The following is a 144179-nucleotide window of genomic DNA, read 5'->3' as shown; positions in this document are numbered from 1 at the left end:
TGTGTAACATAGGGGTCCAGTCCTGGAGGGGACGGGGCTGTCACTGTGTAACATAGGGGTCCAGTCCTGGAGGGGACGGGGCTGTCACTGTGTAACATAGGGGTCCAGTGCTGGAGGGGACGGGGCTGTCACTGTGTAACATAGGGTTCCCGTCCTGGAGGGGACGGGGCTGTCACTGTGTAACATAGGGGTCCAGTCCTGGAGGGGACGGGGCTGTCACTGTGTAACATAGGGGTCCAGTCCTGGAGGGGACGGGGCTGTCACTGTGTAACATAAGGGTCCAGTCCTGGAGGGGACGGGGCTGTCACTGTGTAACATAGGGGTCCAGTCCTGGAGGGGACGGGGCTGTCACTGTGTAACATAGGGGTCCAGTCCTGGAGGGGACGGGGCTGTCACTGTGTAACATAAGGGTCCAGTCCTGGAGGGGACGGGGCTGTCACTGTGTAACATAGGGGTCCAGTCCTGGAGGGGACGGGGCTGTCACTGTGTAACATAGGGGTCCAGTCCTGGAGGGGACGGGGCTGTCACTGTGTAACATAGGGTTCCCGTCCTGGAGGGGACTGGGCTGTCACTGTGTAACATAGGGGTCCAGTCCTGGAGGGGACATAGCTGTCACTGTGTAACATAGGGGTCCAGTCCTGGAGGGGACGGGGCTGTCACTGTGTAACATAGGGGTCCAGTCCTGGAGGGGACGGGGCTGTCACTGTGTAACATAGGGGTCCAGTCCTGGAGGGGACGGGGCTGTCACTGTGTATCATAGGGGTCCAGTCCTGGAGGGGACGGGGCTGTCACTGTGTAACATAGGGGTCCAGTCCTGGAGGGGACGGGGCTGTCACTGTGTAACATAGGGGTCCAGTCCTGGAGGGGACGGGGCTGTCACTGTGTAACATAAGGGTCCAGTCCTGGAGGGGACGGGGCTGTCACTGTGTAACATAAGGGTCCAGTGCTGGAGGGGACGGGGCTGTGACTGTGTAACATAGGGGTCCAGTCCTGGAGGGGACGGGGCTGTCACTGTGTAACATAAGGGTCCAGTCCTGGAGGGGACGGGGCTGTCACTGTGTAACATAGGGGTCCAGTCCTGGAGGGGACGGGGCTGTCACTGTGTAACATAGGGGTCCAGTGCTGGAGCGGACGGGGCTGTCACTGTGTAACATAGGGTTCCCGTCCTGGAGGGGACGGGGCTGTCACTGTGTAACATAGGGGTCCAGTCCTGGAGGGGACGGGGCTGTCACTGTGTAACATAGGGATCCAGTCCTGGAGGGGACGGGGCTGTCACTGTGTAACATAAGGGTCCAGTGCTGGAGGGGACGGGGCTGTCACTGTGTAACATAGGGGTCCAGTCCTGGAGGGGACGGGGCTGTCACTGTGTAACATAGGGGTCCAGTCCTGGAGGGGACGGGACTGTCACTGTGTAACATAGTGGTCCAGTGCTGGAGGGGACGGGGCTGTCACTGTGTAACATAGGGTTCCCGTCCTGGAGGGGACGGGGCTGTCACTGTGTAACATAGGGGTCCAGTCCTGGAGGGGACTGGGCTGTCACTGTGTAACATAGGGGTCCAGTCCTGGAGGGGACGGGGCTGTCACTGTGTAACATAAGGGTCCAGTGCTGGAGGGGACGGGGCTGTCACTGTGTAACATAGGCTTCCCGTCCTGGAGGGGACGGGGCTGTCACTGTGTAACATAGGGGTCCAGTCCTGGAGGGGACGGGGCTGTCACTGTGTAACATAGGGGTCCAGTCCTGGAGGGGACGGGGCTGTCACTGTGTAACATAAGGGTCCAGTCCTGGAGGGGACGGGGCTGTCACTGTGTAACATAGGGGTCCAGTCCTGGAGGGGACGGGGCTGTCACTGTGTAACATAAGGGTCCAGTCCTGGAGGGGACGGGGCTGTCACTGTGTAACATAGGGGTCCAGTCCTGGAGGGGACGGGGCTGTCACTGTGTAACATAGGGGTCCAGTCCTGGAGGGGACGGGGCTGTCACTGTGTAACATAGGGGTCCAGTGCTGGAGGGGACGGGGCTGTCACTGTGTAACATAAGGGTCCAGTCCTGGAGGGGACGGGGCTGTCACTGTGTAACATAGGGGTCCAGTCCTGGAGGGGACGGGGCTGTCACTGTGTAACATAGGGGTCCAGTCCTGGAGGGGACGGGGCTGTCACTGTGTAACATAGGGGTCCAGTGCTGGAGGGGACGGGGCTGTCACTGTGTAACATAGGGTTCCCGTCCTGGAGGGGACGGGGCTGTCACTGTGTAACATAGGGGTCCAGTCCTGGAGGGGACGGGGCTGTCACTGTGTAACATAGGGGTCCAGTCCTGGAGGGGACGGGGCTGTCACTGTGTAACATAAGGGTCCAGTCCTGGAGGGGACGGGGCTGTCACTGTGTAACATAGGGGTCCAGTCCTGGAGGGGACGGGGCTGTCACTGTGTAACATAAGGGTCCAGTCCTGGAGGGGACGGGGCTGTCACTGTGTAACATAGGGGTCCAGTCCTGGAGGGGACGGGGCTGTCACTGTGTAACATAGGGGTCCAGTGCTGGAGGGGACGGGGCTGTCACTGTGTAACATAGGGTTCCCGTCCTGGAGGGGACTGGGCTGTCACTGTGTAACATAGGGGTCCAGTCCTGGAGGGGACATAGCTGTCACTGTGTAACATAGGGGTCCAGTCCTGGAGGGGACGGGGCTGTCACTGTGTAACATAGGGGTCCATTCCTGGAGGGGACGGGGCTGTCACTGTGTAACATAGGGGTCCAGTCCTGGAGGGGACGGGGCTGTCACTGTGTAACATAGGGGTCCAGTCCTGGAGGGGACGGGGCTGTCACTGTGTAACATAGGGGTCCAGTCCTGGAGGGGACGGGGCTGTCACTGTGTAACATAGGGGTCCAGTCCTGGAGGGGACGGGGCTGTCACTGTGTAACATAGGTGTCCAGTGCTGGAGGGGACGGGGCTGTCACTGTGTAACATAGGGTTCCCGTCCTGGAGGGGACTGGGCTGTCACTGTGTAACATAGGGGTCCAGTCCTGGAGGGGACATAGCTGTCACTGTGTAACATAGGGGTCCAGTCCTGGAGGGGACGGGGCTGTCACTGTGTAACATAAGGGTCCAGTGCTGGAGGGGACGAGGCTGTCACTGTGTAACATAGGCTTCCCGTCCTGGAGGGGACGGGGCTGTCACTGTGTAACATAGGGGTCCAGTCCTGGAGGGGACGGGGCTGTCACTGTGTAACATAGGGGTCCAGTCCTGGAGGGGACGGGGCTGTCACTGTGTAACATAAGGGTCCAGTCCTGGAAGGGACGGGGCTGTCACTGTGTAACATAGGGGTCCAGTCCTGGAGGGGACGGGGCTGTCACTGTGTAACATAAGGGTTCAGTCCTGGAGGGGACGGGGCTGTCACTGTGTAACATAGGGGTCCAGTCCTGGAGGGGACGGGGCTGTCACTGTGTAACATAGGGGTCCAGTCCTGGAGGGGACGGGGCTGTCACTGTGTAACATAGGGGTCCAGTCCTGGAGGGGATGGGGCTGTCACTGTGTAACATAAGGGTCCAGTCCTGGAGGGGTCGGGGCTGTCACTCTGTAACATAGGGGTCCAGTCCTGGAGGGGACGGGGCTGTCACTGTGTAACATAGGGGTCCAGTCCTGGAGGGGACGGGGCTGTCACTGTGTAACATTGGGGTCCAGTGCTGGAGGGGACGGGGCTGTCACTGTGTAACATAGGGTTCCCGTCCTGGAGGGGACGGGGCTGTCACTGTGTAACATAGGGGTCCAGTCCTGGAGGGGACGGGGCTGTCACTGTGTAACATAGGGGTCCAGTCCTGGAGGGGACGGGGCTGTCACTGTGTAACATAAGGGTCCAGTCCTGGAGGGGACTGGGCTGTCACTGTGTAACATAGGGGTCCAGTCCTGGAGGGGACGGGGCTGTCACTGTGTAACATAGGGGTCCAGTCCTGGAGGGGACGGGGCTGTCTCTGTGTAACATAAGGGTCCAGTCCTGGAGGGGACGGGGCTGTCACTGTGTAACATAGGGGTCCAGTCCTGGAGGGGACGGGGCTGTCACTGTGTAACATAGGGGTCCAGTGCTGGAGGGGACGGGGCTGTCACTGTGTAACATAGGGTTCCCGTCCTGGAGGGGACTGGGCTGTCACTGTGTAACATAGGGGTCCAGTCCTGCAGGGGACATAGCTGTCACTGTAACATAGGGGTCCAGTCCTGGAGGGGACGGGTCTGTCACTGTGTAACATAGGGGTCCAGTCCTGGAGGGGACGGGGCTGTCACTGTGTAACATAGGGGTCCAGTCCTGGAGGGGACGGGGCTGTCACTGTGTAACATAGGGGTCCAGTCCTGGAGGGGACGAGGCTGTCACTGTTTAACATAAGGGTCCAGTGCTGGAGGGGACGGGGCTGTCACTGTGTAACATAGGCTTCCCGTCCTGGAGGGGACGGGGCTGTCACTGTGTAACATAAGGGTCCAGTCCTGGAGGGGACGGGGCTGTCACTGTGTAACATAGGGGTCCAGTCCTGGAGGGGACGGGGCTGTCACTGTGTAACATAGGGGTCCAGTCCTGGAGGGGACGGGGCTGTCACTGTGTAACATAGGGGTCCAGTCCTGGAGGGGACGGGGCTGTCACTGTGTAACATAGGGGTCCAGTCCTGGAGGGGACGGGCTGTCACTGTGTAACATAGGGGTCCAGTCCTGGAGGGGACGAGGCTGTCACTGTGTAACATAAGGGTCCAGTGCTGGAGGGGACGGGGCTGTCACTGTGTAACATAGGCTTCCCGTCCTGGAGGGGACGGGGCTGTCACTGTGTAACATAGGGGTCCAGTCCTGGAGGGGACGGGGCTGTCACTGTGTAACATAGGGGTCCAGTCCTGGAGGGGACGGGGCTGTCACTGTGTAACATACGGGTCCAGTCCTGGAGGGGACGGGGCTGTCACTGTGTAACATAGGGGTCCAGTCCTGGTGGGGACGGGGCTGTCACTGTGTAACATTGGGGTCCAGTCCTGGAGGGGACGGGGCTGTCACTATGTAACATAGGGGTCCAGTCCTGGAGGGGACGGGGCTGTCACTGTGTAACATAGGGGTCCAGTCCTGGTGGGGACGGGGCTGTCACTGTGTAACATTGGGGTCCAGTCCTGGAGGGGACGGGGCTGTCACTATGTAACATAGGGGTCCAGTCCTGGAGGGGACGGGGCTGTCACTGTGTAACATAGGGGTCCAGTCCTGGTGGGGACGGGGCTGTCACTGTGTAACATAGGGGTCCAGTCCTGGAGGGGACGAGGCTGTCACTGTGTAACATAAGGGTCCAGTGCTGGAGGGGACGGGGCTGTCACTGTGTAACATAGGCTTCCCGTCCTGGAGGGGACGGGGCTGTCACTGTGTAACATCGGGGTCCAGTCCTGGAGGGGACGGGGCTGTCACTGTGTAACATAGGGGTCCAGTCCTGGAGGGGACGGGGCTGTCACTGTGTAACATAAGGGTCCAGTCCTGGAGGGGACGGGGCTGTCACTGTGTAACATAGGGGTCCAGTCCTGGAGGGGACGGGGCTGTCACTGTGTAACATAAGGGTCCAGTCCTGGAGGGGACGGGGCTGTCACTGTGTAACATAGGGGTCCAGTCCTGGAGGGGACGGGGCTGTCACTGTGTAACATAGGGGTCCAGTCCTGGAGGGGACGGGGCTGTCACTGTGTAACATAGGGGTCCAGTCCTGGAGGGGACGGGGCTGTCACTGTGTAACATAAGGGTCCAGTCCTGGAGGGGACGGGGCTGTCACTGTGTAACATAGGGGTCCAGTCCTGGAGGGGACGGGGCTGTCACTGTGTAACATAGGGGTCCAGTCCTGGAGGGGACGGGGCTGTCACTGTGTAACATAGGGGTCCAGTGCTGGAGGGGACGGGGCTGTCACTGTGTAACATAGGGTTCCCGTCCTAGAGGGGACGGGGCTGTCACTGTGTAACATAGGGGTCCAGTCCTGGAGGGGACGGGGCTGTCACTGTGTAACATAGGGGTCCAGTCCTGGAGGGGACGGGGCTGTCACTGTGTAACATAAGGGTCCAGTCCTGGAGGGGACGGGGCTGTCACTGTGTAACATAGGGGTCCAGTCCTGGAGGGGACGGGGCTGTCACTGTGTAACATAGGGGTCCAGTCCTGGAGGGGACGTGGCTGTCACTGTGTAACATAAGGGTCCAGTCCTGGAGGGGACGGGGCTGTCACTGTGTAACATAGGGGTCCAGTGCTGGAGGGAACGGGGCTGTCACTGTGTAACATAGGGTTCCCGTCCTGGAGGGGACGGGGCTGTCACTGTGTAACATAGGGGTCCAGTCCTGGAGGGGACGGGGCTGTCACTGTGTAACATAGGGGTCCAGTGCTGGAGGGGACGGGGCTGTCACTGTGTAACATAGGGGTCCAGTGCTGGAGGGGACGGGGCTGTCACTGTGTAACATAAGGGTCCAGTCCTGGAGGGGACGGGGCTGTCACTGTGTAACATAGGGGTCCAGTCCTGGAGGGGACGGGGCTGTCACTGTGTAACATAAGGGTCCAGTCCTGGAGGGGACGGGGCTGTCACTGTGTAACATAGGGGTCCAGTCCTGGAGGGGACGGGGCTGTCACTGTGTAACATAGGGGTCCAGTGCTGGAGGGGACGGGGCTGTCACTGTGTAACATAGGGTTCCCGTCCTGGAGGCTACGGGGCTGTCACTGTGTAACATAGGGGTCCAGTCCTGGAGGGGACGGGGCTGTCACTGTGTAACATAGGGATGCAGTCCTGGAGGGGACGGGGCTGTCACTGTGTAACATAAGGGTCCAGTGCTGGAGGGGACGGGGCTGTCACTGTGTAATATAGGGGTCCAGTCCTGGAGGGGACGGGGCTGTCACTGTGTAACATAGGGGTCCAGTCCTGGAGGGGACGGGGCTGTCACTGTGTAACATAGGGGTCCAGTGCTGGAGGGGACGGGGCTGTCACTGTGTAACATAGGGTTCCCGTCCTGGAGGGGACGGGGCTGTCACTGTGTAACATACGGGTCCAGTCCTGGAGGGGACGGGGCTGTCATTGTGTAACATAGGGGTCCAGTCCTGGAGGGGATGGGTTGTCACTGTGTAACATAGGGGTCCATTACTGGAGGGGACGGGGCTGTCACTGTGTAACAGAGGGGTCCAGTCCTGGAGGGGATGTGGATGTCACTGTGTAACATAGGGGTCCAGTCCTGGAGAGGACGGGGCTGTCACTGTGAAACATAGCGGTCCAGTTCTGGAGGGGACGGGGCTGTCACTGTGTAACATAGGGGTCCAGTCCTGGAGGGGACGTGGCTGTCACTGTGTAACATAAGGGTCCAGTCCTGGAGGGGACGGGGCTGTCACTGTGTAACATAGGTGTCTAGTTCTGGAGGGGACGGGGCAGTCACTGTGTAACATAGGGGTCCAGTCCTGGAGGGGACGGGGCTGTCACTCTGTAACATAGGGGTACATTACTGGAGGGGACAGGGCTGTCACTGTGTAACACCGGGGGTCAGTACTGGAGGGGACGGGGCTGTCGCTGTGTAACATATGGGTCCAGTACTGGAGGCGATGGGGCTGTCACTCTGTAACATACCGGTACAGTCCTGGAGGGGATGGGGCTGTCACTTCGTAACATAGGTGTCCAGTACTGGAGGTGACGGGGCTGTCACTGTGTAACATAGGGGTCCAGTTTTGGAGGGGACGGTGCTGTCACTGTAACATAGGGGTACATTACTGGAGGGGACGGTTCTGTGTCTGTGTAACACCGGGGTGCAGTGCTGTTGGGGACAGGTCTGTGTCTGTTTTACACCAGGGTGCAGTCCTGGTGGGGACGAGGCTGTCGCTTTGTAACACCGGGGTAGATTCCTGGAGGGGACAGGGCTGTCGCTTTGTAACTCCGTGGTCGAGTCCTGGTGGGGACGGGGCTGTCACTTTGGAACACCGGTGTAGAGTCCTGGAGGGGACGGGGCTGTCACTTTGTCACACCGGGGTAGAGTCCTGGAGGGGACGGTGCTGTCACTTTGTAACACTGGGGTAGTGTCCTGTAGGGGACGGGACTGTCAGTCTGTAACTCCGGGTTACTGTCCTGGTGGGAAAGTGGCTGTCACTGTGTAACACCGGGGCTCTGTGCTGGTGGGAACGTGTCTGTCCCTGTTCAACCTGGTACAGTACTTGTCGGATGCCTTTGTCACAATGTAATATTGGGCATAGGAGTGGTGGGAACGGGCCTGACACTGTAATACTGGGATACACTATTGGTGGGGCAGGTCTTTTGCTGTGTAACACTGGGCCACAGTACTGGTTGGGATTGGTCTGTTGATGTGTTACACTGGTGTACGGTACCGGTGTGCACAGGTTTGTCACTTCAAAACACTAGTGTACGGTACTGGTTACGACGGGTCTGTCACTGTGTTACACTGCAGTTCGTTACTGGCAAGGACTGGTCTGTCCCTGTAACACATTACTTCACGTGTGATAAGTCTCTGTCCCTGTGTTATGCTTGGGCACAGCTGTTCTGTCACTTTCATGCTGTGGTAAGGACAGCCCTTTCTCTTTTTGTAGAACTCTAGTGATCAGGATGGACCTTTCACTGTGTAACTCCAGTATGACATTGATGGGAATAATAATTTAAATTTGGAAACCAAAATCACTGGAGATTTTTCTTTATTTAATGTTTTTCAGAATTGTGCTGGTCTTACACTCGTTTGTTCTTCGATTTCAGATTATTGAAGATCTACGTGTCATTGTAGAATTCTGTTTCTATTCTTGCTGAATAGAATTGGTCCATTGCTTTTGTACACTTGCTTCACCATTGCGAAGTTGTAAGTGAAACTCAGTGATCACACAAGCTATTTTTCTTCCATCTATAATTCCCACTGTCGCAGGAAAGCAGCCAACCTGTTCAATAACCCATCCCACCCTCGTCATTCTCTCAGACTTGGGTTTATTTTCATGAAGAAGGGTCATCAAATTTGTTGACTTGCAGTTAGATTGTCCAGAACAAGGTGCTAAATTACATTTCTGAAAATATAAGGATCATTGTAAAAAAAATGTGGAAAAGAGAGGAAAAATATCTCTAGGTTCATTGACTGTTCAGAAATCTGATGGCAGATTGAAGTTGTTTTTGTAACATTGGGTGTTCATCTTCAGGCTCCTGTACCACCGCCTTGATGGTTGCAGTGAGAAATAATCTTTCTTGAGCTACTGTCTCTTAGTCATCTTTATTGGAGAGAAGACTGATGCTCATGTTGGCGCTGGCCGAGTTTACAACCTTCTGCAACCTGTTCTGTGCATTGGCACCTCCCTCTTTCAGTCAGGCAGATGATGTACAAGTTTCAAAATATGGACGTTGGAGTTTAGAAAATCTGCAGATGCTGGGGTCAAGTGCAATGCACAAATGTGCTGGAGAAACAGGGCAGATCTCGCAGCATCCATCGGAAGTAAAGGGTAGCCAACGTTTCAGGCGTGGGCCATTTTTGAAGTTGGTGAAACACAATAGACTGCAGACGCTCTGATTGTAATAAACGCGCTGAAATGCTGTAGGGACTCAGCCGGTCCTTTCAGCATCTTTTGGAGACAAAGATATATTTTGGGCCTGAGCCCTTCTTCAAGAATTCAGACAATGCTGGCTGGGTTGTGGTCTCCTGCATTGGAGAGACTGGACGCAGACTGGGAGATTACTTTGTTGAGTACCTTGGCTCTGTCTACCGCGATAGCGTGGATCTCCCACTTCACTTCTCCATCGCATTCCCTTGGTGTCCATGCTGTCATACATTGCCAGACTGAGACCACTCACGTATTGGAGAAACAACACCTCACCTTCTGACTCGGCACCCTCCAACCAGAAGGAATTGATATCGACTTCTCTGGCTTTTGTTTAAACCTCACCCCCCCCCCCCCCACACTTCTTCCCCCATCGCCTTCCCATAGCTCTCCCTTCCGTCTCCTTTTGCATAAGCATGATAAATTCTTGCCTCGTCCTCCCTCATCGTATCCAATTAACTCCTTTTGTTGTTCTGAATTCCTCCCCCAGCCGGCACTGTCTGAATTCTGAGACTTTCTGCAATTTCCTGGTTCTGGCTCATTCTGCTTATTCCTTGAAGAAGGGCTCAGGCCCGAAATGTCAGCGATATAGCTTTACCTCCTATGGATGCCCAAAAGATTTGCTGAGCTCCTCCAGGTTTTGGTGTGTTTTTACAAGTGAGCTACAGTTCATCTCACTGCAGGTTTATCGCTGAAAACCTTGGGTTATTGTAGATTGATGAAGACTGAGGACCTCAGCTTCATCCATTGTTATGGGAGGTTAAATGTCAACATAAATTAAAAAAAAATTAATTAAGAAATGTAAAAAAAATTAGACATACAGCATGGAACAGGTCGTCCAATTTACACCCAATTAATCTACATTCCTGGTACATTTCAAATGTGGGAGGAAACCAGAACCCCCGGGGAAAGCCCACCAGATATGGGGAGAATGTACAAACTCCTTACACACAGCACAGGATTCAAACCCCTTTCCTGATCACTGACGCCGTAAAGCCATTGAACTAATTACTATGCCGCCCATTTGAGGAACCACACATCATATACCTGCTGGACAACCTGAAAACCTTCATGGGATGAACGTCAATTGTTCCAACTTTAGGGTCACATCTCCAGAATGGAGGACCATCACCTTCCCAAGATCGTGTTCTATGGCGAGCTCTCCACTGGCCACCGAGACAGAGGTGCACCAAAGAAGAGGTACAAGGACTGCTTCAAGAAATCTCTTGGTGCCTGCCCCATTGACCACCACCAGTGGGCTGATCTCGCCTCCAACCATGCACCTTGGCGCCTCACAGTTCGGCGGGCAGCAACCTCCTTTGAAGAAGACCGCAGAGCCCACCTCACTGACAAAAGACAAAGGAGGAAAACCCCAACACCCAACCCCAACCCACCAATTTTCCCTTGCAACCGCTGCAACCGTGCCTGCCTGTCCCGCGTCGGACTTGTCAGTCACCAACGAACCTGCAGCGGACGCGGACATACCCCTTCATAAATCTTCGTCCGCGAAGTCAAGACAAAGAAGAAGAAAGGTAATCCTGACAGCCATCTGGTTTCACTTTTTTCATCTCTTTACTTATACCCATACTTGTTTTTTTCTTCTCTAACTTTTCTTCTCCCTCCCCTTCAACCTTCCTCATGGTCTCTCCCTCTAGCAGTCTCTTTGCCTCTTATACTATCTTATACCTTATCACCTCTGGACTTGGTGCCAGGGTAAGAACCTTCCCTCAGTTTAGAGATACAGTGCAGTAAGAGCCCCTTAAGCTAGCACTGCCAAAATATACCCTTGTGACCGGCCAACCAACTAATCCTGCACATCTTTGGAATGTGGGAGGAAACCCATTTAGGTCACAGGGAGAATGTACAAAACATTCCTTCCATTGGAACCTGGGTCACTGGCCCTGCAATAGCGTTAAACTACTTGCTGCATCCAAACAAAAAGCAGCCAACATATTGTAGGCAGGTACCTGAAGAAAACCCACATATTTCTGTTCTCGGCACCTGCCTACATTCTGCTCATCCCTTGATGAAGGGGCTCAAGCCTGAAACATTGGTTCTGTCTCTTTATCTTTGCTACGTAAAGTCCACTGTTTGACCTGCTGAGTTTCTCCAGCATCGTGTTTTTACTTCAACCACAGTGTCTGCAGACTCTCGTGTTTTACTGCAACTAACATAATGAAAGACTCATCCCAGCCCAGTCACACTCCCTTAATTCTCCTCCCATCAGGAAGAAGATTCATGAGTGTGAGATCATGAACCCCCAGATTCAAGGACAGTTTATTTTTTGCTGTTTTCAGATACCTGAATGAATGAATGAATTAGTAGCACGTGGCATAGCGGTTAGTGCAGCGCTGATAGAGCGCCAGTGATTGGGACCAAGGTTCAAATCCTGCGCTGTCTTTAAGGAGTTTGTACGTTCTCCCTGTGTCTGCGTGGGTTTTCCCCGGGGGCTCCAGTTTCCTCTCACTGTTCAAAATATACTGTGTCATATGGGTGCAATTAGGTAGCATGGGCTCATGGGCTGTTAAAAATTTTAATTTGAACCTCAAAATTGCTTTTTCCTCTTTCTATAACTCTGCCCTTCTGCGTGGTGCCTCATTGACCTATGTATGTTTAATACAAATGATTTGGAGTCAGGAAATGATGGTTTTGTGTCTAAATTTCAGATGATACTAAAATAGGTGGAGGTGAAGTGGTGTTGATACCAAAAGGCTGCAGAGAGGCAGATAGATTTTGAGAATGGGCAAGGATGTAGCAGATGTAATACAGTGTTGGAAAGTATACATCCATACAATTTGGTAGAAGAAATAGACCAGCAGACTATTATTTAGATGAGGAGAAAATTCAAAATCCTTGTGCAGGGTATTCTCAAAGTTAATCTCTGGGTTGAGTTGGTGGTAAAGGCGAATGTAAGGTTGGTGTTCATTTCTAGAGGGATATCGTACAAGAGCAGGGATGTAATGTTGAGACTCCATAGGGCGCTGGTGAGACCTCACTTGGACACTGGGTAGTTTTGGGCGCCTTATTTGAGAAAAGATGTGCTGCCATTGGAGAGGGTTCAGAGAAAGTTTACTCAAATGATACCAGGAATGAAAGGGTTTGATTGTTGGCTCTTGGATGGTACTCGTTGAAGTCCAGAAGGAGGAGGGGAGACCTCATGGAGGCATTTGGTATGCAGTAAAACCTGGAGAGAGGCATGTGGCAAGGATGTTCCCCGTGGTAGGGGAGTCTTGGACAAGTGGGCACAAATTCAGGGTAAAAGGGTGTCAATTTAAAACAAAGATGTGAAAAAAATTCTTTAGTCAGAGGATTATGAGTCTGTGGAACTTGTTGCCACGGCCGGCTATGGAAGTGAGGTCGATGGGTATATTTAAGGTTTAGGTCAGAGACTGCCAAATATTTGTTTAGTCAGGTGTCCTGGGTAAACTTGTACCTCTCACTTAGTTCGTTTTAGATTGGTCACAGTGTTTGAGCTAACGAAAGAAAATAGACATCCACACCGAGAGCAGTTCAGTTTATACAAATGTTTATTACAAATTCAAAAGCTGATTTCAAACTACAATATGCAAGCCCTTCCCAATTATACTTATCAATGCCTGGACTGGTCCCAATTGTTGAAGCGAGGCAATGACCACACACTTGCAGTAGGTTGTCGGGGCGCCGGTAGCAGCTTCTCCACCTCCCCCGACCTGGACGTTAGCTGGACTCTAGAAGTTCTTCTTCTTGCTGAGAGACATTTCCACCCCTCAGAGAGTCTCCACTTCAGCAGTGGGACCTTGGCTTATATTACCCAAAAGTTGTTTACTCATAGCTTATCTCTTTGAATAAATGATTTAATTATCTTCAGGTCTCCTGACAGTCTGCGACCACCAAAAGACAACTGCATCTCTGGGCCTACTGGTGGAATTTAGATTTGTCTACTAATTCATATGCATCCCTGGGCCTCATGGTGTAAATTAGATTATGTCTTCCTATATTCAACTGCATCCCTGGGCCCCAAGGTAGAATTTAGATTATGTCTTCTGATGCAACTACATCCCTTCTTGCATAAGCTAGTCTAAATCCTCCATTACATTCCACCCCTTGATCGCAGCCTGTCACTTACGAGACCTTACAAGCATTTGAGTACTGAAGGAGCAAAAAAGAGAAACTAAAACTATAATATTCACAAAAATAAGCAATAATGCGAGCAACCAACGGAGAATATTGTGGCCCAATCCCCCAAATGTACCAGCTAACCATGAAAAAGGATTCAAATCAAGGCTCAAACTATCCTTGTAGGCCACAATACCCAGACGCTGAAGCTCACGAACAGATTTTGAAACATGCTGAACAATATCAGATATATTAGTGGATACAACGGGCCGTGTCCCCCGCGGGCAACTCCCTCGGAATGTCCTCGACATTACCATATAACCATATAACCATTTACGGAGCGGAAACAGGCCATGTTGGCCTTTCGAGTCCGCACCGGTTCACTGATTTTGTGCGTCCAATTGCTGGCATCAAAGCAGCGGTTAAGCCAGATCAGCAGGAGCGCAAGACGGAGGATCTGGAACAAAGAAGCCTGACATTTGTCACTCACGACGCCGTAAGCGTTCAGTATTTAAACAGACTAAATCATCCTGTCCCTCAATAGCTACCCACCGAGTGTTACCCTGGGCAGGTGTCCCTATTTCCCCTTTTACACGAGGGCCACTACCTGGTGGTGCCACCCATACCTTTTGTCCGACATTCTCCAGCTCAGGAATGGGGGGGGGCAATGACTGTTTTTCCTCTGGATTAGGCTGTAATTCAGGAGCGTGAAGAAGTCGGTGGAAAGGTCTACCTCCCTTTAAAGGGCGATGATTCAAATTGTCGACTGCCTGCTGCAGCACATGGCACCACCCCTTCAGGGTCCCCAGTGGTGTTTACAAACAAATTTGTTCCATCAGGTCACCTTTACCTGGAAGCGGGCGTCAGTATACCTTCACCCACCTCCCTAGTCAGGGCATCATGGGTTACAAGGAGTAAGTCGGGGAGTGGGGCTGAGTGGGAGGATGGATCAGCTCTTGATTAGAATGCTGGAGCAGACTCGATGGGCCAAATGGCCTACTTCTGCTCCTGTCTCTTGTAAAATAATTAGTTGGGTTGTTTGCAAAACCAACATTTTACGTGTATCTTGGTGAATGTGAAAATAAACTTGAACTTGAAAATCTGATCACAGATGCCCGTTTTAGTGGGGGGGGGGGGTCTAAATGAAACATTACACATCTGTGCTGTGACACAACTTGATCGAAATGGGCCGGTGTCTAATCATAAACTGCTCTGAGGTTGCTGGCTGAGTTGGCTGATTTTTTTCCAGTTGTTCCTGTTTTATGATCAATCACACCAATGTTTGTGAGAAGTGGCTGAACTGTACATGAGTGTGTGACTACATTTCCTGCATTACAACAGTGGCTTTGTCTCAAAGAAAAATCTTTTATGTCTATGAAGTGTTTTGGAACATCATGAGAGGAGCTTTATCAATGTCTTTGTTCGAGGAGGTTCGAGTTGCTCATCCTGGTTTTGCTTTATGTATTTTTATGCCAAGCAGAGAGAGCAGTTCATTGTACGAGACCTGACCATGCTATATACAGGCAGATACTGTGCAGATCTGTTACGTAAATTTCTGTTAAGTAGGTTGTACAAAGTAATTGGTAATCTTGGTCATACAAACACAAGGGAGTGTTCAGTCAATATGTGTATGAGCAACATAATTTGTACCTGAATGTGTTTTTTCTCTGGACTGGGTTCAAATAATGTGGATGTGTGAAACATTGCTTTCCTTTGACCTGTGATATTTGCTCAATAGTTTAGCCTTTCCTGTGTCACGGAGCAGTAGTTTTTTTAGTTATGTAGAGTCAGAGTGAGATACAGTGTGGAAATCGGCCCAAGTCTAAGAACATGAGAATAAATAGGAGCAGAAGTCGGCCCTTGGCCCGTTGAGCCTGCTCTGCTCCTCCATTGGTCCGTTGAGCCTGCTCTGCTCCTCCATTGGCCCGTTGAGCCTGCTCTGCTCCTCCATTGGCCCGTTGAGCCTGCTCTGCTCCTCCATTGGCCCGTTGAGCCTGCTCTGCTCCTCCATTGGCCCGTTGAGCCTGCTCTGCTCCTCCATTGGCCCGTTGAGCCTGCTCTGCTCCTCCATTCAGTGAGATCATGACTTATCTCCACCTACCTGCCTTTTCCCATATCCCTTAATTCCCTCACTATGTAAAAATCTATCCAATCTTGCCTTCAATATATTTACTGAGGTCGCCTCCACTGCTTCAATGGACAGTGAATTCCACAGATTCACCCCGCTCTGGGAAAAGCAGTTCCTCCTCATCTGCGTCCTAAATCTACTACCCTTATTCTTGAGGCCGTCCCATTTTCTGATCTCCCCTACCAATGGAAGCAATTCACCTACCTCAATCTTATCTATGCTTTTCATAATTGTTTATGTTTCTAGGAGATCCCCTCATTCTAAATTCCAAAACTTACAGGGGCTTGTAGGTCAGTTGGGTGTAATTAGGGCAGCATGGGCTTGTGGGCTGAAAGGACCTGTTATCCTTATGTATGTATAGCGAATACATTCCCAGATGATGCATATGCCAACCCCTATCAACCATCTACATGCAGTAATCCCTTTTATTTTGCATTCTCCCCACATTCTTATCAATTCCCCCCAGATTCTATAACACTAGGGGTTATTTACAGAGGCCAGATAACCTACAATGCCCACGTATTGGGATGTTGGAAGAAACCAGAGCTCCGGGGAAGCCCACTTGGCCACCGGGAGAACATGCAGACTTCATCACCGGTCAGGGTTCAACCTGAATTTCTAGCACTGCAAGGCACCAGCTCTACTCTAATAATGCCCTGTGAGGACATACATTAGATAGGAAGGACTTAAAAGGAGTAAAACACAAAAGTCTACAGACTCTGTGGTTGAAGTAAAAGCACATTGTTAGAGAAACTCAGTAGGTCAAACATTGTTCTTTATAAATGGTAAAGATAAAGATACATAGCCAATGTTTCTGGCTTGAGCCCTTCTTTGAGGTATGAGCAAAATGTAGTTAGTTGTCCAAACAGAATATTGGTGGTGGGGTGGGCGGGGGAAGAAGCACAGGCAGGAACTAATAGGTGGATAAGGGAGGGAGGGCACACCAGCAAACTGGGGAAGGAGAGATGGCTCGGCGAATGGAGAGTGAAGGGGGTGGAGAGCTTGAGGAAAGAAGACAAAGGGATGGGGAAGGGAGGAAGAATGTGGAGTAGGTTGGCAGAAACTGGAGAAGTCGACGTTAATGCCATCTGGTTAGGGAGTGTCCAGATGGAATGTTAGGTGTGACTCCTCCAATTTACGGGTGGTCTTGGTTTGACAATGCATGAGGCCGTAGAGAGACATGTCAGCAGGGGAGTGGGATGCAGAGTTGAAATGGTTGGCTGCTGGGATATCCCTGCCACTGATGCGGACAGAGTGAATATGTTCAGCGAAGCGATCTCCCAGTCTGCGTCCAGTCCATCCAATGTAGAGATATGGATATATATGGGCCAAATGCAGGCAAGTGGGTCCAGCCCAGAATACCAATTTGGTCAACATGGACGAGTCGGACTGAAGAGCCTGTTCTGTGCTATGTGATTCCCTCCCTGATTTTAAAACTAGGTTGTGGACCGACATGATTCTATATAATTCTTCCCTTGTCCCATCTAAGACATACTGCTGCCACACACCTTGAACTCCCCAGGTTCGATCCTGACTTGGATGCTATCTCTGCGAAGTTTGTATGTTCTTCCTGTGGCCACTCGGATATCCCCCAGATGGCCTGGCTTCCTCTCACCTCCTTGGGCTTGTTGGTTGGTGGGTAAATTGGCTGCTACTATTTGCATCCCCTCTGATTCTCTTGCCATCCACCAACATGGGAGATAATGTAATGGGTATGTCAGAAAGTGAAGTTACCAGTGAAACTGATGCGGTGACTCTAAGATCTGGTAGGAACTCAATGGACCAAATGGCAGCAGGCACTGGCATGAGAAAATACAAAATTGACAAAAAAAAATTATTATTGCTAAGGTTTGGATATTTAAACAATAAATTTTAAAGGAGGTAATGTTTAACTGCAATAGCTAAAATATTGACAATACTTATCTGTGCTATTAAAGCTTATCAGCATGAAAATATTTATTGGCAATAAGTTGCAATAGTTTTGTCAAAGTTCAAATTTATTCTCAGAGTCCATGTACAACATTATATTCAACCCTAAGATTCTTTTTCCTGTGGCCCAAGCAGAACGGTTCAAGATAGCTACCATCATCCCAGTACCCAAGAGGGCGATAATAACAGGCTCAATGACCACTGCCCTGTGGCCATTATGAAATGCTTCGAGCGTCTTGTGATGGAATGCATCAAAGCACATCTCCCAAAGACACTGGACCCATTTCAATTTGCCTATAAAAGAAACTGTTCCACAGATGATGCTATAAACCTTGTTGCTTCACTCCGTCCTGGTCCACCTGGAGAATGATGCCTCATACGCCAGGCTGTTGTTTATTGGCTTCAGCTCGGCGTTTAATACGATCATTCCCCAGAGCCTGGTGGAGAAACAGTCCTCGCTGGGACCCATCTCTATCATTTGATTCTGGACTTAAAGGAAAGATCACAGTCCATCTGGGTCGGTAGCAGAACGTAGAGCACTGTCACGCTGAGCATTGGCGCACCTCAGGGCTGTGTGCTCAGCCCATTCCTGTTGATGCTACTACCCAGGACTGCATCGCCAGATCCAGTTCCAACAGTGTCATCAAGCTTGCAGATGACCTAACAGTTGTCGGCCTTATTAGCAACAGAGAAGAGGTGGAAAATCTTGTGAAATGGTGCAAGAGTAACAACCTGAGTCTCAATGTGGACAAAGTGAAAGAAATAATCATGGACTTCAGGAGGACCAGGAATGGCCACCCTCCACTGCACATCAACAACTCTGTAATGGAGACAGTGGAGAGCACCGAGTTCCTTGGAGTTCACTTAACTAGTGGACACTCAACATCTCCTCACTTGTCAGGAAGGCGCAACAGCGACTGCACTTGCTGAGAAGAGTGATGTGGGCAAGGCTACCGGCCACCATGATGTCAATCTTCTATAGGAGTTCTACTTATCGGGCAAGGCCACTGGCCACCGTCACGTCAACCTTCTATAGGAGTTCTACTTATCGGTAGTGCAAACTGTACTTGAAATAAACTGCATGTTTAAAAAGAATGTAAACAAAGAAAGAAATGTAACCAGACTAACTGTGATAGAATCAGAGAATGCTACAGAACAGAAAAAAGGTCATTCGGCCCTTTTAGTCTGTGCCAACCACTATTTCGCGACTCCCACTCCATAACCCTCCAGACCTCTCCAATCCATGGATATATCCAATCTATTTTTAAAACTCAAGATCAAGCCCACATTCACCACATCAGATGGCTGCTCATTCCACATTCCAACCACTCTCTGAGTGAAGAACTTTCACCTAATATTCCCTCTAAACCTTTCCCCTTTCATCTTAAAACTATGACCTCTTGTATTTATATCCCCCCAATCTAAGTGGGAAAAGCCTACTCACAACCACTCTGTCTATACCTCTCATAATCTTGTAAACCTCTAACAAATCTCGCCTCATTCTTCTTCACTCCAAGGAATAAAATCTTAACCTGTTTAATCTTTCCCTCTAACTCAACTCCTGAAGACCCGGCAACATCCTAGTAAATCGTCTCTACACACTCTTAATCTTATTGATATTCTTTCTGAAGTTAGGCGCTCAGACTGCAAATTTGGCCTCATCGATGTCTTAGACAACTTCAACATAACATCCCAACTCCTATACTCTATACTTTGATTTATAAAGGGCAAGATGCCAAAAGCTTCCTTTACGATCCTGTCCACCTGTGATGCCACCTTCAGGGAACAATATATCTGTATACCCAGATCTCTTTGCTCTTTTGCACTCATCAGTGCCCGACCATTTACTCTGTATGTCCTACCTCGGTTTGCCCTTCCAAAATGCATCATCTCACACTTGTCTGCATCTTGTTGCGGCTTCTACGATAGAGCTACTAAAGAAATACAAACATGCCAGAGTAGTCAATGCAAGACTGGTTTAGAAGCTTTAGAAGCGGCTTTTATTCCCTGCCAGTCCTGAGCTCCATGGGACAAGGTGGGACCTTGTTAAGGGACGGCTGCTGGTCTATGGGACCTGCAGGTTTAAACTGAGACTTATTAACGTCCCGTGCCTTCTCCATCCTTGTGCTTGATCTCTGCCCACCTGACAATACAAGAATGAATAAAAAATATGAACAGAACGTAAAGTCAAGTACATTGTTAAATGTATTGCCATTTAACAAAATGTACAAAAATGAACCCCCCCCTCCCCCATCAAGCACAAGGATGCAGAATTTTTTTAACTGCTTGGTGGAGGTTTGTGAGACAAGGTGATGGAAATAAAGGTTGAGATAAAACTCATAAATTTTTATATAAAAGGCATTAATGGGTACATCAAATGAAAGAAAATATTAGGGCACATTAAAAAGATGGTTGTAGATAAAGCCTTTTTGCAGGAAACACATTTGACAGAAAAAGAGCATTTCCAATTGAAAAGAGATTGGCTTAGCCATGTTGTATCCTTTTCATTTAATTCAAAATCAAGGGTGGGGTTAACAATTTAATTTAATAATAAAAATCTTCCAATTGACATTCAACATGTCGAGACAAATCCAGCAGGTAAGTTTATTATGGTTGTAAAGGTTAAAACCTTGTGTTTTTTCAAACTTTTAGTTAATCTTGTGCCTGTCTCTTTGAAAGTCTCTTGTTTGTAGTGTTATCATGTAATATGTCATAATATCCACCCAGACTAACGATTTGCTCATTATTCTTCAGTTTGTGGAGAAGCGTGAGCACAAGAAATTTTTCTTTGAATTTTGTCTTTTTAAATATGTTTTATCTCTTTAAATATCATTATGTATCTCTTTAAAGTTTGCGCATCTTTATATACATTTTATATCTCTATCATACAGTAAATGCTTTGTTATTCATCATTATGAAGGTCTTAATGTGAAGTTATGCAAAATGTTTATCTGTTTTATCAATGAATTAAAACTACATAGAGCATCAACCACAGAGTTTGATTTGTTGGATTAAAGAGATTGAAATTTGGAAATTTATGCTTTTGGAAGATGATACTCTGAAATTAGGATCTATTATAATCAGGAAAGTGTTGTCTGCAATGGTTCATTGCCAAATTTACTTTGAATTATGAACTCTTTTTGAATATCTATGCACCCAATACAGATGATGAGGTTTATACAGGAAACCTTCCTAAACCTAGCGAATGCTCATGAGAATATAGTGGTAGGATGAGATTTAATTTCTGATGAGATCTGTTATTAGATAGATCTTCAAGAAGAACTAATAGAAGCAGAGCAGCAAAAGCAACAATGACCTCAATGAAAGATCTGACCTTAATCGATAGATGGCGAAGCCTACATCCAACTCAAATTTCATGATTCCTATTCCAGAATAGACTTCTGTTTTACTTTCAGCGCAGCTTCAAGGTAGAATATTCCAGGTAGATTATAAAGCACAACTTCTGTCTGACCATTCACCTTTATTGTTACAGATTGAAATGCCTGATAAGGAAAAACCAGTCTATAGATGGAGATTAAATAGCTTGCTTCTAAACAGGTTGGATTTTTGTGCCTTTGTATGTGAGCTAATTCGATGGTTTTGTGAGATGAATTTACATTCAGTAACTGACAAATTTGTGATTTTTGCGATGCACAGAAAGTATATTTGGGGGGACAAATTATAAATTTTAAGATAAAGAGACTATGTGAAGGAACTGGATAAACTTGAACAAGAGATAAGGGATATGGTAAAAAATTTGCATACTCATGTCAGGATAGAAGGTTTAACAAAAAACTTCAGTGTAACACTATGCAGACTTAAAGAACAGGAAAAGCAATAATGAGAACCAAGTAAAGATACTATGAACTTGGTGAACGAACACACAAAGTGTTAGCATGGCAATTGAAAATGGAACAAACTTCCAGAAAAATCCTACTTGTATTAGTTATAAACCACAAGAGATAAATGATTCTTTTCAGAACTTTTATTCAAAATTGTATAGCTCAGAATCTTTAAAAGATGACAATAAAATTGATGATTATTTATCCCAAATATATTTGCCTGCATTATCTTTGGAAGAACTGAATTCTCCCATTGATCATTTAGAAATTAAAGAAGCAATGAATACATTATAGGCCAATAAAGCACTGGGAGAAGATGGTTTTTCGATTTAATTTTATAAGGAATTTAAAGATATATTGCTTCCTTTGTTTATGCATATGATCCAACAAGCTTCAATGACCTAGACACTGTTTGAATTTTTCTTCATTGTGATAATTACAGTAATAACAAAAAAAGACAGAGATCCCTGAAAGGCTGCTTCATATAGACCGAGATCTTTATCTTTATTAAATGCAGATTATAAAATTGTTGCAAAAGTTTTGGCTAACAGGATGAACAGACTGCTACTGAAGTTGATTAATACCAACCAGATAGGTTTTGTTAAAAAGAGACTAGCTGCTGTTAATGTAGCGACATTATTGCGAATTACTCATTTAGTGATATCAAGAGGAGAGTTAAGTGCTCCTGTAGCTTTGGATGCAGAAAAGGCCTTCAATAGATTAGAATGGGATTTTTACTTTAAGGTATTGGACAAATTTGGTTTGGGACAATCTTTTAATAATTGGATTAAAGCATTGTATGTTAATCCAAAGGCAAAAGTGGTAACTAATGGGAGGTGGTCACATGAAGGAGTAGTGTCTGGTTAGGGAAAACCAGCTCTCCACAGAGAAAGCTGAAAAAAGAGGCAGAAATAAAGCTGGGAAGTAAAACATAAAAAATTTCCAAGATGAACAGTATCTGAAGATGGTTCCAAAAAAAAGAAAAGACTACAATGAAAAGTAAAAAAGAGGTGAAGAAATCACCAGGGGGGGAAAAAAGAGGAAGGCCTTACCGGAGTCTGTGAACAGAAAGCCCTCCCAAAGAGGATGGCCCGAACTGTGAAGCCGGCAAGTGGGCAGCTTGGTGGTGATGTTCCACGGGGCAGTCTAGAATGCTGGCTTGCGGAGCAGAAAAAGAAAAGCCAGTGTGCATGCGCAGGGAGTCATGCATGCGCGGTACACATACTAAAGAAACCGAAGGGAATAGACGCCATCAGCAAGGCGCTGATACTATAATGGGAGAAACAGTGGAGAAGGCAACGATAGAAGCAAGATTAACATCGAGCCAAGAAATGGAGCAAGCGAAAAAAGATCAAGAAGATAAAGACATACAAGAAAAAATACAAGGTAAAAAACAAACGCAGATAAGGAATATTTTGACAATCAAATAAAGATTTTAATGGAAAAAATAATAGCTGAGTTCAGAACCATTTGAAAAAAGCTATGTAAGATACAGATGTAAAAATACAAAGAATGGAGAATGCTATGGCAGAAATGAGAAAGCAAAGTGATGAAGTGGAAGACCGAGTAATGGCATGGAAATGAGGGTGAATGAATTAGGAGAAAAGTTGAAAGAGATCAGGAGATTAAGAAGACACATGACTTATTTGCCCAGAAAATTGACATTTTAGAGAATTTTAGCGGACGTCATAATATAAAAAATAGTGGGCCAGAAAGAAATGAAGAAGGGGAAGATATAAAAAGATTTATGAAAAGATGGATCCCACAGATCTTGGTAGTAGAAGAAATAGAAATTAAAAGCACCCATAGAGCATTGGTGCCAAAGCCACAGCCACAGCAGAAACCGCACTCCATACTAATAAAACTACTACGATATACAAGAGAGAAAATATTGGAACTGGCTATTAAAAGAGTGAAAGAAAGCGAGGAACCATTGGAGTACAATGGGGAAAAAAAATTACCCAGATATAAGCTTCGGACTTTTAAAGAAACATTAGGAGTTTAATTTAACAAAAACTGTACTATGGAAAAAAGTTTACAACTTTGTGTTACGGCATCCAGCACTGTTGAAGATAGTCATCCCTGGTGGACAAAATAGACTGTTTTCAGGTCAAGAATAAGCTCGTCACTTTGCAGATTAATTACCAAATAAGCAACAAAAAGAGGAGTAAAGAAAATACTAAAAGGACTGGAAAGATAATGTATTGAATGTTAATAGTTTGAATACAGACGTTTAAGAAAAAATAAAGGTAAAAAAGGCCTTGTTATATTTTTAAGAATAATATATAGTGATTTCTCTGGGGGAGGGCTGGGGAGGGGGGAGGATTTGCCCACTGCGAAATCTGTTGACATTTGCGGTAAACACCGTGACCCACGTAAATAAGGGACTTGTGGTTGTCTTGCGAGGTAGTAAGGACAACTCATTAAAGGGGGATTGAATGTGGTTTTCTTTAATATTATTCTTTAATCTTTTTATAGTTTTTGTTATTTTCCTACTAATTGTGTCATTGCATAATAGTAAAGAGTAAAAACAATCTAAAGAGTGATTTTAGAAGAAGGGGAATGGAGGGGCTGAAGAGGTGGAATATAGGTGAAAATGGATGGATAAGATGAATACATTGAACTATATGACTTAATATTAATGGAATTCACAATCAAATTAAGAGAAAAAAGTTACTGACACTACTTATAAAGGAGAAAATGAACATAGCATTTATACAAGAAACACACTTAACTGAGTTAGTACACTGCAAACTAAAAAGAGACTGTGTAGGTCATATAGTGGCATCATCATACAATTCAAAAGCCAGGGGAGTTGCTATATTAGTTAATAAGAATTTGCCAATTAAGATAAAGAAAGTAATAACAGACCCAGCGGATAGATATGTAATGATGATGTGCCAAACTTATTCAGAATCTTGGAACTTGTTGAACATTTATCCACCTAATGAAGATGACCAGGAATTTATGCAGGAGATTTTTTTTACAAGGGGGGGAGACTTTAATTTTAACCTGGACCCATCAATAGATAAAACTGGGAAAACTATTTCAAAAAATAAAGCAGCTACATTTACATTGAACTCAGTTCCTAATATGAAGATAATTGATATATGGAGAAAGCAACTTCCAAAAGAAAGAGATTATTCATATTATTCAAACAGACATAAAACCTATTCTAGGATTGACATGTTCTTGTTGTCAACACAGATTTGAGGGAGAGTTTGAAAGACCAAATACAAGGCAAGACTTTTATCAGACCACTCACCCTTGTTATTGACAATTGCTTTAGAGGATATTCTGCCGAAAACATATAGATGGAGGCTAAACCCCATATTGTTAAAAAGGCAAGACTTTCGGGAATACATAGAACAACAAATTAAAATATATTTAAGACAAATGCAAATTCTGTAACAGATCAATTTATATTATGGGACACAATGAAGGCCTTTATATGACCAAGATTTAAAAAGAATATGATCGGGAAATAGAGCAGTTGGAAAAAGAGATAGTAACTATGGAGAAAGATTTAATGAGAAGGGAAGATATAGAGAAAAAGAGAGAATTTACAGATAAAAAAAATTAAAATATACATTGCAAACATACAAAATGGAGAAAAATATGAAAACAAAGCAAAGATATTATGAATTAGGAGTGAAAACCCCCAAAATATTGGCTTGGCAACTAAAAACAGAACAAGCAACATGGAAGGAAGATAAACAGATCTCATATAACCCATTAGAGATTAATGGAACATTAAAAAAAATTTATAAGCAAACTGAAAACCCAGGGAGGAATGAAAAATAGATGTATTTTTGTCAAACATTGAATTACCTCAATTACAACTGGAAGATCAAAATAAATTACTAAAGCCCCTGACAATTACAGAAACACATGATACACGAATGACATTATCAAATAATAAAGTGCCAGGTGAAGATGAATTTCCCACAGAAATTTATAAGGTATTCAATAATATTAATTCCGCCCCTCTTAGAGCCAGTAAAACAGGTGGAAGAGACCCAGAATCTGCCTGACTCATGTAAAATGTCAATAATCACAGTAATTCCAAAAGCAGGAAAAGATCCGTTGTTGCAGGCTTCATATAGACCAATATCTACTAAAAACAGACTATAAGTTAATTGCAAAATAGATTAACAGATTGTGTACCAAAATTAGTGATGTTAGATCAGACAGGATTTGTTAAAAATAGAAGAGCAGCAGATAATGTCTGTAAACTTATTAATTTAATCCATACAGTACAAATAAACAAAACACCAACTGTAGCAATAGCTCTTTTTTTTTAAATTTTTTATTTTTCACACCATAAATCACAATAGCCATGATATACACTTTTTCTTTTCCACACATTTACAGTGACTTTTTCTCCCTCCCCCCTCCCTCCTCCCAAGCCACCCCCCCATCCCCCCCCTCTCATCCATTTTAGTTATACAATCTAGGTTGCATTAATTCAGTTAGACAATGTTGTCATTCAACAAAAATACACCAGAAATTCTACTGAGTCCATTCTTTTCTTTTCTTCTCCTTCCATCAACTTAGGTAATGTTTGTTCCCGGTAGGTTTTCGCTATTGTATTTACTGTAAGGCTCCCATACTTGTTCGAATATTTCAATATTATTTCTTAAACTATATGTTATTTTTTCTAATGGAATACATTTATTCATTTCTATATACCATTGTTGTATTTTCAAATTATCTTCCAATTTCCAGGTTGACATAATACATTTTTTTGCTACAGCTAGGGCTATCTTAACAAATCTTTTTTGTGCATCCTCCAAGTCAATTCCAAATTCTTTATTTTTTATGTTACTTAGGAGAAAGATCTCTGGATTCTTTGGTATATTGTTTTCTGTTATTTTATTTAATATCTGATTGAGATCATCCCAAAATTTTTCTACTCTCTCACATGTCCAGATTGCATGAATTGTTGTTCCCCTTTCTTTTTTACATCGAAAACATCTATCAGATACTGTTGGGTCCCATTTATTTAACTTTTGCGGTGTAATGTATAGTCTGTGTAACCAATTATATTGTATCATACGCAGCCTCGTATTTATTGTATTTCTCATCGTTCCAGAGCATAACTTCTCCCATGTTTCCTTTTTTATCTTTATATTTAAATCTTGTTCCCATTTTTGTTTAGTTTTACCATTTGTTTCCTCATTTTCCTTTTCTTGCAGTTTAATATACATATTTTTTATAAATCTTTTGATTAACATTGTATCTGTAATCACATATTCAAGGTTACTTCCCTCTGGTAAACTCAAGTTGCTTCCTAATTTATCTTTCAAGTAGGATCTCAGTTGGTAATATGCCAGCGCTGTATCTCCCGTTATATTGTACTTATCTCTCATTTGTTCAAAGGATAAGAATCTACTTCCTGAAAAACAATTTTCTATTCTTTTAATCCCTTTTTTTTCCCATTTTCTAAAGGCAAGGTTGTCTATTGTAAAAGGGAGTAGCTTATTTTGCGTCAATATTAGTTTTGGTATTTGGTAATTTATTTTATTTCTTTCTACATGAATCTTCTTCCATATATTGAGGAGATGGTGTAATACTGGAGAAGTTCTATGTTGTACCAATTTTTCGTCCCATTTATATAATATGTGTTCAGGTATCTTTTCCCCTATTTTATCTAATTCTAGTCTCGTCCAGTCTGGTTTTTCCCTTGTTTGATAAAAATCTGATAGGTACCTTAATTGTGCGGCTCTATAATAATTTTTGAAGTTTGGCAATTGTAAGCCTCCTTGTTTATACCATTCTGTTAATTTGTCTAGTGCTATCCTTGGTTTCCCCCCTCTCCATAAAAATCTCCTTATTATTTTCTTTAACTCTTTGAAGAATTTTTCTGTCAGTTGTATTGGCAATGCCTGAAATAAGTATAGTATCCTTGGAAAAATGTTCATTTTAATACAGTTTATCCTTCCTATCAGTGTTAGTGGTAGCTCTTTCCAATGCTCTAAATCGTCCTGTAATTTTTTCATTAGTGGATTGTAATTGAGTTTATATAATTGGCCTAGATTTTTGTTTATTTGCACACCTAGGTATCTTATTGCCTGCGTTTGCCATCTGAATGGGGATTCCTCCTTAAATTTTGAGAAATCCGCGTTATTCATAGGCATTGCTTCACTTTTATTTACGTTTATCTTGTATCCCGACACTTCTCCATATTCCTTCAATTTCTTATATAGTTCTTTTATTGATAGTTCTGGTTCTGTTAAGTACACTATCACATCATCCGCAAACAGACTGATTTTATATTCCCTGTCTTTTATTTTTATTCCTTTTATATTATTATCTCTTCTTATCGATTCTGCTAGTGGTTCTATAGCTAGCGCAAACAATAATGGTGATAGTGGGCATCCCTGCCGCGTTGACCTGCTTAAGTTAAATTGCTTTGATACATGTCCATTTACTGTCACTTTCGCTAACGGTCCCTTATATAATGCTTTAATCCAATTAATATACTTCTCCGGTAAACTGAATTTTTGCAATACTTTGAACAAGTAATTCCATTCTACTCTGTCGAAGGCCTTCTCTGCGTCTAAAGCAACTGCTACTGCCGGTGCTTTATTTCCTTCTACTGCATGAATTAAGTTAATAAATTTACAAATATTGTCTGTTGTGCGTCTTTTTTTGATAAATCCAGTTTGGTCTAAATTTACCATTTTCGGTACCTGTTCTGCTAATCTGTTCGCTAATAGTTTAGCTATTATCTTATAATCTGTGTTTAGCAGAGATATTGGTCTATATGACGCTGGTGAGAGTGGATCTTTCCCTTGTTTTAGTATCACTGTAATTATTGCTGTTTTACATGAATCTGGTAAGTTTTGTGTCTCATCAATCTGGTTGATTACATCCAGGAGGGGCGGTATTATTAGGTCTTTAAATGTTTTGTAGAATTCTATTGGGAGTCCATCCTCTCCTGGTGTCTTATTATTTGGTAAATTTTTTATTATCTCTTGTATTTCTACTGTTCCAAATGGTTCTGTTAATTTATTTTGTTCCTCTATTTGTAGTTTTGGTAGTTCAATTTTAGTCAAAAATTCATCTATTTTCCCTTCTTTCCCTTCTTTCCCTTCGTTTTCGGTTCGGTATAATTGTTCATAGAATTCTCTGAAGTTTTCCTTAATTTCTTTTGGATTATATGTAATTTGTTTGTCTTTTTTCCTTGTTGCCAATACCATTTTCTTAGTTTGCTCTGTCTTAAGCTGCCATGCTAGGATTTTGTGTGTTTTTTCCCCTAGTTCATAATATTTCTGTTTTGTCTTCATTATATTCTTCTCCACCTTATATGTTTGTAATGTTTCATATTTTATTTTTTTATCCGCCAATTCTCTTCTTTTGGTTGTATCTTCCTTTATTGCTAATTTTTTTTCTATGTTTATTATTTCCCTTTCCAACTGCTCTGTTTCCTGATTATAGTCCTTCTTCATCTTGGTTGCATAACTTATTATTTGCCCTCTTATGAATGCTTTCATTGCGTCCCATAGTATAAACTTATCTTCCACTGATTCCGTATTTACTTCAAAGTACATTTTTAATTGTTTTTCAATAAATTCTCTAAAATCCTGTCTTTTAAGTAGCATGGGGTTTAATCTCCATCTATACATTCTTGGAGGGATGTCTTCTAGCTCTATTGCCAATAACAGGGGTGAGTGGTCCGATAATAGTCTAGCTTTATATTCCGTTTTCCTAACTCTCCCTTGTATGTGGGCTGATAACAGGAATAGGTCTATCCTTGAGTATGTTTTATGTCTAGTCGAGTAGTATGAGTATTCCTTTTCTTTTGGGTTTTGTTTCCTCCATATGTCCACAAGTTTCATTTCTTGCATTGATTTAATTATAAATTTGGTTACTTTGTTCTTCCTGTTAATTTTTTTCCCCGTTTTATCCATATTTGGATCCAAATTCAGATTGAAATCCCCTCCTATTAGTATGTTCCCTTGCGTATTAGCTACCTTCAAAAAGATATCTTGCATAAACTTTTGATCTTCTTCGTTAGGTGAATATATATTAAGTAGATTCCAAAGCTCTGAATATATCTGACATTTTATCATAACATATCTCCCTGCTGGATCTATTATTTCCTCTTCTATTTTAAATGGCACATTTTTGCTAATTAATATAGCCACTCCTCTTGCTTTTGAATTATACGATGCTGCTGTTACATGTCCTACCCAATCTCTCTTTAATTTCTTGTGCTCCAATTCAGTTAAATGTGTTTCTTGGACAAATGCTATATCTATTTTTTCCTTTTTCAGTAAATTTAGTAGTTTCTTCCTTTTAATTTGGTTATGTATTCCATTAATATTTAGAGTCATATAGTTCAGCGTAGCCATTTTATATTTTGTTTATCTTCTCTTTCCGTTTTTCCATCATTACCTTTCCTCCTTTTCCATTTCTGTTTTCTTATTTTCAACTCTTTACCAGACAACATTCCTACAACATCCAACATTTTCCTTATTCTCCTATTTCTATCTTCTTTATCCCCAATCTCCCCTTCCCCTCCTGAGTTGCCCTTTATGTAGCAATAGCTCTTGATGCAGAGAAAGCTTTTGATAGGGTGGAATGGAGTTACCTGTTTAAAGTACTACAGAAATTCAAATTACTGGAAAAATTTATTAAATGGATTAGAGCACTGTATAATGGTTCTTTTGCAAAAGTGGTAACAAATGGATATGTTTCAGACCACTTTAAATTGAGTAGTCCAACAAGACAGTGATGCCCATTATCACCTTCCCTGTTTGCTTTGGCTATAGAACCATTGGCAGAGCTGATAAGAAAATAACCTATGATAAAGGGAATAAAAGTAAAAGAGGAAGAATTTAAAATTAGCTTATTTGCGGATGATATTATAGTATATTTAATGAACCCAGATAAATCAATAGAAAGGTTATATACAAAATTGAAAGATTATGGGGCGATATCAGGATAGAAGGTTAATATTGATAAAAGTGAAGTGATGCCAATGATCAAAGTCGATTATACAAAATGTAAAAGGGAATCCCCTTTTAAATGGAAATCACATACGTTATTAGGTATCAGGATAGATAATAATTTAAATCATTTATATAAATTAAATGACCAACTGTTAATAAAGAAAATACAGAAGACTTAAAGAAATGGAAAGATTTACCACTAACTCTAATAGGGAGAGTAAACTGAATCAAGATGAATGTATTTCCACGGCTACAATACCTGTTCCAAACGCTACCGATTCCCTTGACAGGGGAATTTTTAATGAAATCAAACATTACTTAGAAAGTTTCTATGGAAGGGTTTGGAAAAATTAACATGGGCATATTGCAGTTACCAAATTTCAAAAACTATTACAGGGCAGCATAGTTAAGATATTTACCAGATTTTTATAAAATAGGAGAAAAACTGGCTTGGCTCAAGATAGAATTATATAAACTAGGAGAAAAGTTCCCTGAACATTTACTCTATAAATGGGATGAGAAACTGGTGCAGCTCAACAATCTTCCAATACTACATCATCTACTAAAAATATGGAAGAAAATACAACTGGAACGAAAGATGATAAATATCAAAAATGTTCTTAATGCAAAACCCATTCATTCCTTTTACAATAGGCAATTTATTTTTTAAGGAATGGGCAAGAAAAGGAATTAAAAGAATAAAATTTGAACAGTTTAAAAAAAAAATGGAATGTCACATGGTACAATATTTGCATATTATCAGTTGAAAACTTATTTTAAAAAGTTGGGAACTAGTCTGAGAGTAGCTGCTATGAATACTGGGATAGAAAAAAAATTATCACAAACATATAGAGCAAATTGATACACAAGGAAAATGAGGAAGCAATATATAAACCCAATTATGGTTGGGAAAAAGATTTAAATATACGAATAAGGAATGAAACATGGAAGGAACTATGTGCAGGTACCCTGAGTAATACAGTAAATTCTCAGATTCATATGATACAATACAATTGGCTCCATAGACTACATGGAATCCAACAATATCGGACAATAGCTTATATTGTAAACTAGAAATTGGAACAACAATTTGGACATGTACAAAAGGGAAAACTTTTTGGGAGGATTTAAACCTAATATTAAATAGAATTACAAAAAAAATAGGGTATCGAAAGACCCAAAAATCTTCTTGTTAAACAACATAAAAGATGAAGAATTACGTCTAAAATTAGACAGGGTCCGAAAAAGATTTATTATGATTGTACTCGCAGCAGCAAAAAGGGGCACAATGAGAACTTGGGAAATGGAAGCAACCTTGGTTACATAGAAATGAATAATTGTATTCCATTAGAAAAAAATTACCTACAATCTAAAAGACAAATATGCTTTATTTGAACAAATTTGGGAACCGTACATAGAATTTATTAGAAACCGCCAATTTTAGACCTCCATTTCTTGATGTGATAAATTACAATTATGAAAATAATTAAATATGAAATATTGGATGACACATTGTCTTTTTCTCTTTTGTGTTCTATCGTTTATTTCTTCTTCCTTTTCTTGCTTTAAGTTATAGGGGGTGGGGAGGGTATGGGGAAGGAGGGGAAATGAATATTTGAATATATTGTTACTGACAGGGTTCACGGTGAAGTACTAAATAAAAAATTATATTTAAAATAAAAAGTGGTAACTAATGGACAAATTTCAACTTCATTCAAATTACAGAGATCTATTAGGCCAGGATACCCATTTCACAGCATTATTTGTACTGGCTATTAAACCTCTTGCACAGATGATTAGATGGGATATGCTTATTAAGGGATTCGGGGTCATTTGTGAGGAAAATTAAATTAGTCTATTTGCGGGTGATTTATTGATATAAGCAAATCTGAAGGCTTTATATCTTAATGCAAGAAGCATTCGGAACAAGGTAAATGAATTAGCTGCAGAAATTGAGATAAACGAATATGATTTGATTGGGATTACAGAAACATGGCTGCAGGGTGGGCAAGCCTGGGAACTTAACATCCCGGGGTATACGATATTTAGGAGGGATCGGCAAGAAAGAAAAGGGGGTGGGGTAGTATTGATGGTGAGAGAAGGGACCGACACGATTGACTGAAAGGATATCAACTCGGAAGATGCTGAATCTATATGGGTAGAACTGAGGAATAGCAAGGGGCGGAAAACGTTAGTGGGGGTGGTATATAGGCCTCCAAATAGTAGTGTAGAGGTGAGGGAAGGCATTAAAAGAGAAATTAGAAAAGCGTGCAATAAGGGAACAGCTGTCATCATGGGAAACTTTAATTTGCATATAGATTGGACTAGTCAAATTAGTAAAAATACTGAGGAGGAGGAATTCCTTGAATGTTTACGGGACGGTTATCTAGACCAATATGTCGAGGAACCAACTCGGGAGCAGGCCATTTTAGATTGGGTATTATGCAATGATAAGGGGCTAATCAACAATCTTGTTGTGCGAGGCCCTTTGGGTAGGAGCGATCACAATATGATCAAATTCTCACTCGACATGGAGAGTGATGAAATTAAAACCGAGACTAAGGTCCTGAATTTAAATAAAGGGAATTATGATGGTATGAGATGGGAGTTGAGTAAGATTGATTGGGTGGTGTTTATGGGGGAGTTCACTGTGGATAGACAATGGAAAGCATTCACAGATCTAATGGAGAAATTGCAAAAATCGTTTATACCGGTTTGGCATAAAAATAAACCAAAAAAGGTGACTCAACCGTGGATAACAAGGGAAATTAGAGACAGCATTGGGTCCAAAGAGAGAGCAAATCAATTGGCCAAAAAAAGTACCACAACCGAAGACTGGGAACAGTTCAAAATATGAATTGGAGGATTGGAATTGCCTAATTTTTACAATTATTATCGATCAGCTCAAGTGAATTTTATTGCTTAATTCTTTGAAGAGGGAATCAGCTGACATGGATTAACATAGAAATGGAGAAAATTGGAGAGAAGTCATCTAAGACTTTTCTTTATAAATGGAATTTAAGACTCATGACAGGAAGTAAAGATATAACATTTAATAGATATCTGGGGATCTGGGTCAAGATGGATGAGGAAATTGGGATGAGGGGAGGTATATCACCGTATACCCCTCCGTTCCGGATTAATTTGATACTCCTCAAGACAATACATTTTTGAAATTGTGGTATGATAAAGGAATTAAGATAATAGAAAACTGTTATGAACAAGGTCATTTAATGTCTTTTATCCAATTGAGGGATAAATATGGAATATTTAGAAATATGCTTTTTTGCTATTTTCAAATAAAGTGATTTTTTTTTTAAGGGACAAATTGGGACCAGAAAGTTTACTACTGCCATGTAGTGATGTGGAAATCTTATTTGACAAGGGCCAGTATGGAAATTTACATGTGCAATGTATTTGTTATTGCAGAGAGCAACATCTAAACCGGGATTATACAAACCTAAACCGAAATGGGAACAGGATCTTAACATTACAATTGATGAGCAATTATGTTGTGTAGAGATTTCATGTTGAACATAATTAATGTGTGATACAGATTAGTACAATATGATTTTTTTCATCAACTATATATAACACCATATAAGTTGCATCAAATAAAATCATATAGTATGATTTAGTAGGAAGGTACTTTTTTGCTCTCTACATGGATGTGTTCAAAACTAGGATCATTTTGGGTGAAAGTAGGGGAATTATTGGAACAAATTACTAATATTGTATATCCGCAAAATCCTGATTTATTTTTGTTAGGAAATGTTGAATAAATTGTACCTAACCTAGTTCTTTCTCAGACTCAACAGAAGTTTGTGAAAATATTACTGGCTGTGGCAAGAAAATGTATCACAGTTACTTGGAAGTTGGATTCCTACCTGGGGCATAAATAGACTGCATGCAGAAATACAGTCCATTCCAATGGAAAAAAATTACTTATAATTTAAGAAATAAATGTAATACATACATACAAATATGGAGCCCATACATACATAAGAGAGGTACATTACAAATAACAAATACATTAAGTCTTCTGTGCTCCTTAGTATAATCCATCAGTTCTATAATTCTTTTAATTTTTTCTATTTTCTTTCTTTAGAATGGTGTATGTTATTAACATGTACAAGTAATGATTGATCTGTTTTTTGGGGCTGGAGTTAGGGAAGAGTTTTAGTTCTAAGGGGAGAGGGTATATTTTGGTTTTCTAGTCAGTAACAACTTGTATTAAAATGATGGATCTATGTGGATTATATTCACTACATGTATTCAAACTTTAAAATAAAGTATTAAAAAAAAAGACAAAGAACTTGAGAAGCGGACCTTTCTGACCTTCATTCTAATAAATTGCCTTTGCTCCAGTCGGAATTTTTTTGTGTTTAGCTAAGGAATGAGTTGAGATTCATTGAAAGTATTGTCAATGAGCTTTTGTTGAAATTTGAGATTGATGTTGAGATGTTCTCTGTCCACATCAATGGACAGGTGACAATATTAGCCCGGCAACATTTGCATAAACTGGGCAAGAAATAACTGACTTCTCCAGACAACTGGTTTGGATTCACGAAGATTGATTACTGATATATGGTGGGTGCTGGTTCCCACAGGACGGGGAAAAGATCTAAAACGAGCAAGAATTGCAGAAATTATGGAGACATGAGGCTACAGATGTAGGGATCCAGAGCAAACTAACACGCCAACAATTCCTCCCCCACGTTTGCTACAACCCGCTGAGTTCTTCCATGTAGAAATTATGTCTGCAATTGTAGTCTGTACATTGTACTGTGGAAATTAATGACTGAGGGGCCATTAGGTTTCCATGTTTGGTCAAAGAGGAGAACCCGACCTTGTGATCAGAAGTAAAGCACGAGAGTCTGCAGACACTGTGGTTGAAGTAAAAACACGATGCTGGAGAAACTCAGCAGGTCGAACAGTGGTCTTTAAGAGCAAAGATAAAGATACAGAACCAACGTTTCAGGCTTGAGGCTTTCATCAAGGTATGACCAACCTTGCGGTCAATGCATTTTTCAACATTTTGAATGACAATATCCGAAAAGAGGTTTAAATACGTTGATTTTTGACTTCAAGTAGCTTGAAAGGTAAATTATTGGCATTGTTGGCTGTGCATAGTTCTTGATGGATCTCCCGCTGTGACATTTTTATTACTGTAGTTAATTTGGAGATTTTGGATGGTTTGTGAGGTCGTAAAACATTCTAAAGCATTTCCCATGAGCTTAATGAGACAAAGTTAGACCTCCAGCGAGGTACAGAATTGATAGGATAGGCAGAGAGTGAAAAATTCCCAGAGGATGGGCTCAGGCAACAGAAGACAAAGCTATCAATGATGGAACAAGAGAAATTGAAAAAGTGTGCGAGACCAAAGTTGGAGGCGTGCAGAGATCCTTGGGGCTTGAAAAGCTGATTGTAGTCACAGGTGAGTCAGGGAGAATTTGAGGACAAGGTTGATGGTTTTAACTGAAAACAAGTTTATTGTCATTGTACAATGTACACATGCACCATAATTCTTGCTTGCTGCAGCTGATCGGGTACATTACAGAGATATATATATATTTCTTTTTCTTTCTTTGGCTTGGCTTCGCGGATGAAGATTTATGGAGGGGTATGTCCACGTCTGCTGCAGGCTCGTTGGTGACTGACAAGTCCGATGCGGGACAGGCAGGCACGGTTGCAGCGGTTGCAAGGGAAAATTGGTGGGTTGGGGTTGGGTGTTGGGTTTTTCCTCTTTTGTCTTTTGTCAGTGAGGTGGGCTCTGCGGTCTTCTTCAAAGGAGGTTGCTGCCCGCCGAACTGTGAGGCGCCAAGATGCACGGTTTGAGGCGATATCAGCCCACTGGCGGTGGTCAATGGGGCAGGCACCAAGAGATTTCTTTAGGCAGTCCTTGTACCTTTTCTTTGGTGCACCTCTGTCACGGTGGCCAGTGGAGAGCTCGCCATATAACACGATCTTGGGAAGGCGATGATCCTCCATTCTGGAGACGTGACCCACCCAGCGCAGCTGGATCTTCAGCAGCGTGGACTCGATGCTGTCGACCTCAACAACTGCAATAGTACATTTAAGGATGGCACGGTCAGCGCAATGCTGTTGCAGCGCAAGCATCCCGGGTTTGAATCCGATGCTGTCTGTAAGGACTTTGTACTTTCTCCTCGTGTCTATGTGGGTTTCCTCTGGTTTCATCCCACCCTTCAAAATGTACAGGGGTTATCAGTTCATTGGGGTATTTTGGTGGCACAGGCTTGTGGACTGGAAGGGCCTGTTACTGTCCTGTATGTCTAAATTGAAAATAAATATATAAATAGATAATTATAGATGATAAATATTCTGTTATCCTTGTGCAATAATGCAGACTGTCCTTTTGTGGTGTTGGAGCAATCCTGATTAGTGTAACAGGGGGAGTTTCAAGAGTCTGTTGGTAAGAAGCTGCATTTGAACCTGGAGGTGCTGGAACTCTGGCTTCAGCAAGATACTGCTGGAATGGAAGTCAGTGTAGGTCACTGAGCTCAGGATGAGTGACCTGAATGGGATGATGGGCAGCAAGGCTTTGAACTGGCTGAAGATAATGGAACATGAAAGATGAAAGGTAGCCAACAGTGCCTTCCAATTCCCCCACTGCCCCCAGTAGTCAGCAGGAAGTGGAGGAACAGAAATGCAGGCAGATCACAGAAAGATGCAAAAGTAACAGGGTTGTTGTAGCAGGTTGACTTGATTTACCCCTGTATTGAAGGGGACTTCTTTTATGCCACAGGTTCAGATGGGACAGAATTGTTCTGCCTGACCCACAGAAAAAAGAATCTCAGGGTTGTATATGACATCATGTATATACTCTGACAATAAATTTGAACTTTGCTGGGTGCTTCCAGAGACTCCTTGTTACCAATGGTGATCTGCAGGATTCAGTGCCAGGACTTCTGTTGTTTGCCAAACTTGTTCAGTGTCCTCCAGAATGTTTGGGACAAACACTTTGTTTTCCTTAATTTGCCCCCCGTGCTCCCCAGTTTTACATTTGTAATCAAACTATTGACATACAGTGAAAGTGCACTTTCCAGATTTTATTCAAGGTTATTTGTATACATTTTGTTTTGACCATGTAGGAATTACAGCACATTTTATATATAGTTTTCCCATTTCAGGCCACCATTCTATTTGGGACATAGAAATGATATATTAAAGTAGACATGTTTGGTACTTGGTTGCAAATCCCTTGCATGCAATGACTGCTTGAAGTCTGATTCATAGACATCACCAGATACTCTGGTGATGCTCTGCCGGGCCTCTAATGCAACCTGCTTGTTTCAGGGGCTTGTCCCCTTCAGTATATGGAAGGCATGCTCAATTGGATTTAGAGTGGGTGACTGACTTGGCCATTCAAGAATTTTCCTGTCTTTAGCATTGAAAAACTCATTTGTTGCTTTCGCATTACGTTTGGGATCACTGCCTTGCTGCAGGCTGAAGTGCCGACAAACGAGTTTGGAGGCATATGCTCGAACTTGTTTCTATACACCTCAGAATTCATTTTGCTATTGCCATCAGTAGTTACATCATCAATGAAGATGTGTTCTAGTACCTGTGGCAGCCCAACATGCCCAGGCCATAACACTCCCACCACCATGTTTCACGGAGTTGGGATGCTTTGGATCTTGGGCAGTTCCTTTATGCTTCCACACTTTGTTCTTGCCATCACTCTGGCACAGGTTAATTTTGGTTTCATCTCTCCAGAATTCTACAGGCTCTTTTAAATATTTCTTCGCAAACTATAATCTGGCCATCCTATTTCTGTGACTAACTAGTGGTTTGCATCTTGCAGCGTAGCCTCTATTTTTGTTCATGAAGTCTTCTGCAGTCTGTGGTCAGTGACACCTCTAAACCTGCCTCCTGAATAGGGTTTCTGATCTGTTGACAGGCATTTGAGGATTTTTCTTCATTACGATGAAAATTCTCCTGTCATCAGTAGTGGAGGTCTTCCTTGGAATACCAGTCCCTTTGCGATCACGGAGCTCACCAGTATGCTCTTTCTTCTTAATAATGTTCCAAACTATTGATGCTAAGGTTTGGGTTTTGTCTCTTGCTGTTTTATTCTTGTTTTTCAGCCTCACGACAGCTTCTTTTACTTTCATTGGGACACTCTGGTCCTCGTGTTGAAAAATGGCAACTACAAACTCCAAAGGGGATCTAAAGCATAGAAGCAAACCCAACTCTCTTATACTTGCACCAATGAAGCAATTAAACAGACCTGAGGACTCACAAACACCCGTGAAGCCAAATGTCCCAAACATTGTGGTGCCCTGAAATGGAAGAATTATGTATAAAAAGTGCTATAATTTCTACATGGTCAATGTATGCAAATACCCTTGAATAAAATCTGGAATGTGGACTTTAATCACATGTGAATGGTTTGATTTTAAATTTAAAACTGTGGAGCACAGGAGAAAATTAAGGAAAAAAAGTGTTTTTCCCAAAAATTATGGAGGGGAGTATGAATGACATGAACAAAATTGTAGGTGGGCTGATTAGTAAATTAGCAGGTGACATAAAAATAGTAGAATTGTGGATACAACAGGATATTCATCGTTTGGAAATGTTGGCAGAGAAATGGCAGATGGAGTTTAATCCAGACGAGTGTGAGGTGATGCACTTTGGGAGGTCAAATGTAAGAAATGGTCAATTTGAATGCAGCAAATGCAGGAGCTTCATTGTACAGAGAAATCTAAGTGTGCAAGTCCACAGCTCTCTGAAAGTGGTAACAGAAGGAGATAAGATGGGAAAGCCTGCATTTACCACACAAATAGGGTGGTAAAAAAGTTACAAGGCAAACTTGCCCCCATCGGTTGGGACATTGAGTATCACAGTTTGGAAGTCAAGTTGCAGCAGTATGAAACTTTAGTTAGACCACATTTTGAGTATTGTGCGCCATTCTGGTTGCCCCATTACGGGAAGGATTAGAGGCTTTGATGAGGGTGTAGAAAAGATTCACCAGGATGTAGCCTGTACGAGAGAGTATTTCAGAATCAGAATTTATTGTCGTGAAGCAGTCACGATATTTGTTGTTTTGTGGCAGCTTCACCAGTGCAAATGTTGTATTAAAGTTGCATTAAATAATATTGGACAAGTAAATGGCCTCTGATGTTTTGAATTATTGTGAAGGACTGTTTGTAACATCGTGTTCTGTAACAAAACTCAGCCTTAATGTAGGGGGTTCCACAAGAGGGTATCTAGAATGTGGAACTTACCTTATCTGTAAAATAATGATGTAATCCTTGTGTTGATAAAGTGTATAAAAATCGCTCGCCTTCCTATGTTAAGCAGAAATCTCGGGACACTGGTCCAGAAGGTGGAAATAGGCAGAGTTCTCTCAGGTTAACTTGCTGAAGAATAAAGAGTTAACTGAATCAGTCTGTGTACTGTGCTCTTTGCAGCGAGAAGCGGCAGTTTTGAAATATAACACAAACATCTATATAAACCAGCTTACAAAAGCACAATAAATAAAAATAATGTGCGAAAAGTCAAAGCAGGGTAATGTCTTTGGTTCATTGACCATTCAGAAATCTGATGACAGAGGGGAGGAAGCTATCCTTTTGTCGCTGAGTGCTCATCTTCAGCTCCTGTACCTTTTTCTCGATGGTAGCAGAGTGAAGAGGGCATGTCCTGGATGATGGGGGTCCTTGAGGAGAGAAGCTGTTTTCTTATGACACCGCCTCTTGTAGATGTCCTCGATGGAGTGAAGTCTGGTTCCTGTGATGTCGCAGGAGGTTTTTCTTGTCCTGAGCAATGGCACCTCCACACCAGACAATGATGCAACCAACCAGAATGCTCTCCACGGAACACCTGTAGTGCTGTGGACCCGGGTAATTTTTCCAGGCCAACATTTTCGCACCGCTGGTTCATGGGAGGGTTCCCAGGAAAATTTTGCAGGAATCCCTGTTTTACATGGCAATGTGAAAAGGCCTACTGAAGTCCGGGCAACATCCTTGTAAATCTTCTCTGCCTCTTTCTATCTTATTGATATCTTTCCCGTAGTTTGGTGACGAAAACTGCACACAATCCTCCAAATTTGACCTCATTAACCCTCACATCCCAACTCCTGAACTCAGTACTTTGATTTATGAAGGCCAATGTGCCAAAAGCTTTCTTTACAACACTATCCACCTGTGATGCCACTTTCAAGGAATTATGTACCTGTAGCATGTGCTACAGCAGGGCACAGAAGTAAGACCCCATATGGTAAATATAGTCAGTACTGTTTTATTGAATGGTTTTCCCTGCCTTATATAGGCCCACTTGGCCTAATTGTCCCACTGCTTCTGACGGAAATGATGTCATGGGCTTGCTGACCACCGATTGGTCGGCATTCCCACCAGTGCTCGTTGTTTCCTGACCTTGGCTTGCAGCCCAGGGAGAAAGGCCATTTAGTTGGTGTGGACCTTGCAGGATCGCTGCTTTCAACCGCCATCTTGTGTGCTGGGATGCCTATCAGATAGTGGGGCACCACATAGCTATATTTCCAGATCCATCTGTTCTACCACACTCCTCAGTGCCTACCATGTACGTCTTTTTTCGGTTTGTCCTTCCAAAAAAACACCTCACACTTGTCTGTATTAAATTTTATCTGCCACTTTTCCAGCTGTTCCAGATCTCTCTGCAAGCTTTGAAAACCCTCTTCACTGTCCACAACACCTCGCTAATGCAGCTTTTTTATCTTCTGTTACACCTTTCTGAAAATCTTTCTCTAACTCAGCAATCTAATTTTCTAACTCTAAACTTTCTGCCATATATTGTTTCTTAACTTACGTAGAATAACTGATAATCTGCCCCCTCAAATAAGCTTTTAAAGTGTCCCATATTACAAAATGACTATCCACAAAATTAACATTCTCGGTCAAAAATAAAGAGATATGCTCTTTAACAAAAGTAACAAACTCTGTTTTTTTCAATAACATTGTGTTAAACCTCCATCTAAACAATGGACGTACCACCTCCGAACTTTCACAAGAAAAAAGTAATAATGAATGATCTGATATAACTCTACTTTTATATTCAGCTCGTAATACTCTACCTTGTAAATGTGTTGATATCAAAAATAAATCAATCCCAGAAAACGAATCATGTCGCGAAGAGTAAAAAGAAAAGTCTTTCTCTGTAGGATTAACTTTTCTCCAAATATCCACCAAATTTAAATCTTTCATTAACGCATTAATTTGTGTTGCCATCTTTGATTTCCTTATAATTTTTGGATTTCTGTCCAATAAGGGGTCCAGAAATCACCACCAACTAAGACATTTTCATTAGCTTGAGTTGACAGTAAAAAAGCTTCTGAAATAAACTGCTCATCGTCTATATTAGGGGCATAAAGATTCAGCAAAAATTTTACAGTTCACTCTTTATACTCTGCCAGCAAACCCCTCTGAAGATTCCAAATCAAATGGTAAATTTTTATGAATCAAAATCGTTGCTCCTCTTGCCTGAGAATTAAAAAAAGAAGAAAAAAACATGACCAACCCAATCTCTTTTCAATTTCGAATGTTCTTTTTCAGTCAGATGTGTTTCTTGTAAAAAAGCAATGTCGATTTTCATTTTTTTAATATAAGCCAGTATTCTCTCTCTTAATTGGATTATTTAATCCCTGAACATTAAAAGTTGCAAAATTCAAGTTAGACATCTTTTTAACTACTAATATATTTACACGCTATAAAATAATGCTCCCCTTTATAATTCTTCAAAAAAAAGGAAAGAAAAAAACCCTAAAAGAAAACAATAAAAACCCACAAAAACACAAAAAAAAACTACCCAAAGAATACCCTAAAAATCTGGGTGTGATACTGGCGGTAGATGACTATCAAAGTTTTCAGTGTCATCCACCCCCCCAGCCAAATACATATTTATTAATTAATTAAACACAATCAAATATAGTCTATATATTCAACCCAATGATTCCAAACTCAACGACTGCTCTGGATCTTCAACATCAAGAAGATTTTGTGTCAACTCTTTTTTCTTTCCATTCTTTCCATTCCTTCCATACCCATTTCTATTTACCCCCTGCTTAGGAGACAACGGAGGAGAACGCCCATTTCTTTGCAACTTCGGCAAAGAATTAGCAAAAACCAAAGCAGCGTGATCATTCTCAAAGAAATGAGATTGAAAATTTCCATAAAAAACCTTCAAAATTGCAGGACAATGAAAAGCAAACTTGTAGCCCTTTCGCCACAAAACATCTTTAGCCGTATTAAATTCTTGTCGTCTTCTAATAACCTCTTGGCTCAAATCGGCATTAAAAAAACTCTGTTATTTTGAACCATTAATGGAGACTGTCTCTGCTGTGCTTTCTGTACCGCCATGCGTAGAATAATTTCTCTGTCTTGGTATTTTAAACAACGAACCAAGACTGCCCTCGGTGTTTGTCCTGGAAGTGGTTTTCTTCTCAGAGCTCAATGAGCCCGATCCAATTCCAAACCTTCAGGAAAAGCTCTTTACCCAGCACCTCTGGGATCCAATGCTTAAAAAATATTTTAGGATCGGAACCTTCAATGTCCTCTGGAATCTCTATTTTCATGTTATTCCTTTGGCTTTGATTTTCCAATGAATCAATCTTCTTCAATAAGTCTCTTCTTTGAATCCCCCAATCTACAAAAGAACCTTCCACTTTTTCCATTTTTTCTCTATTACGTTCCACCTGATTTTGACACTCAGAAAAGGCTGTTTCAATTTTCCTCAAATGATCTTGCAGAGTATCAACTGATTTTATACATCTGTTAATATCACTCTTTAACTACAGTCATTTCCTGTTTCATAGTTGTCATTTCATCACACAAGGTATTCATTTTTATTTTCATCTCCATAAATCCTTGGTTCATCTGAGTTGATATTTGTTTTGACGTATTGACCATTTGACAAGCAATCCCTTCCAGATTCCGCCACCGCTTTTTGAGGTCTACCTTCTTTAACTACAGACTCCTCCTCCTGGGAAAGTTCCAATAAGGTAAGTTCCTCTTCTTCCTCAGTCATCGTAAATCCTTTAGCTGAACAGCTGAGGGTCTGGACACCCGACGCCGGCACACCGACCTCTTCGGGACGCCGGCATTCGGGCTCCCCCACAGCCCATACTTTGTCCAGTTATTCTCGGACTCGGGATGCCCCACGCAAGCCAGGCAAAGCCGACGGACGCGCAGGAGCATCCTCTGACGCTACACTGCGCGTCCCCGGGCCGCCCAGCAAGGTTGCGGGTCCCCTTGTCGGCTGTGCCGCTCGCACGCACGGCTTCACGTGGACGCGGGTCGGCAGCGGCCGAACTCACCAAAGTGTTGGCGCCATCTTGCGGAGTCCACCGAGGTCAAACTCGAACGGGCTGGAGTCCTCTGAGGCTTGGAGGCTCCTAATGACGATTCTGTGGATTCAGCTATGCAGGTAGGCCTCAGTTCTTCCACACTTTTGTATGGTGATTTTTTCTGAAGTTGAGGTTTAGACTTTTTCACATTCGTTGCCATCATAAATCACTGTCATTTAAACAACTGTAAATATTGATTTAACCACTTTTATGCTATTTTAAAACCGGGTATTTAGTAATCCAGCTGGGGAAAGGTGGAATACACGTCTTTCTTCTCCGCCATCTTGCCAAGCCCCCCAACTTATTTCACTTCCTGAAGGCAATTTCATAATGTGTGAATGTGAATGTTCAGATTTACTCCTAGGATTTGTCTTTTTTTTGGTGTGAGCAATTATCAGAATGACACTCATTTACAGGAGAGCTTCCACCGTGAACTGGACTGACTTGGTTTGGGAGAATCACGTGCTCACAAATGCACAGAGGCGAGCGCCCACACAGATGTGCACAGACACAGACAGACACACAATTTTGATAGACCTTTGGATAAACTGGATTGGTGCATGTCCTGGCAAGACACCCATGACCTGTACCTTAGGAAGAACCTCCTTTGATTGGGAAAACCTGCAGGAATTATCCTGATGTCTCCCTCCCCCTTCAGGAAGATAATATACCCAAAAGCTGTGATGTTGAGTGGGAAAAGGGTCGACTTTGGTGTTTCTGTTTTCAGGATGACAAAATGTAAGAAGCCTTTGTTAATTGGCGAGTGTTATGCATGAATTAAATTGGACAGTGTGTGTTGAGGCCAATATTCTGATATTCGTGAATGCATTTTATGTTTTAGGTAAACCCCAGTCTATTGATGGGAGAATTGCCTGCCCAGTAAAGATTTATTTGGCCAACTTGCTGCCAGCATGGGTGAGTTGAATGTTTGTTTCGTTTTATTCTTCAGCAAAGATGGATGATTTTTTTGTGTGTGAGGAAGTGAAAGCCTAAAGGAAGCTGGCCAGTTTGGGAAGTAACGGCTGATGGTAACAAAATGAGGATTCATTCATTGGGGTAGATAAGTTGTTTCCATGGGTGGGGGAGACCATAACTAGGGGACATAGCCTCAAAATTCAGGGAAGCAGCTTTAGGACAGAGATGAGGAGGAATTACTTTTCCCAGAGGGTGGTAAATCAGTGGAATTCACTGCCCATCGAAGCAGTGGAGGCGACCTCAGAATCAGAATCATCATTTAATGTCACAAACAAGTTACGAACTATGGTGTTTTGCCGCAACATCAACCATCTTACAATAACATGTATATTAAAAAACTCAATAAATAGTGCACAAAAAGTCAGGCCATGCCTGTGGTCCATTGATCATTCAGGAATCTGATGGCAGCGGGGAAGAAGCTGTCCTTGTGCCTCTGAGGACTCGTCTTTAGGCTCCTGGACCTTTTCCCCCAATGGTAGCAGAGTGAAGGGGGCATGGCCTGGGTGGTAGTGGTGGGTCTTTGAGGATAGAGGCTTCTTTTTAAGACACCATCTCTTGTTGATGTTCACGATGGAGTGAAGTTTGGTGCCTGTGATGTCGCAGGCTGAGTTAACAACCTTCTGGAGTTTATTCTTTCCTGAGAATTGGCACCTCCATACCAGACAGTGATGTAACCAGCCAGAATGCTCTCCATGATACACCTGTAGAAGTTTGATAGCCTTCAGTGACATACCAAACAGCCTTAGAAACCTCACAAAGTCTAGCTGCTGGCAAACCTTCTTTGTGATTGCATCAATGTGGTGGCTCCAGGACAGATCCTCCGAGATGTTAACACCCAGGAATTTGAAGTTCTTGACCCTCTCCACGTCTGAGCCCTTGATGAGGGCTGGGTCGTGTTCCCCTGACTTCTTCCTGGTCCACAATCATCTCCTTGGTTTTGCTGACATCGAGTGCAAGGATGTTGTTGTTACACCATTCAACGAGCTGATCTATCTCCCTCTTGTATGCTTCCTCATTGACACCTACAGACTTGGAGATGGTATTGGAATTGTCCCTGGCCACAAAGTCATGGGTGTTGAATGATTAGAGCAGTGGGCTAAGCACACTTCCTTGGGGTGCGCCTGTGTTGAGGATCAGTGGGGAGGAGATGTTATTTCCAATTCGTACTGACTGTGGTCTTCCAATGAGTAGATATATTTAAGACTAGGTTGGATAGATTTTACATAGTAGGTGAGTTAAAGGATATGAGGAAAAGGCAGGTAGTTGGAGATCTCATTGAATGGGGAACCAGGCTCAATGGGCTGAATGGCTACTTCTCCCCCTACTTCATATTATTCTCACAAAGGCAAGGTGCCCAGCAGTGTTAACTAATGATCAGACTCAAGATGTTCTTAGACTTTAGATGGAGTACAGGAAGGAGATTGAGAGTCTAGTGGCCTGGGATAGGAAATAACATCTCCCTTGATGACAGCAGGACAAAGTTGCTGATCATAGACCTCTGCAGGGTTTGAGAGTTCACTTCCTTGTTCATATCAATAGAGCTGAAGTGAAGACTGTAGATAGCTTCACATTCTTGGTATACCTCTATCAAATCCCCTCAGCCTTCTATACTCCAAAGAATAAAGACCTAATTTGCTCAATCTTTCTTTGTAATCTAGATGCTGAAATCCAGGTAACATTTTCATAAATCTCTGCACCCTCTCTACCTTGTTGATATCGTTCCTATAATTCGGTGACCAGAACTGCACACAGTACTCTAAATTTGGCCTCACCAATGCCTTGTATAGTCTCAACATCACTTCCCAACTCCTGTATTCTATGCTTTGACTTATAAAGGCCAGCCTACTAAAGGCCTTCTTCACCACCCTATCCACATGAGTTTCTATCTTCAGGGAACGATGAACCGTTATTCCTAGATCTTTCTGCTCCACTGCATTCCTCAATGTCCTCCCATTTACTACATACGTCCTGTTTTGATTATTCCTTCTCGAATGAAGCACCTCACACTTCTCAGCACTAAACTCCTGTAGAGCTCGTCGAAAGAATCAAAGACTTGTTGATCCAAACCAAGGCTTTTATTAGCAAAAGACAGGAGCTCTTCACAGGTGACCGTCCAGTCCGGAATGATCCGACCTGGCTAGGGACACAACCCTTTAAGGCTCAGACAGTAGGCGTGGCTAAGCTCTCAGCCAATCGCTGTAAGCACAGTCTAGATACAGTAACTATATACACTATGTACATTGGTGATAGATCTGTAATATCACAACTCCATCTGCCATCTTTCAGCCCAGTTTGTCCGCTCTGATTCTCTTAAGGGACCAATTTTATCCCTCACTCTCCTTTTGCTATTAATATATTTGTAGAAACACTTTGGATTTATTTTCATCTAGCTTACTATTGCCACTTTATACCTTCTTTTAGCTTTTCTAATTTCTTTCATGATTCTTTTTACGCTCAATGTATTCTCTGAACATCTTTATTCCTTGTTTCTTATATTTATTGTAGGTCTCTCTCTCTCTCTCTTTTTGAACCAAGTTTCCAATATCCCATGAAAACCACGGCTCTCTCAACTTTTGATCCTACCTTTCAACCTCACAGGAACCCTCAAAATCTTTTCTTTTAAAGTCCCCCATTTCTCGACTACATCCTGCTATAAAACAAATCGTCCCGATCCACTACTCGTAAATCCTTTTGCATCTCCTCAAATCTAGCTTTTCCCCACTCGAAAAACCCATCCCTAGGCCCTGACCCATCCCTTTCCACAATTACATTAAAGCTAATGGTACTATGATTTGGACTTTTGAACAGAAAGTTGGCATGACAACAATCTCAGTGCTGGGGGGAAGGAATCAGATACACGAGAAACAGAGGGGGAGATAGCTGCACAGTCCTCCCATCCTCCTGCATCAAGGTTCAACATTCCTTTGATTGTACACAATAACACATTGAAAATGTAACATACATGATATACTTTGCCTTCTGCCTGCCTTAAGGAAGACAAAGCGTCACATTAGTGTTTCTCTGCACTCTTTTCAATACGAGAGAAAGAGAAGCAAAAGAGAGTCTGTTCAGAGTCACAGAGTGTCCATGGATTCACCTGCAGCAAAGCTATGGCTGATTATGTACCTTTCCTGCCCAGACCCAAAACATAGGTAATGTACCTTTACCTCCTATGGACGCAGTGAGACCGTCTGAGTTCCTCCAGCATTTCTGTGTTTTTATTATTCCTTACCTTGAGTATAATCTATCACTGAGCCTACACATACCCTGACCAAGATCTTTCCATCTGAATGAAAACATTTCTTTAGAAGTAGTTCATCCCTCATCTGCAGTCTGACCACTGTGGTCCCTGGTTCTAGACTCTTCAGTCGAAGAAACAGTCTCTTGGCATCCATCCTTTCAATCCCCAAAGAATCTTGTATGTCTCAATGAGATCATCCTTGCCTCAACTCAATATTTCTTAAATATTGTATCATAGGACAACTCCCAGATCCCTCGTGAATCCACATTGCATTGCCCCAGAGAAGAATGTCCTTGTATGCAGGTTTGGAGTTTGTTTGTCCTGACATTGTTCATTGGACTGGACTGTGACCTTATTATCATTGAGATTGGAGATTTTGGTGGAGACCCATGGAGAGCGGGAAGCAGAGACACAGTGCTCCACGACAGGGTCCAACTGCCCAGTCCTAATGCTGGCGGCTCTGAGCAGGCTTTAAACGGTCTGTTAAAGGAGATGACGGTGTCTGTGCCCAAGGCGGTGGCACCTGTGCTGGCAGTGGCCTCAAGGGGTTGCCAACCCCGGGGACCAATGGACTGGTGTCTCCCGCTTTTGTGAAGGAGAAGCATAGGAGATGATCTTACAGGATGATGACCATGGTGGTGGATCAGCAAGGGGCTCAGCAGCTGAAGGACTCACGCAGAATATGGATTGCGGGTGACTTCTGGTCGGAGGACCCACATAGGCTGCAGGCTGCTGGACGTTGGCTCGTGGGTACTAGGTATCAGAACTGGGATTTGAGGGGGTGCTGAGGGCAAGAAGGGCTAATGAAAGGCCTCGGGCACTGAAGGTTTCCTCATCGTGAGGGAGGTTTGGATCTGGAGCTTGGGTCGCCAACGGAGAGGAAAAGGGTCCGTGGAGTGGCAGAGCCTGTGGGAGCACTGAGCCAAATCCATGGAAGCTTATAGCAGACTAAAGGAAATTTTGTGTAATATTACATTTTCTGTTTTATTACATTGTAGCGGCGGCTCCTCTGCTCCTTCAATAACACACACAACCAGACGGGCTGAGCTCAGTGAGCAGACTCGTTTATTGCAGGCTGCTGGGCTGCACTTATAATCCCAGTTCGGACCTGGCTGAGAACCACGCTGGAGGGCGCTGACGTCACCTGGGCGTCACGTGGTCCCCCAGTGCGGGTTTCTGAGCCCCATGCTGGAAGGAAGGGAAGCCCCCGACGGCGCCATTTTAGCTGGCTGCCCCGCCGCGTGGCTTACAAGCGTGGCCAGTTCGCCTGTCTTGTGGTGAGCCACCACACAGACCTCCCACCCCCCCAAGAACTGGCAGCAATGTCCTTTTTTGCCGGACGGCCTTGCTTCTTGGGCTGGGCAACAACCACGGTCTCGGTGGGATCGAGGTGCGCTGGCTTCAGCCTGTCCATGGTAAACAGCTCCCGCCTGCCGCCCATGTCCAGCGTGAACGTTGAGCCGGAATGCTGCACAACCCTATACGGCCCCTCGTACGGTTGCTGCAGAGGTACCATGGTCGGGTCCCGCCAAACGAAAACGTACTCCGCGGAAAGTAGTTCACCGGGAATGTGAGACAGGTGGGTGCCATGCCTGGGCAGTGGTGGGGGTTCGAACAAGCCCAATCGTGCCCTGAGGTGAGGAAGTAGTTCGTGCGGTGACCGCTGGGGATTGTGAGGTACGTTGACGAATTCACCAGGTAGTGCCAGTGGCGTACCATAGACCAGCTCAGCTGATGACGCCTGCAGATCTTCCTTGGGAGTGGAGCGGATGCCCAGGAGCACCCAAGGCAGTTCGTCTGCCCAGTCAGGGCCGGTGAGGCGGGCCATGAGCTCCGACTTAAGGTGACGGTGAAGACGTTCGATCAGTCCATTGGCCTGTGGGTGGTAGGCTATGGTGTGGTGTAGCTAGATCCCCAACCTGTTGGCGAGCTGTGCCATAGCACAGATGTGAACTGGGCGCCCCGATCGCTGGTGAGGTGAGCCAGAACGCCGAACTGAGCAACCCAACCAATCAACAGTGCTCGGGAGCAGGAGTCGGTGGAGGTGTCTGGCATCAGGATCGCCTCGGGCCAGCGAGTGGTGCAGTCCACCACCGTCAACAGGTAACAGTTGCTCCGGGAAACGGGTAAGGGCCCGACGATGTCCACGTGAATGTGGCTGAACCGTTCCTGGACGTGCTTAAACTCCTATACGGGCGCCCTGTGAGCCTGTGCACCTTGGACATCTGGCAATGGGTGCATGTTCTGGCCCAGCCTGCGATCTGCTTCCGCAGCCCATGCCTTACGAACCGTTCTGCCACCATCCGGACCGTGGACCTGATGGACGGATGTGAGAGGTCGTGGATGTGACGGAAGACCTGCCTACGCCACTGCTGGGGAACCACTGGCTGCGGGGTGCCCAAGGAGATATCGTACAGGATGGTGCCTTCATCGCTCAGAGTCGGGAGGTCTCGGAACCACAGGCCCGTGATGGCGGTCTTGAAGGCCCTCGTCTCCTCATCAGATTCCTGGTTCCAGGCGAGCTGGTCGAAGTCGAGGCCGGATGTCAGCACGCAGATGGCCAGTCTGAGAGTGCATCGGCAACCACATTGTCCTTCCCCGCCTTGTGCCGAATGACGGTGGTAAACTCCGACCCGAAGGAGGGGTGACGCTGCTGGTGGGCTGACCAGGGATCTTTTGCCATTGCGAGCGCCTGGGTGAGGGGTTTGTGGTCAGTGAAAATGGTAAAAGTCCTCCCCTCCAAAAAAATAGCAGAAATGCCGCACCATCAGGTACATGCCCAGTAACTCGCAGTCGAAGGCACTATACTTGCGTTCCGGTAGGTGGAGCAGGTGGCTGAAGAATGCCAGCGGCTTCTAATATCCATTCCCCTGCTGCTCCAGGACGGCACCGATGGCTGTGGGAGAGGCATCAACAGAGATTGTGCGGGTGGACGAGCATGGTGGCCTTCGTGAGGGCGTCCTTGGTGGCCTCGAATGTGGTGCAGGCTTCTGGGTTCCAAGCGAGCATCTTGTGCTTGGCTGCAATGAAGGCGAACAGCGGCTGCATGACACGCGCAGCTCCCAGGATGAAGCGGTTGTAAAAGTTGACCATACCCACAAACTCCTGCAGCCCCTTGTGGCTGTCTGGGCATGGGAACTCCCTGATAGCGGCGACCTTCACAGCGGTGGGCGTGGCTCATTCGGCCGTGATGGTATGGCCCAGGAACTGCATGGACTCTTTCCTGAATTGGCACTTGGCCGGGTTGATGGTAAAGCTGAAGTCAGCCAGCCGGGAGAAAAGGGCACGTAGGTGGGTCTTGTGTTGCGCCCAGTCCTTGCTGACGACGAGGATGTCGTCCAAATAAATAAAGACGAAATCCAAGTCCCTGCCCACAGTGTCCGTGAGGCACTGGAAGATCTGAGCGGCGTTCTTGAGCCCGAACAGCATGCGCAGGAATTTGAACAAGCCAAAGGGGTGATGATGGCCATCCTTGGGTATGTCCTCAGGGTGCACCGGGATCTGGTGATATCTGCGCGTCAGGTCCACCTTGGAGAAGACCCTCATACCGTGCAGGTTGACTGTAAAGTCTTGAATGTGAGGGATGGGGTAATGGTCAGGAATAGTTGCCTCGTTGAGCCGTTGATAGTCTTTGATGGACGTCAGCCACCGGAGGCTTTCTGGACCAGGTGGAGCGGCGAGGCCCACGGGCTGTCGGACCGCCGAATGATCCCCAGTTCCAAGAGGTGCGAAAACACCTCCTTTGCTACCTGAAGCTTGTCAGGCAGAAGCCGGCGTGCCTTGGTGTGAACCGGTGGGCCCTGGGTGGGGATGTGGTGGAACACCCCATGGCGCGGCTAGGGAGCGGAGAACTGTGGCTTGAGGAGTGTCAGGAACTCGTCCAGGATTCGCTGGAACTTGTCTCTGGCTGTGCTGATCATGGTCATCTGTGGTTGCTCCGAGCGGGAGGCATCGAGGCAAACGGCCTGGAAGGTACGGGCGTCCACCAGGCGCCGACCTCGAATGTCCACCAGAAGCCCATATGCGAGGAGGAAGTCTGCACCCAGGATGGCAGTCAGGAGGGACGAGTCAGTGAACCTCCACGGGAAATTCCGTTGGCCAATCTGGAAGTGGACTGTCGTCTCCATACATTCGGATTGCTGTTGCGTTGGTCGCACGGAGGGGAGGTCCACAAGGTCGGTTCCTAGACTCAATGGCCGTGGCCGGGATGACGCTGATCTGGGCTCCAGTGTCAACGAGGAACCGCCGGCCGCTGACTGAGTCCTGCAGGTAGAGGAGGCTGTGTCCTTGGCCAGCCGCCGCAGCCATTAACAGCGGCCGGCCTGGTCGTTTCCCTAGAATGAGCAGGGCTGACGACATTTCTGAGCCTTGGCTCCCCAGCGCTGGTGGTAGAAGTAGAGGCCTGAAGTGGATGCTGTGGCCTTAGTTATGCTCAGGGACCCTTGCAGAGGGTGAGTGCTCTATCGCAGCACTAGGGGCGGGCTTGGCATGGTCGTGCCCATGCCTCGTGACCTGCTGGACCACTGAGCCCTCCGGGATTCATATGAGCCATAGCTCTTGGGCCTTCTGGGTGACCTTCCTCAGGTTTGTAAAGCTCTCCTGGACCAGCAGCGGCTGGATGTTCCTGGGCATATGGTCGAGGAAAATGCGCTCGAAGAGTGGGCAGTTGGTGTGCTCACCCATGAGCGCGAGCGTCTCGTCCATCATCTCCATTGGGGACCTGTCCCACAGGGTGTCGAGGTGCAGCATCCGAGTGGCACGCTGGTACCTGGATAGTCCGAGGGATCTGGTAAGCATTCGCTTGATTGTCTCGTATTTGTTCTCGGTGGGTGGGTGCTGAACAAGGTGGTGGTGGCCTGGTCCAGGGCAGCAACCACATGGTATAATTTGGTCGTGTCGGATGAAATCTGGTGGAGGTGAAACTGGGCCTCCACGTGGCAGAACCAGGTCTCTGGCTCCTGAATCCAGAATTCAGGCAGTTTTACGGCTATAGCGCTGATCCTAGGCTCGCTCATGATGGGTTCAAAGACGTTTGAACTGATCGGGATCATCAATTGTAGCGGCGGCTACATTGCTCCTGCAATAACACACGCATAACCAAGCGGGTTGAGCTCAGTGAGCAGACTCGTTTGTTGCAGGCTGTTGGGCTGTACTTATACTCCCAGTGCGGATCTAGCTGAGAACTGCACTGGAGGGCGCTGACGTCACCCGGGCGTCACGTGGTTCCCCCAGTGCAGGTTTCTGAGCCCCGTGCTGGAAGGAAGGGAAACCCCTGACGGCGCCATTTTGGCCAGCTGCCCCACCACGTGGCTTACAAGCGGGGCCGGTTCGCCTGCCTTGTGATGAGCCGCCAGAACATGACAATAAAAAAATCTTTTGGAATGAACGTGGCATGTTAACTGACTGCCCATTTCCATGTGAAATAACTGGGCTTGGTGAAGGAGTTTGATGTTCGAATCTGAAGATTTACTGTGGTTTTTGATGTTCTTGATTGAGACGAGGACACAGAATCAGTTCATGATCGAGGGAAAGAATGTGTTTGATAATTTATTAGGAATAAGGGAAAGGGTCATTGGTCAACTAGCTGAGAGAGCAAGTTCATCGGTTTGGGCTGAAGGGGCTGTTTCTGAGCTGTATAACTAACTCTACGAAGTGTTATGTTGTTATAGATGAACAGGAAGCTCTTCACTCCATCATGCAGGATCTGGCTGTGCTCCACATGGCTAGTCGACCTCTCTTGTCGTTGCACGAGTCAGGGAAACCCAAGACCTCATCCAATAATCAGGTATGTGTGAAGCAGAATTCTTCAGCATGCTGAGTATTCAGAATAGATCCCCTTTATCTGTGACACGCTCTTTAATGGTTCAGGCAGTCCCCAAATTACAAACAAGATCCATTCCTCTGTCTGTATTTGTCAAATTTGTAGATAAATTGGAACAGGTACATACTGTTCTTATTTAGCATCGGTCAAATATTTGTCTCGGTACAGTCATGCACTGCGTAACGTCTGTTCGGACATTATGCAGCACTGCTCCCATTGCAGCACTCTCTGCCCACAGCAGTCCCCTCACTGATCTCACTGCCTCACTCTTTCCCCACAGCTCCATCAGTCCGCACAATGATCCCACTGCCCCGCTCTCTCCCTACAGCCCTGAGTCGGTCCCCACACTGATCCCACTACACCACTCTCTGCCCACAGCCCCATGCCAGTCCCCTCTCTGATCCCTCTGCCCCGCTCTTTCTCCACAGCTCCATCAGTCCGCACAATGATCCCACTGCCCCGCTCTCTCCCTACAGCCCTGAGTCGGTCCCCGCTCTGATCCCTCTGCCCCGCTCTTTCTCCACAGCTCCATCAGTCCCCACACTGATCCCACTGCCCTGCTCTCTCCCCACAGCCCCGTCAGTCCCCACACTGATCCCACAGTGTCCAAGTTGCATAACGTCCTATTTCATAGAACATATCATGGACGTTAAGTGACACATATACTGTGAAAAACATTAAAGAAGCAGATATTAAAATCGATTAGATAGGGGAAAAAAAATCATGATTAAAAGTTAGCACTTACTCTCCTTTCATCGATGACTTGCATACCGGAAGGAGCATTCATGAGGTAACATTATGCGCCTGCGTGAATTGGGACACAATTTGTTCATAAGTACCAGTTGCCCGTATGTTGGACGTTCGTAACCTGGAGACTGCCTGTAATGTGTATAAAATAGTAATAAATCTCAAATAGCATACGTTAAATTACTGTATATTTTGGCGTATAAGACAACCCTTGAAGCACCCAAAAAACATGGCAAAAATATGACCTTAAAATTCTACTCCAAACACCACTCGATTGGTTCCATAACCCACTCAGACCCCACCCTACAACAAATTTTTAAGAACCGGTGTATTAGAAAGAAATTTTTATTGTTTAAAAGAAAAACACTTTTTTGGCTCACTCTGGCCAACAAATGACTCCTCATCTCATCAATCGTTGTCTCTTTGGTATTGTTCTTAAAACATCTTCATTCTTTCTCCACTCTCACCATCATCTCAGTTATGTCCAATGTCCTCGCGGCAGGCACAGTTGGTCGATTCCTTGGCCATTTCAATGACTTTTAACTTAAAACTTGCTTCACACTTTCTTTGTTTTGTTGGAGGCTCCACGACACCCGCCTTTTGGGCCACGTCCAACAGCTTAGTCAACGTGTATTTTTGGGGGTTGTCTTATACACCCGATATATGATAAAACCATGGAATTCAAGATGAAATTTTGGACCCGTCTTATCTGAAGGTTGTCTTATACGCCAAAATATACAGTACTTTATGGAAAGAGATAATAAATATAAAAGATGATAAATATTCACAGTTAAAATAGTATAGGACCATGAGAGTGGCAGAGAGAATCATTGGGATCTGCACCCCTCCCCCCGCCATCAATGTGATTGACTGGGATCATTGATTGAAGAGGGATCGCAAAATCGTTCAGGGCCCCTTCCACCCTGCACACACCATCTTTCAGCTGCTCCTGTCGGGAAGAGATACAGGAGGATCAGACCCAGCACAACCAGGCTGAGGATCAGCTTCTTCCCACGGGCAGTGAGAACGCTGAACAAACAAAGGAATCACACGTACAAACCCTCCAAAACTTTTCTATTGATTAAACTATATTTATTTTTATATATGTGAATTTTGATGAAGATCTACCGGGACCAATGCCTGAAGAGGGCACACAAAATCAGTGAACCGGTGCGGACTCGAAAGGCCAACATGGCCTGTTTCCGCTCCGTAAATGGTTATATGGTTATATGCATACGACATGAATCATTTATGCTATGGTTGTGTGTTTTCGTTGAGTACAGTTGGATGGTAATAAACTTGAACAGTTAGTGCAATCAAAAAAAGTTGGCATTTCAGTTGTGACCTTTTATGGTGTTGGAGGAGTTTATAAAAAGGGCAATAAGGGAGGTTCAAAGAGCCCAATACCCATCGGAAAGAAACTGCTCTTGAACCTGGAGGTGTTGGTCTTTAGGCTTCTGTACCTTCTGCCCGAAAGCAGTAGTGAGGTTGAAACCAGACGTACAGCACGGTAACAGACCCATGGGGCTGCCCAAAAGCACCAATCAGCCTACAGCCCGTGTACGTTTTGAAGTGTGGGAGGCAAACAGAGCACCTGGGGGAAAACCCAGGCAGTCACAGGAGAATGTACAAACTCCTTCCAGACAGCGCCTGATCCGAACTGGCATTGTAATAACGTTGCGTTAACCATGCTGCCCTGATATTTACCCTTGTGATCCGTAACTAGGAGGCAAAAGTAGTAAGGATTTCACAACTGTGTACAGAGCAAAGCTTTCATCCTTATTTAAGAGAGGTAACTAGTAATATGGCTCTTTCTCTTTGGAAGAAGATCCTTTGAGTGGAATGATAGAAGTTTCATTTGTCGTTTTGGGTTCAAACACACTTGAAATAAAAACTACCTTGAGCCCGGAGTTCCGTTCATAACTTGCTTTCTTTTAACATGCCCTTGGTGAATATCTACATACGCAGGCATCACCTGGTGCTCCTGAGGCCCACCAGACACATAGGTCCTGCCCCGTGACATCATCGGCCCGTTCGATATCCCACCAATAGTGTTACACCACATATGGTCAAAGGAACTGTCATCAATTCATTTTGAGAAAATTATTCACTGCAATCATGGATTGACTATTAAGAGATCCAAAAGAAGAAACTGTGGTGAGTCTCCGGTCCCAAGAGTAATGTATTATGGAAATTTCACTGAGGTGCTCAACGAGGAAGGCTCTAGGAGAACATAAATTTCTTTTGGAAAGGGAGCAAGAGATTGAATGAAGGATTGAGGAGATTTGACCAGTAGAAAAATGACTGGTCCCAGATTGAGTTTTCCTTTTCATTATTTGTAGACCCTTCATTCCTTACACTCCTTTTATTTATCTTATATTGCTTCCATTCCAGAACGATGTCCGAGTCAAGTTTGAGTTCCGTGGAGAGAAGAGGTGAGTTGCCACCTCTATTGTATAACGGGAGTTATAATGAACTGGATCACAGCTTAATTCTTTTTTGCAGTCACATCTGGGAAATCCATACAATTTGTGTCATCATCCAGTAAATTAGAGAAAAGTATTGTACCTCCAGGATTTTGGAGTGACCTCTGGGTCACCTCACCCATAAGAGCCATACTGAGCATACACAAAAGAACCATCGAACATTACAGCGCAGAAACAGGGCCCTTCGGCTCTTCTAGTCTGTGCCAAACCATTTTGTTTTGCCTAGTCCCACTGACCTGCACCCAGTCCATAGCCCTCCATTCCTCCCCCATTAATGTATCTGTCCAAATTGTTCTTAAATGTTAAAATTGAGCCTCAGCTGGCAGCTCGTTCCACATTCCCACCACACTCTATGTGAAGAAGATCCCACTCACGTTTCCCCTAAACTTTTCCCCTTTCACCCTTAACCCATATCCTCTGGTTTGTATCTCACCTACCCTCAGTGGGAAAAGCCTGCTTGCATTTACTCTGTCTAGCCCCCTCATAATTTTAAATACCTCTATCAAATCTCATCTCATTCTTCTACACTCCAGGGAATAAAGCCCTAATCTGTAACCTTTCCCTGCAACTCAGACCCTGAAGTCTGGGCAACATCCTAGTAAATCATGTTTGCTCTCTTTTAACTTATCTTTCCTGTAGTTAGGTGACCAAAATTGCACACAATACTCCAAATTTGGCCTCGCCAATGTCTTATACAACTTTAATATAACATCCCAACTCTTAGACTCAACGACTGAAAGGAACCATCATTATCCTATGGGATGGATAGAGGAAGGAAAAAAAGCTTTGATTTATGAAGGCTAATATGCCAAAAGCTCTCTTTACAATCCTGTCCACCTGTGATGCCACTTTCAGGGAATTATATATCTGTATTCCCAGATCCCCCTGTTCTACCGCACTCCTCGTTGCCCGACCATTCACTGTGTACGTTCTTTCTTAGTTTGTCCTTCCAAAATGCAACACCTCACACTTGTCTGCATTAAATTCCATCTGCTATTTTTCCAGCTTTGAAAACATTCCTCACTCTCCACGACGCCTCCAAACTAAGTGTTATCATCAAACATGCTGATCCAATTGACCACATTATCATCCAGATCATTGATAATAGATGACAAACAACAATGGTCCCAGCCCTGATCCCTGAGGCCCCACTAGTCACAGCCTCCAGTCTGAGATGCATCATCCACCATTATTCTCTGGCTTTGTCAAATCCTGACTAACCTCCCATGTGGGACCTTGTCAAAGGCCTTACTAAAGTCCACGAAGACAACATCCATACTGCTCCCTTCATCAACTTTCCTGGTAAACTCCTCAAGAAACATAACCTACCACACACAAAGCCATGTTGATTATCCCTAATCAGTTTCTGGCTATCCAAATAATTGTATATTTGATCTCTCGGTACACTTTCCAATAATTTATCTACCATTGATGTCAGGCTCATTGGTCTATAATTTCCAGGGTTACTTTTAAAGCCTATTTTTAAACAATGGAACAATACGAGGTACCCTCCAATCCTCTGTCACCACACCCGTGGCTAAGGACATCTTAAATATTTCAGTCAGAGTTCCTGGAATTTCTGCATTAGCCTCCCTCAAGCTCCGAGGGAATATCTTGACAGATCCTGGGGATTTATCCACCCTTATTTGCTTTAAGACAGCAAGGACTTGCTCCTCATTAATCTGTATAGGTTCCATGACCTCACTGCTTGTTTTCCGTACTCCCCACGACTCTGTGCCTGTTTCCTGAGTGAACACTGATGGAAAAAAAACATTTAAGATCTGCCCATCTCTTTTGGCTCCAGACAAAGCCGACTACTCTTATCTCGACTCTGATCTTATTTCTGAGCTCTCCTGGAAGAGAGAATCTTTCCACCATAGGTCTGTGTAAATCGGCAGTAGAGATAAAATCATGGAACACTGTTTTACAGAAACAGGCCCTTCGATCCATCTAGACTGTGCTGAATTATCATTCTGCCCTGTCCCACTGACCTGCGCCCAGACCATATCCCTCCATACCCCTCTCATCCAGGTACTTTTCCAAAATTCTCTGAGCCTGCATGCACCAGGCTCTGCATTCCACACTCTCACCATTCTCTGCTTGATTTTCTCCCTCATGTTCCTGTTAAATATTTCACCTTTCATCCTTCACCTGTATCCTCTCATTTTTGTCTCACCTAATTGCCTACTGAATTTTCTCAATATCATCAAAATTTTCTACATCTCTATCGATAATCTCCCTTCATTCTTGTACACTCCAGGGAATGAAGTCCTAGCCTGTTTAACTTTTCCCTGTAACTCGGATCCTCAAGTTTTAGCAACATTCTTATAACTTGTCTCTGCACTTTCAATCTTATTGATCTCTTTCCAGTAGCTAAGTAACCAAAACTTCACACAATACTCAAAATTTGGCCTCACTGTGGGGATTTATGCGATGTTGTGTGGACTTGGGCCATGAGAAAAGGAAACTTTAGACAGCTCCACTAACATTTACTTTGGCCTTTAAATCTGTACCATAACTCAGGCCGTGAAAGTAAATGCAAGGTATTGGTATCATGTTGACTGGGTCTCTGATGGTGACACTCATTGGTCTCCTTTACATTGGAGAAACTGTTCGTAGACTGGGAAATCACTTCATTGAGCACCTCATTCCATGTGGACCTGCCAGTGGCCACCCATTTCAATTCCACATCTCATTCCCTTGCCGACATGTCTGTCCACGGTTTCTCTGCCAGACTGAGACTACCTGCAAATTGGAGGAACAACATCTCCAACTGGATGGCATTAACATCCACTATGATTTCCGTTATTAACCACCCCTGCCTGCCCCACCCTTGTCTCCATTCTCGTACTCTGCCCCTCTTCATTTTTTCCTCTCTCCTTTTTCCCAGCTCAGCATTCTCAGAGCCAACTGCTCCACTCCCCCTATCAATTTTCACCTTTCCTCTCTCCTGGCCTCTTCTCCATATTGAATTATCGCCTTTTGTCTGTTGGTCTGTACTTCTTCCCCTGCCCTTTCATTTCTTCAGATGATGCCTGCTTTTTCCCGAAACAACGGAGGTATCTCTTTATCTCCAATGGACGCTGTGAGATCGGTTTTTACTACAGTCACAGCACCTCAGACTTTCATGTTTCACTGCACTCAGAGGGTGGTCCAGAACTGGAACAAGCTGCCAGAGAAAACTGTAGAAGTGGGAATAATTGTTTTTTAAAAAAAAATCACTGCACAAATTTATGGATAAGGAAGGATATGGGCCATATGCAAGCAAATGGAACTAGACCAGAATACTAACTGGTTGGTAGGATGAATTGGGCCGAAGAGGCTTTTCTGTGCTCTGACTAGAACAGAGGCCCTGATGTAAACTGTGTAAGGCACGTGCTGGTAAACGGAAAATAAGTTATTGGTGCAACAGGTCATTCATGGATGGATTAGGGACATATCTTTCACCTGTTGCCAGCTTAAATGTATTAATCGTAAGCTCTTTCCAGTTAGGATTTCCAATCCTGTAAATGCTTCAGACTGATATGGCGAAGGGTTGTATTCCTAACACTATTATCCAACACAGTGAAAATCAAATTCAGAAAAGTCTGAATTATCATACTTGGCTGCATAAATCTTGTTGGAATTCAGATAGATATGAAGCATGATTACAGGCCCTTTCGGCCCACGAGCCCGTGCCACCTAATGAACCTACACCGCCTGGTGCGTTTTGAATGGTGGGAGGAAACAGGAGCCCCCGGAGAAAATCCACTCAGATACGTGGAGAATCTACAAACTCCTCACAGACAGTGCGGGATTCGAACCCAGATCACTGGTGCTTTAACAGCATTGCGCTAATCGCTAACCTAACTGCCACCCTAATCAGCTGTTGGAGCCTGGGGTAATTATGGTTATAGTATTTCCTGTCTAAAGATTTTTATCAGAACTGTAGATCTTGGAAACTAATTCTCATTGAGAAATGAAGTTAATTAAACCTGCTGTGGCTGGTGAAGGTTTCAGTCTACACCTTCCAATGTTCCTCTGTCCCACGAGTGCTGTTGCCGAAAGATGATGACTAATCTCTCTTCTCTCTCCCAATTCAGAATCCTCCAGTTCCCCCGGCCAGTCCTGCTTGAAGACATTGCATCTAAAGCCAAGGTGGCCTTTGGTCAGCTGATGAGACTGCACTACACCAATAATGAGGTACAACCACTCATTTATCCTATCCCCTGATGGATGCATGACTTGGGAAGATGGTATGTGCAAATGAAGCCTTTGAGATCTTTTTTTCAGCATTTATGTTTTATTGTGACATGTACTGAGGAACATTGAGAAAATTAATTTAGTGAGCAATCCCTCAAGTCAACCCATACACAGTACACCACTAAGAACCAGCTGGATTGCTTGTGAAACAAACTCTAACAGTATATCTTGTTGCACGTGACAACAAACAAACTTGATTCTTGCTTGAAAAAACAATTGGTTTTGTAAAAAGGAACAAAATAATATTTTTACCTTGACGAAGGGCTTAGGCCCAAAACATTGGTTATATATCCTGTGGACGCTGTAGGGCCTGCTGAGCTCCTCCAGCATTTCTGCTTTTACCACAATCACAGCGTCTGTAGACTTTTTAGATTTACAATATTTTTGTGCTGGTGATATCTCCTTGGGGCAATTTACCTCAATATGGTTGATTTTGATTCTTGTGTTTCACAACTTTAAAATAAAAGCCACAGTGTTTCAAACAGATAACCATCTCAGTCTGAAATTTGTAGTCCCCCAGATTAAGAACATTAACTTTCTCAACTTGCATTGGCTAAGCAGAGGGTAGTGAATCTCTGGAGATCTTGATTCCAGAGCGTTATGGAGTGCAAGATCCCCTGGCAGCATACCTAAAGGAGGTGGATGCATTTATATATATAATGTATAAGTGGGATTGTTATGGAAGATTAACTGAGGCCTGAGGTAGATCAGCCAGGATCATGTTAAATGGCCCCTTCCAGGTGCAATACACAAATGTGCTGGAGAAACTCAGCAGGGACACAGCGTCCATTGGGAGAAAATGGTGTTAGAAATTAAAGTACCTTTAAAGAAATTGCTCGAGACAAAAATTGAGAACAAAGAACATTTATTACTACAACAATGCAAAGTTGGGTGCTTCCCCTTACCCTGGGAATACACACACACACTGGGGCTCACCCAACTTTTATACAGTTGATTTCAGTGTAGGAATACCCTCCCCCTTACATTCTTCTGCCTCCTGCTGGAGAGGTTTGGCATTAGGCAATCCTGCCTACGTGCAGTTTCAGTACACTTGGAGGACCAGGGGGTATCCTGTGGGTGTCCCATCATGTCATTGTCCTTATTCACACCTTCCTGATTCTCTGGGCTACAGTCTCTTGATATGCAGAGTTGACTCATTCTATCTAGGGTTGGCTAATTTCATATGTATAAATCTGTGTATGGTTAGCTAATTAGAAATGTATGACTTGGTACTTCTGTCCAGGGCTAGGAGACCCTTATCTGATCCAGACTACCTCAACTTCCTACATTCTATTGTACCTTACCATTCCTTATCTTAGTCCTATGGTCTTGTCACAAAGGATAGAAGATTCTTATGTTAATCGTGCTGACTCTGCTTTCCTGCATCCTAAGCCCCAAACTTATCCTGTTTGAACTGGTTTCAGCCATTTTACTGATGAACTTTAGTTTCTTCCATGTTCATAATTTTAGGTCAATTTTCCCATCTCTCACAATCCTCACTTTTCTTTTAGATCAGTAATACTGATCTTTCACCATGATCAGTGTTACTGATCTTTGGTTACTAGTGTCAGTGTGACTGATCCCCCCCCCCCCTCCTCACTTTTCTTTTAGATCAGTAACACTGATCTTTCAAGTGTAAGGTGTAGTTTTACCCAGCTGGTCAATAACCGAATTGTAATGTCTGTGTAAAGTCTTTAGGTAGGGGAGCACCATGAAGGTCAGGGGAGTGAGTCCAGCTGCTTATTAGGGTTTGGAGTATCAGGCTCCAGTTCTCAGTAAAAAGTCTAGTCCATCCCATACGTTGAAATATTGAAGCAGTGTCTTTGAAGCACACGACCTTTGTAAGTGTTGTCCCGACGAAGTCTGTGAGAAGCGCTGCCTTCAGCAGCGAACGAGTAGCAGTAGTCAGGCGGTTCCGTTTGATTGTGGCTAGTATCTGATGTCCTCTTCAGCCCCGAACCTTAGGGCCACCGATCTCCGAAGGCTGTTTGGAGCCTGATATTAAAGTGTCAAGCAGCTCACGTTGTTGGAAACTGGTGCTCCCTTTCATGGGGTGATGAAAAGTGACCAAGCTGGGGGGGGATTGTTTCTTGTGATTTAACTGTGTGTTGCAGCTTGTCTGCTAACATTAGCATATGTATCATTGAACTTGTGAGTTGCAGCCTGTCTGTGTACATTAGCATATGTATTAACTCTCTCTCTCTGTTACATGTACAATCCTGACAACCATTCTGTCTGTCTTTGTCCCACCATGTCCTTTGTGCTATCGCTTCAAAACTCCTGTCTTTAATACCTGTGTAGGCTATGATACAAATTAGATGTACTCCACTAAAGCTGTTTAATTCCCCTGGTCCGTATTGGGATCCCTTATATCCCATTATGACTATACATTAAATCTATGCCCTGTCTACATTCTAAAGGAGCACAATTGTAACCTCTGTTGCCCTTATTCCAGGGGGACTTAAAACATTAACGAACAATATTCCAAAAAATGAGTAAAACAACAATGAAAGTAAAACCCATTGAAAGCAGCAATAAAATATAACAATAACTGAATAAACAACAATAAATGTAAAGCTCATTGAAAACAGCAATAAAATACACAAAAACTGAATAAACCACGATAAATGTAAAGCTCATTGAAAACAGCAATAAAATACACAAAAACTGAATAAACCACGATAAATGTAAACCATTAAAAAAAACGAATAAAATTGTAACATTATGGCACTTTGTCATTAATTCTTTGAATGTGGGTCCAGCCTTTCTCTCTTGTTCTTACTGCGGTGTCTGTAATTAAAAGTACACAGAAGGGACCATCCCAGGCAGGTTTTAGTTGATCCTCTTGCCATGCTTTTACATATAACCAATCACTAGATTTTAATAAAATGAATAACAATCTGACTTTCCTTTGTGTTAGTGTAAAAATTGTAAAATGAAACACAAACCATATTTGCATGGGTTTTGAATATGTTAGACCTTATTAAAATGCAGTTGGAGCTGCTTGTCTGTATGGGGCACAACCCTCCAACTTGTTAGAGTGAGTACATAACAGACATTGCAGCACAAGAGCCCCTGCAAGAGAACTTGAAACATATTCAACCTTTAGTTCTGCCTTAAGTAAAATGCCTTGTGCCACAGCTCACAGGAGCTGGCCTTATTTAAAACAGTCTGTAAAACAGGCACCAAAAAAAAAGTTAAAAGATGTTCTTATGAGGATTGCACACACAATAATTTAAGTACAGGCTAGTTTCTATTATATTCCACTTAAAAGTTCTGCTGCATGAATCCTGGAGCTTGTGGAGTCATTATTGAATCAAGAAATATTGGTACCATGCCAATCTCATTCTAACATGCCAATTTCTCCAGTCCTTAAGTCAAGATGTACTGAATAGCATCTGGTACAAGATCTGTGAGTTCTTAATGATATTATTATTCTTATGCACCCAATTGTTCTGAACAATGCCACCAATTTAAATCATATTCCACCTATTGCAGTACTCACACACCACCATAGACCAGTTCGCAGGTTTATTTCTCCATTAAGCTGAATCCAGTTGCGCAGGATTTACCTCCGTGATTATTTACAATGTAACTTCCGCACTACCGGATTTAAATATAAACCTGATGAATGGGGGAAAGTTATCATGAATTAAATAACAGCGGCAATACAGAGAAATTGTGCTGAGGCATTAATTTCACTCCGGAGGAAAATGCACCAGAGAAATGAATGATTAAACTTATAGGAATCCCCATAGGAATCCCCAGAGGTATCTTTATTCTCCAGAGGTGGGTGATCTTTAAACTCACGGACCTTGACTGCTGAATGTGTAGAAGAAATGTATTAAATGTGTTGATAGGGCTCCATACCTCTAACTGCAAGACAAGAGCCTGAAGCCTCAATTTCAAGTGCCACAGTGCACTTAAAGGGACATGCACACTCCCCCTTCAACTGGCTGATCCAGCCACTTTACACATCAGATCCTTTCTTTATCTCACATACACTTAAAGTTAAGATGTATAGAACTCACCCTATTTGCGCAAACATTTCTCCCTGCAAATGTTATAACATCACTATTCTCAGGTAGTCCCTGTGCAAAATCACATTTAAATACAATTTATTTCATAAATTGGAATTAACTGGTAGTTAAATTCGCTAATTCTACAGTATTGAAAAACGATCATTTATGACATTTAATTTTTAGCATGAATTTTAATCAATATTGGTCAGTGACTGAAGTGGGAAGTCGTGATTTATGAAATTATCTCTGGTCTCTACTCTCCCACTCCCTGCACTTCTCCCAACATTCAGGAGCTGGCACACAGTCCCTGCCTTTTCCATGTTACTCATCTACTATTACTTTAACTGCTTGCATCAAAATGTTAGCCTTTGCTTTCTGCTTATCCTCAGATGACTGGACAAATGCTTTTTGTGTGATCTGTAGAAGCTGGGTTATTCCCTGCTCATGCCAATTTTCTGTCTTTTGTAATTTTCTCTTAATGTCTGGGGCTGAGTTGGTAACAAAACCTGTTAGTACCAATTGTTCCCCTGCTGGGGATTCTATGTCGAGACCCCCATATTGTATATATATTTGGTCCCAAAAATTGGTCTAACTGTTCGGCACATCCCTGGGGATCTTCTATCAGGGAGGTCAGTTCTTTCTTAAAGTTACACACTTCAGTACTGGTCAGGGGCACATTTACGAAACCGAGACCCTCTCCCATGGGAACTTCCCACAGTGGTCTCATCCAATTGGTTTCTAGCTTATTAGGTCTGGGTTCCTGCTCCCTGGGAAATGAATCAAAGGGTTCTGCCCCTTTCTTCCTGAAGAGTCTCACGCTGTTCTGAATTAAAGTTACCTCTCTCTCCTGCCAACAGAGGTGGTAATCGAGTGCTTTGTGAGCAAGTTATCATACCACTCCTGCTCTCTTCTCTCTTCTCTAGTGGTGGGGGAGGTGGGGAAGGTGCAGAAGGGTAGGTCATAGGAGGGGAAGGAAAGATAGGAGCCGGCATAGGAGGAACATAGGGTGCAGGGAGGGAATGTAACACATCCCAACCCTGTGATTCAGGGACAAGAGGTTCCTCCTCTCTCTTATCCCTGGATTCTTTCTCATTCAAAACCAGCTGTTCAATGGATCCCTTGAGCCAGCAGGCTGCATATTCCCTGCTCTCAACATTGTCTGGCTGGTTTTGATAGAGCCATAAGTTCAAACTTCACACATCCATTCATCCTCGGATCCGAATTTTGGCCAGTACACGGAGCTCCCTTTAACCGGGTATCCCACCCATTCATTACAACAATACCTGACCGTCGTCAGTTTGTCTTTACCGCGGGTCTTTCCTGTGCCCCACTCAGATAACATCATCCCAAGCGGGCTGTACGTAGCTATCTGGTGGTCACGTCCTGTGTCAGGACTCTCATCTCTACTGCCCGCTAGTTTGTCTTTACCGCGGGTCTTTCCTGTGCCCCACTCAGATAACATCATCCCAAGCGGGCTGTACGTAGCTATCTGGTGGTCACGTCCTGTGTCAGGACTCTCATCTCTACTGCCCGCTATTCCCATACTTAGGAACAAGTAAAATACTCTTACCGAGTTCTGGCAGTACTGCTCTAGCGCGCGTCCTTCCGCCGTTTGTTCTCAATGCCTCTTCTCGGATATCACTCGCTTCTTCCACTGACCAGCCACCCGTCGCCCGTGAGTCCAGCTGAATCAGCCGGGGTGCACCTACTCTCGTCGTCGGGGTACTCTGTCAGTGGAGGGAGTGTGATCCCGGACGAGCCCCCATTTGTTAGAAATTAAAGTACCTTTAAAGAAATTGCTCGAGACAAAAATTGAGAACAAAGAACATTTATTACTACAACAATGCAAAGTTGGGTGCTTCCCCTTACCCTGGGAATACACACACACACTGGGGCTCACCCAACTTTTATACAGTTGATTTCAGTGTAGGAATACCCTCCCCCTTACATTCTTCTGCCTCCTGCTGGAGAGGTTTGGCATTAGGCAATCCTGCCTACGTGCAGTTTCAGTACACTTGGAGGACCAGGGGGTATCCTGTGGGTGTCCCATCATGTCATTGTCCTTATTCACACCTTCCTGATTCTCTGGGCTACAGTCTCTTGATATGCAGAGTTGACTCATTCTATCTAGGGTTGGCTAATTTCATATGTATAAATCTGTGTATGGTTAGCTAATTAGAAATGTATGACTTGGTACTTCTGTCCAGGGCTAGGAGACCCTTATCTGATCCAGACTACCTCAACTTCCTACATTCTATTGTACCTTACCATTCCTTATCTTAGTCCTATGGTCTTGTCACAAAGGATAGAAGATTCTTATGTTAATCGTGCTGACTCTGCTTTCCTGCATCCTAAGCCCCAAACTTATCCTGTTTGAACTGGTTTCAGCCATTTTACTGATGAACTTTAGTTTCTTCCATGTTCATAATTTTAGGTCAATTTTCCCATCTCTCACAATGGTAACCAACGTCAGGCAGAAGTAAAAATAGCCAGGTGCCTGAATGAAAAGGTGGGGGGAGGGGGTGGAAAGGAGGGAGGAAGGTGCCTGAATGAAAAGATGGGGGGAGGGGGTGGAAAGGAGGGAGGAAGGTGCCTGAATGAAAAGGTGGGGGGAGGGGGTGGAAAGGAGGGAGGAAGGTGCCTGAATGAAAAGGTGGGGGGAGGGGGTGGAAAGGAGGGAGGAAGGGGCGAGATGAGGAGCACGGGCTAACGGGTAAGAGGTCACAGATGGATTCAGGTGGGAGAGTAGAAGAGAATAAAGCTGAGAAGTGATGGGGAGAGAGAGTGACTGATAGAAGAGAGAAGGGAAGTTGGTGGGATGCTGGAGGAAAGGTGAGAGGGGGATAGAGAAAAAGAGAGACTCGGGAGGCGGTTAACGGAAATTGAAGGTCAATGATCATGCTTTCTGGTTCGAGAGTTCCAGAAGGAATACAAGGTGTTGCAGTTGGTCTAAAATACTTTTTTCCCTATACCTCTCCCTTCTTTCTTCTCACCCTCCCTTCCCTTTCCACAGAGAAATACTCACCTCAATCCCTTCTTGGCTTTTTTCTCTTCTGCCCACCTACCTGGATCCACCTCTTGCCTGTGCTCCTCCTCTGTCCCTTCCTCCCTTTTCCCTTCCCCCATCTTTTTATTTAGGAGTCCACCTGTTTAAACTTGACAAAGGGCCTAGGACTGAGACTTTGGTTGCCCTTTACTTCCTATGGATGTTGCATGGCCTGCTGAGTTTCTCCAGCCCTTTTGTGTATTGCACGACCCCAGCATCTCTAGGCTTTCTTCACAAGATAAAGGAACAGAAGTAGGACATTTGGCCCATCGAGTCTGCTCTGCAAATCTACCCTGGGCTAGACTGTTCTCACATCTAGTTCCAAATTCTGGCCTTTTCCCCATATTCCTTGAAACCCTGACTAATTAGATGCGTGTCAATCTCCTCCTTAATCTCCCCCAATGATCCGGCCTCCACAGCTGGATGTGGCAATGAATTCCACAAGTCCACGACCCTCTGGCTAAAGAAATTTCTCCTCATCTCTGTTTTAAATGGATTCCATCTAATTCTAAGACTGTGCCCCCTTATCCTGGATTCACCCATCAAGGGAAACATCTTATTCACATCTAGTCTGGCCAATCCTTTTAGCATTCGAAATGTTTCCGCTCTCATTCTTCTACCCTCCAATGAGACCTCTGACTATTAGGAATATTGTTATGGTCTTCCTCAGTGAAGACTGACGTAAAATCTTCGTTTAGTTCCTCTGCCATCTCTTTGTGACCCATTATAATTTCTCCAGCATCATTTCCAATCGGTCCTAGATCTACCTGTGTCTTTTTTTTACTCTTTATATGTTTAAAAAAACTCTTCGTATCTTTTTGTTTGTTATTTGCCAACTTCCTTTCATAATTCATCTTTTCTTTCCTAATGACTTTCTTTGTCTCTTTCTGTAAGTTTTTAAAAGTTTCCTGTCCTCTGTTTTCCCCCTAGTTTTTGCTTCCTTGTCTGCCCTCCCTTTTGCTTTTATTTAAGCCGTAACCTCTCTCGTTGGCCACATTTGTGCCATTTTTCCATTCTTAATTTTTTTTCTTGGAATATATCTATCCTGCACTTTCTTTATTTCTTGTAGAAATAACATCCAATTCTGCTCCACCTCCTTACTTTTGCAGTCAATTTGGGCCAGTTCCTCTCTCATCCCACTGTAATTTCCTTTGTTCCATCGAAATATTGGCATACCTGAGATCGCTTTTCCTTTTCAGATTTGAGACTGAACTCTGTCATGTTATGATCACTACTTCCTAAGGGTTCCACTACCTTTAATTCCCTGATCACCTCCTGTTCATTACACATCACCCAATCTAAAACCGCCAATCTCCTGGTGGGCTTATTGATAAAGCTTCTCCAAAAATCCATCCCATAGGCTACAAACTCTCATGAGATCCAGTTCCTTCCTGTCTTTTCCAATTGCCTTTCATGTTAAAATCCCACATAATTATTTTGACATTTTCCTTATTATAACACGTTTTTTCTATTTCCAGCTGTATGTTTAACTCTAGTCCTGTTTCAGATATATTCTTGTGAATTTATTCCAAGTTCAGATTTATTGTTGGAGTACATACAGGACATCACATACAACCCTGAGATTCTTTTACTATTAAAAACCTATCAATCTCTGGCCTCCACAACTGCCTGTGGCAACAAATTCCACAGCTTCACCACCCTCTGACTGAAGAGATCCCTCCACATCTCTGTTCTCAGAGGACGCCCTTCAATCCTGAAATTGTTCAGATTTCAGATTTATTGTCAGAGTACATACACGACATATAAATCTCTCTGAGATCCTCTTTCCTGTGGGTGAGGCAGAATTACCACTTATTGGTAGTGCAATAATCTGTACACAGTGTGCACATGTAAAGAAAGAACTGTAAACTGATCATGTAAACAAATTGTGCAATATAGAGAGTATAAAAAAGTCAATCAAGTGCACAAGTCAGAGCCCTTAAATGAGTCCCTGATTGAGTTTGTCATGAGGAGTCTGATGGTGGAGGGGGAGCAGCTGTTCCTGAACCTGGTGGGTGAGAGTCCTGTGGCACCGGTACTTCTTTCCTGATGGCAGCAGCGAGAACAGAGCGTGTGCTGGGGGGGGGGGGTGTGGATCCTTGATGATTGCTGCTGCTCTCCGACATCTACATTCCCTGTAGATGTTTTCAATGGTGGGGAGGGTTTTGGCTGTGATGCCCTGGGCTGTGTCCATTATCTCTTGCAGGGCTTTACACTCAAGAGTATTGGTGTCCCTACACCAGACCGTAATGCAGCCGGTCAGCACACTTTCCACCACATATCTGTAGAAATTAGCCAGGGTTTCTGGTGTCATACCAAACCTCCGTAAACTCCTGAGGAAGTAGAGGCGCAAATGTGCTTTTTTTAACAGCTATGAGTGTGTTGGGTCCAGTAAAGATCCTCTGAGATAGTGTCCTCTTGTCCTAGACTCTCCCACTATAAGAAATAACCATTTGTAGCGGCGGCTTCACTGCTAATTGAAGGATCACATAACCAGACGGGTTGAGTTCAGTGAGCAAAAATTGATTTATTGCAGGCTGCCTGGCTGGTCTTATACTCCCAGCCCGCACCTGGCTGAGAACCGCGCTGTGGGGCCCCGACGTAACTGGAACGTCACTTGGGTCCTCAAGTGTGGACTTCTGAGCCTGGTGCCAAGGTGGGGAGGAAACCCCCGATGGCGCCTGTGATAGTACAGATTCTATCACCAATGTGTCTATGTACAGATGGTCGTGTAGGATGACTGTGACTGGCTGAGAGTGTAGCCACACCTACTGGCGGGTCTTAAAGGATTGCTCCGAGCCAGACCAGGTCATTCTGGACTGGTTGACCTACTTGTGATATGCTCCAATCTTTTAGTTAATAAAAGCCTTGGTTTGGATCCACAAGTCTTTGGTTCTTTCGATGCGCTCTACAGCGCCATTTTGGCCAGCTGCCCCGCCGCATGCGTGAGAAGCGGGGCCGGTTCGCCTGCCTAATGGGGTACTGCCACACAGCAACCCCCCCCCCCCCCCCCGCCCAGAACCGGCGCCAATGTCCTTTTTTGACAGGCGGCCTCGCTTCTTGGGTTGGGGCACAACTACTGGTTCGGTGGGGTCGAGGTGGGCTGGCTTTAACCTGTCCACCGTAAACAGTTCCCTCTTACCACTGATGTCCAGTGTGAAAGTGGATCCTGAATGCTGGATGACTTTGTACGGCTCTTCATATAGTCTTTGTAGAGGTGCTGTGGACGGGCCCCACCTGATAAAAACGTACTCTGCAGAGTACAGCTCGATGGGGATGTAAGAGGCCCATGTGCCGTGTCTGGGTGGTGGTGGGGGTGTGAAGCAGTTCAACTGGGCCCAAAGGTGGGGAAGTAGACCGTGCAGTGACTGCTGGGGGTTGTGAGGTGCGTTGACGAACTCACCAGGTAGGGCTAATGGTGCACCGTAGACCAACTCAGCTGATGATGCCTGTAGGTCTTCTTTGGGTGTCAAGCGGATGCCCAGGAGCACCCAAGGCAGCTCATCCACCCAGTCAGGGCCGGTGAGGCAGACCATAACTGCCGACTTAAGGTGGCAGTGCAATCGCTCAACTAGCCCATTGGCCTGTGGGTGATAGGCCATGGTGTGATGTAGCTCAATCCCCAGCCTGTTGGCAAGCTGTGCCCAGAGCGCAGAGGTTAACTGGGCACCCCGATCACTGGTCAAGTGGTTCTGGGTGCCGAACTGGGCAACCCAACCGTTCAAAAGTGCTCAGGAGCAGGAGTCCGTGGAGGTATCTGGCCTTGGGATCGCCTCGGGCCAACGAGTGGTGCGGTCTATCACTGTGAAAAGGTAAGGGTTATCTCGGGAAACGGTTAAGGGTCCAACGATATCCACATGTATGTGGCTGAACTGTTCCCGGATGTGTTCGAAATCTTGTACGGGCGCTCTGGTGTGCCTGTGTACCTTGGAAAGCTGGCAATGGGTGCAGGTTTTGGCCCAGTCCGCAATCTGCTTCCGAAGCCCGTGCCAGATGAAACGTTCTACCACCATTCGGACCGTGGACCTGTGATATGGTGGAAGACTTGCCTGCGCCACTGCTGGGGAACCACTGGTTGCGGGGTGCCCATGGAGACATCGCACAGGACGGTGCCCTCACCGTGAGGAGTCGGAAGGTCCTGGAACCGCAATCCTGAAGGCCCATGTCTCCTCATCGGACTTCTGGTCCCAGGTGAGCTGGTTGAAGTTGAGGCCGGTTGTCAGCGCGCAAATGGCCGGTCGTGAGAGTGCGTCGGCGACCATGTTGTCTTTCCCCACCTTGTGCCAAATATCGGTGTGATCTCTTGCCATAGTGTCTGAGTGAAGGGTTTGTGGTCGTTAAAAATGGTGAAAGGCCTCCCCTCCAAGAAATAGCGGAAATGACGCACCGCCAGGTACATGCCCAGCAACTCACAATCGAAAGCACTATACTTGCGCAATGGTGGGCGAAGAAGCCGGCTAAAGAATGCCAGTAGTTTCCACTATCCGTTCACCTGCTGTTCCAGGACGGTGCTGATGGCTGTGGCAGAGGCATCGACGGAGAGCGCCATATGCAGGTCAGTGTATGGGTGGATGAGCAGGGTAGCCTTCGCGAGGGCATCTTTCATGGCTTCGAATGCCCTGCTGGCCTCTGGAGTCCAGGCAAGTGTCTTGTCTTTGGTCGCAATGAGGGCAAAGAGCGGCTGCATGATGTGCTCAGCGCCTGGAATGAAGCAGTTATAGAAATTGACCATACTCACGAACTCCTGTAGCCCCTTGAGGTTGTCCGGGCGTGGGAACTCCCTGATTGCAGCGACCTTCGTAGCGGCAGGTGTGGCTCCTTCGGCTGTGATGGTATGGCCCAGGAACTGCCTGGACTCTTTCCCAAACTGGCACTTGGCTGGATTGATCATTAGGCCGAAGTCGGCCAGTCGGGAGAAGAGGGTGCACAGGTGAGACTTGTGTTGTGCCCGGTCTCTGCAGGCGACAAGGATGTCGTCCAGGTAAATGAATGCGAAATTCAAATCCCTGCCCACTGTGTCCATAAGGTGCTGGAAGGTCTGGGCGGCGTTCTTGAGCCCAAACGGCATGCGTAGGAACTTGAACAATCCAAAGGGGCTAATGATGGCCGATTTGAGTATGTCCTTGGGGTGCATCGGGATTTGGTGATACCCAAGCACCTGGTTGACCTTGGAGAATACCCTCGCGCCATGCAGGTTGGCCGTAAAGTCCTGGATGTGAGGGATCGAGTAACGGTCAGGTACTGGATCATCATTAAGCCGTTGATAATCTCCGCAGGGGCGCCAGCTGCTGGAGGCTTTCGGGACCAGGTGAAGTGTTGAGGCCCAAGGACTGTTGGAGCGTCGAAAGATCCCCAGCTCCTGCAGATGCGAGAACTCTTCCTTTGCTATCTGGAGCTTATCTGGCAGGAGCTGGCGTGCCTTGGCGTGGACCAGTGGGCCTTGGGTGGTGAGGCAGTGGAGAACTGCGGCTTGAGGAGGGACGGGAACTCATCCAGGATACGCTGAAACTCGTCCTTGGGCGTGCTGACTGTGGCCATCTGTGGCTGCTCTGTGCGGGAGGCTTTGAGGTGAACGGATTGGAAGGTACGGGCATCTACCAGTCACCTACCTCGAATGTCGACCAGGAGTCCGTGGGTGAGGAGGAAGTCGACACCCAGGATGGCGGTTGGAAGGGATGAAACGGTGAACCTCCACGAGAACTTCCATTGGCCGATCTGGAAATGGACGGTCTTGTCTCCATACATTCGGATCTCTGTCGAATTGGTTGCATGGAGGGGAGGTCCTCGAGGCCGGTTCCGGGACTTGATGGGTGTGGCCGGGTTGACGCTGATCTGGGCCCCAGTGTCGATGACGAAGCGTCGGCCGCTGACTGAATCCCACAGGTAGAGAAGGTTGTGTTCTTGGCCAGCCACCGCAGCCATTAACAGCGGCCGGCCTCCTCGTTTCCCTGGAACAAGCAGGGCTGACGACACTTCCAAGCCTTGGCTCCCCAGCGCTGGTGGAAGAAGCAGAGGCCTGAAGTGGATGACTTGCTTCTGACCATGCTCTTTGAGGCCCCTGCAGGGGCCAGGTGTTCCACCGCAGTGCTAGAGGAGGGCTTAGGGTGGTCATGCCCGTGACTCGTAACCTGCTGGACTGCTGAGCCCTCCAGGAATCATTCGAGCCATAGCTCCTGAGCCTTTTGAGCGACCTTCCTAAGGTCGACGAAGCTCTCCTGGGACAGTAACGGCCGGATGTCTTCAGCGAGATGGTTGAGGAAGATGCGCTCGACAAGTGGGCAGTTGGTGTGATCACCCATGAGTGTGAGCATCTCATCCATCAACTCGATTGGAGTTCAGTCCCCCAAGGCGTCGAGGTGCAGCATTCGAGCAGCACGCTGGCACCTGGAGAGGCCGAGGGAGCCAGTGAGCACCCGCTTGATGGTCCTGTACTTATCTTCCGCGGCTGGGTGCTGAATGAGGTGCAGCACTCGTTTGCCGGTAGCCTGGTCCAGGGCAGCGATCACATGGTAAAACTTGGTCGAATCCAATGAAATCTGGCGGAGGTGAAACTGAGCATCTGCGTGGCTGAACCAGGTCTCCGGCTCCTGAACCCGAAGTCAGGAAGCTTGATGGCTATAGCATTGATCGAAGGGTCGTTCATGTCGGGTTCAAAGACGTTTGAATCTGCCGGGGTCACCAATTATAGCGGCGGCTACGCTGCTAACTGAAGGATTGCACAACCAGACGGGTTGATTTCAGTGAGCAAAACTGATTTATTGCAGGCTGCCTGGCTGGTCATATACTCCCAGCCCGGACCTGGCTGAGAACCTTGCTGGGGGGCCCTGACGTCACCAGGGCGTCATGTGGGTCCCCCAGCGCAGGCTTCTGAGCCCGGTGCCGAGGTCGGGAGGAAACCCCCAACGGTGCCATTTTGGCCAGCTGCCCTGCCACGCGCGTGACAAGCGGGGCCGGTTTGCCTGCCTAATGGCGTACGACCACACTTTCTACATTTACTCTGTTCACGACTTTCAACATTCAAAATGTTTTAATGTTATTTCTCCCTCATTTTCCTAAATTCCAACAAGTACAGGCCAACAGCTCCTCATATGATATCCCTTTCCTTCCCAGAATCATCCTTGTGAACCTGTTCTGAATCCTCTCCAACATTAGTACATCCTTTCTTAAATGAGGAGCCCAAAACTGCTCACAATCCTCCAAGTGAGGTCTCACCACTACCTTGTAAGTCTTAGCATCACATCCCTGCTCTTCTATTCTGTTCCCCTTGAAATGAATTCCAGCATTGCATTTGTCTTCTTCACCACCCAAGAGTTCAGGTCACCTAAGATTTATTTTCTTTCCTGCATTTATTTCTGAAATGTGGTCCAGAATTGATCGCTGGTCTCTGTTCTGTCAGTGCAGCAACACTAGTTGGAATGTGAAACCTCAGAGCTTCAGGTTTGCAAACAGGTGAGAAAAGCAGAAGGTGTGAAGGGGTGGACCTTTTGATGGATGTCATACCTTAATTGTCCTTGATCTTGAATGTAATGTGGTGTCCTAGATAGTTGAACAGGCTACCAGTGGTCAGGAAAAGAAAGGTAAGGTAGCATTGATGAACAATGATCATGTAATGTCCGATGAAGTGAGGTTATCTCTCAAGAAGGTTATATCTCATTATATAATTGTTTATCTATGAATCAGTTTGCTCACTGTTTCTTTCTAATCTAATCTGCAGTTAGTGATCCCTCTGACCACACAGGACGATTTGGATAAAGCCATCGAACTCCTGGATCGTAGTGTGCACATGAAGAGCCTAAAAATCCTCTTGGTGCTTCAGTCAAACAGCGAGGTATGCAAGGTGGGCGGGGAGTGATGGGTAACATGTGCAGGATGGATCAACAGCAAGCCTGATAAATCTGGCTGTGAGAGAATTCCATCCACAGGTAGAGTCTTCCACGCTATTTGAAGGATCTTTGTCCTTAATCTAAGAGAACTTCAAGTTCTCCAAAATGAGAATGTTTACAATGAAATAGATGACATGATGCATCCTCAGATATGAATGAACCTGATTTATTCACCCTGGTCTAGATTCCCCAATGGATTGTCTAAGAGGCAATGTTCCTCTGGAAAATGAATGCTGGTGTGAAAATTGTTTTCTCAAGGCACCTTTCCAAATGATGGTGGAACTGAGCCAAATTCAGTGAGAATCAACAAAAAACTGCAGATCCTGAGACAGGAATAAAAGCAGAAAATGTTGGAAATGCCCAGCAAAGTTTTACATCCGTCTCCTTCCATCAGAAACATCATTTGGCACCATTTATATATGCCCTTTGCAAACACATCAGAGTTTTAATGGAAGGGCATTTTGGAACAGCGATCGTTGCTCCTTCAGTTTTTCAGATGGTCTGCAGATAAGGTCAAGACCAGATCTCAGGAAAATGCTAAATTATGGACAGGCAAATGACATCAGTACTAGGCAGTAGCTGGAGAGAGTTGATTGGAAGTAACTGCTATTGGGCAAGCCAACATCTAATAGGTGGAGTTGGTTAAAGGCCAGATGGTCAGAATTGGGATCAGTGTGTTCTGAAAGAAAGAAAGACAAGGTTGGCAAGATTGTAAACCTCTGTAATGTCTCCTAAGTTCATGTAAGAGTAAATGAAGCCCATCTAATTGTTTCTAATAACTATAATTAATAATTCATTTATTGCCATAAACGTTCTACGATGTACATGTGGACTGAAATTCTTACGTGATGCAGCTGAATAGGTACTTGGTAAACAAAAACAATTACAAAAGTAATCATTACCTTGTACGCACGTAGTGTATCGTGAGCAGTTTTGGGCTCTACATTTAAGAAAGGATGTGTTGACATTGGAGAAGGTTCAGAGGAGGTTCACAAGGATGATTCCTGGAATGAAAGGGTTATCATATGAAGAGTGTTTGAGTGCTCTTGGCCTGTCCACCTAGGAATTTAGGAGAATAAGAGGGATCTCATTTAAATTTTTCAAATGCTGAAAGACGTGGATAGAGTAGATGTAGAAAGGTTGTTTCCCATGGTGGGAGAGTCTCGGACAAGAGGGCAAGATTGAAGGGTGTCCGCTTATTACAGAGATGCAGAGGAATTTCTTCAGCCAGGGGGTGACGAATCTGTGGAATGTGTTGCCACGGGCAGTTGTGGAGGACGGGTCATTGGGTGTCTTTAAGGCAGAGGTTGATAGGTTCTTGATTAGCCAGGGCATCAAAGTTTATGAGGAGAAGGTCAGGCATTGAGGCTGAGTGGGGAAAATGGATCAGCTTATTATGGGGCAAACTCGATGGGCTAAATGGCCTATTTCTGCTCCTCTGTCTTATGGTCTAAAAAGAGATAGTAAAAGAAAAATATAGATCATAATTATTCCCAGTTATAATGCAAGAGGACAAAGTGGCATTACAATGGTTCAGGCAATCTATTGTTGTGTCAGAGCAAGTCCATGACATGTGTAACCAGGGGAGGTTTAAGAGCCTAAATTTAGGGGTCTTTCTACAAACGGGGGTTGATGGCGGGCTCCTCAACCTCGCAAGACTGAGAGCAAAGATAAAAGTCAAGGACATTGTGGTGAATGAACTACAGTTTGCTGGATGACTGCACTGGTTGCAGGATATGGATTGACAATCAGCCTAAAGAAGATGGAGGTTTTGGACCCACCGGCCCCTGGTCAAGTTACGAAGAATCAACTGTCCTCATTTATGACACTTGTCCTAATGCTGCCAACAAGCTTTGCTACCTGGGCAGCGCAATAACCTCCTCAGCTTCTCTAGATGTAGAGATTGAGTCAAGAACCAGAAAGGCCTGCTTTGCCTTTGGTCGGCTGAACGATCGGGATTGGTCACAGACATCAGGTTGGCCACCAAGTACAAGGCGTACATGGCCGTCGTCATTTTAGCTTTGCTATATGGGTGTGAGTTGTGGTGCCCATATCAAAGTCACTTACTTTAGCTTGACCAACTGCAGATCACCTGGCGAGACAAGGTCTCCAATACCAAGATCCTTTCTCAAGCTGGAATGCCAGCAGTTTTAACCTTGGTGATGTCAGCCCAACCACGCTGGGCAGGACATGCTGTCTGAATGCCTGATGAAGACTGCCCAAGGACATTTTGTACGGCCAACTGTCGAGTGGTACCTGAAAATGAGGAGGACAGTGACTCTGGTGCAAGGATGTTCTGCACAGGAACCTCAAGAAAGCTGACATTGCCCCATCAACATGGGAGGATCTGGCTCAAGATCGCTTGCAGTGGAGGGACGCCATCACAAAAGGTGTGGACGCTGCTGAGAAAAAGCTCAAAGGGGCAACAGAGGAAAGGCACCGGAAGCACCAGAACAGACCTTCTGCTCCTCCAGGCAAGTATGTGGCAAGCAGAGCCTGTCAAGGATCGGCCTGTACACCCACTCCAGGACACACATATCAAACCCCACAAGCTGACTGAAAGGAACCATCACATCCTACGGGATGAAGAGCCTGATAGCAGTTGGAAAGAATTAGGTGCTTGAGGCGTATCATTCACCCTCTTTTTTTCACAAATTTACCACGAGTCTCGTCCAAACCACTGAATAAGGTGTCTGCTGTTAATGTTATCTGAGATGAGAGTTTATTGTCATACAGTCTTGGGCAGGTACAGTGGAATTCTTACTTGCAGCCAAACAGATGCACCAACAACACTAGTATAAATTACCACAATTTTTATTTTTAATTTGTTTTAAATTTAGACATACAACATTGCAACAGTCCTTCCGGCTCACGAGCCCTTGCTGTCCAAATATCCCAATCAACCACAACCCCTGTATGTTTGGGAGGGTGGGAGGAAACCGGATAACCACGCGGAAACCGGATCACCACAAGGAAACCGGAACACCACGAGGAAACGAATCACCGTGAGGAAACCGGATCACCACGAGAAAACCGGATCACCATGCAGAAACCAGAACACCACGAGGAAACCGGATCACCACGAGGAACCCGGATCACCGTGAGGAAACCGTATCACCATGAGGAAACCGGAACACCGCGAGGAAACTGGATCACCGTGAGGAAACCGGATCATCACGCGGAAACCGGAACACCACGTGGAAACCGGAACACCACACGGAAACCGGATCACCACGAGGAAACCGGAACACCGCGAGGAAACCTGATCACTGTGAGGAAACCGGAACACCACAAGGAAACCAGATCACCGCGAGGAAACCGGATCACCGCGAAGAAACCGGATCACCATGCGGAAACCGGAACACCACGAGGAAAGAGAGAATGTACAAACTACTTATAGACAATGCCAGATTCGAACCCGGGTCGCTTGAGCAGTAATGGCATTGCGCTAACTGCTACGCTATCCAATTTCCCCCTGTGCAAAGACTGAAAATAAAATGGAAAAATACATATTCACAGTGGCACTTAGTGCAAGAAATAAAGTGACATTTCATTCACTAGACAGATCTTTTGGTGTGAAAGTATAGAAATGCTGGAGGACTTCAGCTGGTCTCTAATGTTCATAGGAGGTAAAGATGTTTCGGGCCTGAGCTCTTTCTTAATTCTGCAGCTTTCATGTTTCACCCCAGATCTTTTGGTGGTCATGGAGAAGGTGGGTAGTTCAGGGAGAGTCAGGAACTTGAGAGCTGTAGGAAACAAATCTGCCCTTGAACCTGAAAATTTGAACCTCAAAATATCTGAAGGTCGCAGTGAGAAGAGATTGGGGTCCTTTATGATGTTGGCTGCCTTCTTGAGGCAATGCCTCACATAGATGTCTGTAATGGATAAGTAATTGGTGCCTGTGATGGACTTGGTAAGTTGGCCACATTCTGTGTCCCAAAGCAGGCTGTGATGTAAGACATCTGGATCGTATTGGTTTTATTGATTCACATTTCAAACTTTCTTTTACTCTGTTTCCCAGGAAACAAGCCTCAGTGAAATGGAGGCTTTACAAATGCTGGATGATTTGGACAACAACACGGTCTACATGGGCGCAGAGAAGAAAAACAAAGTCCCAATGATCGGTAAGCTTCAGTTTGCATTTACAACACGGGCCGAATTGTCCATTTCTGGTCATGCTGGTGCTAGAATTTCAACCCGAGGCACCGCGGTTCCTATTCTATCCCTGGACACACAAGAGTCAGTGTTGTACAGCATGAAACAAGCCCTTCGGCCCATCTCTTCCATGCTAACCATGTTAGCATTCTGGACTACTCCCATTTGCTTGCATTTGGTCCCTATCCTTCCAAGCTCGACCTGTTACCCCTCAGGTCTCTCAAAAATCTTTCCCCTCGCACTGTGAACCTGCACCCTCTAGTTCTAGAATTATCTTCCCTGGGAAAAAGACTGAATATTCACTTTATTCATTTCTCCTCTATAAGATCAGCTTCAGCCTCCTGTGCTGTAAAGAAAAAAGACCCAGCCTATCCAATCTCGATATGTCAAGTGTTCCAGTCCCATCAACGCCTTGGTGAATCCCCTCTGCAACCCTTCCTCAGCTTCCCTATAGCTGGATGACCAGAACTCCACACATACCTCCAAGCATGGTCTCACCAACGCCTTGTACAGATGAATCATGAGGTTCCAACTTTCATACTCTCCTGTCCAATGACAGCCAGTGTGCCAAACCCCCTTCTTCATCACCCTGTCCACTGGACTGGCTACATTCAGGGAACTAGTCACCTGTACCCCAGCTCTCTGTCCTACACCACTCTCCAGGGCCCTACCCTGGACTAAGACTACAGTTTACACATGCAGTTCCGTATGATTGATGTAGCTCCACCCAGCAATGATTTGTAATGAAATATTTTGCACCCTAAACCTCAGTGAAAGAACTATTTGCCCTTATTTTTGTGGTGGTTTTGTTTCAGTGACTGCTGTAGATTATTAGGGTCGCTCTCTTGTCCTGGAATCAGAATGATCTAAACTGAATTCCACTTTAATCGCTGAAGCATAATAATCCATGGAGATGCCAGCAACCTGTGTTCAAATCCAGTCCAGTCTGTAGGGGGTGTGTATGTTCTCCCCATGTCTGTTGGGTTTCCTCTGGGCACTCCAGTTTCCTCCCATCCTCCAAAATATACGGGGTTGTAGGGCAGCATGGGTTTGTGGGCCGAAAAGGCCTGTTACTGCGCTGTATGCCTAAATTTAAAATGATTCAAACTTAAACAGCATCAAAGAAATGTAAATAAAATGCCCGAACAGCCAACACATCAGGCAGTACCTGTAGATAAAGAAGGAAATTCCGTTCATTCCATTCCCTATTCCACAGATGCTGCCTGATTTGCTGAGATCTAGATGAGGGGATTGGATGTAATATCTCCAAATTTGCAGACGACACTAAGCTAGGAGGGGTTGTGTGCATGGAAGAGGGGGTCAGGAACCTCCAGTGTGATTTGGATAAATTGGGGGACTGGGCAGATCCATGGCAAATGCACTACAATGTGGATAAATGTGAGGTTATCCACTTTGGTAATACAAACCGGAGGGCAGATTACTATTCGAATGGCAATAGATTGGGAGATGGGGAAGTGCAGAGAGTCCTAGGGGTTCTTGTGCACCAGTCACTGAAGGCGAGCATGCAGGTACAGCAGGCAGTTAAAAAAGCAAATGTTATGTTGGCCTTCATATCAAGAGGGTTTGAGTCTAGGAACAAGGATACCTTACTGCAGCTGTACAGGGCCTTGGTGAGACCCCACCTGGAGTATTGTGTGCAGTTTTGGTCACCTTATCTAAGGAAGGATGTTATTGCAATGGAGGGAGTGCAGAGGCGATTCACCAGGCTGATACCTGGAATGGCAGGAATGACTTATGAGGAAAGATTGCGCAAATTGGGATTGTACTCCCTGGAGTTTAGAAGATTGAGAGGGGATCTCATAGAGACCTATAAAATTCTGGCAGGACTGGACAGAATGGATGCAGATGGGATGTTTCCAAAGATGGGAAAATCCAGAACCCGGGGCCATGGTTTGAGGATAATAGGCAAACTATTTAGGACCGAGATGAGGAAGAATTTCTTTACCCAGAGGGTGGTGAATCTGTGGAATTCATTGCCACAGAGAGCAGTAGAGGCAGGTTCATTGAATATATTCAAGAGTGAATTAGATATATTTCTTCAGTATAAGGGAATTAGGGGTTGCGGAGAGAAGGCGGGGACGGGGTACTGAACTTTAAGATCAGCCATGATCTCGTTGAATGGCGGAGCAGGCTCGAAGAGCCGAATGACCTACTCCTGCTCCTATCTTCTATGTTTCTATCCCAGCAATTTCTGGTTTTATCAGTAGTGCGTAAAGTATTGGGAGGTGTTCTGAGAGATCAGTTTTACAAGTATTTGGACAGCTGTGCGCGGATTAAAGACAGTCAGCAGGGCTTTGTGTGTGGTAGGTCATGTTTAACTAATCTTATAGAGTTTTCAAGGAGGTTACCAAGAAAGTAGATGAAGGAAAGGCTGTGGATGTTGTCTACATAGACTTTAAGGCCTTTAACAAGTTTCCACATGGGGGGTTAATTCAGAAAGTTCAAATACTAGGTAACTATGGTGAGGTTATAAAATGGATTAAAAATTGGCTGAATGGGATAAATCAGAGAGTGGTGGTGGATGGTTGCCTCTCAAACTAGAGGCCTGTGATTACTGTGTGCCTCAGAGATCCGTGTTGGAACCATTGCTGTTTGTCATTTATATCAATGATCTGAATGATAATGTGGGAAACTGGATCAGCAAGTTTGCAGATGACACTAAGATTGGAGAAGTTGTGGACAGTGAGGAAGGTTTTCAAAGCTTGCAGAGGGATCTGGACCAACTGGAAAAATGGGCTGAAAAATGGCCGATGGAATTTAATGCAGACAAGTGTGAGGAGTTGCATTTTGGAAGGACAAACCAAGAAAGGGCGTACACGATGAATGGTCGGGCACTGAGGAGGAACAAAGGGATCTGGAAATACAGATACATAATTCCTTGAACATGGTGAATGGCGGAGCAGGCTCGATGGGCCATTTTTGGCCTACTCCTGTTCCTACTTCCTATGTTCCTAACACTTTCTTAACATCCTAATTCTACCACCACTACCTCTCGAGTTTAAATATTTTACGAGGTGTTTCGCTGTTCAGAGTAACTGTTTAGATTATGGACTTGGCTCAAAGTTTATGACCCCCTTCATTGCAAAACAGTCAAGTTCCTTAATTCTACTGATTGCATAAAAATATTTGTGTCATGAGGTGAAAGGAAAACAAGGCTTTACTTCAATGTAGTATGGCCTGAGGGTGGGGCCGTAGGATCTTCGTGGAGAATGGCTGCTTTGGAGGGATACGAACAAATGCAGGAAAATGGAACTCACTTAGGTAAACAATGTGGCTCTCATGGCCCAGATGAGCTGAAGGGCCTGTTCCTGTGCTGAATCACTGACTCAAAATATAAAACATCATATTTCTTTCCATTGAACCCCTTCCAGCCCAGATTTGACCCTTCCAACGATGGCCTCCCTGTCGAACCCCTTCCAGCCCAGGTCTGACCCTTCCACTGACATCCTTCCCATTGAAATCCTTCCAGCCCAGGTCTGACCCTTTCACTAACATCCTTCCCATCAAACCCCTTCCAGCCCAGGTCTGACCCTTCCACCAACATTCTCCCCATCTTACCCCTTCCAACCCAGGTCTGACCTTTCCACCAACATCCTTCCCATCGAACTACTTCCAGGCCAGATCTGACCCTTCCACCGACATCCTCCCCATCAAACCCCTTCCAGCCTAGGTCTGACCCTTCCACCGATGTCCTCCTCAACCTCTTGCGCTCAATAACTCAATCTCAGATTATATTTTCTCTTCACATCGAAACGTGATATATCTGGGAGGAACAAGAAGGTCCCAGAGAGGGTGCTGAAACATTTAGTGGAATGATTGTGGCAGTGGAGGACATCAGCGATTATTGCAGTGGAGGAAGTTGGCATTGCACCGCATGGAATAAAGAATGAGATTTAGAGCAATGGTTCCCAACCTTTTTCTTTCCACTCACATCCCACTTTTAAGTATTCTCTATGCCATCAGTGCTGTGTGATTAGTAAGGGATTGCTTAAGACGATCTGTGAGTGGGAAGAAAAAGTTTGAAAACAACTGTTTTAATCATCCTTAATTGACTCGTTATGTGCGCGGTTTCATAACTCCAAAAGAAATGGCCCAATGACAATTTTTCTCAAGTAAAATATTTTCAGTAATTGAGTCTAGAGCAGTGATTCTCAACCTTCCCTTCCCAATCACATCTCAAAGAGCACTGATGGCCTAGAGATCACTTAAAGTGGGATGTGAGTGGAAAGAAAAAGGTTAAGAACCACTGATTAGAGCTAGGGTACAAAATTACAATGGTTTAGTGAGAAAAGAGGTCTCGGAGCCACAAGACTCGCACTACCAGGTTCAGGAACAGCTGCTGCCTCTCCACCATCAGGTTCTTCAACGATAAACTCAATCAGAGACTCATTTAAGAACTCTTAAAGCACTTTATTGATTTTTTTTTTCTCTCTCTCTCTCTCTTTCTGTTGCACAGTCAGTTGTTTATGTGTTTATTTGGTTTAATGTGTATTTTTTTGGGACTACCAAAAAGTGGTAATTTTGCCTGGCCCACAGGAAAAAGAATCTGATGTGATGTCATGTATCTACTCTGACAATAAACTGAAAATAAAGGAAGGAGGGTGTTCCCATCTGTTTAAGGACCAGAGGGTGTAAAGTTTTTCACAAAAACTATAAGGAAGGCCTGAAGAAAAGCCCATGTTGTTTCAATGTTCTGTTACCCATCCCTACCCCCACTTCTGCCTGTTTCTGTACTTGTTTAGGTATTGATTCTAGCATGTGGACATCAATGGCAAGACTAGTATAATTGCCCATCCTCCACTGTTCTTGAGGATAAAGGGGGGGGGGGCACGGGGGTGATGAATCACCTTCCTGGAATGTTGAAGACCCTCTGATAAGGGGTTTCAACCCAGTAACAATGAATGACGCTGATGTTTGTCCAAGTCAGGAAGATGTGTGGCCTGGAGCAGAACCTGTAGTGCTCCTGCACTTCTACTCTGCGGTTGAGGTTGCAGGTTTGAGAGGTGCTGTCAGAGTGGCCAGGGCGAGTAAATGCAGAGTGTGGACCAGTCATACTTAACCTTTTTTATCTATGATCACCCACCACCCAGGACTCTACTCAAAGTTTATGAGCCCCTTCCCTGTGAAGCAGTCAAGTTTTTGTTTCTTCTGTATTTCTCTCCTCCCAACTACAGAAAACACATAAAAAATATTAATGTTACGTGAGTTGAAGAGAAAACAAGGCTTTTACTAAAATGTGCTGTGGCCTTCAGGGGAGCCATAGGGTCCACTTTGAGAATGGCTGGTGCCTTCTACACTGTGTCCTGGTGCTGGTGATATCAGATGTGTCAAGTAAAAACTGAAATGCTGGAGGAACTTAGCAGATCACGCTGCGTTCATGGAAGGTAAAATATATAACTGAGGTTTCGAGCCTGAGGCCTTCCTCAAGTTACTTCACATGCCCTCCATCACTTCAGACTTTTGTCTGGCCGAAGCCCAAACAACAATTAACTCTCTGATATCTCCTCATACTTACCCCGTCAACAGGTCCCCACCAAAACTCATCAAACCACTGTACCACACACCATCTCTGAACTCCTCACTTCCGGTCATCTCCAGAGCACGGCCTCTAACCTCATTGTTTCCCAACCCTGCATTACTCGGTTCTACCTCCTACCCAAGATCCACAAACCCAATTGTCCCAGTAGACCTATTGTTTCTGCGTGCTCCTGCCCCACCAAACTGGTACCCGCTTACCTCGACTCCATTTTGTTCCCCCCTGGTGCAGTCCCTCTCCACCTACATCCGCGATACTTCATCTGCCCTCCATCACTTCTGACCATTAATGGGGCTGCATAATTCCTTGAAGGTGGCGTCACAAGAGGATAGGGTTGTAAAGAGATCGTTTGGCTTATTGGCCGTCATAAATCAAAGTATTGAGTACAGGAGTTGGGATTTTATGGTAAAGTATATAAGACATTGGTGAGGGCACATTTGGAGTATTGTGTGCAATACAACAGGAAAGATATCAATAAGATTGAAAGAATGCAGAGAAGATTTACTAGGATGTTGCTTGGACTTCAGGGAGTGAGTTACAGGGAAAGGTTAAACAGGTTAGGACTTTATTCCCTGGAGTGCAGAAGAATGAGGGGAGATTTGATGGAGGTATTTAAAATGATGAGGGGGACAGACAAAATAAATGTAGGTCAGCTTTTTCCACTGAGGGTCGGTGAGATACAAACCAGAGGACATGGGTAAAGGCGAAAGAATTATAAACAAACTGTAAATACAGAAAAAAAAATTCAGTTATAAATAAAGTGGACAAGTCAGAGTTCTTAAATAAGTCCCTGGTTGAGTTTGTTGTTGAGGAGGCTGATGGTGAGGGGGGGAGGGTGGGAGGGAGCAGCTATTCCTGAACCTGGTGGGTGCGAGTCTTGTGGCACCCATACTTCTTTCCTGATGGCAACAGCGAAAACAGAGCGTGTGCTGGCTGGTGTGGGTCCTTGATGATCGCTGCTGCTCTCCGACGGCAGTGTTCCCTGTAGATGTTCTCGATGGTGGGGAGGGTTTTGCCTGCGATGTCCTGGGCTGTGTCCACTACCTTTTACAGGGCTTTACGTTCAGGGATATTGATGTCCCCATACCCGACAGAGACGCAGGCGGTCAACACATTTTCCATACGAATCCTATGCAAACTCCTGAGGAAGGAGAAACTCTGATGTGCTTTATTCACGATGTTATTAATGTGTTTGGTTCAGAAAAGATCCTCCGAGATGGTGCCTCCCAAGAATTTAAATTTGCTCACCCCCTTCACCTCTGATCCCCCAAGGATCACTTGATTGTACACCTCTGGTTTTCCCTTGCTAAAATCTAGTTCGTCAGCGGGAACTGTCAGAATGTTAGTTTGACTGGTGTTTTGATATTCCTGACTGTGTCATCTATAGCATCACAGACGTCAGACCGGAGCTCCCCACCACCTGGCTACATTCCGGACGGACAGCAGCAAGTCGCTCGAAATGGGTCCTACACCAGCATCAACAGTGAGGGTGAATTCATCCCAGAGAGCATGGACCAAGTAAGCAAGCTTCTCTACCCGCCCTGGCACCAGGTGCTGCTGGCATTCCGCTCGCTGCCAGTGGATTATCTCACCGTGGGGTGGATCAAGCGGCTCACCATGGGGCGGGGGCGTGGAGCTCACCATAGGACTATGGCTCTCCATGGGGTGGGGTGAGGGGCAGGGTAACCGCAGAGCAAGTGTGTGTGAGCAAGAGAGAGTCTTAGTTGTATAGCGTGGAAGCAAGCCCTTCAGCCCAACCCTTCTGCTCTCCATATACAGTTGAACAGTAATCCTGCCCTTACCTATTTTATTTTCTCCACATTTCCATCAACTCCCCTTCCCCCCCACCCTTACCAGATCCTCCCAGTGTTCAAACAGAAATTTCCTATCTAATCTATGACTATTTCTTGGCAGATGCTGGACCCTCTATCGATGAGCAGCCCAGAAAACTCTGCATCTGGGAGCTGCCCCTCCCTCGACAGTCCCCTTGACAGGTAATCCAGATTTTCGCTTGCTCCAGTTCCCCTCTCCCCCATCCTGCCCTGCGCTTGCTGATCCGCATTGGATCCTGCTTCGCCAACACCTGCTCATTACTCAGGTCAAATTTCTATGCCTCCTCATCCCTCCCTACATCTGTAATCCCCTCCAATCCTTCCGCTGCCCATTTCCAACTGCACCGCTAAGGGTGAAGCCTTTGGTTCACAAGGACCCAATACAGAACATAGAACATCACAGCATAGTACAGGACCTTCGACCCAGGATCTTGTGCTGATTTACGTAAACCTATTCCACAGCAACCTAATGTCTTCCTACCTCACACCCTCAGACACCATTTTTCTTACATCTGTGTCCCCATTGTACCAGCCTCCACCACCACTCCTGGCGACGCATTCCAGGCACCCACAACTCTGTGTAAAAATAAACTTACCTCTAATTTATCTTCTGAACGTTTCTCACCAAAATTTCTGGCAATGTTGCCAGCAAAAGAAGGAGTAATTATTCCCAAAGTGAGGCACCTCTTCAGATGGACAGAAGGACAGGTGGTCACCAACAGTGGTTCAAGTTCGTTGTCATCTGACTATACATATACCACTAGGCAACTCAGCATTTCTCTGGACCACGGGGCACACACACACACACACACAATACATTTCTCACAGCACACAATAATGGCATAGAAATATAATATAAAATAAATGTCTTAATATTATAGAAAAATTTACCCCTTTCATTAATAAAAACCCAAGGTTACAGGATGCTGTTTATCAATCTCACAGCTTGTGGGAAGAAATTGTTTCCTACTTTGGTAGTCCTGACTTTGATGCTCCTGTACCTCCCACTTGATGGAAGTGGGTGAAAGATTTTATATTTTTTAGAATTTTATTTACAGTAAAGTAGAAGCTGATTGCAGCCATTTAAACCCATGCTGCCCAATTACACCCAAATTAACCTGCAATCACTGTACTTTCTTGAGGGTTGGAGGAAACCAGAGCATCCTTGGAAAACCCACACAGACATGGGGAGAACGTGCAAACTCCTCAAGGACAGCACTGGATTAAAACCCAGGACACTGGGACTGTAACAGCGTTGTGCCAACCGTGGTGCTCATCATGTCACCCATACTGTGTGACGGATAGTGGAGTTCCTCAATAATGTTTTGACCCCATACCTAAGCAACACTCCCAGTGCATCAATAGGGGGGAGGGAGACCCGCAGTGACTGGCCGTGTTAATGATGCTCTGTATTGACTTCCAGTCTGATGCTTTGCAGCTACCGTCCCACACAGTGATGCAGCCAGACAGGACACTCTTAATGGTGTTCCTCTAAAACTTTGTAGCTATGAAGCACCTTTTAATATTGTGATGTGATTCAGGACATTTCACACCAGTGTCACTACATGAACCTTGATGTAGAACCACATATTGAGAGAGAAAGAGAGGACTAAATGTTTGGTCAATGTAGAGAGATTTAAGAGGCATTTTCAAGAAAGGAAGTGATGAAGGGGGGCAGACTGTGCGATTTAAGGAGGGAAATCCAGAACTAACTACCTTGGCTGAATGCAAAAGGAGACTTGCAACTTTACGAGGTCTTGATTGAGTGTCCAGAGAAGTTGTTTCCGGTTGCAGGAGGGACAGTGGCCCAGCAACGGCATTGGAATCTGGCCAAGTAGCCAAAAGGTCTTGGGAACATTTCCTCACCGGGTGAGCTGCTGTGATCTAGGACCTGCAAGGTGGTGGAAGCAGATTCCAAAAAGGAAATTCTTGGGGCAGAGAACAGGATAGTTGGACTAATTGGATAGACTATTTAGTTCTGGCACAGGTACAGTGGGGTGAATGATTTCCTGGACAGTGATATCCTACAGTAGTGACATGAAAGTTGTGGGGCCAGGAAAGTTGGGGGAGTTGTGATGCTTTTAAAAACCTTTGCTTGTTTGTTTGACGTCTCCCTGCTACCGTGATCCTCAGAAGGTCCTGAAGTATTTTCAAGTCCCCTCTTCAAGTTTCAGAAAGATCAGACAGCAGGTTTGAGATCATTGAATTAAAACTCCATTTTGTATCCGTTACATTGAAAGGGGACAGGGTGGGCATCCTAACACTTTTCTTTTCTTCACAGTGATAGTTATCCCAAGGCTCGGATGCCGAGGGCACAGAGTTATCCAGATAATCATCAGGATTATTCAGGTGAGCTTTGAGACGTCCTTGTTCTGCTCTGCGATGTACGAGTCTGGTTCTGGGCTAATCTGGGATGTTGTAGAAAGAGAAATGATGGAGAGATTTGGAGGTAAAGATATATTACCAACAATTCAGGTCTGAGCCCTTCAAGGTATGACCAAAGGGAGGAGTAGAAATTCTTCAGGGTAGAGACTTCACAGTGGAGCAACTGAATGGAGTGAAACGCAATGAGACGATGCAATTGTAGTAAAAACACAGAAATGCTGGAGGACTCAGCTGGACTCGGACTGTCCGTGGGAAGTAAAGATATATATTACTGACATTTCAGGCCTGAGCCCTTCCTCAAGTTTTTATTCATACCAATTTCCGTTAAAGCTCCCTCTCCCATCCTCTTCCCCTGACTCCTTTCCTCTAGCTTTATGTGTTTTACTCTCTCTCTCTCTCCCCCCTCTCTTCCCCTCTGTTTCCTTTCACAGAGCCAAAATCAGTTCTCGCCTTTCCTCTTCTCATAACCAGTTAACACCTTTTGTCTGTTGGTCTTGACTCTTTCCTCCTCCCATTCTTCCCCCTGGCTTAAGTTCAATTGCCTGTCTTTTTTTAAATTTATACCTTGAAGAAGGGCTCAGGCTTGAAATGTCAGTAATAAATCTTTACCCCCTATGGACGCTGCAAGACCGAGATTTTACCACAATCACAGCATTTGCAGATCTTTGTGTTTCTCTCTGAGCTGGAATGTTGTACATTTGTCCACGTTCAACAAAATACTATGGGAGTTGGAAATAAGAGGAACAAAACAGAAAATGGTAGATATGAGATCGTGTGAATGTTAATGTTTTTCCAAAAATAAACTATGTTCACAAAATAATTTTTTACAAAAGAAAACTGAAGTCTTATCACATCCTTAGCTTTTTAAATTTGTTTTAGAACGGTGCAGTGTTAGCGCATTGTTAGTATCAAATTCGTACAGTCCAACTCTGTACATGGTCACATTAATTCTCTAATGAGTAAGTAGCGCCATTACCACCACTGTGGCCCTTTGATGTTTCTCCTCCCTCTGTTATTTGAGGGGTTTCCCTTCTGGTCTCAGCCCCTCAATGCCCAGTAGCAGAAGGACTCATTCCCCACAGCATCCTTATGTTGGCTGCGCCAAGCGTCATTGCATCCCTCAGCAGATACTTCTTCAGCTTTGAAACCTCGCGTGATAGTTCATTGTCATATACACGTATAAAGTACATTTGCAGCAAAATTCTTCATTGCTGCAGCCAAGATACACCAACGACACATAATTGAACAATACAGCACAGAAAAACAGGCCCTTCAGCCCTTCTAGTTCTATGCCGAACAATTATTATGCCCAGACCCACAGACCTGCACCCATTCCATATCCCTACATACCTCTCCCATTCATGTACCTGTCCAAAGTTTTCTGAAATGTTAAAATTGAACCTGCATTCACCACTTCAAATGACAGCTCATTATACACCCCCACCACTCTCTGTGTGACAAAGTTCCCCGTCATATTCCCCCAAACTTTTCCCCTTTCACCCTTAACCGTGGTCCTCTGTTCGTATCTAACCTACCCTCAGTGGAAAAACCCTGTCTACATTTGTTCTGTCTCTCCCCCTCATAATCTCAAATATTTCGATCAAATCTCCCCTCATTCTTCTACGCTACGTGGAATAAAGTCCTAACCTGTTTAACCTTTCCCTGTAACTCAGTTCCCTGAAGTCCGGGCAACATCCCAGTAAATCTTCTCTGCACTCTTTCAATCTTATTGATACCCTTCCTGTAGTTGGGTGACTAAAACTGCACACAATATTCCAAATTTGGCCTCACCAATGTCTTATACAGTTTTACCATAACATTCCAGCTCCTGTACTCAATACTTTGATTTATGACGGCCAATATTGCCAAAGCTCTCTTTGCAACCCTGTCCACCTGTGATGTCACTTTCAGGGAACTATTTATCTGTATTCCCAGACCCTTCTGTTCCACCACACTCCCCAGTGCCCGACCATTCACCGTGTATGTCCTACCTTGGTTTGTCCTTCCGAAATAGAATATCACGATGACATTTTGTCTCTGTCCGCAACTCCCTGACCTGCTGAGTATTTCCATCTTTTTCTCTCTTTATTGTAAACATTCATGTGAATTTTAGCCCCAGCAGGGCAGCGTTGCAGTGAAACATGGACGTGTATAAAATTAAGAAAGGGACAAGGAGACAAAATGTAGAATACTGGCTGATTTGAACATTAATGCTGGTCAATTTGTAAACCGATCCATAAGAGAACAAAAAATTTGGAATATTTTTGCGTCTCCTTTCCTCCAGTTCTTCACCCCCTCCCTTTCCATTCATAGAGCTACTCCCCTCCCCAATCACTTCTCAGTTTTTATCTCGTGCCCGCCCACCCATATCCACCCATAACCTCTTGCCTGTGGCTCTGTGCTCGTGCTCCTCCCCCACCATTTGATTCAGACGCCTGCCTGCTTTTTGCTCACACCTTGATGAAGGGCTCAGGTCTGAAACATTGCATATGAGCCTTTATCTTTGCTATATAAAGAATGCTGTGTGACTTGCTGAGTTTCTCCAGCATTTTTGTGTCAACTACAATCACACTGCCTGCAGATTTTCTCGTTTAACTGGAGGTCAGGCGAAGGGTAGGACATAAGCAGTTAGTTTCTTCTCTTCAGTAATTGATGTGTCGGGTTCTCAAGTCAGTTCAAGGCCTCCTCCGGATGTTCCCGTTTAGACCATAAGACATAGGAGCAGAAATAGGCCATTCTGCCCATCGAGTCTGCCCTGCCATTTAATCGTGAGCTGATCTATTTTCCCTCTCAGCCCCACTGCCAAGTCTTTGATGCCCTGACTAATCAAGAACTTCTCAATCTCTGCCTTAAATACACCCAATGGCCTGGTCTCAACCTGACCTGTGGTAACAAATTCCACAGATTTAATACTCTCTGGATGAAGAAATTCCTCTGCATCTCTGTTCTAAGTGGCAACCCTTCAATTCTGAAGTTGTTCCCTCTTGTCCTAGACTCTCCCACCGTGGGGAACAACCTTTCTATATCTACTCTGTCCACGCCTTTCAATATTCAAAATATTTCAATGCGATCTTGCCTCATTCTCCTAATTTCCCACAAGTACAGGCTAAGAGCTGTCAAATGCTCCTCGTAGATAACCCTTTCTTCCCGGAATCATCCTTGTGAACCTCCTCTGAACCCTCTCCAACGTCAGCACATCCTTTCATAAACAAGAAGCCCAAAACTGCTCACAATCATCCATGTGGGGTCTCCCCATGGCCTTTTAAAAAAAAAAATTAGACATCTAACACAGTGACAGGCCATTTCGGCCCACGAATCTGTGCCACCCAATTAACTTACTCCCCCTGTCCATTTCAAACAGTGGGAGGAAACTGGAGCCCCTGAGGAAAACCCATGCAGACACAGGGAGAACGTACAAACTCCTTTCAGACAGCATGGGATTCGAACCCGGGTCCATTCGCTGGCGCTGTAAAGACGTTGCACTAACCGTTACGCCAACCGTGCTGCCCTAAGCATGCGAGTAAGATAAACTATGAAGAATGAAATGCATGTGCCTTAAAGAGGCTTCTGTTCAGTGTGATCTTGAGCTGGTGTGACCTATTGTATCCGTTTTAAATCAAATCAACACTTTTTCCATCTTACAGATTGTGATATTCCAGTCTTTGATAAAATCGGGAAGGGTGGGACTTACCCACGAAGATATCACATCTCGTACCACCACCATGACTACAATGACGGTTAGTTCTGTCCAAACCCAGCCCTGAGGAGGTGCCAAGTGCTTAACCCTTCGTTCCCCAGCAGCGAATTTGGGGACACGTTCAACCCCTCACTTTTCAGATAGTCCGATACCATGGCAGGTGGATAAATTATGTGTTCACCCAGTTCAGCAATGGATTTCTGGAAGATTCTTTCAAAATTCCTGTATAGTCATGCAATAGTACAGAACAAAATAGTGCAAGATATTGCCTTCTGCCTGCCGAAAGGCACTCAAGATCTACAGCAGAATTGTTTCTGTCCTGGGTTTGAACTCAGAGAAGTGTAAAGAAAGGCATTTTTGGAAGTTGAACCAGGACAGGAGTGATCCTGTAAACCTGCCTTTCTCATTGGGGGCCATGCCCCCCCCCCCTCTTTCATGGAGGCCACAACACATTTAAGGGGGGCCATGGACTGAAATCATAAAACATTCTTGATTTTTTTTATGTAGTCAGTAGGAGAGAAGTACGGAAGAAATCAACTAAACTTGACTGCTTCACAGGGAAGGGAGCTCATAAACTGTGAGCAGAGACCTTGAGAGGGGGGCATAATCCAAAAAAATATTAGAATCACTGCACTAAATGAGATAAACCCTTGGGCCATCTGTAGAATGGAAAGCACTCAGGGTATGTACAGAGTTGTCTGGAAACAGTGATACAGGTCGACAGGTGGTAGTGGAAAGCACAGAATTGTACAGCATGGAAACCGGCACTTTGGACCAACTCCATACTGTCCAAGACTACCTGAGCTCATTCTACTTCCCTGTGTTTGGCCCATATCTCTTCAAACATTCAAATATTCCTGTCTAAATATCTTTTAAAGGTAGTAATTGTCCTGCCTTGACCAATCCCTCTGGCAGCTCAATCTCTAGGCAGTAAAACCTCTGATATCCGGCACCTACAGGGATTGGTGGATGCCGGTTAAGTGCATTTTCCGGTTGTTTGAGACTGACTCTTACAGTACCTAACTAATACACCTGCATTAAGAATAAACAGTTTAAAAGATAAAAATACTACATTACTTCCACTGAACAAACTTCACTTGCATGAATATATAAACCTTAAAGCATTTTACATTATTTTCAGTTACAATCTTTGAAAACATTTAACCATCGCTTCATCTGCAGGTTACTCCCCCTCCCCGGAGCCACCCAAAAGACAAACAATAACATTATAGATAATTTACACCATCCCCCCCTCCCCAAAGTTTATACATAAAGCCTCTGCCCAGGGCAACTCTTACAAAGCAGGGATAAGGAGACACTTTCAGAGAGTCGCCCCAACGGCGAACGGCATCAATCAGCTCTTCATCCCGGGCGACACCATCGCTGTTTCACACAACTGCTACGAGCAAAACATGACCAAGGCCCCCTGCTGGTTGAATATTTGTTTATTTAGACATACAGCATGGTAACAGGTCAACTCAGCGCACAAGCCTGTGCCATTTGCTCCCATCTTCGCCAAAGGTTTAGTGTTACTACAGAGAACATTTACAATTTTAAATTAATGTATTTTTTTTACCTATTATTTTATTCTTATTTATTTATTTTCCTTGCCTTTTTTTACTGGTTGCTTAAGGCTGCCGGTTGCTTGAATTCAGGATATCAGGGGTTTTACTGTAATGTCACCCTTTGGAAAAAAGTTGCCTCTCAGCTGCCTTTAAATCTTTCCCCCAAACCTGAAATCTGTGCCCTCTACCCTGACACAAGGACTTACTGATGCCCCTCAGGATTTGATAAGCTTCCACATAGTCACCCATCAATCTCCATCACTCCAGGGAAAGTAATCCCAGCCTGTGCAGTCTATCCTTGTAGCTGATATTTATCAGTCCTGGAAACATCTTTGTGAATCTTTCCTGCACTTCTGGTTGGCACAGTTAGTACAATGCTGTTATAGAACCAGCGATCGGGACCGGAGTTTGAATCCCACACTCTCTGTCAGGAGTGTGTATGTTCTCCCTGTGTCTGTGTGGATTTTCCCTGGGACTCTGGATTCCTCCCACACTTCAAAACGTACCAGTGGTTGTAGGTCACTTGGATGTAATTGGGTGGCACGGGCTAGTGGGCCAAAAAGGCCTGTTACCATGCTGTCCATCTAAGTTAAAACTAAATTAAAATTAAAAATTAAACCCATCCTTCCTCTAGTATGGCAATTAGAACTGCGCACACCATTCTAGGTGTGGTCTCACAGCTGTAACAAGATGACCAAACTCTTGTTCTCACTGCCCCAGCCCACGAAGGCAAGCAGGCAACATGCTGAAAAGAATACAGAAAGAAATTCCATGACATAGGGGCAGAAATAGGCCATTCAGCCCATCAATTCAGCCCCACCATTCAATCATGAGCTGATCTATTTCCACACTCAGGCCCTCTGCCCGGCTTTCTCACCATAACCTTTGATGCCTGGGCTAATCAAGAACCTATCAATCTCAGCCTCCACAACCATCTATGGCAACGTAGTTCATAGATTTACCACCCTCTGACTGAAGAAATTCCTTCACACATCTGTTCAAAGTGGATGCCCTTCTATCCTGAAGTTGATGTAGACTTCAAACCTTTCTTATCACCAGGATTATTCTGGGACTGGAGTGCTTGAGTTCCAAGGATAAACTGGGATTTTTGTCTCTGGAGCAGTGATCTTATGGAGGTTTATAAACTCATGAAGGGTATGGACAGTATCTTCCCCAGGATGGGGAGGGTCCTTGATTCCAAATGTTGCTTGACCCGCTGAGATCTTCCAACAGTTTTTGTAGCTCAGGGCCAGCATAGATGTGTTTGGCCAAAGGGCCTGTTTTTATGACTGCACCTCCCAACTCTATTGCTGCATCAACAGCCGCCTTCTCGCAATCCCTCATCTTTCCGGCTTTACTGCCGATGCATCATGTAGCTCAGGTTTAGTATCTGACTGTACATGTAAACCCAACAACTGTTTCTCCATTCAGACAGCGCGGGATTTGAACCCTGGTCCAGATCGCTGGCGTTGTAACAGTGTTGCACTAACCGCTACGCTAACCGGGCCACCTTATATTATCAGATATGCATATGTATAACGTACAATAAACCATGCATAAACATTTGGGAATAATTTAGTTGTTTCATTTATAAGAGACCTAAGGTTAACAGAATTCCATTAATTTCACAGCCTATGGGACGAAGCTATTTCCTGTCCTGATTTTGATGCTTCTGTACCTCCTTCCTGATGGCAGTAGCTCATAGTGTTTTCCTCTTCTTGTTGCAGGTCGTAAAACATTCCCCAGGGCACGGAGGACTCATGGAAACACATTCCGCTCCCCCGTAAATTTCAGCCCCACCGACCTCTCACTGAGCACCAGCAGTGGGAGCAGCGTCTTTACCCTGGAATACGAGGACTGCAGGATGAGAAGAAGGGGGAGTGACATCGACAACCCGACGCTGTCGGTCATGGACATCAGCCCCCCCAGCCGCTGTAAGGTCACGTGGATTGGGTGGGAGCAGGGTACCCAGGGCTTTGGAGGGAGAGGTGGGGCATGATTCCACCAATACGTGCTACGCTGAGCAGGTCCAATATTCAACCTGATTTATATCCCATCCCCAATCTCAGCTCCAGTGATGACAGCTCTCTCAGGTGATCTAGGACGCAGGGGATTGCAGACAAGTTACAAAACAACCACCAGCAAGTTGAATTTAGAAGTAATATGTTGGGTATGAAGGATGTGTTGGTTATGAAGGATGTGTTGGTTATGAAGGATGTGTTGGGTATGAAGGATGTGTTGGCTATGAAGGATGTGTTGGCTATGAAGGATGTGTTGGCTATGAAGGATGTGTTGGGTATGAAGGATGTGTTGGCTATGAAGGATGTGTTGACTATGAAGGATGTGTTGGCTATGAAGGATGTGTTGGGTATGAAGGATGTGTTGGCTATGAAGGATGTGTTGGCTATGAAGGATGTGTTGACTATGAAGGATGTGTTGGCTATGAAGGATGTGTTGACTAGGAAGGATGTGTTGGCTATGAAGGATGTGTTGGCTATGAAGGATGTGTTGGCTATGAAGGATGTGTTGACTATGAAGGATGTGTTGGCTATGAAGGATGTGTTGACTAGGAAGGATGTGTTGGCTATGAAGGATGTGTTGACTATGAAGGATGTGTTGACTATGAAGGATGTGTTGGCTATGAAGGATGTGTTGGGTATGAAGGATGTGTTGACTATGAAGGATGTGTTGACTATTAAGGATGTGTTGACTATGAAGGATGTGTTGGGTATGAAGGATGTGTTGGCTATGAAGGATGTGTTAGCTATGAAGGATGAGTTGACTATGAAGGATGTGTTGGCTATGAAGGATGTGTTGACTAGGAAGGATGTGTTGGCTATGAAGGATGTGTTGTCTATGAAGGATGTGTTGACTATGAAGGATGTGTTGGCTATGAAGGATGTGTTGGGTATGAAGGATGTGTTGGCTATGAAGGATGTGTTGGCTATGAAGGATGTGTTGGCTATGAAGGATGTGTTGACTATGAAGGATGTGTTGGCTATGAAGGATGTGTTGGGTATGAAGGATGTGTTGGCTATGAAGGATGTGTTGGCTATGAAGGATGTGTTGGCTATGAAGGATGTGTTGGGTATGAAGGATGTGTTGGCTATGAAGGATGTGTTGGCTATGAAGGATGTGTTGACTATGAAGGATGTGTTGGCTATGAAGGATGTGTTGACTAGGAAGGATGTGTTGGCTATGAAGGATGTGTTGGCTATGAAGGATGTGTTGGCTATGAAGGATGTGTTGACTATGAAGGATGTGTTGGCTATGAAGGATGTGTTGACTAGGAAGGATGTGTTGGCTATGAAGGATGTGTTGACTATGAAGGATGTGTTGACTATGAAGGATGTGTTGGCTATGAAGGATGTGTTGGGTATGAAGGATGTGTTGACTATGAAGTATGTGTTGACTATTAAGGATGTGTTGACTATGAAGGATGTGTTGGGTATGAAGGATGTGTTGGCTATGAAGGATGTGTTGGCTATGAAGGATGAGTTGACTATGAAGGATGTGTTGGCTATGAAGGATGTGTTGACTAGGAAGGATGTGTTGGCTATGAAGGATGTGTTGACTATGAAGGATGTGTTGACTATGAAGGATGTGTTGGCTATGAAGGATGTGTTGGGTATGAAGGATGTGTTGGCTATGAAGGATGTGTTGGCTATGAAGGATGTGTTGGCTATGAAGGATGTGTTGACTATGAAGGATGTGTTGGCTATGAAGGATGTGTTGGGTATGAAGGATGTGTTGACTATGAAGGATGTGTTGACTATGAAGGATGTGTTGGCTATGAAGGATGTGTTGGGTATGAAGGATGTGTTGACTATGAAGGATGTGTTGACTATTAAGGATGTGTTGACTATGAAGGATGTGTTGGGTATGAAGGATGTGTTGGCTATGAAGGATGTGTTAGCTATGAAGGATGAGTTGACTATGAAGGATGTGTTGGCTATGAAGGATGTGTTGACTAGGAAGGATGTGTTGGCTATGAAGGATGTGTTGACTATGAAGGATGTGTTGACTATGAAGGATGTGTTGGCTATGAAGGATGTGTTGGGTATGAAGGATGTGTTGGCTATGAAGGATGTGTTGGCTATGAAGGATGTGTTGGCTATGAAGGATGTGTTGACTATGAAGGATGTGTTGGCTATGAAGGATGTGTTGGGTATGAAGGATGTGTTGGCTATGAAGGATGTGTTGGCTATGAAGGATGTGTTGGCTATGAAGGATGTGTTGGGTATGAAGGATGTGTTGGCTATGAAGGATGTGTTGGCTATGAAGGATGTGTTGACTATGAAGGATGTGTTGGCTATGAAGGATGTGTTGACTAGGAAGGATGTGTTGGCTATGAAGGATGTGTTGGCTATGAAGGATGTGTTGGCTATGAAGGATGTGTTGACTATGAAGGATGTGTTGGCTATGAAGGATGTGTTGACTAGGAAGGATGTGTTGGCTATGAAGGATGTGTTGACTATGAAGGATGTGTTGACTATGAAGGATGTGTTGGCTATGAAGGATGTGTTGGGTATGAAGGATGTGTTGACTATGAAGTATGTGTTGACTATTAAGGATGTGTTGACTATGAAGGATGTGTTGGGTATGAAGGATGTGTTGGCTATGAAGGATGTGTTGGCTATGAAGGATGAGTTGACTATGAAGGATGTGTTGGCTATGAAGGATGTGTTGACTAGGAAGGATGTGTTGGCTATGAAGGATGTGTTGACTATGAAGGATGTGTTGACTATGAAGGATGTGTTGGCTATGAAGGATGTGTTGGGTATGAAGGATGTGTTGGCTATGAAGGATGTGTTGGCTATGAAGGATGTGTTGGCTATGAAGGATGTGTTGACTATGAAGGATGTGTTGGCTATGAAGGATGTGTTGGGTATGAAGGATGTGTTGGCTATGAAGGATGTGTTGGCTATGAAGGATGTGTTGGCTATGAAGGATGTGTTGGCTATGAAGGATGTGTTGGGTATGAAGGATGTGTTGGGTATGAAGGATGTGTTGGCTATGAAGGATGTGTTGACTATGAAGGATGTGTTGACTATGAAGGATGTGTTGACTATGAAGGATGTGTTGGCTATGAAGGATGCGTTGGGTATGAAGGATGTGTTGGTTATGAAGGATGTGTTGGCTATGAAGGATGTGTTGGTTATGAAGGATGTGTTGGCTATGGAGGATGTGTTGGTTATGAAGGATGTGTTGGTTATGAAGGATGTGTTGACTATGAAGGATGTGTTGGTTATGAAGGATGTGTTGGCTATGAAGGATGTGTTGACTACGAAGGATGTGTTGACTACGAAGGATGTGTTGGCTATGAAGGATGTGTTGGTTATGAAGGATGTGTTGACAATGAAGGATGTGTTGTCTATGAAGGATGTGTTGACTATGAAGGATGTGTTGGTTATGAAGGATGTGTTGGTTATGAAGGATGTGTTGGTTATGATGGATGTGTTGGTTATGAACGATGTGTTGGCTATGAAGGATGTGTTGGTTATGAAGGATGTGTTGGTTATGAAGGATGTGTTGACTATGAAGAATGTGTTGGCTATGAAGGATGTGTTGGTTATGAAGGATGTGTTGGTTATGAAGGATGTGTTGGGTATGAAAGATGTGTTGGGTATGAAGGATGTGTTGGTTATGAAGGATGTGTTGGTTATGAAGGATGTGTTGGCTCTGAAGGATGTGTTGACTATGAAGGATGTGTTGGGTATGAAGGATGTGTTGGCTATGAAGGATGTGTTGGGTATGAAGGATGTGTTGGCTATGAAGGATGTGTTGACTATGAAGGATGTGTTGGTTATGAAGGATGTGTTGGCTATGAAGGATTTGTTGACTATGAAGGATGTGTTGGCTATGAAGGATGTGTTGACTATGAAGGATGTGTTGGCTATGAAGGATGTGTTGGGTATGAAGGATGTGTTGGGTATGAAGGATGTGTTGGTTATGAAGGATGTGTTGGCTATGAAGGATGTGTTGGCTATGAAGGATGTGTTGGCTATGAAGGATGTGTTGGCTATGAAGGATGTGTTGACTATGAAGGATGTGTTGGCAATGAAGGATGTGTTGGTTATGAAGGATGTGTTGGCTATGAAGGATGTGTTGGTTATGAAGGATGTGTTGGTTATGAAGGATGTGTTGACTAAGAAGGATGTGTTGACTAAGAAGGATGTGTTGGCTATGAAGGGTGTGTTGGTTATGAAGGATGTGTTGGTTATGAAGGATGTGTTGGGTATGAAGGATGTGTTGGGTATGAAGGATGTGTTGGCTATGAAGGATGTGTTGGTTATGAAGGATGTGTTGGTTATGAAGGATGTGTTGGCTATGAAGGATGTGTTGGGTATGAAGGATGTGTTGGCTATGAAGGATGTGTTGGCTATGAAGGATGTGTTGGTTATGAAGGATGTGTTGGCTATGAAGGATGTGTTGGGTATGAAGGATGTGTTGGCTATGAAGGATGTGTTGGCTATGAAGGATGTGTTGGCTATGAAGGATGTGTTGACTATGAAGGATGTGTTGGTTATGAAGGATGTGTTGGCTATGAAGGATGTGTTGGGTATGAAGGATGTGTTGGCTATGAAGGATGTGTTGGCTATGAAGGATGTGTTGGTTATGAAGGATGTGTTGGCTATGAAGGATTTGTTGACTATGAAAGATGTGTTGGCTATGAAGGATGTGTTGACTATGAAGGATGTGTTGGCTATGAAGGATGTGTTGACTATGAAGGATGTGTTGACTAGGAAGGATGTGTTGACTATGAAGGATGTGTTGGCTATGAAGGAGGTGTTGACTATGAAGGATGTGTTGGCTATGAAGGATGTGTTGGGTATGAAGGATGTGTTGGCTATGAAGGATGTGTTGGGTATGAAGGATGTGTTGGCTATGAAGGATGTGTTGGCTATGAAGGATGTGTTGACTATGAAGGATGTGTTGGCTATGAAGGATGTGTTGACTATGAAGGATGTGTTGGCTATGAAGGATGTGTTGGGTATGAAGGATGTGTTGGCTATGAAGGATGTGTTGACTATGAAGGATGTGTTGGCTATGAAGGATGTGTTGACTATGAAGGATGTGTTGGCTATTAAGGATGTGTTGGGTATGAAGGATGTGTTGGTTATGAAGGATGTGTTGGCTATGAAGGATGTGTTGGTTATGAAGGATGTGTTGGCTATGAAGGATGTGTTGGGTATGAAGGATGTGTTGGGTATGAAGGATGTGTTGGCTATGAAGGATGTGTTGGGTATGAAGGATGTGTTGGCTAATGTGTTGACTATGAAGGATGTGTTGGGTATGAAGGATGTGTTGGCTATGAAGGATGTGTTGGCTATGAAGGATGTGTTGGCTATGAAGGATGTGTTGACTAGGAAGTATGTGTTGGCTATGAAGGATGTGTTGGTTATGAAGGATGTGTTGGCTATGAAGGATGTGTTGGCTATGAAGGATGTGTTGGTTATGAAGGATTTGTTGACTATGATGAAGGAGTGGGGACTTTGGTTCGAGGGACTTCGGTAAGCAGGGGCTAAGAAGAAGCTTATTAGTAAAGGGTATTATAGTAAGAAAGGAGGAAATGGAGTCAGTTGGGGTAGTTAAGTGCTCCAGTTGTGGGAAGTCGGAGACAGCACAGCTGTTCCTGACGACTACACCTGCAAAAGGTGCATCCAATTGCATATAATGAGCGACCGTGTTAGGGAGCTTGAGCTGCAGTTGGATGAACTGAGGATCATAAGGGAAGTAGAGGCAGTGATAGAGAGGAGTTACAGGGAGACGGTCACCCCTAGAAGGCAGGAGTCAGGGAATTGGGTGACTGTGAGGAAAGGAGGGAGAGTGCCAGTGCAGAGTACCCCTGTGGAAGTGCCCCTAAGCAACATGTATTCGGCATTGGATACTGCTGGGGGGAACAGCCTATCAGGGACGAGTCGTGGGGGTCAGGTCTCTGGCACGGGGGCTGCCCCTGAGGCTCAGAAGGGAAGGAGGGATAAGAACAGAATACTTGTAGTTGGGGACTCATTAGTCAGAGGGACAGATAGAAGGTTTGTGGGATGAGATCGGGGATCCAGGTTGGTCTGTTGCCTCCCTGGTGCCAGGGTCAGGGATATCTCTGATCGAATACATAGCATTCTGCAAGGGGAAGGAGAACAGCCAGAAGTCGTGGTCCATGTGGGGACCAATGACTTAGTTAGAAGTGGGGATGAGGTCCTGAAACAGGATTATGTAGAATTAGGTAGGAAGTTAAAAAACAGGACCTCCAAGGTAGTAATCTCTGGATTGCTGCCCGTGCCACGAGCTAGTGAGGGTAGAAATAGTAGGATGTGGAGGATGAATGCGTGGCTAAAGAGATGGTGAAGGGGGCAAGAGATAAGATTTCTGGATCATTGGGATCTCTTCTGGGGAAGGTTGGACCTGTACAAGAGGGACGGACTCCACTTGAACTGGAGGGGGACCAATGTGCTGGCAAGTAGATTTGCTAGAGCTGTGGGGGAAGTTTTAAACTAGTTTGGCAGGGGGGTGGGGAACAGAGGGTGAGAGCAGTGTCCAGGGAGTATGGCCACCTAGCTAGGAATAAAAAAGATAAGAAAGGTAGGATGGAGATTAGGGTAGAAGGTAAAAAAGAGAATATATGTGAGGGTCATTCTCTGAGATGCATATATTTTAATGCAAGAAGCATAGTGAACAAGGTAGATGAGCTGAGAGCATGGATAGATACTTGGGGTCACGATATTGTGGCAATTAGTGAGACCTGGCTACAGGAGGGGCAGGACTGGCAACTTAATGTTCCAGGATACATTTGTTTTAGATGTGATAGATCAGGGGGTAATAAAGGAGAAGGAGTTGCTCTGCTTGTTAGGGAGGACATTACTGCCGTGAGGTGGCAGGATGGTATGGAGGGATCGACCAGTGAGGCTGTTTGGGTGGAATTGAGGGGTGGAGGAGGCAAGAGGGTGCTAATAGGGGTGTATTACAGACCACCAAATGGGCCAAGGGAATTAGAGGAACAAATTTGTAGGGAGATAACGTATATGTGTGAAAATCATAGGGTAGTGATCATGGGAGATTTTAACTTCCCACACATTGATTGGGATACCCATACGGTTAGAGGGCTGGATGGGCTGGAATTCGTTAAATGTGTTCAGGATTGTTTTCTAAATCAGTTAGTAGAAGAACCGACTCGGGATGGTGTAATGCTGGATCTCCTGTTAGGGAACGAGCTAGGTCAGGTAGCGGACATTAATGTTGGAGAACCAATTGGGACTAGTGATCATAATTCTGTTAGTTTTAGGGTAGTTTTAAGGAAGAGCAAGGAGGGGCCTAAAGTTGAGGTTCTGGATTGGAAAAGAGCAAATTTTGTAGGAATAAGAAGGAATTTGGGGAGTATTGAGTGGGACAAGATATTTTCAGGTAAGGATGTTAATGAAAAATGGAGGATATTCAAAAAAGAAATTTTGAGGGTACATAGTAGTTATATCCCAGTGTGGATCAAAGGAAAGGCTGGAAGTCATAGGGAGGCTTGGTTTTTGAGGAATATTGGAAATTTGGTTAGGAGAAAAAGGGAGGTGTACAAGAGGTATAAAGAGCAGGGAGCTGAGAAGTTGAAGGAGGACTACAAGGAGTGTAGAAGGAATCTTAAGAAAGAAATTAGAAAGGCCAAAAAAAGGCACGAAGAGGCTTTGGCAGACAGAGTAAAAATAAATCCAAAGGGTTTCTATAGGTACATTAAAAGTAAAAGATTAGTGAGGGATAAAATTGGACCCCTTGTAGACAGCGAGGGTAGGCTGAGTGAGAAGTCTGAGGAAATGGGGGAAATTTTGAATGATTTCTTTGCCTCGGTATTCACTAGGGAAAAAAATGTTGAACCAGTTGTAGTAAAGAAAAATAGTGGGGAGGTCATGAAGCATATAAGGATAACCGAGGAGGTAGTGATGGCTGTGTTGAAAAAGATAAAGGTGGATAAATCTCCTGGACCGGACAAAATATTCCCTAGGATACTCAGTGAGGCTAGTGGACAGTTAGTTGGGCCATTAACAGAGATATTTAGGATGTGACTGGCCACGGGGGTGGTACCAAAGGATTGGAGGGTGGCGCATATGGTTCCTCTGTTTAAGAAAGGGTCCATTATGCAAACCTGGGAATTATAGGCCTGTAAGTCTGACGTCTGTGGTGGGCAAGTTGATGGAAAGTGTTCTGAGGGATGGTATTTACAAATATTTGGAGGTACAGGGATTGCTAGGGAGTAATCAGCATGGTTTTGTCAGGGGTAGATCATGCTTGACAAACCTGATTGAGTTCTTCGAGGGGGTTACAAAAAAGGTTGATGAAGGGAAAGCTGTGGATGTTGTCTATTTGGACTTTAGTAAAGCTTTTGACAAAGTTCCCCACGGGAGGTTAGGAAAAAAGGTGGAGGCATTAGGTATAAATAAGGAGGTAGTGAAATGGATTCAGCAGTGGTTGGATGGAAGGTGTCAGAGAGTAGTGGTAGAAAATTGTTTGTCCAATTGGAGGCCGGTGACTAGTGGAGTTCCTCAGGGTTCGGTCCTGGGTCCACTATTATTTGGTATATATATTAACGATCTGGATGTAGGGGTAGAGAATTGGATAAGCAAGTTTGTGGATGACACAAAGATTGGTGATGTTGTGGACAGTGAGGTAGATTACCGTCGATTAAAAAGTGATTTAGGAAGGCTGGAGGTGTGGGCTGAGAAATGGCTGATGGAATTTAATACAGATAAATGTGAGGTGCTGCATTTTGGAAAGCCAAATTTAAATAGGTCATATACATTGAATGGTAGACAATTGAGGAGTGCAGAGCAACAAAGGGATTTAGGAGTTATGGTAAATAGTACCCTCAAGGCTGATACTCAGGTAGATGGTGTGGTGAAGAAGGCATTTGGAATGTTGGCCTTCATAAATCGGAGTATTGAATTCAAGAGTAGGGAGGTTATGATGAAATTGTACAAGGCATTGGTGAGGCCAAATTTGGAGTACTGTGTACAGTTTTGGTCACCAAATTATAGGAAAGATATAAACAAAATAGAGAGAGTGCAGAGAAGGTTCACGAGAATGTTGACAGGATTTCAGGGTCTGAGTTACAGGGAAAGGTTGTGCAGACTGGGGCTTTTTTCTCCGGAGCGTAGAAGATTGAGGGGGGACTTGATAGAGGTGTTTAAGATTTTAAAAGGGACAGACAGAGTAAATGTGGATAGGCTTTTTCAATTAAGAGTGGGGGAGATTCAAACTAGAGGACATGGTTTAAGATTGAAGGGGGAAAATTATAAGGGGAACATGAGGGGAAATTTCTTTATGCAGAGGGTGGTGGGGATATGGAATGAGCTTCCGGCAGACGTGGTCGAGGCGTGATCATTGGTTACATTTAAGGAAAGACTGGATCATTACATGGATAGGAGGGGACTAGAGGGGTATGGACCGGGTGCTGGTCAGTGGGACTAGGAGGGTGGGGATTTGCTACGGCATGGACTAGTAGGGCCGAACTGGCCTGTTCTGTGCTGTAAGTGGTTATATGGTTATATGGATGGATGTGTTGGCTATGAAGGATGTGTTGGTTATGAAGGATGTTGACTAGGAAGTATGTGTTGGCTATGAAGGATGTGTTGGTTATGAAGGATGTGTTGGCTATGAAGGATGTGTTGGCTATGAAGGATGTGTTGGCTATGAAGGATGTGTTGGTTATGAAGGATGTGTTGTCTAGGAAGTATGTGTTGACTAGGAAGTATGTGTTGACTAGGAAGTATGTGTTGGCTATGAAGGATGTGTTGGCTATGAAGGATGTGTTGGCTATGAAGGATGTGTTGGGTATGAAGGATGTGTTGGGTATGAAGGATGTGTTAGGTATGAAGGATGTGTTGGCAATGAAGGATGTGTTGGCAATGAAGGATGTGTTGGCTATGAAGGATGTGTTGACTAGGAAGTATGTGTTGGCTATGAAGGATGTGTTGGTTAATGTGTTGGCTATGAAGGATGCCCTGAGCTGGTGATTGGCACTGTGGAAATGAGAGCTCTTTGTAAACTTCAACAGACCTGGTGAATACTGGGCTGAGAAAGAAACAAACAAGCTACCATACCCGTTGATGAGGCAGCATTGAATGAATGACCCTCTAGGTGGTTAAGATTTGATCCCTGTAGCCCACGTGAAGTTGCTGGCTGGATGAGCCTGCTGTTGGCCTTCATCCGACACCATTACAAAGGTCGCTATGGGAGGAAGTCGATTCCTCATGCTGCTGTTTCATCCCCTGATCACTGTGATTATGAACCATGGAACATTCCAGCACAATGCAGGCCCTTCAGCCCACAAAGTCGTTCCCTATCACACATCTACACCCTAAAGTTTTAAAATTCAGACATGCAGCTCAGTAACAGGCCATTTCGGCCCACGAGCCCGCGCCGACCAATTTACACCCAATTGACCTACAACCCCCAGTACATTTTGAACGGTGGGAGGAAACTGTCAACCGTGTCACTGTCTATTTTTCTAATATCCATGTACCTGTTTAAGAGTCTTTTAAATGTCCCTATTATACCAGCCTCCACCAACTCCCCTGACAATGTATTCCAGACACCCACTACTCCCTGTGTTTAAAAGTAAACTTAACTTCTGACGTCTCCCTTAAACTTTTCTCCACTCACCTTAAACAGATATCCTCTGTTGTTGCTGCTTGGATAAAGAGGCTGGATGTCCCCTCTATCTACCCCCCTCATAGTCTTGCACACAGAGTCATGGGAGTTCTTCTGTAGCATTCTGAAAATCCTAGCCCTTCCTCACATTGCAGTGCCTCTCTCCACTGGACCTGCCATTTTTCAGTTCACTCACTGTCTCTGCCGGGTTCGGCTGGTTCCAGGATGCTGGTCCCACAGCTTTGACCCCGTGATTTCAGGTGTGAAAGCCCAGAGTAGCAATGAGAGTACGGCTGAGGGAATCGCATCCTCATCTCTCATTCAGTCTCCTGACACCCAGACCGCAACACAGGCTGGGACTGGAACCTTGTCCGAAATCTTAGCATGGTGGTTTCCCAGAGCAGGGGAACCGAGGACAAGAGGGCACAACTTCAGGATTGAAGGGCGCCCGTTTAAAACAGAGATGCAGAGGAATTTATTTAGCCAGAGAGCGGTGAATCTCTGGAATTGGGTGGCTGTGGAGGCCAAGTCGTTGGGTATACTTAAGGGAGAGATGGATAGGTATCTGAATAGTCAGGGTATCAAGGTTATGGGGAGTAGGCCGGGGAGTTGGAGAATGGATGAGCTCATGATGGAATGGTGGAGTGGACTCAATGGGCTGAATGGCCTACTTCTGCTCCTATATTTTAAGGTCTTTTCAAGCTTGTGTGATAATTGGCAGTCTCTTATGTCAATTACATGTCGCAGGAATCTTCAAATCCAATTTCCCCTTATCTCATCACTGTCGATTTATGACAGAGGTGCAAATTTAAGACTACTTGTGAAATATATTGACAGTTGTAATCTTTTCTGGGAAGGCGGGTTGGTGAAAGTTGAAATGTGAACGTCTTGTTGCTGCTACATTTCCTCCATTACAATGGCATAATCTTCTCATGGGTTGGAGAGAGAAATTTCCTCCATTACAATGGCATAATCTTCTCATGGGTCGGAGAGAGAAATTTCCTCCATTACAATGGCATAGTCTTCTCATGGGTCGGAGAGAGAAATTTCTTCCATTACAATGGCATAATCTTGTCATGGGTTGGAGAGAGAAATTTCCTCCATTACAGTGGCATAATCTTCTCATGGGTTGGAGAGAGAAATTTCCTCCATTACAATGGCATAATCTTCTCATGGGTCGGAGAGAGAAATTTCCTCCATTACAATGGCATAATCTTCTCATGGGTTGGAGAGAGAAATTTCCTCCATTACAATGGCATAATCTTCTCATGGGTTGGAGAGAGAAATTTCCTCCATTACAATGGCATAATCTTCTCATGGGTTGGAGAGAGAAATTTCCTCCATTACAATGGCATAATCTGCTCATGGGTTGGACAGAGAAATTTCCTCCATTACAATGGCATAATCTTCTCATGGATCGGAGAGAGAAATTTCCTCCATTACAATGGCATAATCTTCTCATGGGTCGGAGAGAGAAATTTCCTCCATTATAATGGCATAATCTTCTCATGGGTCGGAGAGAGAAATTTCCTCCATTATAATGGCATAATCTTCTCATGGGTCGGAGAAAGAAATTTATATTAAGTAGAGATGAGCGACAATGCAAAATGTTCCCAGAAAATCTTCAAAGTAACTGCAGTTGTTTTCTTTGTATATTGAATTAATTTTTTTTTGATGTACAGCACAGTAACAGGCCCATCAGGCCCATGAGCCCCTGCCTCCCCAATACCTACAACCTCCATGTGTTTTTGGAGTGTGGGAGGAAGCCAACCCAAGGAAAACTCGCGCAGACATGGGGAGAATGTACAAACTCCTTACTGACAGCACGGGATTCAAACCCCGGTCGCTGGTGCTTTAACAGCGTTTCGCTAACCATGCCGTCCAAAATAAAGGGATTGTGCAGTACAGTACCCAGTTTGCACTGAGTGAGTTAGATGGTGAGGTAAACCATGAGTTCATGAAAGGTAGAAAACTGATGACTTGTAACCATGGATAATGGGGAAGGTGCACCTTCCTTTGTGGTTATAGTACTGGATGAGCAACCCTGAAAACACAATTAGATGTAATCAGGACTTCCAACCATGTGAGCTCTGACTTGTGTTTGAGCATGTGACATCGTGTCTCTGAAGGGTGGAATGTACGAACATGCTGCAAAAACTCAGCGGGACACGCAGCATCCGTAAGAAGTGAAGGGTAACCGACATTTTTGGGCTGAATGGCGGAGCAGCCTGACTCCTGCTCCTATTTCTGATGTTATTGCCATGTCAAAGTCCCAGGATCCCACAAACCACCCCAGATATATTCCACTGTAGTGCACAGCATTTCAGCCAAAGCAGCCGCTTCTCAAGAGCATCTTGGGTTTGGCGATAATGCCAGCACCAAAAGTAAATGCCATGCAGAGAAAGTCTGCATTCAGTGCTGGTGTTACATTTTGCTTTTCTTTTTAGCTCCAAGAGCGCCTTCAAACTGGAGACTGGGCAAGCTCCTGGGCCAGGGGGCCTTCGGCAGGGTTTATCTGTGCTACGACGCAGACACAGCCAGAGAACTGGCAGTGAAGCAGGTTCAGTTCGACCCAGATAGCCCTGAGACCAGCAAGGTGAGAATCCTACAGGATGCGAATGCTGCGGGAAGCAGGGGGGCTGGGGGGTGATGGGGGGGTGATGAGGGGGAGGGAGCTCTGGCCTCACATGCATAGAAATGCTCTGTTACCCAAACCGGACCTGATTAATCCCATTGCCCACTCCAAATCTGGCTCCTCAGAACTCATCACAGTACCTTTAAGGCAATAAAATGAGAAAATACTGGAAATACTCGGCAGGTAATAACCATCAGGAAAGAACGAGAGGTGCCTCAAGGCTCAGGGGCCATACATAAGATCACATATAACCCTGAGATTCTTTTTCCTGTGGGTGAGGCAGAATTACTCCTTATTGGTAGTGCAAAAAATAAATTGTACTCAAACAAATAAAGAAATGTAAACAAACTGTGTAATTCAGAGAGAGAAAAAAAATCAATAAAGTGCCTTTAAATGAGACCCTGATTGAGTTTGTCGTTCAGGAGTCTGATGGTGGAGGGGGAGCAGCTGTTCCTGAACCTGGTGGTGCGAGTCTTGTGGCACCGAGACCTCTTTCCTGATGGCAGCAGCGAGAACAGAGCGTGTGCTGGATAGGGTGGATCTTTGATGATTACTGCTGCTCTCCGATGGCAGCGTTCCCTGTAGATCTTCTCGATGGCGGGGAGGGTTCTACCTCTTTTCAGACTCCTAAACAACAAACTCAATCATAAACTTGTTAAGGACTCTTACTTAACACATTATTTTTTACTGTATTACACATTCAGATTGTTTACAGTTTCTCTTTGTTTGAATTTCTCATTTTTGTATACGTATCTTCTCTTGAGTACAGTATATTATACTATAGATAAGTAGAAATTCTGCCTCACCCATAGGAAAAGGAATTTCAGGGTTGTATGTGATGGAATGTATGTACTCTGACAATAAATCTGAACTTTGAGGTCAGGAAGTATCTAAGCAGAGAGAAACGTGATTGTTTCCCTTTAACTACCCTTCATCTATGGTGGTCATTTGTTTGAAACATTAATAGTCTTTCTTGACACAGATTCAATGAGCAATGCTGATCATTTCAACCATTTTATTTTGGAATTCCAGCATCTGCATTTAATTGTCAGTCACTTTTTAAATATATTACTTGTCTTGCCTGCCTGGACACTGAGTGAACATCTGTGTAACTCTCCAGTTGTATCAACAAATTTAAACATCTACCTCGGTGAAAGGATCTAGGAAACTGTGTACAAACAATGCTGGAGTAACTCAACAGGTCAAATAGTGGACTTTATGTAGCAAAGATACATAACCAACGTTCCTGGCTTGAGTCCTTCATCAACTCGAGAACCTGTGAAATGTGGTCTGGGGAGTGTTATAGAACTGATTAACTTGTAAAGGAGAGAAGAGTGGAAAGATGTATCTCTGTTCGGCTCTCTTCCAGGGAAGGTGGGACCTGTTCTGACAGGATGGTTTGCATCTGAACTGGAGGGGGACTAATATCCTTGAGGGAAGGTTTACAGTGCTGCTCTGATTGGTTTAAACTAAATTTGCCAGGGAATAGAAACCAGAGTGCCAGAGAAGATAGAGGAGTGGATAAAGATGATATGAAAATTGCATGTAATGTCAGAAGTCAACGGGTTGTATATGATGTAAATTTTAAAGTGCATCTATTGTAGGATTATGGTAGGAAAGGCAGATGAGCTTAGAGCGTGGATGGGCACGTGGAATTATGACGTTATGGCCATTAGAACTGACAGCTCAATGTTCCGTTGCTTTAGACACGATAGAATTGGGGGATGAAAGGGAGGAGAAGTGGCCTTGCTCATCAGGGAAAATATCACAGCTGTGCTCAGGCAGGAGAGACCAGAGGGCTCATCTACTGAGGCTATATGGGTGGAGCTGAGGAACAGGAAAGATATGACCACACTCATGGGGTTATATTATAGACCACCCAATAGTCAATGGGAATTGGAGGAACAAATCTTTACAGAGATAGCAAACATCTGCAGGAAACGTAAGGTTGAGATAGTAGGGGATTTTAACTTCCTACATATTGACTGGGACTCCCATACTCTAAAAGGGCTGGATGGCTTGGAATTGGTCAAATGTGTTCAGGAAACTTTTCTAGATCAATATGTAGAGGTGCCAATTAGAGAGGGTGCAATACTGGACCTCCTATTAGGGAACAAGGCAGGATAGGAGACAGAAGTATGTGTAGAGGAACATTTTGGGTCCAGTGATCGTAATGCAATTAGTTTCAAGTTAATTATGGAGAAAGATGGGTCTGGGCCTCAGGTTGAGATTCTGAATTGGAGAAAGATTAATTTTGAGGAAATAAGAAAGGATCCAGAGTGTGTGGATTGGGATAAGTTGTTTTTGGGCTAGTGGAAGATCTTCAAAGCTGAAATTTTGAGAGTACAGAGTTTGTATGTTCCTGTCAGAATTAAAGATGAGTTAGCAGGCAGAGGAAACCTTGGTTTTCAAGGGATATTGGGGATCTGACTCAGAAGAAGAAAAGTATATAAATCGACAGTGAGGGAGGCTAGTGTAGAAATTGAAGGAGCTCTGGCAGAAATATTTAAAATGTCCTTAGCTATGGTGTAGTGCCGGAGGACTGGAGGGTAGCTCATGTTGTTCTTTTGTTTAAAAAAGGCTCCAAATGTAACCCAGGAAATTATAGGCCAGTGAGCTTGACGTGAATGGTAGGTAAATTATTGGAAGGTGTTCTAAGAGGTTGGATATACAATTATTTGGATAGACAGCTGATTAGGAATAGTCAACATGGCTTTGTGCATGTTAGGTTGTGTTTAACCAATCTTATACAGTTTTTCGAGGCATTTACCAGGAAAGTTGACAAAGGAAAGGCTATTGTCTACGTGGACTTTAGTGAGGCCTTTGACAAGGTCCCACATGAGAGGTTAGTCAGGAGGTTTCAGACATTAGGTATTAATGGTGAAATAGTGAACTGGATTTGACAATGGCTGGATAGGAGAAGGCAGAGAGTTGTGGTGGATGATGCTTCTCAGACTGGTGTGACTAATGGTGTGCCTCAGGGATCAGTGCTGGGACCATTGTTGTTTGTCATCTATTATCAATGATCTGGATGATAATGTGGTCAATTGGATCAGCAAGTTTGCAGATAACACTAGGATTGGAGACGTTGTGGACAGTGAGGAAGATTTTTAAAGGTTGCAGAGGAATCTGGACCAACTGGAAAAATGGGCTGAAAAATGGCAGATGGAATTTAATGCAGACAAGTGTGAGGTGTTGCATTTTGGAAAAGAACAAACCAAGAAAGGATGTGCACAGTAAATGGTCTTGCACTGAGGAGTGCAGTAGAACAGCGGGATCTGGGAATACTGTTATGAGCCCAGAGGACCCCAAAATCCAGTAGCAATAGATATTCACCAAGACAAGTGATTACTTAAACAAAATTTGCTTTTAATTATCTTTAAACATGAAAACAGGATCACACTTTAACTTATCACTATTAATTTAACTAACCTAACTTAACCCCCTTTTAATTCTAAGCACACGTGTGTGTAAGTTCAGAAAAGTTCTTTGATTCACAGTCCAATCTCACTTCTCATTCCTCCAAGTTCACTGGTTGCACAGAATTTAACATTTATGAAGTTCACCAAGTTTTGGTGCTTGAAAAGTAAATGGTTACTGCTCAAGAAGGTTCTTGTCGGTTTTCAGAGAGAGATTTGTTGTTTGCTGGACACCTACAACTGATTCCTTGTAACCAGCCACTTCAGTATCTTGCCAAAGAAACTTGCCCCATTAGGGTTTTCCAGATGATAACCTCATTCTTTCAGGTCACCACAGAGTTCCTTTCGGATTTTCTTATTTCAAGTGAAACATTAGGCAGCCTTTCCTCTTGTATGAACCATAAGGGCTTTGACCAGGCTGAACTAAGCACTCACAACCCATCTTCCAAATGGGGTTTTCCAACAAGCTTGCCAGGTTGTCCTGTTCTAGTAAAACTGCAGAACTGAATTCTCTCTCTCTCTCTCTCTCTCAGAGAAAAGCCTGTTTGACTCCCTCTCTGCTTGCAAAAACCACATGACCCTCTTAGAACAGCAAGTTGCCACCCAAATAGCCCGCGGCTTCAAACCTTTCATCTGTTGCTTTTCAAAACAACAGTCCATTAGTGAAGTCTCTTGGGCACTCTCCAGAGCTTTTGCAAAGGCTATTGGAGCCAGACTGTCTGGCTTGAACAGAGCTCCAGTATTTTAAATGAGATCTGTTATGAAGTGTTTGTATGTGACCTACACTAAAAACACCTGGAGAGTAAGGATTACAGACATCAGGATGCTCTTTATCAACTACAGTTGAGTATTTAACACCATTAGCTCCTCCAAACTGATCAGCAAACGCCAAAACCTGGGACTCAACACCCCAATGTGTAATTGGATCATGGATTTCCTCACCGCCAGACCACAATCATTGAGGATTGGTTAGAACAATGGTTCTCAACCTTTTTCTTTCCACTCATATCACTTTAAGTAATCCCTAGGCCATCAATACTCTGTGATGAGTAAGGGATTGCTTAAGGTGAGATGTGAATGGGAAGGAAAGGTTGAGATTCACTGCTCTAGACCCAATTGTTACTGAAATATTAGCTTGAGAAAAATTGTCATTGACCCATTTCCTTTGGAGTTCTGAAACCGTGCACATAACGAGTTAATTAGGGATGAATAAAACAGTGTTTTTCAAACTTTTTCCTTCTATCCACATACCACCTTAATTAATCCCTCACTAATCACAGAGCACCGATGGCATAGGGAATACTTAAAGTGGGATGTGAGTGGAAAGAAAAAGGTTGAGAACCACTGGGTTAGAACATCTCCTCCACAATCTCCATCAGTACTGAAGCACCAAAGGGCTGTGTTCTTCGCCTCCTGTTCTTCTCACTTTACACCTACGATGTGTGGCTCGGTACGACAATAACATCATCTATAAATTTGCTGACGATATCACGGTAGAGGGTTGTATAAAGGAAGGTGATGAGTTAGCAAACAGGAGGGAGATTGAAAACTTGGTGCACCAACAAAACTTTGCACTCAACATCACCAAAACTCAGGAGCTGAATGTTGACTTCCAGAGGTGAAAGCCAGAGGTTTACAATCCAGTGATCATTGCGGGATCAAAGTGGTGAAGGTGAGCAAATTTAAGTTCTTTGGAGTCACTTTCTCAGAATCTTTCCTGGACCCAACACACCAATGGCATCGTGAAGAAAGCCCGTAAGCTCCTCGACTTCCTCAGGAGTTTGTGGAGGTTTGATATGACACCAGAAACCCTGGCAAATTTCTACAGAGGTGTGGTGGAAAGTGTGCTGACCGGCTGCATCACGGTCTGGTACAGGGACACCAATACCCCAAGCATAAAGCCCTCCAAAAAGTAGTTGACATCACAGGCAAAGCCCCGCGCACATCAAGAACATCTACAGGGAACGCTGCCATCAGAGAGCAGCAGCGTTCCCCATCCTGCACACGCTCTGTTCTCGCGGCTGCCATCAGGAAAGAGGTATCGATGCCACAAGAATCGCACCCACCAGATTCAGGAACAGCTGCTCCCCCTCCACCATCAGACTCCTCAACGACAAACTCAATCAGGGACTCGTTTAAGGACTCTGCCTTGTGCACTTGATTGATTTTTTAAATTCTCTCTGAATTGCACAGTCGGTTTGCTTACATTTGTTATGTTTACAGTTCTTTATTTATTTACATGTAGACGCTGTGTACATACTACTCTAAGTGGTCATTCAGTCTGACAAAAAAATCTGAAAAAACATCTAAGGGTCGTAACTAAAAAAAAAGGTTGACAATAGCGGGTCAAGAGGACAGGTTATTTGGAGAGGATTTTTGGAAGTAACTTTTCAGTGGAAGCTGGGTTGAAATCTGGAATAGACTCTGCCCGAGAGGGTGGCAGAGGCAGGTACCCTCCCACTGTTTGGATCTGCAGTTGAATTGCTGTTGTGTGGAAGGCTAGCGCCCGAATGCCGAAGATGCCTTTGGAATGGAATACGAATTTATGGCTGGCACGGACACAAGGGACTGAAGGGCCGCTCTCTCTGTCTCTGTGTTTTTGGAGTGGGATAAGATATAGGAGTTAATGAAGCTTTGAGCTCTTGTTTAATGAAGTAACATTAAAAATGTGCATTTCACAGTCACACTTTCTGAAGATTGGATTTTGCAATTTCCTCACGGCACTAACCTGAGTTTTTAATTATTCTCAGGAGGTAAATGCTCTCGAATGTGAGATCCAGTTATTGAAGAATCTCCAACATGAGAGGATTGTACAGTACTACGGCTGTTTGAGAGACCCTCAGGAGAGAACCCTTTCTATCTTTATGGAATATATGCCTGGGGTAAGTTAAAGAAAATCTGGAGATTAATAATGATACTGAGCCAGCACAGGTTATATTTCTCGATTAATAGTTTGAAAGTTACCTGCAACTAAATTCTACAAGATTATGAGGGGCTTTGATATAGGGCAGACAGCCAGCACCATTTCACTGGGGCATCAATAGCAAATACCAGAGGACATCTGTGTACAGTGAGAGGAGAAAAGTTCAGGGGAGTTGTCAGGGGTAAGTTATTTACACAGGGAGCAGTTGGTACCTGGAATGCGTGGCTGGGGATGGTGGTGGAGGCTGGTTCAATAGGGCCATTTAAAAGACTCTTAGACAGGCACACAGATGGAAGAAAAATGGAGGGTTGTGGGTGTGAGGGAGGGAAGGGTTAGATTGTTGAATAATGTTAAAAATATAGATTGGCATAACATCGTGGCCAGTGCTGGAATGTTCTATGTTCTAAATTCAAAATAACCATCACAAATAAGATGGAGAACTAAATTGGGTCAGAGGTGAGTTCTTTACTCCGATTAGTGGGTGCCTGGAATGTGTTGCCGATGGTGGTAGATGCTGGTGCAATAGGAACATTTAAAAGACTCCTTGACAGGCATGTGGATGTAAGAAAAATGGGTGTGAGGGAGGGAAGTTTATATAGGTTTTTCAACAACTTGGGCTGAACGGCTTGTTCTACAGGAGAGCCATCATGGATTCAAGATGGCTGAGGGCATTGTGTGTTATAAAAATCATTTGATGGATCAAAGATGAGGACTGTGACCTGGATATTTAGAAAGCTATTTGAGCATTTTTACTATGGTTACAAATCATGAGTTTATAAAGCAATAGTGTAAGTGAAGCCCTTTGCCCACGTTCAGCCAGAACATAGCTATAGTTGTACTGTGGTAATTGTCAAGTCATCCATTTGAGCATTTCAATCTCACATTAGCAGCTGGGAAGTTACATTTAATCAATAAAATCTGGAAATCAAATTTAAAACAAATTCTGAGACCACAAATATAAACCTCCATCTTATTGCCGATTGCCCATCTGCAGCGATGTGGTTGCCTTGGAATTCCCCTCTGACATGAAGCATTATGCTGGAGGAACTCAGCAGGTTGAGCAGCATCAGATAAAGGGTGGTCAGCGTTTCAGGCCAGACTCTTCTTCAAGTCTAAGTTCCTGCGGCAGTGCTTTTTCGCTCCAGATTCCCGTACCTGTGGTGTCTTGCATCCCCTCTGACGTAACTTGGTTGAGATGGTTACCCATTTAGGGTGAGCCTTGCCAGTGAAGTCGATGTACAAGCAATGAAGACTGGCTCTAGTTGACCCTAGGAAAATTTGTACAGCAAAAAAATGGTGGTGCTGCAGTAACTGCAATGGTGGTGTGGACCTCCCGTGGGGTCCAACTGCTCAGTCCGACTGCCGTCAGCTCTGTTCAGGCTTTAAATGACCTGTTAATGGACCTGATAGGGGTTTTATTTAAAAATCCTGCGACTGTGGGTGATCGGAGCAGCCACGAGAAGTTGCAGTGTCTGGGGAAGCGGAGAACTGGCGCAGGGCACCAGAAAATGGGGAGAAGGAAAAGCAGAGAAGAGGACCCACAGAAAGGTGACCATGGCATCAGAACAGTGAGGGGCTCTGAAGCTGAGGAACACGCAGGTGGCAGGCTGTTGTCGATTCGAGGCGAGGAACCCACACAGGCTGCAGTCTGCTGGCGAGAGAGTCAAACCAGATTACGGATTGCTGGAGACTGGCTACAGGGGCACCAGATATCAGAGCCAGGATGCGAGAGGGTATGGAGGATGCTGAAGGGTTCCTGATCGTGCCGGAGGTTTGGATCCAGAATTTTGGCTGCGCTTGGTTTGGACTGGACTCTGCGTGACTGAGGGGGCTGTGGAGGTGCTGGTGGTGAACCCATGAATAGTCGGTATCTCTGGGACGAATCTCTTTTGCCTCTCTTTCTCTGACTGGAAGAAGTGCTTCAGGCATCTTCTGCCGATGGCGAATCTGCCTGCCTTACACATTCCATGTAATATTGCACTGCTTTTATTACATGACAATAAAAAAATGTAGAATCTTGAATCCTCTCTTAATGTTGATACGTTGATGGAAATTGGTACTTCAAGTGAAACGATGTTAAACAAAAACAATTTTACCATCGGCTTAATGATTAAAAACAAGAGTTAAGTTCCTACAGGTTATTTCTGGTCACAGAAGCTTCACTAAACTTCTAAATAATGACCCAATACACTTCCAATAGTAAACATTGAAATAAGTGTGTGCTATACAGACATTTAAGAAAGATTAATAAAAACAAATCCAATTATTTAATGAATTTTGGTGGCGGTGGCTGGTGTGGGAAGGGAGGCGATTGGGATCCTGCAGAGATCGCCATCTCTGAAGGGCGGAGAAGCAGCTTGGTCGCCATCATCACAGAAGGTGAGGCGGGGGGAGTGCTGCAAGAAATTCCTGGGGGACCTGGTGCTGCCAGTGTGTGGTAGGGAAGCACAGAAACAGCTGTGACGTGAGAGCGAGGAGGAGCGGGAAGAACGGCCGCCGCCACCGACCTCACAGATGCGCGGATGTCAGGGTTCCGTGGTCTGCTGCCCAGTGGTTCAGTTCAAACCCAAACGATAATGAGGTATTTCATTTTGTATTTGGATTTGTTTTCTCATCAACGTGTTAATTCAAGAACTTACTGTAATAGTAAAGAAATAGAACAGCTGAACTAATGCCAAGTGAAAACACGACGCTGGAGAAACTCAACAGATCAAACCGTGTCCTTTATATCGCAACGATAAAGGAACAGAATCAACATTTCAGACTCGAGCCCTTCATCAAGTTATGAGCAAAAAGTAGTCAGGTGCCCGACATACCTTGATGAAGGGCTTAAGCCCGGAATGTTGGTTCTATATCTTTATCTTTGCTAATATAAAGTACTCTGTTTGACCTAGAGTTTCTCCAGCGTCATGTTTTTACTTGAACCACAGTAACTAACTCTGTTAGTTTTAGGGTAGTTTTAGGGAAGAGCAAGGAGGGACCTAAAGTTGAGGTTCTGGATTGGAGAAGAGCAAATTTCGAAGGATTAAGAAGGGATTTGGGGAGTCTTGAGTGGGACAGGATATTTTCAGGTGAGGGTGTAAATGAAAAATGGAGGATATTCAAAAAAGAAATTTTGAGGGTACAGAGTAGTTATGTCCCAGTGAGGATCAAAGGAAAGGCTGGAAGTCATAGGGAGGCTTGGTTTTCGAGGAATACTGGAAATTTGGTTAGGAGAAAAAGGGAGGTGTACAAGAGGTATAAAGAGCAGGGAGCTGAGAAGTTGAAGGAGGACGACAAGGAGTGTAGAAGGAATCTTAAGAAAGAAATTAGAAAGGCCAAAAAAAGGCATGAAGAGGCTTTGAGAGTAAAAATAAATCCAAAGGGTTTCTATAGGTACATTAAAAGTAAAAGATTAGTGAGGGATAAAATTGGACCCCTTGTAGATAGCGAGGGGAGGCTGAGTGAGAAGTCTGAGGAAATGGGGGAAATTTTGAATGATTTCTTTGCCTAGGGAAAAAAATGTTGAACCAGTTGTAGTAAAGAAAAATAGTGGTGAGGTCATGAAGCACATAAGGATAACCGAGGAGGTAGTGATGGCTGTGTTGAAAAAAATAAAGGTGGATAAATCTCCGAGACCGGACAAAATATTCCCTAGGACACTCAGGGAGGCTAGTGGACAGATAGTGGGGCCATTAACAGAGATATTTAGGATGTCACTGGTCACAGGGGTAGTGCCAAAGGATTGGAGGGTGGTGCATGTGGTTCCACTGTTTAAGAAGGGGTCCAAATGTAAACCTGGGAATTATAGGCCCGTGAGTCTGACGTCTGTGGTGGGCAAGTTGATGGAAAGTGTTCTGAGGGATGGTATTTACAATTATTTGGAGGTACAGGGATTGATAGGGAGTAATCAGCATGGTTCTGTCAGGGGTAGATCATGCTTGACAAACCTGATTGAGTTTTTCGAGGGGGTTACAGAAAAGGTTGATGAAGGGAAAGCTGTGGATGTTGTCTATTTGGACTTTAGTAAAGCTTTTGATAAAGTTCCCCATAGGAGATTAGGAAAAAAGGTGGAGGCATTAGGTATAAATAAGGAGGTAGTGAAATGGATTCAGCAATGGTTGGATGGGAGGTGTCAGAGAGTAGTGGCAGAAAATTGTTTGTCCAATTGGAGGCCGGAGACTAGTGGAGTTCCTCAGGGTTCGGTCCTGGGTCCACTATTGTTTGTTATATATATTAACGATCTGGAAGTAGGGATAGAGAATTGGATAAGCAAGTTTGCGGACGATACAAAGATTGGTGGTGTTGTGGACAGTGAGGAAGATTACCGTAGATTAAAAGGTGATTTAGGATGGCTGGAGGTGTGGGCTGAGAAATGGCTGATGGAATTTAATACAGATAAGTGTGAGGTGTTACATTTTGGAAAGGCAAATCTAAATAGGTCATATGCATTAAATGGTAGGCGATTGAGATGTGCAGGGCAACAAAGGGATTTAGGAGTTGTGGTAAATAGTACCCTCAAGGCTGATACTCAGGTAGATGGTGTGGTGAAGAAGGCATTTGGAATGTTGGCCTTCATAAATCGGAGTATTGAATTCAAGAGTAGGGAGGTTATGATGAAATTGTACAAGGCTTTGGTGAGGCAATATTTGGAGTACTGTGTACAGTTTTGGTCACCAAATTATTGGAAAGATATAAACAAAATAGAGAGAGTGCAGAGAAGGTTCACGAGAATGTTGGCAGGATTTCAAGGTTTGAGTTACAGGGAAAGGTTGTGCAGACTAGGGCTTTTTTCTCTGGAGCGTAGAAGATTGAGGGGGAACTTGATAGAGGTGTTTAAGATTTTAAAAGGGACAGACAGAGTAAATGTGGATAGGCTTTTTCAATTAAGAGTGGGGGAGATTCAAACGAGAGGGCATGGTTTAAGATTGAAGGGGGAAAATTATAAGGGGAACATGAGGGGAAATTTCTTTACGCAGAGGGTGGTGGGGATGTGGAATGAGCTTCCGACAGACGTGGTTGAGGCGGGATCATTGATTACATTTAAGGAAAGACTGGATAATTACATGGAGGGGAGAGGATTGGAGGGGTATGGACCGGGTGCTGGTCAGTGGCACTAGGAGGGTGGGGATTTGTTACGGCATGGACTAGTAGGGCCGAACTGGCCTGTTCTGTGCTGTAAGTGGTTATATGGTTATATTTTTATATGGTTATATGTCGTGTTTTACTTCTTGAATTAATTCCAAAGTGCCAACAGCTCCTTTTCCACTGGCACCCCAGTTAATTGGCCGTGCAGTGTCCCAGGATAGGAAACCCTTTGTGCCGTTTCCACTGGGCCACCCTTAACTGGGACACAACTCATCCCCAGGGATCGGAGTGCTCTTCCTTCAACTGGTGACTTTCTGCTGTCCCTTTTCCACTGGTTTTATCAGCACGTCGGTGTCACCTGACACCAGGCATGTGAGTAGGGGCTGAGGTGGTTAATCCCCGGTGTGAAGTGATGTCATTTGATGGCAGCGTGCTGACAAGGTGCCAGTGGAAAGGGGGCTAAGGATTTAACAGGTATCATCTTAAAATGAATGAACTTCGAGGCAGTACATGCTGAAATTAAAATGACAGGACTGTTCAGGGGAGGGACATAAAGACCAATCATTTGTAAAAATATAGTCTGCTGATGGTTAGAACCATCGAACATTACAGCACAGAAACAAGTAGTTTTGGAAATTTGGTTCGTCCTCTGCTTTGACAGGAGGTGCTTACCTGGAACCCGCTACCAGAGGAACAAGCCTTGTTGATGCCTTGTGCAAAAATTTAAATTTATTCTTGAAACTTCAAAGATAAAATTCTATATTTATGGGGGTGTTTGAAACTGGGTCTTGGAAACTGAGACATTGAACATTACAGTACAGGCATTTCAGCCCGTTGATGTTGTGCCAGGCTACGTAACCCTACTCCACAACAGCCTAACCCTTCCCTACCTCATATCCATAACCCTCTATTTTTCTTACATACATGTGCCCATCTAAGAATCTTTTGACTGCCCCTATTGTACCGTCCTCCACCACCATCCCCAGAAATGGATTCCAGACGCCCATTGGTCTCTGTGTATTAATAATAAAGCATCTCTGACGTCTCCCCTAAACTTTCCTTCCCTCCCCTTAAACAGACGTCCTCTAGTATTTGCTATTGTTGCCCCAGCAAAAAAAATGGCATTGGCTCTCCGCCCTATCTAAGCCCCTCTACCCTTTCTCGATACCATCTAAAATAAAGATGAGGAGAAGCTGCTTCTGTGGAATTCTCTGCCCAAGGAAGCAGTCAAGGCTGCCTCATTAAATGTATGTAAGACAGAGGCAGGGAGATTTTTGTGTAATAGAGGAATTATGGGTTTCGGGAAACAGGTGGGCAAGTGGAGCTGAGTCCACGGCCAAATCAGTCATTATTGAATGTCGGAGCAGGCTCGAACAGAATTTTTAACAGGTCTTCTCCCTTGATAGGGTTCAATAAAGGACCAGCTTAAAGCCTACGGGGCACTAACGGAAAACGTGACGCGCAGGTACACGCGGCAGATCCTGGAAGGCGTTTCCTATCTGCACAGTAACATGATCGTGCACAGAGACATAAAAGGTGAGTGTGCCAGAGTTAGTTCACCTTGGCAGCGTGGGCAGTCACGGGGGGCTCAGACAGTTAAAAATGGTTTAATTGGCTGTCACGTGTACTTAATGAGCCCTAATCTCTGGATTATCCTGAATCACTCAGAGTAAAGGATCCTATTACAGCTTCTGGAAACCAAAAATATCGGCAGAATTTGTCAGAATTGAAGGAACAGACTAGCTGGTGTCTGGAGGGAAAGGTCATTGAAATATGAGCCCACAGCCATCGCTCAGTGACAACCATTTCATGGGCGTCACGGTTGGCTTAGCAATTAGCGCAACGTTTTTACAGCGCCTGGGACCTGGTTCAAATCTCACGCTGTCTGTAAGAAGCTTATTCGTTCTCCCCTTGTTTGCTTGGGTTTTCCCTGGGGGCTGCGGTTTCCTTCCACCATTCAAAATGTACAGGGGGTGTAGGTTAATGGAATGTGATTGGGCGGCACAGACTCGTGGGCCAAAATGGCCTGTTACTGTGCTGTATGTCTACAGTTAAAAACTAGATCTGCTCTCTGGGATCAAGTTTTATTTGAAGGGTTGGAGCACAAAAATGTTGGATCGAACCATAGAACATTGCCGCACAGAAACAAGCCCGTTCGGCCCTTCTAGTCTGTGCCAAACCATCCTTGTGCCTAGTCCCACTGACCTGCACGCAGTCCATATCTAAGAATGTATTCAAATTTTTCTTAAATGTCAAAAGTGAGCCCACATTCACCACTTCAGCTGGCATCTCCTTCCACACCCCCTCCCCTCTCTGTGTAAAGATGTTCCCCCTAAACTTCTTCCCTTTCACCTTTTACCCCAGGACCCTTGAATTTTCCAAATGAGAGCTGTTTTCTCAATGAACTCAAATTGAGGCCGCATTTTCCTCCACAAACGAAAGTTTTAAAAAATTATGGTTGAGATTCTGGTCAGTTAGCTAAAGGAAGGAAGTCATTAAGCTGGAAATGGAACAAAAGAGGTTACTGGGACTGGCAGGCATGAGTTCTGAGGAGAGGTTCAGTAGGCTGGGCCTTTTCTCCCTGGAGGGTAGAAGATGAGGGGTGACCTTTTAGAAGTTTATAAAATCAAGGGGGGAATATATAAGGTGATGGGCTTAATTTCCAGTGTAGGGAGTTTAAAGCTAGAGAGCATACATGTCATTTAATACACAAAACTGCTGGAAAAACCTGCTACAGGTCACACAGCATCCATAGGAAGTCCATATAACCAACATTTACAGCCTTGGCCCTTCATCAAGGTAAGAGCAAAAAGCAGGCAGGTGCCCGAATAAAAAGAAGCTCCTGAGGGGCAGCTTCATCAACAGAGGGAGGTGGGTGTATGGAATGAGCTGCCAGAAGAAGTGGCCAGATGTGAGGACAGTTACCAACTTTAAATAGTGTTTAGATGGGTACATGGAGAGGAATAAGGCCAAACGCAGGCAATGGGGCAATTGGAGTAGACAGCTAGGTCTGCATGGACAAGTTGGGCTGAAGGGCCTGTTTCCCAGCTGTAAAACTACAACGCTAAAAGGTTTTATCGCCTCATGTCAGTGAAGATCAGGGAGTTGTCCAATATTTATCTTTGAAGGTAGAGCCCAAAATGACAGATTACCTGGGGAAGATTTATGGGAACAGTTTCAGGGATGAAGGATTTCAGCCACAAAGTTAGACAGGAGAAACTGGCATTGGTCTTGAAGTCAAGAAGGTAGAGAGGAGATTTCCTCTTCAAGTTGGCACATGTACCTGCATTGAAGAAGATCTCAAATATCCCTTCATTGTTGTGGGGTCTAATTCCTGGAACTTCCTCCCTTAAAGGTAGGACCTCCTTCAGTGGGACTGTAGTGATTCAAGCAGCCAGCTCAACCCCCCACCTTCTCAAGGCCAATGAGAGAAGGGCATTGCCAGAGGTACCCAGAGCATTCTGGCTGGTTGCATCACTGTCTGGTATGGGGGTGCCAACACTCAGGACAAGAAAAAATTCCAGAGGGTTGTTACCTTGGCCTGCGACATCACGGGTACCAGACTTCACTCCATCAAGGACATCTACAAGAGGCAGTCTCTTAAAAATGCAGCCTCTATCCTCAAAGACCCCCAACACCCAAGCCATGCCTCTTCACTCTGCTACCAGAAGCCTGAAGACGAGCCACTCAGTGGCACAAGGACGGCTTCTTCCCCTCCGCCATCAGATTCCTGAATGATCAATGAACTACAGACACGGCCTCACTTTGAATTCTTGTGCACTATTTATATTTCTTTTTGTAAAGTAATGTTTGCCCTGCGACGCTGCTGCAAAATAACAAATTTTGTGACGTGTTCATGACAATAATTTCTGATTCTGAAAAGAAACAAAAAGTTTTTTTAAAGAAACTAAAATGGATCAAGATGTATAAGATCATGACTGGTTGTAGATAGGGTGAACAGAAGAAAATGTTCAAGGTATGTCCTGATCGTGGATGAGCACCAACTTGTACAGTGGAGAAAAACAAAACTGCCTCCTGTCAAAGGATCAGGAAGCAGCTGGGCTTGCATTTCGTCATCCCCTCAGTTATCCAAAGGGAAATTATCCAGGTTACGGGGCCAGCAGTCACTTTTTCTGAAGTGCCTTTCAGATCACATTTGCAAATGTTTAGGTGATGAAATACGCCAGGCCTCGTGGTTCTGAGTACCTGCTCTTGTGTGAGAAGGGAACTGGCCTTAAACACGATTACATCCTGAAGAAACTCCCTGTTCCTGCCTCAAGTACAAAATATTAAGCCCTCTGGAGAGATAGTGGATATCTAGTAAAACTGGGGTTGCCACACTTGGTCTTGGGTCTCTGAAATAGATTTACTTTTGGTGCAGTCTGCACTGCTTACACAGAGTGCTGGTACAGAAAGGAAACAAGCCCTTCGGCCCCTACCTGCACCAATCCTCCATTAATCTGGTTTCCCTTTGCCCTCGACATCATCTCTGCCCCCTCTTTCCCCCTCCCCAATTCTGCTGCCACTCACCAACACCGATTTCCGAAGACCAATGAATCCATCACTTTGATGAAGGGTTCAGGTCCGAAGCGTTGGTAATATATCTTTACTTCCTGTGGACGCTGCGATACTGGCTGAGTTCCTCCAGCAGTTCTGTGTTTCTACCATCACAGCGCCTGCAGAGACTTCCGTGATTAACCCGTTATGTAGCCCGTCTTTGGGAGGTGGGAGGAAATTGGAGCACCTAGAGAAAGCCTTCGGTGATCTTGCTGATTTGGGGAGCTGCTCTGCTAGGTTCGGGTCTAAACTGCTTCTCTTCATTTGAAAGGAGCCAACATTCTGCGGGATTCTGCCGGCAACGTAAAGTTGGGAGATTTTGGCGCGAGTCGAAGGCTACAGACAATCTGCTTGTCCGGGACAGGAATGAGGTCTGTCACAGGCACCCCATACTGGATGAGCCCAGAAGTGATCAGTGGAGAAGGTTACGGCAGGAAAGCTGATATCTGGTAAGTTTGCTCCAGGTTGGAAAGAGCTGAGAAATACTTTGTGAATGAGATTGATCAGACTAATGCTTGGAGGCTGAAACTTTAAGATTCAAGTCTCCCTTGTTGCCATGTAACCAGAGAACCATAGAAAACCACAGCACAGAAAACAGGGCATTCAGCCCTTCTAGTCTGTGCTGAAAACATCCTACTGCTAGTCCCGCTTACTTGCACACATTCCATAGCCCTCCAGAATTCTCCCATCCATGTATCTATCCAACTTATTTTTAAAACTTAAGAGTGAGCCCGCATTTACCACGTCAGATGGCAGCTCATTCCACACACCCACCGCACTGAGTGAAAAAGTTTCCCCCAATGTTTCCCCTAAATCTTTCCCCATTCACCCTAAAGCCATGTTTTCTTGTATTTATCTCTCCTAATCTGTGGAAAGATGCTGTTTGCATTTATTCTGTCTATACCCCTCATAATTTTGTAAACCTCTCATTCTTCTATGCTTCATGGAATAAAGTCCAAACCTGTTTAATTTTTCCCGGCAACATCCTAATCAATCTTCTCTGCACTCTTTCAATCTTCAATCTTACTGATACCCTTCCTGTAGTTTGGCAACCAGAACTGCACGCAATATTCCAAATTTGGCCTCGCCAATGTCTTGCGTAACCTCACCATAACATCCCAAATCTTGTACTCAATACTTTGATTTATGAAGGCTAAGATGCCAGAAACTTTCTTCACAACCCAGTCTACCTGTGGACACCACTTTCAGGGAATGATGTATCTGTCTTCCCATATCCCTCTGTTCTACCGCACTCCTCAGTGCCCGACCATTTACCGTGTACATCCTTTCTTGGTTTGTCCTTCCAAAATGCAACACCTCACACTTGTCTGCATTAAATTCCATCGGCCATTTTTCAGCCCATTTTTCCAGCTGGTCCAGATCCCTCTGCAACCTTTGAAAACCTTCCTCACTGTCCACAACGTCTCCAATCTTAGTGTCATCTACAAACTTGCTGATCCAGTTCACCACATTATCATCCAGATCATTGATATAGACAACAAACAACAATTGTCCCAGCACTGATCCCTGAGGCCCCACTAGTCACAGGTCTCCGGTCTGAGAAGCATCATCCACTGCCACTCTGTCTTCTTCCATTCAGCCAATTTCAAATCCATGAGTACCTAGTATCTGAACCTTCTAAACTAGCCTCCCATGTGGGACCTTGTCAAAGGCCTTACTAAAGTCCATGTAGACAACATCCATAGCCTTTCCTTCATCTATTTTCCTGGTAACCTCCTTGAAAAACTCTATAAGATTTGTTAAACACGACCTACCATGCATGAAGTCATGCTGACTGTCCTCAATCAGCCCTTGGCTGTCTAAATACTTGTATACCCGATCTCTCAGAACACCCTGCAGTAATTTACCCATTACTGATGTCAGGCTCACCGGCCTGTAATTTCCTGGTTTATTTTTGGAGCTTTTTAAGCAAAAGGACAACATGAGCTTCCCTCTAATTCTCTGGCACCTCACCCATAATATTACACAAAACTTCCTTCTACCTGCCGTAAGACAGGCAAAGAGTCACCCCTTACAGTACGAGAGCAGAGTCGCTGCATGTCTGTGGATTCGCCTCCAGCGCTCTCGCAGCCTCTACAGCCACACAGACTCCTGTTCGATCCAAACCTCCAACACGATCAGGAAGCCTTCAGCGCCTGACCCCTTCTTGCCCTCAGCACCCTCTCGAATCCTTGCTCTGATACCTAGTTATCATGATCCTGTCAGCAGCAGGCTGCAGTTTGTGTGGGTCTTTCGACCACTGAGCCCCTTGCTGATCCACAGCTGTGGTCACTGTCCCTGTAGGATCATCTCCGCTGATTCTCCTTCTCAACAGGGGGTGTTCTTCCCATTTCTGGTGCCCCGCACCGGTCCACTAATCCCTAGATTCTGCAACCCCTCGAGGCCACTGTCAGTACAGACTCCACCATTTTGTACACAGACCTTGCAGTCGCAGGATTTTAAAATAAAAGCGCTGTTCGCTCCTCCAGAAGACTGTTTAAACTAAACCCTTCAGAGCAGCACTGTGTCTCCGCTCTCCACACTCTCGGGTCTGCACCCAGGCTTAGTTCCTGGGCCCTGTTGTGTTAGCTATTCTCTGCATTAGGATTTAACCCACTCTCCAAAGATTTAACTCCTGCCTCCTTCTGATACGTTGGTTCTTCGCTTCCTATTTTCCGATTTGATTTAATTTTCGTACCTACTCAACTTGGAATTTGATTATTTGACAGCAATCTGTTTCCAAAAGTAGAAGTTTCAGGTAATGAATCCTCCAGCTACTCCCTGTTCTCTTCCTTCCCTCTTCTGGTTCCATCAGGTGTCCCTTTTCACCACTAGAATCACCTTCTCTGTTTCCAGCCTTTGTCTATACTTTTTCCCCACCCCACCCTGTCTCACTCATCTTTCTCCACCTGACTTCTTTGTTTCTCTAACTAAATGAAGGGCTCAGGTCCGAAACGTCAGTTGTATATCTTTATCTCCAATGGATACCGTGAGAACTGCTGAGCTTCTCCAGCATCTCTGTAATTTTACTCTCTCTCTCTCTCTCTCTCTCTACTGTGGTCGGACCTCCCAGTCACCGCCTCTGTGCATCATCCTTCATCCCTCCCTGTTTCACCAATCCCCTGTTGGCTCCCATCCAGCTCCTCCCATCCTGTCCAGCCCCTTGCCCTCCCAGACTTGATGAAGTGTCAGCCATTTCCTTTCCTTCCCTTGATTGACCTGTTGATTTCCTCTAGCAAACGGTGTTTTGCAAAAGTTGGTGAGGACAGATTTCTCCTCAGTTTGAGGGGAGAGATTTCTGATTCACACAGATGATCCTCACTCCATCAGGTCAGTGAAGGGCTGGATAGGTAGATGGTGGGGTCAGGAGACTTTTCACCTGCACAACTCCCTTGAGCTGTTTCCATGTCATTTGTGGAGAATTTATGTTGCAAACATTTCCACTTGACATCAGCCTCCCCACATTATTTTGCTTAGTTTGCTCCAGCACTTAGATTCATGGAATCTGGCCCAGCCCAGGGCAGCAGTCACCGCGGTGCTATTACAGCGCCAACGTCCTGGGTTCGAATCCGCCATTGTCCGTAAGGAAATTGTCCCTTCTCCCCGTGTCTGTGTGCATTTTCCCCGGGGGCTCCAGTTTCCTCCCATCCTCCAAAACGAACCAGGGGTTGTAGTTTAATTGGGTGTAATTGGGCAACACGGGGCTCATGGACTGAAAAGGGCCATTACCCTGCTGTTTGTCTATATTTTTAAAATTGTCTGTGCTGAACAACGTGCCCTCCTACTTTAGTCCCACATGCCCGCATTAACCCCTCCATTCCCCTCTCACCAACGGAGATATCCAAATGTTTCTTAAAGGAAGCTGCTGTCCCTGCCTCCACCACTGTATCCGGCAGCTCATTCCATGAACCCATCCCTTCTGAGTGAAATATTCCAACACCTCCCTTCAAAATCCCCCTCCCCCCCACCTCACCTTATAGTTACGCCCTCCCGTCTTAGACTCCCTTACTCGCATAGTTACCATTATATACTTGTGTAATCATCAAAATCTTTGGACCAATTTTTCAGGTCACAATTTAGGGGATCAGCTTTTACACATACATTTGACCTTGGTAAACTTACTGCGTCATTTACGGCGTCAGGAGCTTGGATGGTCGGGATTGGGTGGTAGGTCCGCGGTCAGGTTGTCAGGATCTTGGATGGGCGGGCGACCTGGACATTGGGAGCTCTGGTGGGAAGATGATCAGGGCAAGGATCTACAGTCAGGGTGTTTGGAGCTCAGATGGGCAGGCGGTCGGGGCCAATAGAAAAGGGGCTGGTTGACTATTACATGGAATTGCTGATGTACTTCTGCCTTTCTACCCCCCAACTAATTGCTCAACATCAAAAAAAAGAATTTCAACACGAAAATATATTTGTGTTGCATTGATATCTGAGCCCATTCCTTTCAGAGAATCAATGCAGAAGGAACCCTGCAAAACTTCTTTTCAAACATGGCAATTGAAAATACAAATTGGAATTGAGACTCCAGTGGTTAGTTTTGAATCTCTTGGTGCCTGCCCCATTGACCACCGCCAGTGGGCTGATCTCGCCTCCAACCGTGCATCTTGGCGCCTCACAGTTCGGCGGGCAGCAACCTCCTTTGAAGAAGACCGCAGAGCCCACCTCACTGACAAAAGACAAAGGAGGAAAAACCCAACACCCAACCCCAACCCACCCATTTTCCCTTGCAACCGCTGCAACCGTGTCTGCCTGTCCCGCATCGGACTTGTCAGCCACCAACGAGCCTGCAGCTGACGTGGACTTTTACCCCCTCCATAAATCTTCGTCCGCGAAGCCAAGCCAAAGAAAGAAAGAAATAAGTTAGGTAGCACTGCAGGTCACTGAACACCTCAAAATGCCCTTCACACAGCTCCTGTCCTCACGATTGAGTAATACGGATCTTTTTCATTGTGAGTTCTTTAAACCACCTGATTGATTTCCATGCTTTGCATTGGTTTGCGTGTTCTGGGAGCACCAGAGGGAGCGTTTCCTGCCCTTGGTTTTGCCAATTTGCCTCTTTGCATTCTGTAGGAGTGTTGGGTGCACGGTGGTGGAAATGCTGACCGAGAAACCGCCCTGGGCTGAGTTTGAGGCCATGGCAGCCATATTCAAGATCGCCACGCAGCCAACCAATCCTCAGCTGCCTCCTCGCGTGTCAGACCACAGCCGGGACTTTTTGAAAAAGATATTTGTGGAGGTGAACCAGAGGCCGTCAGCAGAGGAACTGTTGCATCACACCTTTGTACACTATCACTAACCTCAACCTCTGATACATTTATTTTCTATCTGACTGCACTTTTTCAACGTATAATTTTGGTGATTCTAGGTTGTAATTTATATTTGTATTTATAATGAGATTTTGTTCCATTCTCGCAAAGGGAATGATCAGATGGTTTTTTACCGTGTATTCACTCAGTAACTCTGACGTTCTTCAAGGTAAAAGCACTTTATTACATAACTCATTCCTGATTACAGATCATCACACATTGAGACAAGGCCCTAGTTCCCTCACGAAGTATAACAATTTATCACCCACCTATTGTTGGCAGAGACTGAGCCCCCGAAATGAGTTCAACAGTGGTACACAATACAAGAAACTTATGCAAGCCATTTCTGCATTGCTAGTTTGTGTTGGATTATCTGCCATAACGTCCAGCATCCGAATTATTCCAGAGGTACAAGTGCACTGTGTAATCAGAGGAACTGTCCGTTCCTCCACCTTCCACATCAACCAGAACAAGCCGTAGTGCAGAGAGGTATTCCCTTTCAGAGCTGGGCTTTGGACAGGAGTTGGTATGAGCTGTGCTCGGAGCCTACCCTGGCATCGTTCGCCATTGTGAGCACTCCGGGCAAACCTGCGATTAAGTATTTTAGGGAAACAGGAAACCTGCAGATGCTGGGGTCGAGTGAAGTGTGCAAATGAAACTCAGATGATCACGAAGGGTCCAGAGAAAGCTAAAGGCAGTTGAAGTGTCGGGCCTGAGCCCTTTTGAAGTGCCGAATATCAGGCGTCACCCAAATAAAAAGGTGGCAGGGAGGAGAGGGGCTGACAGTGATAGGTGGATACAGGTGGGAGGGAGAAGAAACTGAGAGGTGATAGGGGGAGAGGAGAAGAAAGGTGAGGAGACGGGGATGAGGGAGAGAGAGGTGGGAGTTAGCAGATCAATATAGATACCATCGGTTGGAGACTGCCAAGATGCAGTATAAGTTGTTGTTCCTCCAATTGCAGGTAGCCACAGCTTGGTCGTAGACAGACATGCCCATGCAGCAGTGGGGTATGGAATTGAAGTGGCCACAGGGAGGTCCCTGCTAGTTTGTTTGTTCTTCATCCTTTGCCTTTAGATTCTGTCACGGTGACACCTGGGGTAAAGCCATGTCTGGCCAAGTGTCACCTCAGCAGAGTCCAATGCCCATGGACATTGGTACTGAGTCTACCTCTGTGAGCCGGTGCTATTGCCAAAGTGTGACCACTGCAGCCAACTGATGCCTTCATCTTACTCCCAGCCATGCTAAGCACGACCCTCCTCAGTTCTGCAAACCTCAAATTGACGTCATTATCTGAGCTGAATTAATCTCAGGAATTTCCAGTGTGCCGAAACATAAGCAACCAACAATTCCTCAATCCAAGCCAGGGTTCGTTCACTCTACATTTGCAGATCATCGGCTCAACCGAGTTCTCTTCACAGGTTACTCCAGCTCTTGAGAGCATGTTGTGCCGTTCTAAGTCACAATAAGCTCTCTGGCCATTGGACTCTTCCTTCTGCGATGCTTCCACTCCTGCCTTGTGGCGCCACATGTGATTGGCACGGCCATCGGTACAAGGACTTTGGCCTTTCAGGTAGAATGTCCAGGACCGCCTCAGGGGGTACGGGTGGGAAATAGAACTGTGAACAAGTTCCAAAAACTCAAAATATCAGCAAGCATTTGCTGAGCGACTCCACCCACTGGCAACAGATGAGAGAAGTACAACTGTACTCTGATAAAAAGTTGCATCCTGGGCTAATATATGCAAAAGGGGCTTGATGGACACTGCAGATTAACGTGGACACTTCTGTATTGTCCTTTATTTGACATCATGTGCCTGGTAATTCAGTGTCCTGCTGTATAACTTTCACTTTCCATTAAGCAAATTGCTCCAAATATTATATGCACATCTCAATGCAGCCTTTACAGGAAACAATCTCACCCTGCCTTGAATTTCTTAAACTACAGGCCCTCAAAAACTTTGCAGTATATTTGCTTGACCTTCTTTCCCTCCCGATGTAACCCTGTACCCCTACAGTGTGGCCTCCAGCACCTGCCCAATAGAATATTACAGCACACTGCAGGTCCTTCAGCTCACAATGTTGGGCTGACCATCATCAACCTACTCCAACATGAAGTCAACAAACCGTAAGATCTAATCCCTAAATATCTGGGCTTCGCCTCTTTTAAGCCGCTTCCACTAATCAACATCTTTGACCAAATTGGAATATTGTGTTCCGTTCTGATTGCCTCCTTACAGGAGGGATGTGGAAGCTTCGGAAAGGGTGCAGAGATTTACCAGGATGTTGCCTGGATTCAAGAATGTGTCTTACGAGGCAAGGTTAGCAGAGCTGGGGCTTTTCTCTTTGGAGTGAAGAAGGATGAGAGGTGACTTTATAGAGGTCTACAAGATTATGAGGGGCATGGGTAGGGAGGACAGCCTTTTTTCTAGGGCAAGACTAGCAAATGCCAGAGGATATCTGTACAAAGTGAAAGGAGGAAAGTTTAGGGGAGACATCAGGGGTAAATTCTTTCACACAGAGCACTGAGCATCTTCACAGAGCACGAAGGAAGCATCCACACTTGATAATTCTTCCTTCTTCACTAGAATCCATTAAGGTATATAGAGCATGCTGGGTGCCTGGAATACATTGCCAGGGGTGGTGGAGGTGGAGGCTGGTACAATAGGGAGATTTAAAAGAATCTTAGACAGGCACACGGTTGCAAGAAAAATAGAGGGTTATGAGGTAGGGAAGGGTTAGTTTTTTTCTGTAAGTTTATGTAGGTCAGCACAACATTGTGGGCCGAAGGGCCTGTACTGTGCTGTAATGTTCTATGTTCAAACCTCTGGTTGTTTATCATCTCCTGTGTGACATGGTGTTAAATTCTGTCTGATGAATGACACTGAGGAATGTTTTACTGTTTCATCTGGCTTTATTTTCACGCCCTTGATCCAGTGTCTATTGTCTCCCCTTAGTCCTTCTTCCCATTTCTATTGGATGCGGATATGAAGGTTAGATAATATTTTAAGGAACTGAAACCTGTAGAAGAAGACTATGTAACCTTTGACCTTCCAATGCAGACCTTCAGAACAACGGTGATACCATCAGCATATAAAGGTCTGCTAGTATAAGCCATCTCCCCAGACATTGAAACACAAAGCTGGAGAAACTCAGCAGATCAAACCGTGCACTTAATATTGCAAAGATAAAGATCCATAACCAACATTTTGGGCTTGAGCCCTTCATCAAGGTGCAAGCAAAATGTGGGCAGGCGTCTGAACAAAATTGGAGGGGGAGGGGCACATTCTCGCATGCAGGAGGTAATAGGTGGATAAGGAAGGGAGGGCACAGCAGTAAGCAGGGGGAGGGGGGGATGGCTCTGTGAATGGAGAGGGAAGGGGGTGGAGAGCTGGGGGAAAGGCAACAGAGAGATAAGGAAGAAAGGAAGAACAGTGAGTGTTGTAGTAGAAATCGGAGAAGTCAGTGTTAATGCCGTTCGGTTGGAGAGGGCCCAGATGCAGTATTAGGAGTGCTCCTCCAATTTATGTGTGGCCTTGGCTTGGTAGTGCAGATGCAGAATTGAAATGGTTGGCCACCGGGAGATCCCTATCACTGATGGGGACAGAGCGAAGGTGGTCAGCGAAGCAATCGCCCAGTCTGTGTCCAGTCTCTCCAAAGTAGAGCACCAGATGCAGTAGATGACTCCTGCGGATTCACAGGTGAAGTGTTGCTTCACTTGGAAGATCAACTCTGTGCCCCATTCCTACGATTGTAGGGCTGAATGGTTTCCTGTTGTTGTGTTGGGATCAAACTGTGATAGTTGGAGTTGTAATGCAGCAACCTTACCCACTGCCACATCCACCGTTCCCCGGGCTTTACAACCTACCTGATTTCACCTTGCATTGTGAGGATTGATATTGGATGAAATACTGAACTGGCCTTTTACCACATGGCGTGGGATTCCTACCAGCCAGAGTCCATAACACTGATGCCATTTCCCACTCCCTGTCTTTGAGGGGTCGTCTCCCCTGCAGTTTAACTTCTCCTGCACCGTAATCATTTGGCCCATACCCTAATCAGTGGCTGACAAATAGAGAAGTTTATGGTTCAGTGAGTGGGGGATAAATGAGGCCTTCACCACTATTCACTTAATAAGATCTGATTCATCACAGTTACCCACACTTGGTGTTTGGGCTCTCATTTGTTAGCCCTTTGGACTCCGGCCATTTTTAACCTTTCGTAATATATACTCTGGACTGAGTCCATAGGTAAACTACAGTACGAACCAGACTCTCCCACCGTGGGAAACAACCTTTCTCCATCGACTCTGTCCTCGCCTTTCAACATTCAAAATGTTTCAATGAGATTCCCCACCCTATTTTAACTTCCAATGAGTAGAGGCCAAGAGCTGTCAAACGCTCCACCTATGGTAATCCTTTCACTTCCAGAATCATCCTTGCAAACCTCCTCTGAACCCCCTCCAACATCAGCACATCCTTTCATAAATGAGGAGCCCAAAACTCAAAATATTCCATAAGGACTCACCAGGGCCTTGTAAAGCCTCAACATCAACGTCACATCCCTGCTCTTATATTCTATTCCTTCTGAAATAAACAATTTCAGACTCAACCTGCTAGTTTACCTGTATCTAGTACGAGGACTCCCAGGTTCATTTGAATCTGAGTCTTTTCAATTTTCTCCCCATTGAGAATATAGTCTGCCCCTTTATTTTTTCTACCAAAGTGCGTAACCGTACACTTTCCAACATTATATTTCATTTGCTACTTCTCTGCCCGTTGTCCTAATCTAAGGCCTTCTGCAGCCTCCCTGTTTCCTCATCAACGCCTACATCATAATCTGCAAAGAACGTTAGCAGATTTGTTGAAGCTGGTGAACGTTGGGTGCAGGGGTTTCACTCACAGGTCTGCTGTCTTCAGTTGGGTAGACCCTCTCTGCTCTCTGGAGGTACAGTTCCTTACTGAATGTTGGCCTAGTCATCTTCGGCAGGATCAGATACAGATGTACATATCTGGGCCTGGATTCCTTGCCAGTCACGAGGCTAAGTAACACAGAGTTTTACTGGGAGTGTTGGCCATGCTGTTCCTCTGGCTGGGCCTGTGACAGTTATTGCTGGGTATTTCACTGTTTTTTTTTAACCTCAAATTATTTTGTGCCCATTTCCAGCTCAGCTGCCATAAAAGGGGCTTCTAATATCCTGGGTGGCAGAGCAGAGAGGGAGAGAACCCTGGCTTCTTCCTATTGAAATCAGCGGTGGTCAGGAGTGTGTACAGTGGGTAATTTGTTCACACACCCAGATTAGTGCCCCTCGCCCACATTGAAGCTTCATCCACATTGCCTCTTTGCCCATCGTTCAGTCTTTCGCCGATCTGCCAGTTCGAGGGGTGCTTTTCCAGTGGTACGTGCGAGGTTGCCACTGCACCTGCTAACAGTTCCACCTTATCTGCCTGAGCTCAACATCGGCACGGCAGTCGTTGTGTAGAGCAGCACTTTGAAGAGCTCCTTTGCGGTTGAGGAGCCGATGCCACTTCCACGTACCCGCGGTGGTCCACAGAGATGCCGCAGGCTGTATTTCATGTAGAACAGTCCTGCCTCGCGGTTTTGGCGTATGTTGCTTGCCGTGGCTGCTGAGTTCCTCCAGCATTTTGTGTGTGTCTCATGGTTTAGTTTCCCTTCCCCGATTGTGGCAACCGCTACCCTGAATTGTTCAGCCTCTTTGTTCTGAGGATTGTGAAACGTGAGTCACGGGGGGTCAATTTGGGTTCTTGCAGAACTTGTGTTGAACAAAGAGGAGGCTGAACAAACTTGGAAGGGAGGTTAATTGCAGATTGGAGTGGAGGCGCTGAGGGTCGAATGTTGCGCTACTTCGCTGTGAGATGAACAGAGCGAGAGAGAGAGAGAGTGGCCCTGATCAGGACCATTCTCTCCAATGAGCATTCCAGTTCTGATGGATGTCCTTGAATTGGTTCCTTCTCTCTCCCCAACAATTTCCTTCCCAACTCCCTACCCCTCAAAAAAATGTTTAATTTAGAGTTTAAGGCCGTTAGAAAATCGCACTTTTTTGTGGCTGGGAGGATAATGTTTGCAATGGAGGCACAATGCGAATGTGGGTCAGAAATATTCATCCTTCTAAGGGAGGAATAGTGCGATAATTTGTCATTGTGTCTGTGAGTGTGCGTGCGTGCATCTACAAATGACTGAGTGATCTCCATGTATGATGTCTGTTGAGTCCAAACGTCTTCATTCAATTAGAAGAGGGAGCATTTTTCGACAAGCCCTCATTTACCATGAAGGTATGGCTCGCTGTAATTCCTTTTTTTTCCCTGTTTTGTTCGATTATGGACAGAGGTTTTGCTTCATGAGCTTGCCAACAAAACCTAAGCTCAATCCAAATGCTTCTCCCTTGACAAGGCGTAGGACAGAATGGGATAGTTCCATACACAGTGACATTGAATGCACTGAGAGACCAGCTGTCACATGCCACACTGAGAAATTCCCTATACAGTGTCAGGCCGGAATCCTTGCTGGTTGTACATTTTGACTGTATTACATTTAATTGTACATCTGTATAAAATGTTTGGGATTTTTATTTGTAATTATTCCCGATGTATTTATCTTCACCTGCTTTTATTGGTTCTTTGTACTTATTGTAAAAGAAAGCCATGTTTATATTCGGTTTGTTACCAATAACCTTGTTTCTCTATGAAATCTGTATATTGATGGTACGCATTCTGTTCCAGTCTGATTCTGCATGAGTTCAGTGGGACTACCGTATATGCCGTTGTATAGGACATCCCCGAAACTTAAAATTTTCCTGGGTCGTCCTATACAGAGGATATAAAATCCCTACCTTGATGACGAAGTCTCAACACCGCTGACCTCTTCCCGCCAGCTCCGACAAAATCTCACGTCTACCCTGTTAATTATTTGTGAAGTCTCAGCGTTCCTCCGTGGGTCCATCCACCTGGTCCAACTGCCGTTGGCTGCACAGGCTTTAAATGGCCCATTACAGGAGCTGACAGTGGTTTAGTTTAAAATATCTAAATAAAAATTTAAACCTTTAAATGATAAATTTGATATTAAGATATTGTGATTTAGCTTTTAACAGCATCCACAGGTCAGTGGTAAGTGCCAGATTTTTTTTTTGGGGGGGGGGGGGGGTTCATCTTGTACCGTTATTGCTCAATCCACAATTTTAGGTGGAAATTCTGGGTCATCCTATACACGTTGTCCTCTACACAGGCACACACGGTAGTTCACAGGAGATTGCCTTTTCTGTTAGTCCGTGCTATTGGTCTAAGTGCACAGGTTACTGCTCTGAACTGGAACCGTCTGGATCAAAGAATCCATGGTATTCAGCACTTTGCAGAGCATTAATAAACCTATTTATTTCACAACTCCCTGCGTTGGTTTTCTTAATTTCTGCCTGTTAACCATGTAATTGAACAAGTTGCTATTAACTTCTGGATCTGGTAATCAGGCAAAGTAGAACAGCCTGTTTCACCTTCCAATTGGTACTGATTTTTAACTTCATCCCACCTTCCTGTGGAGTGATCTAAATTAGCTGGTTGAGAGGTGTCACAAGAACCCTGCACTCAAATGTCAACAAAACTAAGGAACTGATTATGGTCTTCAGCAAGGAGAAACCAGGAGAACACAAACCAGTCCTCATTGAGGGGTCAGCAGTGGAAAAGGGTTAAGAACCAAATTCCTGGGGATCAACATCTCTGAAGATCTTATTCTGGGGCCTTCATGAAAATGTAATCATGAAGGAGGCTTGCCAGCGGCTGTGCTTTGTGAAGCGTCTGAGAAGATGTGGTATGCCACCAGATACTCTTGAAAATTTCTACAGATGTTCCACGGACAGCATTCTGGCTGGTTGCATCGTTGACTTGTACAGAGGTGCCAACACACAGGACGAGAAAAGGCGACAAAGAGTTGTGAACTTGGCCTAAATAAGAATAAATTCGGAAGTTTATTCTTGTCCTGAGATTTGGCACAGCCAGAATGCTCTCCAGGGTACACCTGTAGAAGTTTACGAGAGTCTTCGGTGACACACCCAATCTCCTCAGTCGCCTCACAAAGCATAGCCGCTGGTGACTTGCCTTTGTGATTGCATCAACATGGAGGCTCCAGGACAGGAATTTGAAGTTCTTGTCCCTCTCCACTACTAAGCCCTGGATGAGGACTGGGTTATGTTCCCCTGGCTTACTCAAGTCCACAATTTCCTCCTTGGGTTTGCTAACATTGAGCACAAGACTTGGCATGACACCACTCAACAAGCTGATCTATCTCATCTTCCTCATTGCCATTTGTGATCCTGCCGACAGTTGTGGTGTCATCAGTAAACTTGTAGGGAGCGTTGGAATTGGGCCTGGCCACACAGCAGTGTCCTTGGGATGTCCGTGTCCTTGGGATGCACCTGTGCTGATTAATCAGTGAGGAGGAGATGTTGTTTCCAATTCATAATGTGATGGGCTCAGAGAACCCCAAAACCCAGCAGCAATAGAAATTCACCAAGACAAAGGTTACTTAAACAAAAATTGCTATTAATTATCTTTAAACGTGAAATCAGGATCAAACTTTAACTTATTACTATTAACATAACCTTACTTAACCTCCTTCTCATTCTAAGCGCACGTGTATGTCATGTGTATATAAGTTCAGAAAAGTTATTTGATTCATAGTCCAATCTCACTTCTCACTCCTCCAAGTTCACCAGTATCAGGCAATTCTTATACTATGTACAGAATTTAATATTCATGAATCTTCACTCAGCTTTGGTAAGCTTGAAAGATAAATGGTTACAGCATAGAAAGGGTCTTGTTGGCTTTCAGAGAGAGATTTGTTGCTCATTGGACGCAAACTGATTCCTTCTGATCAGCCACGTCAGTGTCTTGCCGAAGAAACTTGCCCCATCAAGGTTTTCCAGATGATAACCTCTTTCTTTCAGGTCACCACAGAGTTGTTTTTCTGTTTCCCCTTATGTCAAGTGTAACATTATACAGCCAGCCATCTCCTCTTGGATGGACCACAAGGGCTTTGACCAGGCTGAACTAAGAACTCACAACCTCTCTTCAAAATGGGGTTTTTCCACATGCTCGCCAGCTTGTCCTGTTCCAGTCCCAGCTGCTGCTGCTGAACAGTAGAACTGGATTCTCTCTCTCTCTCTCAGAAAACCACATGACCCTCTTCGAAGAGCCAACTACATTCAGACTGACTGCAGCTCCGGACCCAATCTTCCGAGTCCGTTCATCTGTTGCTTTCCAAAACAAATAATCCATTACTCCACAGCAGGTCCAATTAACACCTACTAGTGAAGTCCCTTGGGCACTCTTCAAAGTTTGTGCAAAGGCACCCGGAGCCTGGACTGTCTGGCTTGAGCAGAGCTCTGACATTTTAAATGAGATCTGTTTTGAAGTATTTGTATCTGTGTGACCTAACTAAAAACCCCACAATATTTATCTCCTTTAAAACATATCTATATACAATATAAACTATAATATAATCTGTCACAGTACTGACTGTGGCCTTCTGATGAGAAAGTCAAGGATCCTGTTGCAGAGGCCCAAAGTTTGCAGCTTCTTGACCAGCCCTGAGGAAGTAATGGTGTTGAACGCCGAGCTGTAGTGGATGAAGAGCAGCTGTACGTATGAGTTCCTGTTTTCGAGGTGATCCAGAGCTGAGTGGAGAGCCAGCGATTGTTATGATAGGCGAATTCCAGTGGGTCCAGACCTTTCCTTTGGTACATGTTAATTCTAGCCATGAACGACCGAAGAAAGTGCTCCCACTAATGAAACAATATTTTTATATAGATGAAATACTCGTCCTGCATATGTACTGTTTGTCTGTATTTATGTTATGTCTGGGTGTGTGTCTGGGTGTTTTGCACCAAGGACCAGAGAACACTGTTTTGTCGTGTTGTTCTAATGCAGATGACAATGAACTTGACACGATCTGGCAGCGAACAGAGATAGAGAGCATGTGCAGGCAGACTGGATGAGTTAGATTTGGTGTAACAATGAACACAGACATCATGGGCCAAATGGTCTGTTCCTGATTTGCACTCAGGAAGCCACGAGTGGTCAATGAGCTGAGTGGGGGATGCAGTGAGGCGTACAGACGGTGACAGTGGTGAAGTTACTGCAACTGAGCGACAGTCTTTGAGGCAGCTCACACTGTTCTTCTCGAGCACCAGGATGGCTGATGCCCTTTTGAAGCAGGTAGGACGGCACCAACGAGAGGATGAAAACATCCATGAACACACCGACTAATTGGTTGCCACAGATTTTTAGTACCCTGCCAGGTACGCCAACAGGGCCTGATGTGTTGGCTAGTAATGCACAATGCTTCTGCAAAACAACAAATTTAGTGACATGTTCATGACATTTAATCCTGATTCTGCCCTTACCCAATAGAAATCCCTATTTTATATTGACCTGTTGCCTCAGCAGCTCTTGGGGAAGAACTGAGTTTCCACTGCTCTCTGCAGGAAGAAGGAATGGCCTGGTGCTGATTTCTAGATTCAATATTTTTTTATTTTCATGTAATAAAACAGAACATGTAATTTTGCACAAAATTGCCTTCTGCCTGCCGTAAGGCAGACAAAGAGTTGCCATGAGTGTTGCCCGGTGCCCCTTACAGTATGAGAGAAAGAGAAGCAAAAGAGAGTCCCTTCTGAGTCACTGAGTGTCCAGTGCTCCCACGGCCTCTGCAGCCACACAGACTCCTGTTCGTTCCATCGACCACCCGAGCTCCAGATCCAAACCTCTGACACCATCAGAAATCCTTCAGGGCAAGAGTCCCTTCGGGAACCCTTCTTGCCCTCAGCACCCTCTCGAACCCCAATTCCGATACCTGGTTCCCTTGAGCCAGTCTCCCGCGGCCCGTGCGGGACCTTCGACTGCAAGTCACCCGCAGCCCACAGAAAGGCCACGTCTCCTTGCTCTGGTCTCCTTTATGGGAAGAAATAATCCCTCTTTCAATCCAATTAGTCCCTTAAAACATCATAATTTGCTCAATTCCTGATGAATGAAAATACAGGTGTGGAATTTAAAGTTAACTTCAACGAGGCCCTTATTACTCTCTAATTTTCCCTACTTGATCAGTTAATTTTCTGTCTTTTATCTCAGCCAGATTAACATTGTACAGCCACTGTATTAAATCGCAGGTGGAGGGGACTCCGAGATACATTATATAACCTTCCCAATTCCTGTTTAGTGTTGGACGCTGGGATATACCTTTTGCTTTGACTACAATGTTACTCAGACACTAGTTGCACACAAAATGGAACTTGCGTGGAAATGGCCTATCTCAAGATTCCCCTGATTGGTGAGTACAGTGCAGGGCCAGAGCCACCTGTCTCCTCTCCCAGGTCTATCCTCTCACCTCACCACTGTCACCCTCTGTACGCCTCACTGCATCCCCCACTCAGTTCCTTGACTACTCGTGGCTTCCTGAGTGCAAATCAGGAACAGACCATTTGGCCCATGATGTCTGTGTTCATTGTTACACCAAATCTAACTCATCCAGTCTGCCTGCACATGCTCTCTATCTCTGTTCGCTGCCAGATCGTGTCAAGTTCATTGTCATCTGCATTAGAACAACACGACAAAACAGTGTTCTCTGGTCCTTGGTGCAAAACACCCAGACACACACCCAGACATAACATAAATACAGACAAACAGTACATATGCAGGACGAGTATTTCATCTATATAAAAATATTGTTTCATTAGTGGGAGCACTTTCTTCGGTCGTTCAGCATTCTCACTGCCCATGGGAAGAAGCTAAAACCATAGAACATTACAGCACACAAACAGGGCTCCGGCCCTTCCAGACTGTGCCAAGCCATTTTTTTTCAGCCTAATCCCATTGACCTGCACCCTGTTCATAGCCCTCCCATCCATGTACTCTTACATGTTAAAATTGAGCCCACATTTACCAGTTGAGCTGGAAGCTCGTTCCATACCCCCACTACCCTCTGTGTGAAGAAGATCCCCTAAACTTTCCCCCTAAACTTTTCCCCTTTCACCCTTAACCCATGTCCTCTGGTTTGTATCTCACCCACCCTCAGTAGAAAAAACCGACCTACATTTACTCTGTCTCTCCCCCTCATAATTCTAAATACCTCGATCAAACCTCCCCTCTACGCTCCAGGGAATAAAGCCC

At 44.9% G+C, this 144179-nt stretch overlaps 1 protein-coding gene across 1 annotated transcript; it reads left to right on the top strand.

Annotated features, from left to right (window-relative positions):
* The first annotated feature begins 44658 nt into the window (after window positions 1-44658).
* Window positions 44659-135334, top strand: map3k2 (mitogen-activated protein kinase kinase kinase 2). The gene is made up of 16 exons (XM_069936031.1): window positions 44659-44733; window positions 53704-53819; window positions 56997-57037; window positions 61171-61270; window positions 76113-76226; window positions 80303-80405; window positions 87381-87511; window positions 87908-87987; window positions 90107-90174; window positions 93855-93947; window positions 97200-97406; window positions 110550-110698; window positions 116907-117038; window positions 123553-123682; window positions 126975-127152; window positions 131777-135334. The coding sequence occupies exons 1-16, from the start codon at window positions 44730-44732 to the stop codon at window positions 132000-132002; spliced, it is 1872 nt and encodes a 623-aa protein (XP_069792132.1). The 5' UTR covers window positions 44659-44729; the 3' UTR covers window positions 132003-135334.
* The last annotated feature ends 8845 nt before the right edge of the window (window positions 135335-144179 follow it).

This window comes from Narcine bancroftii, chromosome 4, assembly GCF_036971445.1.
Source record: "Narcine bancroftii isolate sNarBan1 chromosome 4, sNarBan1.hap1, whole genome shotgun sequence".
Classification (NCBI taxonomy): domain Eukaryota; kingdom Metazoa; phylum Chordata; class Chondrichthyes; order Torpediniformes; family Narcinidae; genus Narcine; species Narcine bancroftii.
Note: the sequence above shows the minus strand (reverse complement) of the source record. Positions and strands in the feature narration are given on the sequence as shown.

Excerpts from the sequence above, each read along its gene's own strand:
- map3k2 (XM_069936031.1), top strand. Across the intron at positions 90,175-93,854 it reads TAATCATCAGGATTATTCAG|ATTGTGATATTCCAGTCTTT; the intron begins GTGAGCTTTGAG and ends TCCATCTTACAG. Across the intron at positions 123,683-126,974 it reads CGTGCACAGAGACATAAAAG|GAGCCAACATTCTGCGGGAT; the intron begins GTGAGTGTGCCA and ends TTCATTTGAAAG.